Source organism: Stenella coeruleoalba, assembly GCF_951394435.1.
Source record: "Stenella coeruleoalba genome assembly, chromosome: 18".
Taxonomy (NCBI): domain Eukaryota; kingdom Metazoa; phylum Chordata; class Mammalia; order Artiodactyla; family Delphinidae; genus Stenella; species Stenella coeruleoalba.
In genome coordinates this window covers 77,625,154-77,765,998 of record NC_137164.1, presented here as the reverse complement: position 1 = coordinate 77,765,998, position 140,845 = coordinate 77,625,154, and the positions used below count along the sequence as shown (strand labels likewise).

Here is a 140,845-nt window from a genome sequence, read left to right as displayed (position 1 = left end):
TCCAGCTGCAGGCTGGCTGACCTCTGGCCCCGAGTGGTGGTGGTCCCACGAAAGTGGCCACACGGGGACCCTCACAGATGGCGGCCGAGCAGCGGGCTGTCCCAGCAGGGCTGCAGGAGGAGCCCGCGAGGGGGTGGAGGGAGGTTCACACTGCATTTGGAAAACGGTGTGGGTTTCTTAAAAAAGCAGTGAAAACTAAAGGCGGAAACCTCTCATGTCCATAATTTAAAGTTTAATTAGACACAGCCTCTTCCTAAGCCGCCTTGGTACCCAGCTTTGCGCTTCTGGGGCCGGGGACGGGCGGCGACGCGGGGGTGATGGGGGGAGTGGGAGTGCTGATGGAGCTTCAGGAATACAGGGCGCAGGCCCTGCAGGGAGCAGCGGGCAGGGCTTCTGAACAAGCAAGAGCACAGGCCTCCAACCTGACTGTTTACCTGAAGCTGACTGGCCGGGGGCGCGGGGCCAGAAGAGAAGGGCTGAGGGATGTTGCGACACAGTTTCCTGGCGGGAGGACATGGTCACGCCTGCATTCTGGCGCTGGGACGGCCTCAATCGAGGCTTGGACGCCGGCGCTCACTAGCTCTGCCGCTTCGGTCTGGGCGCCCAGCCACCACTTGGAGCTGCTCACGGCTCCACCGGCAGACCCCAGGCCTCCCCTACGCTGGAGTGGAGAAGGGATTCACGCCTCGTCCTAGAGGAGACCCCTCGGGAGTCGGCTCCCAGGCCTGACTTTAAAACCAAGGTGGGGGTGGGATTTGTTGCAGATGCGCTAATATGAACCAGATGCACTTCTCAATACTCAGCCTCAGCAGTGACAGGAATATCTGGGACGATCTCTGAAATTTATTGAGCACTTGCTAAGAGCCGGGAACTGAATAAGCACATTCCACACGCTGCTCCGCCAGGACCTCGACCACCCTGCAACGCTCAGGAAGTTAGGTCGAGTCCTCCAGCCGGCCCTGGTCACGAAAGGGTGCGCTGAGAGCCCACGGCCTCTCCCCAGGCCCACCCTCCGAGCCGCGCCCTGCAGCAGGGCTGGAGGAGGGAGCAGTGCTGGCCACGGGGGCTGCAACAGGGGCCAAGGTGCTGACCGAGGTGGCCTTGGGGACCGTCACCTCTCAGGGCCTCAGGCTACCCGCCAGGAGAAGACGAGGTGAGCTCGGGCAGGGGCTGGACACCGGGGCTCCTCTACGTTCCTCGTGAGCTTTAAGCGATGACGCACCGAAACCCACGACCGCCGGCGAAGAGCCTCGGGGCTCCCTGGCGCCCGGGCACACACTGCGGGGAAAGCGCCCATCCAGGTGACTGGTGATGGGCCAGACGCCAGCCACGTGCTGGGGCCCCTCCAATTCTGGGTAGAAGCCACACTCTCAACCCCTGTGCCGAGAGCCGTACGTCCACGCATTGTTTGAGGGATGGGTTTCTGCAGAGCGTCTGTCACGCAGGACGCAGGTGCTAACCTCGATGTTCTTGACGGCGAGCTCCTGAAGCCCTTCCCTCCCCCGGAGCCTGGCCTTGGGAGAGGGTCAGGGTCTCCACACGGAGGCGCTTGAGCCGAAGGAGCTGAAGGAGCTGTGTCCGGCAGCCACAGCTGGGGTCCTCTGTGACCAGCCCCAGGGCGCCGTCCCCTCTACCCTCCTGCTGAGGGCTGAGGATGACAAAGGTGACCCAGTGGTAGCACAGTGGCTCCTCCGCGTAGCTGTGTGCATGCGCGTGCGTGTGTGTGTGCGTGTGTGATGGGTCAGCTGGGCCCGCCCCAGGCTGCTCCATGCTGGGGCCCAGGCTGAAGGACCACCCCACCGCAGGGGCCGTGGACACCCACAGGCCAGAGGCAGGGGCAGGCGGGCGAGGGGTGGCCCGCAAGCTCTGCTCAGATGGGGCTGGCATCTCAGTGACTCAAGCGTGCCGGTGTCATGGGGCCATGGTGGGCAATGAGTCCTGAACAGTAACCCAGCCGCCTCCTGCGCTGGGAAACCCTGTTCTCTAACTTTCCCCCGGTCAGCTGGCCCCGGGATTGGCAGGGAGACGGTGAGGCAGCACTTCTGAGGGGCTGGACGTCTGCTGCCACTGCATTTCCTCTCACTCTGACACTGATACCACACAGACACGCACTCTGCCAATGAAAGGTTTTCATCACCATGATTCCGGGACCCTCCTGCTTTCCCAGAGCCTGTTTAGTGCCTGAATCCGAGCTGTGTCGACGGGACCCTCTCCCAGCCCCGTCCTGGCCTCAGGGCCGTCCAGGTCATTTAATTCCCAGCACCGTCCACGGTGGCTTCTGCCGAGCAGGCTGGTGGCTGCTGTGCTGGGCCCAGTGCTTCATCGGTGAGAACCTCCCTCCTCCCCGGCAGGGTTCCAGCCCCTGTGACCCCCCACCCTCCATCCAGGTAGCAGGACAACACCCAGCCAGACCGGGCGCCTGGGCCCGATGGTGTCCCTCCTGTCTTGAGTGCCCCTGTCCCCACTTTTCTCCCCTTCCTCATTCAGCCCGCACTCTGGTGATGTCACTGGAGGGTGAGGCTTCCCCTCGGCCGTCTGGTTTCTTGGTGCAGCAGGGAGTAGAGATGGACAAACGCCAGCCCTGGGCCTCGACACGTCCAGAGGCAGCAGATTAAGAAGCTTCCTGCCCTGCCCTCAAGTCGGAGAGCAGCAGCCTCTTGTGTGTCCCCTCTCAGGAGCGACAGGGCCCTGGGGCCACTGTGCCCGCTAAGTGCTAATTGAGACGATTTTCGACAACTGCGTCCAGAGGAAGAGGAAACAAAGACTGACTACGAAACCTCCGTCTGTGTAGTTCACCGAGCTCGGTTGGCCTCTGGCGTGACTGTCCTCGAGTCTGAGTCCTCCGTGGGGTAACTGAATCCTGCTGTCAGCTGGGCTCTGCTCACCAGAGACTTTCTGGGCATCGCCAAGACGTCTGGAAGCTCTGCCACGAAGTGTCGGGATTTTACAAGCTCTTTCTCTGAGCCGTAAAGAGGGTGTTGAAAGAGCTGGCCGTGTGGCTACTGCCGCCCCTCCAGTAACTGCCTCAGAGAGTGTGGCCTCGAGACTCCAGCAGGAACCTCGACACACGCCCTGAACCTTCCCGGTGGAGCGTCACCCACATCGTCCCGCCGACGGCCCCGCTGGTCTTCTCTCTCCTCAGTTTTTATTTCCTAGGAAACCACTCTTTACGATTTGGAACTACAATTGCAGAGGAAAGTCACAGAAACACAGCAGGATTCTCTAACCTGCTTGCCAAGGACATGCTGCTCTTCTAAAATCCTTTTGTAGTTTTCTACGACCGAGCCACGGGCCAAAAAATCAGCAGCCGTCCAAACAGTGCGAGAAAGACAAAACTGGTAGGGGACGTCATTACTTGTCACTCTGAGCCACCAGCAGCACCGTGACTGAGAACGTAATTACGACACACTGGACCCACTTTGAGCCAGAGACGTTCTGAACTGCACTTTCCAGGGAGCGGGGACTCAGATCAAGCAGGGACTCGGGCGGCTCCTGAAACGCAACCGTAATAAGTAACTGGCTTATAATCGGCCGACAAGTGCGTGCCCACAGTGCGTCCACGTAGCTCGCTCCAGGCGCTGCTGGTTCCGCCGGGTGCCAGGACAGAAGGTCGGTCCTCCGCCTGCGCTGGCGGGCCGTGCGGGCAGCCAGCGCCTCCGGCCCCGCCGCTGCCCACCCCCAGCCCTCGCCCTGCCTTCTCCTCCCACCGCGGGAGAGCATTCTTTCCAACTTCAGGATTTGTTTGAACCAAGCATGAGGTCTCCTTCCATTAAACACAGCCCACAGAACCGTGTACAGACACGGCGAAAGGGATTAAGAAAATATGCCGTATTTACTTTGCGGACCCCAAAGCGGATGCCGTTAACCCTCTGTGTGCCGAGGGTCCAAGTGCTGGCGGGAAAGGAAGGCTGAACCTGCAGCCTGGCTCACGAGCTGCCCACGGACGGCGGGCTCACCCTGCTGCCGGGGTGGGTGCCGGGGGCAGGGCTCTGCCCGAGGCCTCGAGGCCATCGCCGACCCGTCGGTGCAGAGCAGAGCGGCCGCAGGGCTGGGCCGCTGCGAGTCAGACTTGCCCCGTGCGATCCTGTGCTCTTGCCAGGACGTGAGCCCAGGTGAGGCCGCCGCAGAGCCTGTGGGTGTGTTTCCTCATCCATAGAAGAGGGAAATGACCGCGCACGCGCCCGGGCAGAACACGAGCTGGCCCACCCAGGACACCGGGAACCATGCCAGCGGGACGCGCCGGTGCCGTCACCGTCACTGTGTGCGCCACCATCGTCACAGGACGATCCTGCATCAGAAAGGAGACGACATGAGAAAAACCGAGCAGAGCAGGCCGTCAGCGCCTCACAACCACACCCAGCGCTGCCCATGGCCTGTCTGCGTCTTGGGAAGCAGAGGAGGGTGGAGCGGGGCGGGGCGGGCTCCACGGGCATCACAATGAGTCTGAGGCCCATGCGGGAAGCTGCGGCCACCGCTGGTGACCGAGGGCCAGAAGACAGAAGGGGCGTCCAGAGCCTTCGCGTTTGTGTGTTTCCAGTCCCCTCTGAACGCCCACTTGGTTCTGGAGCCAGAGTGGCCTGGCCAGCGTCGGGCCTGCCCTCCCAACACCTAACCAGACACGCTGGGCCCTGAGACCTGCTGCAGCTGCTCAGGTCTCTGGGGCTCCAATCTGTGCCCAGAGAGACGACACCCAGCAGCCCCGCAGACCAGCCAGGAAGGTGGCTCTGCTGGAAGAAAGAACGGAAATAAAAAACCTTAATGGACTGGCTCAGAAAAACAGAGGAGACAGAGGAGAGAATCAGTGAACTGAAAGTGGACCAATAAAAATCACCCAAGCTGAACAACGGAGACAAAATAGACCTGAAAACAAAACCACTCAGAACGTTAGGGACTGTGGGGGTATAACAAAAGAGCTCACTTTGCATCCTGGAAGGATACGAGAAAGAAGATGGGGTTGAAAAAATACAAATGAACAAGTAAATAAAGGATGAAAACTTCTCAAATTTCCCAAAAGGCATAAACCTACAAAATGAAGCTGAAAAAACTTCCCAAACAGGATAAATCCACAGCAAACCCCAGCAGACTCAAACTTCTGACAACTAAAGACAAAATAAAATGGCATTTTTCTCACTCAGATCACCAACAGATTAGAAACAAATTACAGCAGATTTCTCATCAGAAAGCATGGAAGCCAGAGGAAGTCCCCCTACGTTTTTCAGCTGCTAAAAGAACTGTCAACCTAGAAGCCTGTATCCTGCAAAAATAGCCTTCAGGATTGAAGGGGGAAAGCAAAGCACCTCATTTGAAGGAAAACTAAGAAAATGTGTCACCAGCACACCTACGCCAGAAGAATGGTTAAAGGGATTTCCTCGGACCTAAAGGGGGGGACTTGAATGTCAGGAAGGAAGAAAGAAATGGTGAACAAAATGGTGTAAATGCAATCAGTCTTTCTTCTCCTGAGTTTTCTAAATTGTGTCTGACAATCGAAGAAAAATTATCGCACAGTCTGACTTGGAGGAAATAAGATAGTTATACAAGAGACAGAAGAGGGTAAAAAGACATACAGGGAGGCGAGGGGCCTATTCCTCACCTGAACTGGTACAACGGCGACATCAGTCCACTGCGATAAGCCATTTGTATATAAAGTAATATCTGGGGAAACTACTGAAAATGCTATGGTAAGAATTATGATCAAAAACTTTATAGATAAATCAGAATTCTAGAAACTGTCCAAGTAATCCAGTCAAGAAAAAGAAAACAGAGAACTGAAAAACAGAGAGAAAAAACAAAAGTAAGATGACAGACGCCAGCCCTCGCACGTCAATACTGCACTGGACGTTGAAGGCCTGAGAACGCTAAAGCCACTAAAAGTCGGCAGAATGGATTAAACACTGTGCCGCGAGACTCACTTCAAATATAACAGGACAGGCAGGTTGAAAGTTAGAGAGTGGAATAGATATACCGTGGAAACATTCAAAAGACGCAGAAGTGACTACATTCCATCAGATGCAACAGACTTCAGAGCAAAGAAAACTGCGGGAGACAAAGGGACGTTGTGTGACGGTGAACGCGTCCGTCCACCAGCAGACCCGGGAACCCTGAGTGCATATGCGTCAGACAACGGGGCTACAAATATGCAAAGCAAAACCTGATGGGACCGAAAGGAGAAAAAGACGGACCCGCGATTCTGGTTGGAGACCTCGACGTGCCTCTCTCAGTAACTGACAGACGGATCAGCCCCACCACCAATAGGATCTAACCCACATCCAGCAAACATCCCGCCCAGAACACAGGGATACACTTTCTCCCAAGGGCCCACGGGACATAAACTAAGGTGGGCCTTGTCCTGGGCAACAAAACAAACCTCAACAGATCTGAAGGAACTGAAACCACACCCAGGGTGTTCTGTAACACAGTGGAATTGAGTCGGAAATCAATAACAGAAAGACAACAGGAAAATCTCCAAATACTTGAAAACTAAACAGTAAACTTGTGAATAATCCCTCGGTCACAGAGGAACTCTCAAGAGAAATTTTAAAAGTATATCGAAATGAATGAAAATGTGTGTCAAAATTTGAGAGAGAGAAACTAAAGCAGTGCTGACAAGGATGGTTAGGCTCCTAAACGCATATGTTAGCAAAGAAGAAACGTCTCCAATCAGTAACCCACGCCGCCATCTCAAGGAGCCAGAAGAGGAAGAGCAAAACAAACCCACAACAACAGAACGAAAGAGAGGACAAAGGAAAGAACAGAGATCAGCGAAACTGAAAAGAGAAAAACAAGAGGCGAGCAATGTAACAAAGAACCAGCTCTTTGAAAAGATCCACAAGACAGGCAAACCTCCAACAAGGCTGACACAGAGAGGGGAGAGGGAACACAGATTGCCGATGCCAGGAATGAACGGGGGCTACCTCCACAGACCCTGCAGACACCAGAAGGGTATTAAAGGAACGCTGTGAACAACTCTACAAAAGTGTGAGCTCTTAGATGAAACTGACCAAATCCTCAAAATCCACAAACTACCACAACTCAACCAATGTGAAATAGATCATCTGAATCGCTTTTTAACTATGAAGGACACTGAATTTGTAACTTTAAAACTGCCCGAAAAAGAAATCTCCAGGCCCAGATGGTTTCAATGGAGAATGCTACCAAATGTTTAGTAATTAACCCCAACTTTACACAATCTCTTCTAGAAAATAGAAGAGGAGGGAACATTTTAGGAAGCTCATATTAACCACATACTAAGACCAGGCAAAAACATACAAAAAAAGTAAACTACAGACGAATATTTCCCACAGAGATGCAGAAATCCTTAACAAAGCATTAGTACACAGAATTCAGCAACATATATAAAAAAAAATTTATACAAGGAACAAGTGAACTTTATTCCAGGGATGCAAAGCTGCTTCAATATTTTAAAATCATCCAGCGTGATTCACCATATTAATGGGCCAAAGAAGAAAAATTACATGATCCTATCAGTGCAGCACAAATGAAAAAAAAACATTTGACAAAAATCAACACCTATTCATGGATGATAAGACGAGTGCCAGGAGTAATAACACGAATTTGTCAGTGTGGCAGGAGCGAAAGGCAACATAAAAAATCAACTGTGTCTTTTTTACATATCAGTGGAAATGCACCTACACGTATATGGTCAATTCATGTTCAACAAAGCGGCCAAGATAACGCAATGAAGAAAGGAATATCTTTGCAGCAAATGATGCTAAGACAGTTGGACATTCACGCGGAGGAAAAAAAAAAATCAACACTGACCCTTAACTCACACTATACACGGGCTAAACTCAAAATGGCTCACAGCCCTAAATGTTAAGTGAAAAACTGTAGGACTTCTAGGAGAAAAACATGCAGCTTCAGAGCAGGCAAAGGTTTCTTAGGATACAGACAGCATGAACCATGAAAGAAACTTGATAAATCGGACTTCACCAAAATTTAAAACTTTTGCTTTTGAAGGAAACAAAAAGGAAGCAGCCTTCCTCTACCTGGAAGCTGCCCAGATGTTTTTGCCCAACACATTTTAACATTTCTGTCGACTCAGAGATAAGCAAAGAGAAGTGGTTTGGGTGGGGGGAGGAAACTCTTACTGCATTATTGGGCCAGCTGCCCAGAGCAAATCTTTCCACTGTGGCAGAGGGGGCGGCAGGGTGGAGACCCTCAGGCAGAGAGTGGCAGCTCTCGCGTGGTGGAGTCAAACAGGGCTCCCGGACCCTGAGCCCAGCTGGTCCTAGAGACCACCCTGGGCTTGTGCCGAGCAAGGTCACGGTAAGGTGCTTACAACTGAACATGTGATCCATGCGGCACTGAGCCCGGGTCATGCTCCCGGACTGTGTCAGTCGAGGAGACAGCTCAGGTGCCCAGATCTAGAACAGGAGGCGGCTGTGGAGCTGAATTCAGAGGAACCCTGACAAGGAGCATGAAGCGGGGCTGGTGGGCAGCAGAATCCCTGGGACTGAAGCACCCGGCTTTCCTAGCGTCATCAGGGCCACGGCAAGAAGCCCCCCATCTCCAGCGTACTCAGCAGCCTAGAAGTCCGACCCGATGCAGTAAGACCAAAAAAGAAACGAAGAGCTACACCCTCCGGAAGAAGGGCGGGGTGGGTGGGGTGAGGAAAAGAAACTATCACTCTTCACACATGATGTCTCTAAGAATATCTGTGTCCAAGAATATCTGTAATCCGTGTTCTACACACATTGTCCAATTTCCCTGCACGCTAGTCCTGTGAGGTAGGTCTTACCACATACATTTTACAGAAGAGGAACCAAGGCTTTCAGAAGGTACTGAATAATGTGGGGAAAACTGAATATCCACATGCAAAAGCATGAAACGGGACCCCTGTCTTACATCACACACAAAAACTAACCCGAATTGGATTAAAGACTTAAATGTAAAACCCGAAACTGTAAAACTCCTAGAAGAAAACACAGGGGAAAACTGGAAACTGATGTTAGCAAAGTTTTTGGATTCGACACTTAAAGCGCGAGCGACAAAAGCAAAAAGTAAAGCGCGACTACGTCAAACTAAAAAGCCCCCGCGCAGCGGAAGAAATCATTTAACAAACGAATGGAGGGAAATATTTGCGGATTACACGTCTGGGATGGGATATGGCTGTAAGGAACTCATCCAACTCAATAGCAAAGCAAGTAATCCAGTTAAAAAATGGGCGAAGGACCTAAACAGACATTTCTCCAAAGACAACATCCACATGGCCAAGAGGCACGTGAAACACCACTCATCAGCAGTGACATGCACATCACAACCACAAGGAGATGTCTCCCCACACTCATCAGAATGGTTGTTATGCTAAAGACAAGTAACAGTGTTGGTGAGGGTGTGGAGACAAGGGAGCCCTCCTGCACTGTTGGGGGGAATGTAAATTGATGCAGCCACTGTGGAAAATAGCAAAAGATTAAAAATAGAACTACCATATCATCCAGCAATCCCACTGCTGGGTATATAATCAAAGGAAGTTAAATCACTATCTTTAAGAGATATCTGCGGGCTTTCCTGGTGGCGCAGTGGTTGAGAGTCCGCCTGCCGATGCAGGGGACACGGGTTCGTGCCCCGGTCCAGGAAGATCCCACATGCCGCGGAGCGGCTGGGCCCGTGAGCCATGGCCTCTGAGCCTGCGCGTCCGGAGCCTGTGCTCCGCAACGGGAGAGGCCACAACAGTGAGGGGCCCGCGTACCGCAAAAAAAGGCAAAAAAAAAAAAGATCTGCAGCTTCATGTTCCTTTGCAGCATTGTTCACATGAGCCAAGGTATGGAAACAACTGAAGCATCTGATGACACATGACCAGCACATTTACGGATATACAGAACTCACATTTCCTTTACCCATTCATCCATAGTTATCATATATGCACATTTCTATACATACATACATATACTGGATAATTATGCGTATATGTAAAATGGATAATTATTCAGCCATAAAAGAAGAAGGAAATCCTGCCACTTCCCACAACACGGATGAACACTGAGGGCATTATTGCCAAGTGAAATAATCAGACAGAGGAAGATAAACACACCTGTGTGCGTCATCTCACTTCTATGTGGAATCTAAAATGTCCAACTCAAAAGATAAAATAAAATACAATATCCAACTCATAGAAACAGAGAGTAGAATGGTGGCTGCTGGAGGCTGGGGGATTTGGGGAGATGTTGGTCAAAGGATATAAACTTTCAGTTAAAAGATGAACAAGCCTGGTGACTGAGTGAACACTGTATTGAATACTTGAAGTTTGCTGAGAGAGTAGATCTGAAATGTTCTCACCACACTCAAAACAATGGAGTAACTATGTGAGGTGATACATGTGTTAACTAACCTTAATGGTGATCATTTTGCAGTAGCTACATGTATCAAATCATCAAGTTGCACACCTTAAACATACACAATGTTACGTGTCAGTTATATCAATAGAGCTGGGGAAAAAAGAGAATACAAGGACTTGCCCAAGACTGGATCCAGCAAGTGCTGTGTCTAAAATGTAAACACAGGTCTGGTTGATTCCAGAATCAGTTTTGAGCCACAAAACTTCCCCAAACACCCAAAAGAGTGGACTCAGAATTAGTAAAACTGAGAGAGGAAATTACAATGATGTACAATAAAATTAATATACAAAGCCAATAGCATTTCCAGATGCTAGCAATGACCAATTAGCCGACGATGGTGAGGGTAGAGGACCCATTCAAAATAGCAACACCAGCTCTAGGATTAGTTAGGTCAAGAAATGTAGACAACATTTATATTGAGGAAACAACAAATTTTGTAAGGGACTATAGGAAAAACTTGAGCAAATTGAGAGATGTAAACATGATATCAAAAAGAGAACCAGACATGGGAAGACTGGTAGATCTGAGTGCATAAAAAATATATAGAATATATAAACCCCACAGCGCACACATTTGTAAAGTCGATGAAAACACAAAACTTCACTAAGGGACATAAAAAAAGAGTGTGACTATTTGGAGGAACATGCTAGCAATGTTGCTAAGCAGAGAAAGGCTGTTACGGAACTGAGCGGACAGCAGGCACACATTCTTGCGAAACTGTGGATCTATGTTGATGTAGCGTGTGTATTTATGCCTTTACATACGTATTAAGACATCAAGAATTTGTGAAAGTCTTAACAGTGGTTGTCTCTGGATGATTTCATTTCCTTATTTGTGTTTTTCTTGTGTACATTTTCAAATGATGTGCAGTACACATGAATTACTTTTATAGCTAGAAAAAACATAATGGTTAAGAAATTGTTGGAATTTTAGAATGCGTTCTTGGTAACTGTTCCAATATTTATGCTATTCTTACATGTTTCAGTGTTAAGGCAGATTATGGTGCCACCTTGCCATGTCTTAGATCTGCCCCATCAGGAGAAGTCCTATTATTGTAAGAATTTACTCAGGATAGGAAATCACCTGTCACATCCGGCTTTCCTTCCCAGGATTTTAAGTGGGGCTTGTCTGTATTTTTTTTTTTTTTCTTTTTTTTTTTGCGGTACGCGGGCCTCTCCCTGCTGTGGCCTCTCCCGTTGCGGAGCACAGGCTCCGGACGCGCAGGCTCAGCGGCCATGGCTCACGGGCCCAGCCGCTCCCCGGCATGTGGGATCCTCCCGGACCGGGGCACGAACCCGTGTCCCCTGCATCGGCAGGCGGACTCTCAACCACTGCGCCACCAGGGAAGCCCTTGCCTGTATTTTTTTGATTGAGGATGGTTTTTGTATGTGTGTCGGGTGCCTTTTTGGCGGTGGGGAGGGGTGGGTTTCTCTGTGTTGACTGCCGTTAACCATCTGTCTGCGCTCTTTATGTGCTGTGCTACACATGCTTTCACAGGGGAAGGTGATTATACGCTTCCTTAGGTCCCAAAGCGTGGAGGGATTATATGAAGAGTTTTAGGTGGTACAGAGATGGATACTTTTTAAAGTTTTTAATTTATGTCAGTGTACTGTAGAAACAATTACGGCCAGTACCACAAATCTGTAAGTAAGTAATAAAAATTCAGATGCATAGATACGGCAAAACTTTAAAACCAGCATGCGAAAGGCTGAAACTCGGGAAACACTGATGTCTGAAATAATGCTTGGGCCTCATGTTATAAACGCCGTATGTTGTACGTGTGTTTCCATTGCTTGCAGATACCTTTCCTAGTGCTTTCTATATATGCACCACTTCTGTTTTATGTAGAAAATAGTCCTAATTTCCCTCTGCGATGGTAGTTTCTCTCCTTCTTTTTATTAGCTGGTTTCAGTGTTATTGCAGTACGATCGCCTGAAGTTTTACAGAATTTATTAAATGCACCTTTACCGCCTAGAACCAACTATAATCACCTTCTAATTATTACAGTTTTGAAATAGAATAAAACCCCACCTCGCGACACAGGTGGGTTGCAGAGAATCCAGACGGGCAGGCTGTGGATTACGTTTCTGCTCGGCTGAGTGACCGGGACAAGCCTCTGGCCACACCGACCAGATGCCCCTCCTGGTGACGGCCCACCTGGCTGCGTATCGAAGGCGACAACTCTTGTGGTTACTGGGACTTCAGGTCAGAAATTCCTGATAACGTTTTGTTACCTGATCCAGACAGACTGGACCAGGAGAAACTGGGCACCTGGGTGGGTGGAGCCCTCTGGGCGGAAGCGGAGAAGGTGAGGGTCCAGGACCGTCTGCAGGCGAGAATCGGGAGCGATGCTGTAGGCGTGCTGCCTTTGAGTCTCCTGGGACAGCAGCAGACAGCTGTGTGCCGAAGCTACTTGTTTAACCTCTCCCCCCAAAGCACTCTCACCTCAGAAGTCGAAAGGAGCGATTTCTGAAATACTCACACAGCCCCTCTCATTTCTTCGTGGGTGTCTATGTGATCCTTTCTGCTTTCTTCAAATATAAAACTTGACAAGTAGGTGCCTGGAGCTGGAGATGGGGGTGGAGTCTTTCTCTTAAAATTGCTTTTGGGCAAGGCTGGCTGTAATATCAATGCCGCAATTCACTTTCAGTCAGGGAAGTTTCTGGAATGAACTTCTGAATTCATTTGCACGTTGCTGGTAAGGGCTTGAAAGTCGTGTCTGGGTGGCCACGTGGCCCTGCCTGCTTATTAACAATCTGATCTTGTGCCAGACACACAGTCTCTGGGAGCCTCGGTTTCCTTATTTGTACACTTGATACAAGAAGCTGCCCTGAGGGGCTGCTGCGGATTGAAACAAGACAGCACGTGTATCACGACCCCTAGACGGCGGTTACTATCACGATCATTTTTCTTATTAGGACGCCCACCACTGCGATTGCCCTCATATTTACAAGTGAAAACTTAATCTGACTCTACCAGACCCTTGGGTATCACCATCCTTCTGTGCTTCTGTGGTGCTTCTGGAGTGTTATCAATACTGCATCTTTGCTTGATCTCTTAAAATACCCATTATGATTACGAGCATAGTCTCTGAATACCAGTGACCTGCCACATGTTTACAAACACTGACTTTTCTCTCTTTAAAATAGTGTCCGTTCAGCTGAGCCTGAGCTATAGTGTGCGCTTGGAGGCCTCCCGCCCGTCACGCGGCCTCTCCCGTCAGTTCTCTCCCTCGTCCCTCCGCGCCCCCTGCCACCAGAACACTTCTTGGTAGTTGAACCGAGGATGGTCTTTTTCTCCAAATTCCTCATTATTTTGGGGGAGTCCCGTGCTAGACTTTTGTTGCCCTTTATTTGGGGTATACCCTGCCTTGGAGCATTTAGCCCAGGAAAAGCTATCTTTTTCTTGAGCTAAATGCTCAAAAAATGGCCCAGAAAAATAGGCCATTTTTCTGGAAGTCTGTTTCTTTCTTAAATGCTACAAAAGTGGCCGGCTCCATCCAATAAGGCCTTGATAATCAGAGTCAACCACGGGTCCTCTGTCTTTGACAAGATGCATATTTGGAAGAAAGTGAGTGCAAGGCCACGACCACGCTCCTGCCAGAGAGCAGACGCTCGGTGGGGGCCGGGGGGGTGTCGCTGAGGGTTCCTGAGGCCTTGGCTGTGGCTGCAGCTCGCCGGGCCAGCCTCACGGGGAAAGTATGCGCCGAAACAATGGGCGTGTTTGGGAATGATTCACATGGTTTCCAGGAATGACATGAATAGACATTAATTCCCCCGTGAAGGTTGCACTGGGACAGAGCAACCTGCCAGGGCCGTGTGCCTTCTCCGTCTGTTTCCTCGTCTGCATGGGGGTCGGGGCTCTGGAGACCTGGGTGGGGCCGCCCTGCTCACAGGCCCCTCCAGGTGCCCTGGACTCCAGGTCCCCGGCCCTGCGTTTGTTCCAGGAATTTCCCGTGCAGCGGAAAAGGCACCAGAACAACAGAAATCACGTACACGTGAGCAGAAAATACACACACAACGTGAAGCCAGTATCTTTTGGGTGGTTTGCTGTTGTAAAATGCTCATCCCAGGAAAGTTGGAAATTAAAAAAAAAACAAATGAAAAAAGAAAAAAATCACTTAGAGTCCCATCACCCAGAGAAAACCGCAGTGAACCTTTCTGCCACATTTTCTTTGAAGAACTTTGATACTGTAGTTCAAGAAAACATTAGCTGTTCCCATACGTCGTACGTACGATCTTATTATTACACAGAACACTTTCCCATCACTCACGGATGTATGAACAAATGTCGTTAACCCTTGATAAGCATCAGTGTTCAGTGCTTTACCATCATCCATTAAAAGAACCCACCATGGGACTTCCCTGGTGGTGCAGTGGTTGAGAATCTGCCTGCCAATGCAGGGAACACGGGTTCGAGCCCCGGTCCAGGAAGATCCCACATGCCATGGAGCAACTAAGCCCGTGCGCCACAACCACTGAGCCTGCGCTCTAGAGCCCACGAGCCACAACTACTGAGCCCAGGTGCCTAGAGCCCGTGCTCCGCAACAAGAGAAGCCACCACAGTGAGAAGCCCGCGCACCGCAACTAGAGAAAGCCCGCGTGCAGCAACAAAGACCCAACGCAGCCAAAAATAAATAAGTTTATTAAAAAAAAAAAGAGAGAACCCACCGTAGTCCACCTAATAACCTCCCTTTTGGACAATTGAGTTGTTTATTTTTTCACTATTACAAATAATGCTATCCTATAATGAATATTTTGGGGCATAAAGATTTTTCCATATTTTGAATTCTTTCCTTTGGACAAACTCCCAGAAATAGAATATTGAAACAAGGGCAATGAATGTCTTTAAGACTTTGGGTGTCTTACCTGGCTGACCTTACACCAAGCTGGTGCTTTTAATTAAATAAAATATACTCAAATACTGAAACACTGGCATTTTGCTGGAGAGTTCTGGGAGTTTGCTTTTCTACCCTGCAGAGCTGTGCAAAAATGTTAAACAGTTACTTAACGTTTAAGAAGAGTCCACCGTGAGAGTTAAAATTTTTCGCTATATTTATGGAGCACCCATTATTTGCAGCCACCGTACTGGGTGCTGGAACATACGCACAGAAGGCTCCGAATCCTCAGCGAGCGTGAAGTCCCCTCCAGGAAGTCCTGGCTGGTGATGAGGGAGGAGGGCATCCATCCCGAGGAGGCACCTGCTGGGTGGGGAGGTGGGGGGACCTGTAAGCCCAAGGTCCCAGGGCAGGAAAAGCGCACGCTACCTAGAAAACAAAGCACTCGCAGGACACGTGACAACGTTCTCATCTCTTTCTTGGAAGCTTGGCTCCAATTTTCGGTTTTTCATTGCTTCCAGGACAGCTTGATATATTTCGTTTCCTGAAACGACTCTGCAGGCTCCACAAGAGGAGAAAAGGGAGGCGCTGCAGACGAGGGTGCGGGTGCAAGGTGGTGGCGGCGACCTGGCACAAGCGCTCCCAGCAGCCCCACCGTCACCGGAGATGCTGAGACCCTCAGGGCCCATTCGGCTGCAGGAGGGGTGCAGCTTCGCCTGTGGTCCCTCATCTCAGAGCAACGGCTTTCATCTTCCTCCAGCCTGTGGGTGGTTAGGGTAAAGCTTATTTTTGCCATGTTGGAGCCCAAGGTCCAATTAGCTATGATGTACTCTTATTCAGACCCTTTCAAGTTTGAAATAAGAACCTCAGGCCCCCATGAGCCAAAAGCCTTCGGTCTGTTGACAGTTCAGAGCATCTAAATTCCTGCTTTCTCATAGGGAAAACGACATCTCAGCAATCTATTTCTATAGATCAATCTAGAATCTATTTCTACAATGCATGAGAATTCTGAACATCCTGCTGTTTATTTCTGGAGACGTCCCAGCACTGATACCACCACCAGCACCCCCGCCTTTCTGTTAAGGTGAATCTAGTGACTCGGCGCTGGTCACCACCAGCCGCAGGCGGAACTCATGAACAAGCTTCCGGCTCCTGCGTGTCCTGCATTCGTTGGGAACCGCCCGGTGGCCCTTTCTGCAAGCACTGCTGGGGTCTCCCACCCCCAACGCCAGCCCCTTCCCAGGGAATCAGGGATTCATCCACACGTGGCCAAACTGCAGAAGCACAGTATCTCCTTCCAGATGCTCTGAAATGCGAGGACAGTGACAGGGACTCAGCCACCTGATGGCGCTACCCTCCCTCCCGAGACAGAAGGAGGATGGCCCCACAGACAGGGGTGCTCGCGCAGCACGCGTCCGCGTCCAGCAGGCTCGAGGGCAGACCCCAAACAGGCGAAGGAGGCATCAGGACACTGGCTCCCCGGTGGGCAGAAGGCAGCCACTGAAAAGGGGGTGAAGGTTACATCGGACGCTCAGTTTATCAACACCTTATAATCCATTACATGTAAGTTTTATCTCCAAGTCCCCACACCCGTCAGGACGGACGGTCCAGAAGTGGGACTGCGGCGCGGTTTAACCAAACCACCAGGAGGACCCGGTAAGGTCTCTGGACTCTCTTCTCTGGTGTTGGCTTCTCTCATCCAAAACTAGCTTCTGCTTAAAGCTCTGTATCGTCAGCCTTGTTCTTTGGGCGATTTCCCTCCACACAGCTTTCCTCCGCCTCTGAGGTCTACTTAGCCCCGGCTTTTAAAAATTGAAATGTCTGACAACCTCAAAAATAACTTTTCCAGGCAAATAAATCTCTGACCCTTCAAGTGTTGTTGTTTGCTTGTTTGAAGACAATCTCTCGGTGGCGAGGACCCCGCAGGGCACACTGGGGTGGGGTGTTTGTGTCCTGCTGGGACCCCGTTTGGCTTTGTCCCAGCAGACAGGCCCCAGCAGCCCGGAACCCCGAGCTCCACTGAACCGACAGGCTCATCCCCCGCACTGCAAAGACCCACTAGTGTCATCTTTGCGGGTCCTTCGCTGAGTGGACAGCAATGGATTCCGCATCACAGCCCGGCCATTCCCGCCTCAACTGTGTCGGGACCCGTGAGGGGGCTGGGGGCTGACTGCTCCCCGTGCGGCGGGCAGTGGGTCCTGCACCTCCCAGTTAACTACATGCTCTGTGCACGGGTCAGGAACCACAGTCGGTCAGCTGCCCGTAGACATGGACGTGACATCACACCTCCCTGCTGGCCGCTCTGTGGACGTGACGGGCGGCGTGCGGAGCAGGCTTCCCTCCGGGCTCAGGCGGGAGGAATCCCTCCCGGTCCACCTGCCAAATGGGCTGCTTTCACTCCTTCTCACCTCTCAGCAAAGCATACTTTTCCCACCACAAAAGTGCGGGATAAAGGGATGGAACTCCATCTCTCCAGCCAGCTCCATCTCTCCTCTCTCTGAAGCAGAAATCTTCCTACTTCCGCCAACTTTTCCCATCTGAATCCAATTGGTGCGTCCCAAATAGGAACACAGGATTCCAAAATTAACAACAGATGCTCGTCAGCGTGGCCTGAAGCAACTTTGGTGTAGGTTGAGCTGCCTTAGATCACCCAAGGGAGCTGAGCTGTCTTGGTGCCGCGAGGACACTCCTATAAGAGCAATGCCTCCTACAAGGCAGCTCGAGACCCAAAACCAAAGACTCCGTGCTGCCGGCAGCTCCTCTACACCACAGTCACCTGGGAGACATGGTTCCCGAGGACCCTCGGAGCTCTGACATCAGACGGGGGTTTTTAGCCGGAAACGGGGAAGAGGATGGGCCCTGGAGCCTGCAAACCTGACTGGACTCTGGCTTTACAAAGTTTAGCGCTGCAACCTTGAATAACTTACTTAACTTGATCTCAGATACCGCATCTGTGAAATAAGTATAGCAACACTTACAAATAACGGTTCACACTGAAGAGTCAAAATGAAAATATTTAAGTGATAAATTATTCAATAAATGATATTAAGACAACCGACTATCCATTTGAGTAAAAGAAAATTCCTAGACTTTATTCTTCATCTCATGTATTAAGATACATTTCAGATGAAGCAAGTATTTAAATTTGAAAGAAAAAAGGAAGGAAGGAAGGAAGAAAGAAAGAAAGAAGGAGAGAGAGAGGGAGGGAGGAAGGAAGGAAGGATGGAAGGAAGAAAAGCAATAGATGAAAACCAGATTTTTCTGTTTATATTTTTACAATTCTACAATCTTGAAATGAAAAGTCTGCTCTAAGGAAAATCTGGTCACCTTTCTGGATGCAAAATCCTGAGGACTGAGAAAAAGACTGATAAAATTAACGGTATAATGCTTTTTAAACTCTGTTTGTCAGATGATATCCGTATAGCCCAACAATAATGATTGGCGTTTGGGATTGTACGTAGGAACAGAACATTCTCCCGCGCAAATGGATTTTTTTTTGAAATAAACATAATAAATAAAGAAAAACTGAGGAAAGTTTTCTGTACACTTGACAAAGCAGTAATTTCCATAACATACAAAAGATAAAGAAAAGAGCAGGCTGCCCTTCACGGCACTAGCTCCCCATGGACCAGTCTTTCCAAAGATAACAAGTATAAATTCTGAACACAGTATAAAAAACTACTATTTGAAGGTACCAGAGTGTGACTAAAAGCAGGGAAAGGCTGGGATCCTTGTGACGGTGGAGGTTCCGTGTTCTGGCTGTGCTGATCTCTGCATCCTAGCTGCAACGTTGCTCCATAGTTTTACCGTTGGAGGGAAACTGGCTAAAGGGTACGGGGATCTCTGCTTTACTTTTTACAACTGAGTGTGAATCTTCAATTATCTCAAAATTTTAAAAAATTAATTAAAAATCATTTTTTGTCATTTACAGGATTACAGAATAAAAGCTTAATTCATATGATTATCTCAACATATGTATAGAAAGCATTGACAAAATTCAACAAACATTCATGATTAAAAAAACAACAACAGGGTTTCCCTGGTGGCGCAGTGGCTGAGAGTCCACCTGCCGATGCAGGGGACACGGGTTCCCGCCCCGGTCCGGGAAGATCCCACATGCCGCGGAGCGGCTGGGCCCGTGAGCCATGGCCGCTGAGCCTGCGCGTTCGGAGACTGTGCTCCACAACAAGAGAGGCCACAACAGTGAGAGGCCTGCATACAGCCAAAAAAATAATAATAATAATTAATTAATTAATTTAAAAAAAACCCAAACTACTTACATTAGCACCAATAAAAAGGAGACATATGTAGGTACAATCTAACAAAATATAAAGACATAAACAAAATATATAGATGTATAACATCTATATGAGGAAAACGACAAAGCTCTGTTGAAAGAAATTGAATTTTCTTTCAAAAATTGATTGAAAAAGAAATCAATCTTTCAAAAGTGAAGAACTCTTAGGTGCTGTTATGAAGAGATGTGTTCAGTAAGCTGCATTTAACGTCAGAGGTGGAAACTAATGTATTCACATCTGTCTGCGTAAAAGAATTTGGAAAGATTCTTGATGATAATAAAAGTGGTTGGAAGCTAACAGAGCAGACGGGACCAAAAGTGGAGGTTTTATGTTGTCTTAGTTTTTGAACCCTGAACCACGTGAGTACATTACCAACTCAAAGGTAAAAATAGTTGTATCCATAATAATAATAATAAATAAACATCGGCTGTAGAAAAGACAGCTAGTGAGGGGGGCAGAAGACGAACATGGCCTCCCTGGAGCCAGAAGAACGCGGTGAACACTCTTCCTCTGTCTTCTTTTCCCCCACAAGTAAAAGGATTCGTTGAGCAGAGCTCCCCGAGTGCCAACCTGGCCCTTTGGTTCGTGGCCGGCAGCAAGCGTGTCCTGCCGACACTCCCCTTGTCCTTCGCTGAAGCCCTCAGGCCCAGGAGACCGTCGTCCACTGCTGCCTTTACTTCAGCCACATGAGAGGGGCGTCCTCGGGCGTGGCTGGGGGTCTGCCGCTCACCAGTGTGAGCGGCTCAGACTCAGGACCTTGGGGGCCTCGTTTGCGGTGAGTCACTTTGGAGATGCCTGTGGCCTGTCTTAGTCTGTCTGGGCTGCTGCAGCCGAACACCAAGACTGGTGGCTTACAGACAAGACATTTGTTTCTCACCGTCCTGGGGGCTGGAAGCCTGAGGTCGGGGAGCCAGCAGGGTTGGGCTCGGTGGGGACCCTCTCGTGGTGCCCATACACGGCAGAGAGCAGGGGGGGAAGCAAGCTCGCTCTGAGGGCACTGATCCCACCCTGGGGGGCCCCACCCTCATGCCCTCAGATAATCCTAGTCCCCTCCCAAAGGCCCCCTCCTGACGCTTCACTCGGGGAGGGGAAGGGCTTCAACATATGACTGGGGGGGGGGGGAGGGTCACAAACATCCAGGCCATGATGTTGAGCTCCCACCGAGTCCAGAGCTCAAGAGTGGGTTCTGTTTGTGCCCTAGTGCTCAGCAGAGGTAGGCACGTGGTGACCCCCACCTCTACATTCCCGGACCAGAGGGCTCCCTCAACGGCTCCCCAGGGCTTAAAGGACCCTCCCCAAACACGATGAACACCGGACGCCCATCAGAATGAGCACACCCGAACCTCCCTGGTCCTCCCCCAAACCTGCCTCCCCTCGCTCAGGCCAGAGTCCCTCCTGCTTCTCGCGGACTCCACCCCACCGACCGCGAGGGTTTACCCCCCAGGTGGCCTTGAAGCTGTGTGGCCCCGCCCGTGGCCAGTGCCGCCCCCAAGTCCATCCCCCACCCATGCAGCCGAGGCCCGCTCCCCACCCTGCTGGGGGGCCCTCCACCCCCCGCTCACACACGCAGCACCCAGGGGCCTCCCTCTGCCGCTGGGCAGGAAGCACGTCCCGGGGCCCACGCGCCTCCCCGGGGCTCGGTTCCCACGCACGGCGGCGGCGCACAGGCCCTCCCCCCACTCGCCCTCCCCCGCCTATGAAGGTTGGAGTCCCTCCTTCCCCAGGATCTTCTCCGCCCCCCCCCGCCCCCCCCCCCCCCAGTGGGAGGAAGGACACCTCCCTGAGTGCAGATCTCACACCACAGTCAGGGCCTGCATTCCAGCTGTGCCTTCACGTTTATTTGTACAATTTATTGGTTAAGATTTGCCCCATTAAACAAGGTGAGCTCTTTGAGAAAGGCGCTATGTGTACATTTTTAATTTATTGTGTGCCCCTCATCTCCACGGTTCTTGGGGGATAAAGTGCACTTGGTAAATAATCATCAAATCAATGAATGGGAGTCGGAGAAGATGGCGGAGGAGTAAGACGCGGAGATCACCTTCCTCCCCACAAATACATCAGAAATACATCTACACGTGGAACAACTCCTACAGAACACCTACTGAAGGCTGGCAGAAGACCGCAGACCTCCCAAAAGGCAAGAACCCCCCACGTACCTGGGTAGGACAAAAGGAAAAAGAATAAACAGAGACAAAAGAATAGGGACGGGACCAGCACCAGCGGGAGGGAGCTGTGAAGGAGGAGAGGTTTCCACACACTAGGAGCCCCTTCGCGGGCGGAGACTGCGGGGGTCGGAGGGGGGGAGCTTTGGAGCCGCGGAGGACAGCGCAGCAACAGGGTTGCGGAGGGCAAAGCAGAGAGATTCCCGCACAGAGGATCGGTGCCGACCAGCACTCACCAGCCCGAGAGGCTGGTCTGCTCACCCGCCGGGGCGGGCGGGGCTGGGAGCTGAGGCTCGGGCTTCGGTCCGGAGCGCAGGGAGAGGACTGGGGTTGGCGGCGTGAACACAGCCTGCAGGGCGTTAGTGCACCACGGCTGGCCGCGAGGGAGTCCGGGGAAAAGTCTGGACCTGCCGAAGAGGCAAGAGACTTTTTCTTACCTCTTTGTTTCCTGGTGCGCGAGGAGAGGGGATTGAGAGCGCTGCTTAAAGGAGCTCCAGAGACGGGCGCGACCCGCGGCTAAAAGCGCGGAGCCCAGAGACGGGCATGAGACGCTAAGGCTGCTGCTGCCGCCACCAGGAAGCCTGTGTGCGAGCACAGGTCACTCTCCACACCCCCCTTCCGGGGAGCCTGTGCGGCCCGCCACTGCCAGGGTCCCGGGATCCAGGGACAACTTCCCCGAGAGAACACACGGCGCGCCTCAGGCCGGCGCAACGTCACGGCGGCGCAACGTCTCGCTGGCCTCTGCCGCCGCAGGCCCGCCCTGCACTCCAGGCCCCTCCCTCCCCGAATCAGCGGCTCCTTTAACCCCATCCTGTCTGACCAAAAAAACAGACGCCCTCCAGCGACCTACACGCAGAGGCGGGGCCACATCCAAAGCCGAACCCGGGAGCTGTGAGAACAAAGAAGAGAAAGGGAATTCTCTCCCAGCAGCCTCAGGAGCAGCGGATTAAAGCTCCACAATCAACTTGATGTTCCCTGCATCTGTGTACTACATGAATAGACAATGAATCATCCCAAATTAAGGAGGTGGACTTTGAGAGCAAGATTTATGATTTTTTTCCCCTTTTCCTCTTTTGGAGAGTGTGTATGTGTATGCTTCTGTGTGAGATTTTGTCTGTATAGCTTTGCTTCCACCATTTGTCCTAGGGTTCTGTCCGTCCGTATTTTTGTTTGTTTTTCTTTTTAAAAAAAGTTTTTCTTAATAATTATTTTTTATTTTAATAACTTTATTTTATTTTATCTTTATTTTATTTTATCCTCTTTCTTTCTTTCTTTCTTTCTACTTTTTCTCCCTTTTATTCTGAGCCATGTGGATGAAAGGCTCTTGGTGCTGCAGCCAGGAGTCAGTGCTGTGCCTCTGAGGTGGGAGAGCCAACTTCAGGACACTGGACCACGAGAGACCTCCCAGCTCCACGTAATATCAAACAGTGAAAATCTGCCAGAGATCTCCATCTCAACACCAAGACCCAGCTTCACTCAACGACCAGCAAGTTACAGTGCTGGACACTCTACACCAAACAACTAGCAAGACAGGAACACAACCCCATCCGTTAGCACAGAGGCTGCCTAAAATCATAATAAGGCCACAGACACCCCAAAACACACCACCAGACGTGGACCTGCCCACCAAAAAGAAAAAATCCAGCCTCATCCACCAGAACACAGGCACTAGTCCCCTCCACCAGGAAGCCTACACAACCCACTGAACCAACCTTAGCCACTGGGGACAGACACCAAAAACAACGGGAACTACGAACCCGCAGCCTGCAAAAAGGAGACCCCAAACACAGTAAGATAAGCAAAATGAGAAGACAGAAAACACACAGTAGATGAAGGAGCAAGGTAAAAACCCACCAGACCTAACAAATGAAGAGGAAATAGACAGTCTACCTGAAAAATAACTCAAAATAATGATAGTAAAGATATCCAAAATCTTGGAAATAGAATAGAGAAAATGCAAGAAACATTTGCCAAGGACCTAGAAGAACTAAAGAGGAAACAAGCAACGATGAACAACACAATAAATGAAATTAAAAATACTCTAGAAGGGATCAATAACAGAATAACTGAGGCAGAAGAACGGATAAGTGGCCTGAAAGATAAAATAGTGGAAATAACTACTGCAGAGCAGAATAAAGAAAAAAGAATGAAAAGAACTGAGGACAGTCTCAGAGACCGCTGAGACAACATTAAACACACCAACATTCGAATTATAGGGGTCCCAGAAGAAGAAGAAGAGAAAAAGAAAGGGACTGAGAAAATATTTGAAGAGATTATAGTTGAAAACTTCCCTAATATAGGAAAGGAAATAGTTAATCAAGTCCAGGAAACACAGAGAGTCCCACACAGGATAAATCGAAGGAGAAACATGCCAAGACACATATTAATCAAACTATCAAAAATTAAATACAAAGAAAACATATTAAAAGCAGCAAGGGAAAAATAACACACAAGGGAATCCCCATAAGGTTAACAGCTGATCTTTCAGCAGAAACTCTGCAAGCCAGAAGGGAGTGGCAGAACATACTTAAAGTGATGAAGGAGAAAAACCTACAACCAAGATTACTCTACCCAGCAAGGATCTCATTCAGATTTGATGGAGAAATTAAGACCTTTACAGACAAGCAAAAGCTGAGAGAGTTCAGCATCACCAAACCAACTTTACAATAAATGCTAAAGGAACTTCTCTAGGCAAGAAACACAAGAGCAGGAAAAGACTTACAATAACAAACCCAAAACAATTAAGAAAATGGGAATAGGAACATACATATTGATAATTACCTTAAATGTAAATGGATTAAATGCTCCCACCAAAAGGCACAGATTGGCTGAATGGATACAAAAACAAGACCCCTATATATGCTGTCTACAAGACACCCAATTCAGACCTAGAGACACATACAGACTGAAAGTGAGGGGATGGAAAAAGATATTCCATGCAAATGGAAATCAAAAGAAAGCTGGAGTAGCAATTCTCATATCAGATAAAATAGACTTTAAAATAAAGACTATTAGAAGAGACAAAGAAGGACACTACATAATGATCAAGGGATGGATCCAAGAAGAAGACATAAAAATTGTAATTTTTTATGCACCCAACATAGGAGCACCTCAATACATAAGGCAAATACTGACAGCCATAAAAGGGGAAATCGACAGTAACACATTCATGGTAGGGGAGTTTAACATCCCATTTTCACCAATGGACAGATCATCCAAAATTAAAATAAATAGGGAAACACAAGCTTTAAATGATACATTAAACAAGATGGACTTAATTGATATTTATAGGACATTCCATCCAAAAACAACAGAATACACATTTTTCTCAAGTGCTCATGGAACATTCTCCAGGATAGATCATATCTTGCATCACAAATCAAGCTTTGGTAAATTTAAGAAAATTGAAATTGTATCAAGTATCTTTTCCGACCACAATGCAATGAGACTAGATATCAATTACAGGAAAAGATCTGTAAAAAATACAAACACATGGAGGCTAAACAATACACTACTTAATAACGAAGTGATCACTGAAGAAATCAAAGAGGAAATCAAAAAATACCTAGAAACAAATGACAATGGAGACACGACGACCCAAAACCTATGGGATGCAGCAAAAGCAGTTCTAAGAGGGAAGTTTATAGCAATACAATCCTACCTTAAGAAACAGGAAACATCTCAAATAAACAACCTAACCTTGCACCTAAAGCAATTAGAGAAAGAAGAACAAAAAAACCCTAAAGTTAGCAGAAGGAAAGAAATCATAAAGATCAGATCAGAAATAAATGAAAAAGAAATGAAGGAAACGATAGCAAAGATCAATAAAACTAAAAGCTGGTTCTTTGAGAAGATAAACAAAATTGATAAACCATTAGCCAGACTCATCAAGAAGAAAAGGGAGAAGACTCAAATCAATAGAGTTAGAAATGGAAAAGGAGAAGTAACAACTGATACTGTAGAAATACAAAGGATCATGAGAGATTACTACAAGCAACTCTATGCCAATAAAATGGACAACCTGGAAGAAATGGACAAATTCTTAGAAATGCACAACGTGCCGAGACTGAACCAGGAAGAAATAGAAAATATGAACAGATCGGTCACAAGCACTGAAGTTGAAACTGTGATTAAAAATCTTCCAACAAACAAAAGCCCAGGACCAGATGGCTTCACAGGCGAATTCTATCAAACATTTAGAGAAGAGCTAACACCTATCCTTCTCAGACTCTTCCAAAATATAGCAGAGGGAGGAACACTCCCAAACTCATTCTACGAGGCCACCATCACCCTGATACCAAAACCAGACAAAGATGTCACAAAGAGAGAAAACTATAGGCCAATATCACTGATGAACATAGATGCAAAAATCCTCAACAAAATACTAGCAGACAGAATCCAACAGCACATTAAAAGGATCATACACCATGATCAAGTGGGGTTTATTCCAGGAATGCAAGGATTCTTCAATATATGCAAATCAATCAACCTGTTACACCATATAAACAAATTGAAGGAGAAAAACCATATGATCATCTCAATAGATGCAGAGAAAGCTTTTGACAAAATTCAACACCCATTTATGATAAAAACCCTGCAGAAAGTAGGCATAGAGGGAACTTTCCTCAACATAATAAAGGCCATATATGACAACCCCACAGCCAACATCGTCCTCAATGGTGAAAAACTGAAACTACTTCCACTAAAATAAGGAAAAAGACAAGGTTGCCCACTCTCACCACTATTATTCAACATAGTTTTGGAAGTTTTAGCCATAGCAATCAGAGAAGAAAAAGAAATAAAAGGAATCCAAATTGGAAAAGAAGTAAAGCTGTCACTGTTTGCAGATACATGATACTCTACATAGAGAATCCTAAAGATGCTACCAGAAAACTACTAAAGCTAATCAATGAATTTGGTAAAGTAGCAGGATACAAGATTAATGCACAGAAATCTCTGGCATTCCTATACACTAATGATGAAAAATCTGAAAGTGAAATCAAGAAAACACTCCCATTTACCACTGCAACAAAAAGGATAAAATATTTAGGAATAAACCTACCTAAGGAGACAAAATACCTGTATGCAGAAAATTATAAGACACTGATGAAAGAAATTAAAGATGATACAAATAGATGGAGAGATATACCATGTTCTTGGATTGGAAGAATCAATATTGTGAAAATGACTCTACTACCCAAAGCAATCTACAGATTCAATGCAATCCCTATAAAACTACCACTGGCATTTTTCACAGAACTAGAACAAAAAATTTCACAATTTGTATGGAAACACAAAAGACCCCGAATAGCCAAAGCAACCTTGAGGATGAAAAATGGAGCTGGAGGAATCAGGCTCCCAGACTTCAGACTATACTACAAAGCTACAGTAATCAAGAAAGTATGGTACTGGCACAAAAACAGAAATATAGATCAATAGAACAGGATAGAAAGCCCAGAGATAAACCCATGCACATATGGTCACCTTATCTTTGATAAAGGAGGCAAGAATATACAGTGGAGAAAAGACAGCCTCTTCAATAAGTGGTGCTGGGAAAACTGGACAGCTACATGTAAAAGCATGAAATTAGAACACTCCCTAACACCATACACAAAAATAAACTCAAAATAGATTAAAGACCTAAGTGTAAGGCCAGACACTATCAAACTCTTAGAGGAAAACATATGCAGAACACTCTATGACATAAATCACAGCAAGATCCTTTTTGACCCACCTCCTAGAGAAATGGAAATAAAAACAAAAATAAACAAATGGGAACTAATGAAACGTCAAAGCTTTTGCACAGCAAAGGAAACCATAAACAAGACCAAAAGACAACCCTCAGAATGGGAGAAAATATTTGCAAATGAAGCAACTGACAAAGGATTAATCTCCAAGATTTACAAGCAGCTCATGCAGCTCAATAACAAAAAAACAAACAACCCAATCCAAAAATGGGCGGAAGACCTAATTAGACATTTCTCCAAAGAAGATATACAGATTGCCAACAAACACACGAAAGAATGCTCAACATCATTAATCATTAGAGAAATGCAAATCAAAACTACAATGAGATATCACCTCACACCGGTCAGAATGGCCATCATCAAAAAATTTAGAAACAATAAATGCTGGAGAGGGTGCGGAGAAAAGGGAACCTCTTGCACTGTTGGTGGGAATGTAAATTGCTACAGCCACTATGGAGAACAGTATGGAGGTTCCTTAAAAAACTATAAATAGAACTACCATATGACCCAGCAATCCCACTACTGGGCATATACCCTGAAAAAAACATAATTCAAAAAGAGTCATGTACCAAAATGTTCATTGCAGCTCTATTTACAATAGCCAGGACATGGAAGCAACCTAAGTGTCCATCATTGGATGAATGGATAAAGAAGATGTGGCACATATATACAATGAATATTACTCAGCCATAAAGAGAAACGGAATTGAGATATTTGTAGTGAGGTGGATGGACCTAGAGTCTGTCATACAGAGTGAAGTAAGTCAGAAAGAGAAAACCAAATACCGTATGCTAACACATATATATGGAATCTAAGAAAAAAGAAAAAAAAGGTCATGAAGAACCTAGGGGCAAGACGGAAATAAAGACACAGACCTACTAGAGAATGGACTTGAGGATACGGGGAGGGGGAAGGGTAAGCTGTGACTAAGTGAGAGATGGCATGGACATATATACACTACCAAACGTAAGGTAGATAGCTAGTGGGAAGCGGCCGCATAGCACAGGGAGATCAGCTCGGTGCTCTGTGACCACCTAGAGGGGTGGGATAGGGAGGGTGGGAGGGAGGGAGATACGAGAAGGAAGAGATATGGGAACATATGTATATGTATAACTGATTCACTTTGTTATGAAGCAGAAACTAAGACACCATTGTAAAGCAATTATACTCCACTAAAGATGTTAAAAAAAAATCAACGAATGGATGTGAGAAGTGGGGGGAAGGGGAGGGGCAGCGCGGTGCGCAGCTGACAGCGAGACTCTCTCTCACGTGTTCCCCACCCTCAGGGAGCGGTGATGGCAGCCACGCTGTGACCCTGAGCCCCAATGTTCCCCCACCCTGGGCGGCTTCCCCCGGCCCAGACCTGAGGAACTGAAGCAAAGCGCCGTTTCTGGAGAGACAGACCACAGACGCCGAGGCAGCCCCAGCGCCCACATGTCTGTGTCTGAAAAGCCGCTTCTCACAGGGACTTGTAGGGTTCATCACCCTGGATCTTATCTACGGTTGGTGACGCAGCGATCTATCTGGACGCCCATCTGGCACAGAATCCCAGCCAAGCCGTCTGACGGGAGGGAGGCCTGGGAGGGCCCTGAACCCGCGGGCACCTTGGGGACATGTCTCTGCTCACGTGGTGCAGAGCTGTACAGGGTTCGTGTGCTTGAGGGATCGCGTCTCCAGGGACCCTCACACTGACCCCCCAGGATCCGGGAATGTGTCCCCTAGTGGCAGCGGGGACTCTGCGGATGAGAAGATGTGGAGGACGTTGAGACGGGTGATGGTCCCGATCGCCCGTCCTGATAAGTGAAGGAGGGAAGCGGGAGGGTCCGAGTCAGAGAGACCCCGGGAGGAGGGAGGGCTGCAGGCGGGGAAGGAGCCCGGACGGATGCGCCTGGGACACCTTTACCTACGGTAGACTCTGACCTGCAGAGCTGCAGGAAGTACCCCACCCTGGAAAGGCTAGTCCATCCTGGACGAGGACTGCGTGCCGGGTCGGGGCTGGCGGTGGCGGGCGGGGGGCTCGGCGCCCGGAGTGGAGGTCACAGCCGGGCGCACACTTTCAGACGCTCGCTCGAGCAGGTTGGGCCGAGGGGGCCGGCGCTGTGGGGGAGGGGTGTGTTGGTGCTCACGCAGACCCTGGGGAAGGAGGGCTTCTGGGCGGCCAGCTCCCATCAGAACACTTCACATGCCTGTGGCTCAATCTAGTCGGAATTCCAGCAGAGCCGTCACCACCCCCGTGTGGGTCTCAGCCCACCTCTCCCCCTGGCCTCTGCACCCTCTCCACTCCCCACCTCAACTTCTGGGTGCACAGACCCCTCCGGGCACTCACTTGGAGGGTGAACAAGTTCCTGGCGGTTTGGGGCTGCCCTTGGGCGCCTGTACTCCAGCCCCATGTGGCAGGATTGTGCCACCTATGTCTTGTGTGCCCAGTCCAGGGCCTGGCCTGGAGACCAGATCATGACAAAAAACAGGGAGAAGCAACACCGATATCTGATGACTTTAAGGAATCACTGTCAATTATTTTCGTTGTAAACATGGAATTGTGGTTTCATGAGGATTTTTTTAGTTCTTATCTAACTTTTAGAAATACTTTCTGAAAAATTTATGGATAAAGTAATATGACGTCTGGGACTGGCTTAAAATAGCCCCATGAGGAAATGGGTGGGGTGTAGACAAAACAAGGCCAGCCGCGGGCTGCATCCTTGCGGTGGTGACGGGCCGGGGGCTGGTTTGCACGGTCCCTGACGAGCGTGAGAAACTTCCACGGTGAGCATGAACTGCCCCGTGCCTTACCTTCCCCCGCAGGGCCCTCTCTGACCCCTGAGCCAAGAGGCTGGGCTGGGTGCACACCCTCCACCAAGTGGAGAACAAGGGGACCCACGGGGCATCTCACTTGCAATGATCTGCTGTCGACCCCTCGGGCCTCAGGGACACACGTGTCGGGGATCTTCTCTACGACTGTCCCAGCCTTGCCGTCACCTTCCTTCGCTTTCCTCTCCAGGACGGCCTTCCCGCTGGGGAGCTTAGGGGCAGGCAAAGGGGCACGGCGTACCCCAAACAACTCGGAGGGGAAAGGCCGGCAGGTGGAAGGTCTCCATTCGCCTGGCTCACCTGTGTCCCTCGTGTGGAGTCTTCACAACCCAAACCCCAGGCCACGCCAGGGACAGAGAGGGTCACCTCCACCGACACCGGGCTTTTGCTAAAGCTGGCAGCCGCCACGCTCACTGCCTCCCCGCCTTGTGTAACACAGGAAGCAGCCTGTTTTGATAAGACAGAGCTACAAGCTGGGAAATCAGATAAGCTGGGCTGGACAAAAGCGTTTCCTTTGCCGCATTCCAGGCCCAGGAGCCTGGTCTCGTTTTGGAAAGGTTAGGGGAGCCCAGGGCGACCTCGAAACGTCGGAGGCTGCGCCGGCGGCCTGTGACGGTCCGGGGGCTCCATCACCCTCAGGAGAAGCAGCCACGTGCCAGACAGGCTGAGGGACTTTGCAGCCATTTTCCTGGCTCTAAACACCATTGCAGCGTTTCCTCTCCCAAGCCCCCGAAGTGTCAGTAAAGGTCAAACGGTCCCTTTATCCACTCGCTCTGTTGCCTTTGGTCCAAATCTCAGAAACAGACACCGGAAGCGTCAAGTAGAGACTTAGGTGAGGTAGAGGTACGCTGACTTCTGCAGCCCCCGACGGCGGGCATGACCTCAGATAAACACCAGCAGCAGCTCCCCAAACAGAGCCCCTGAGCTGTGAGGTCGGCCCAGGGGTGAGGCTGGTGAGAGGCACAGGGCCTAGGAGACCGGAGGGGCCGTGATCACCTGAGACGTGGCTGGACGTGGGCCAGGGCTGTTGACGGGGACGGAGGCCACGTGCCCACGTGGGCAGCCTGGGAGCTGCTGAGGTCCCCACCGCCAGAGAGCATGGACCTCGATGTCACCGTGTGGTCTGGCATTCAGGCTGAGCTGCAGTGGGGAGGCCAACATGCACAGAGGCCGGCAGGGGACAGGGACCTGGGCCCTCAGCTCCCGCTGCCCCGCCACTTCCCGGGGTTCGAAGGTGTGTGAGGCCTGGGGTCGTGCTGAAAACTTGGCCACGTGGCTGGAAGGCATGGGTGGAGCACGTGCCCCGAGGAGGGAGGAGACGAAGGACGCAGAAACCGGGCATCGTCGCGGCGTCAGCTTAAAGCCGCTGGCCCAGCAGGCACCGCATTCGAGCAGTGAAGCTTCCTGCAGGTGCTTCAATCAGAATTGAGAAAACACCGGCGTCCTTAGCAGACACCGATTATTATCAGTTACGATGGTGACGACGACTTTTTACTTCCTCCAAACCCCCCCGGTGCCCCTAGCACCAGGCAGTGCCCAGCGCCAGCCGAGGCACACAGGGGCCTGAGACAAAAGGAAGAATGCACGCCTCTGGGTACACGTGCTTATGGGTGTTTTTAATCGTTTTTCTGGAACATTAAAAGTATTTGAGAAAGATGTTGAAAAATTGAAAAGTAGGCACATTAAAACTCACAATGTTATTTTAAGTTTAAATATTTTATTTATACCAAAAAGAATAGTTATTATAATTTAACTTTATTGGATTTAATGGAATGGAAATAAAGGCATTGATAATATTTTCAAAATGCACTTCTGAAAAAAAAATAACCATTAACTGAAAAAAGACAAAGCCACACGTATGGGGACACGTATGGAAATCAAGAAAATACAGTGAACACACACCAGTGTTCACAGCAGCCAAAAAGTGGAAACAACCCAAAAGTCTCTCAACTGATGAAGAGACAAACAAAATGTGGTCCATCCACACAATGGAACATTCTCCAGCCAAAGAAACCATCGACGCTCCAGCGTGCGCCGAAGCGGGATGAACCTTGGAAACGCCAGCTGAGTGTTAAGAGGCCCGTCACACAAGACATAGGTCGCACGCGCGCGCTACGTGGAACCTCCAGAGGGGCCCATCCATGGGGACGGAGAGAAGGTTGTGGCTGCCAGGGGCTGGGGGAGGGTTTCCCTGTAGTGACGGGATGTCCTAGAACTCCACGGGGTGGGGGGGGGTGGTGGTGCAACACTGTGAATCCACTACACGCCACACTGAAATGCCTAAGTCCTTGTGAATTTCACCTCAATGCATGATTCTTTCCCTAAAGGTGTGACACACAGAGAATGCATGAAGTTAACACTGATGGGATGACCTGGATCAGTCAGATGGGACGCGTTTCCCAGCGGCGACGTGGAGATGTCTCTTAATGTGAAAGATGACAGCAGCATCCCCACCTTCCATGGATGGCGGGAAGGGCTGGAACCCCTGAAAGACCGTAGACACACTGAACTCCGCAGAACTGGATTCAAACTCAGTTCAAGTGCTTCTGCCTCTGACACCAGGCAAGATGCTTACCCTCTCTGAGCCTCACGCCCCTCGTCTGTAAAATGGGAATAAAAGCAAAATAATGTAATGAAAGTGCTCAAAATGCAATCGACTCTTAAGACGTAGCTGTGTCCCACCACCTCCGTCAGTGACACCGCAGTCCTCGGACACCCACGGATCTCGGGTTTCCAGCACGTACACGATGCCTGGGGCTCAGTTAAGTCCTCAAAGATTTTCCTCTGCAAAACAAATTGTTTTCTGACACAGAAATGCATTGACTGGGTTCTTACGTGTGAATGGCAGTGACAGTAACAACTAGACTATGTCTTCGGCCTGAGTTTCATAAAAAATTAGAGCAACGTACAGAGCTTGGAGCTCCCCCATTTTACAAAGACGCACTCGATTTACAGGCAGAGTTCTGCAGCCCGTAAAATCCCTCCGCGTTGCCGTGGTCCTCGACAAATGGGCAGGAAGCAGGGGTGTCAGCCGCTCGTGGTGAGCTTTCTGGGCGGCGGGAGGGGAGCTGGGCTCGGCCGGGGCCTGGAGGGCAGCAGCCCCTCGCCTGCACCCAGCCGCTGCCACCCTGCCCCCAAATCGCAGCTGCTCCCCGGGCTGCCTGTGTCACACTTGGCGAGCCACACGTGTGCTGAGCCTAAGTTAAACCCCTGGACATCATTAGCTCATCCTCACCCCAGAACATCCCGACCTCTGTCCCCTTTCCCAGCCCACCAGGCCGGCCTCTCCACCTGAGCCCAGCCTCCTGTGGATTAGGGGGTCGGGCTCCAGGGTCATATGTGAACTCAGATCTTTCTGGGCGAAGGGGCACACAGTTTCCTCCCACCAGAAAGGGTAACTTCAGAATCTGTATGTACATTTTAATGACATGTTCTGTAGACAGTATGCAATTACATATACTAGTGACCTTGAAGGACACTCACCAGTTTTGCACCCACCCCAGCAGCCCTGCGCACACATCCCTCAATGGCTGTGGACATCCAGATCCTTAAGATGCTCTTTGAACCAACTTAACTTTCTGGTTCCCTTGTTAATCACCTAATAAATATTTGACACTTGTTGGTTCTATATCTGCACGACAGTCAAGTTTTGAAATTTTAAAAACTACACTTTGTCACACCCACAGACAGAAGGACAGACCATCACTTAAGGCAGCTCTGGGCAGGAGCCTGGGGAAGACAGTCCACCTGGCTCTGCGGGCCTCAGGGGCTCTTGGGGCTCTGCGGGCCCCAAGGTCATGTGTTGCAGTCTCGGCGGTGCTGGGACGGCCTAACAGGTCTCCCGAGGGCACTGTGACCGCCACCTCTCGCCTGGCCTGTCCCTGAAGGTTAGAAACCGACTGTGCGTGTGTTACAATAGCGGGTCAGCTCCACGCTCCTGCAGCTGCTGTAAACGCTTTGGATCCCCCCCAGAGGAATATTTCTAGACCTCGTCAAGCTCATGCCAAACCAGGTTTTTCTGCATTAACTAAAGCAAAGCTCTTCAGTTCGTTTAAAGGTCAGGACTCAGACCAGCACTTCTACATTTCACCGGAGTTCACAATCTCAGATTCAGTTTCTGTCGGCGGGTGGGTGGGTTCAAACCTGAGGCTGTGCCCTACTCTGCCGTCCTCAGACCGCCTTCCCCATCCCGCTGTGTGAGACCAGCCTCGGAAGGCAGATCAGACCCAGATGCTGGCGCGCCACTCTCATCCTGGTCCGCAGAGGACCGGCCTGGAGCCCCACGAGAAGAGCAGCTGGGGTGACGCATGAAGGAGGCCCAGGCCCATCTTCCTGGTCCCTGACACGTGTGTCCCCGTCACCAAAGAGGACGAGCCTCAGGGACTTCACAGCTGCCTCAGCATCATGACTTTCGTCCTTCGTCAGCTGAGCCACAAATGACACAGCTGGTAGCCCACCGGGCGCCCGCCCCTGGCTCAGCGGCCCAGGCCGGGGCACAGCAGAAGCCCTGCTCTCCCTGGAGAGCCTCGGAGGTGACCACCCACCTCCAGCCCCCCCGGGCCCCCTGATGCGCCTGGCTGTGTGCTCACACACTGCTTTCCCCAGAGAAACCTGAATCTTCTCCTAACTCCTTGTGTGGAATTAAATGAGCCGTCTCAGCCTTCAGAGACAGTCTGCCAGACGAGACGGTCATCGACATAGTTTTCTATACGAATAAACTAAGTTATATGACTTTTCAAAGATCCTGATGGCTGTTACAGATAGAAGTCATCCAATAATTCAGCCCAGCAAACAAGCAGCCCTAATCACCTTTGAGACTAGGCCTGTCTGGCCCCAGACATCCGCTCACGCCGTACCGCACACGCTCGGCCTCCCCGATGCCAGGAGAGGCTCCGGGGAAGGTGCTTCGTCCACGTGCAAAGCCTGGTGCCAGCGGAGGGGCCCAGGCTCACCGCCAGCCTGTCCTCTGTTACCTGCTCAGAGCTCCCCTTCCGAGCTGCTATAAAAGCCCCCCTCTTTGCAACAGGGCCTCCCCCTCAGAGGGGCTTGCCGACGTTCAGTGTTTGTGGACTTGTTATATCAGTAACACATGCTCGTTGTAAAAGACAGAACAGGTGCAGAGATGCAACAATACAGTAAAAAGGGACCATCCCCCCCCATTCCACAGGTAGCCACTGTAAACAGCGTGTCCCCAGACACCCGTGACAGCCCACGGACCGCGCGGAGACTGCATCCCGCACAGGCGGGCTCTCGGGCAGCCGTGGATCCGGGGGTGCGTCCGGGACCTGGGGCAGGAAGCAGAGGTCTGGCAACCATGCATCTCCCCCATTCTAGGCTGCCACCACCCTCAAGTCCCACTTCCCAGCACACTGAAAAGTCCCGAAAACTTCGATGTTTCGGCAAATGGCAACTGAACAGATGGTCAGTATCACACTGAGGTATTGGGAACCACAAAAACAGAGTGGGAGACTGAAGGTGAGGAGAAATCCCCACACGTAGCGGGACAGGGTCCCGGGGTACCTTCGGTGCTGTCGACTCAGCGGTGATAGACGAGGCTATTATCCACCGGCTCTGCTGGATCCTTTGGGCTGCCAGCGCCCAGCCCTGCTCTCGGCCGCTGCACGCCTGCCACCGCCGCCACGGCTCCCGGGCCCACCGCCCAGTGTCCCGCGGCCCCCTCCTGCCGAGGCCCAGGCCCTCCCCGCCGGGCTGCCTCTAACCAGAGGGAAGACACCACTGACCCTCCCGGAAGCCAGGCTGACGAGGACCCAGAAAAATCCGTTCATCGTTATTTTGCCTCAACTTAAAATCTGCTTCGAGTGTGTTCAGACCTAAAACAAAATTTACCCAGGAGGCCAGTAGATACAAAAAAGACATTTTCTATCAGGCTTTGCAAAAGCCCTATCTTTGTCACAATGATAAATTAAAAGTCCGCCTGGAGCTTTGTGGGGCGATGAGGAGGGATCTGCCCTGACCCCCGAGTCCCACATCTCCTGGCACCAGAGGTCGTGTCTGGCACCGGAGGAGGAGGGGCCCCATGAACTGTGACCCCATCTGAAGGTCGCTGCAGCAAAAGGAGACCAAACCCTGCAAATCGAGTCAGGGTTTCAGATCTTTAGAATATAGTCTAAGCCAACTTACATAGTTTTCAAACAAACATTTTATCAGCCAGAAGGGAAAAAATGTTCTGAAAAAAAGCTACTGATCTAGAAATGCTAAAAATGTAAACTTTCCTGTCGTGGTACATTCATCTACACCTCCAGCACGAAAGTTCTTCTAGATAACGAGCATCTGTTGCATTTTGTCTGCCCAGCAACTTTCCCTTTTTGGAGGGGGCGCTGCCCTGCCAGCAGGGCTGCCCAGCAGACTGCGCAGGACGGTGTGGGGGAGAGGGGCCCCCGCTCCCGGGTGTGCGCGCCGCCCACGCCAGGCCGACCGGACTCATCCCTGGAATTCCAGCAGGGGCCCTGCAGAAACACGCGTGGAGTCCTCTGGGGGCGGGGACAGCGCAAGCCCGGAGCAGCTGTGCCATCCCCACCACTGCCAGAGGACATGTTACCTGCGGGAAAGCCAGCGAGTCCCGGCATCGCCGGAGCCCTGCGGTCAGCGCAGGCCTGGGCCAATGGGCTCCACGTGCAGCCGCACCGGCCCAGATGGACACACCTCTGAAATCCGCAAGTGTCCCAGAGGTTACGCCGGGAGACGGCCCAGGGCTCACGCTGCGTCCCAAATGCAGGTGCAAAGCGTCCGTGCTCTAGCCCGCTACACCGTCACCCCTGTCTCGGCCCCTAGCCCTGCAGATCAGGGAGCTGACCCTGTCCCAGGCACGGGGCCGTCGTCCAGGAGCCCCAGCCTCTGCGTGATTCTCAGTCCCACGAGGTCCCTCCTGTGCTAGGCCTGAGTGTGGGGACGTTTCCAGATTGAACCAATACCTGGTCAGGGGAAGCCCCTCCAGCAATAGACACACCCGACAAAGACCGTGTCGGAAGCCACAGCCCTGCTCCCTTCGTGCCTCCACGGAGTCCCCAGTCACCACCTCGTCTTACTGTCCCACACACCAGGAGGCGGGACCTGTGTGGCACTACGTCATAGATTAGGAACCTGGGCATGGAGAAAGGTGGCTGCCAAAGGCCACGCTACCCGGGGGCGGTGAACCACATCTCGGCCCTTCCCTCCATCAGCTCTGCAACCTCACCGGGCCCAGGACTGGCACCCAGGCCTCAGGCTAGGCTGAGGCTCTACGTTTCAGACAAGGAGGGCTTAACCAGGCTGGGTAGCCAGCCCTGCCTGGAGATGGGTGTTGCTTCTCCAGCAGGGCCCCTAGAGCATTCCACAAAACCACTTACACGTGGACACTTGGCACAAAAACGCTTGCAAGTCACAGGCCGCCAAGGGGCCCCCAACCGGGCAGAGGAGGGGGAGCGACCGCCCTGATCTGCCCTGGGCTGAGGGGGGTCCTGGGACCCAGGGCTAAACTGGGAACATCCCTAGAAAACCGGGACAAGTTGGTTCCCCCGCAGGAAGGCCCTGAAGGGCTTTTCCACAAAAGAACTTTCAGCTCAGTGGGGTCTGACCACCTGATTCACGGTGGTAAGCAGTGTTTCTCAAACTTTCAGACCATAACCCACGGTAATGAATACATTTTACACCATGATCCAGTGTGTCCTCAGAGAATTACAGTGGAAATAAGAACTCCCATCTGATAAAACTCTGCTACCCTCTATCCTGCATCAGTAAAAACTGCAGGTTAACAAAATACTAAGTACCTACCAGTGGGTACAAAACATGGTTTGAACTTTTAAAAACTTCATTAAAATATGACTGGAGGCCTCTGCTTCTGGACAAGACAGAGTCACATGGCCCAGATTCAACTTCCTGTCTGATTTACCAGGCCGAGTCTGAAACTACTAAAAAAACAGACAGATCTATGAAATGACAGTATTCCAGACAGTGACATCAGGCAACAGAGGGACAGGACACAGGTGAAGGTGGGCCCTAGCACTGCCCGGCTCCCACCGGGATCTCTCCCGCTGCGGCTACCTTGGGTGGAGGGCACCGCAGTCTGCTGACTCCCTGCAGAGCACGAGAGGAGAGTGCTGCCCGAGAAGGGACTTGTGGGATCTGCGGAGGCCCCTCAGCTCTTCGGCTGAACGATCACAAGCTTGGGCAGAGACTCCCAAGGCTGGGAAATGGTTAGAGGGCCCAAGCCCGCGGTTCTCACGGGCGGGGAACAGTTGCAGTCTCTTCCGCCAGAGCGGGACCTTACACTCATGGGCATTGGAGAAACTGACAAGGACTCTGCCGTGGAGCTTCAGCCCTGAGCTGAAACCATTTCGCTCTGCTTCTGCCCAAAAAGGTTTCAGGCAAACCTCTAGAGATCAGCAAAAGAAAGCATAACAATAGAAACTATCAAAATAATACAGAGGCGGGAAAAGATGTAAAAATGTAAACCGGAGCGTTCAGTGAGCTCTGGGAAAACTTCAAGTGGCTGTACGCAGGGGCCACTGGAGTTCCCAAAAGGGAGGAAAGGTCGGAGAGACATAAAGCAATATTTGGGAAAAAAATGGCCATTTTTTTTTTCCAAATTTGATGAAAACTGTAAATTCACAGATCCAAGAAGCTCAATGATCTCCAACAACAGAAGTGTCACTAATTAATTAAAGATCTGGCGGAAATCCGTACTGAAGAATTTTCCACCCCACCCAGATTTCTGAAGCCAGGGCTTCTCCTTAAGAAGGACGAGCAGGAAGATTAATGTGGTCAGTATTCTGTGTGAGCACCTCCGTGTTTAAGCAGCCTTTGAGTCACTAGGCGTTGGAATCGCCGGCTGACAAGGAAGGCCCCGGAACTAGTTCAGGCACAGGTGCAGACGACCCAGCTATTAAATTGTTAATTCTCTTTGCAGAGCCTTCTGGAGAACATCCTTCTCCTTGAATTTAACATATTAATGCTCACTACCCCACCTTCAAACCTGTGACGTCAAAGCATCTACCAGCAGCGCCAGTTCATCCTCCCACAAGGGAAGGCGGAAGAACCGCTGCGGACCCCGCGCTGAGCCCACCGGCCGCCCAGTTGGGGGAGGCTGCCCTTTCACCTTCCCCTTGGGGCGCGGTTTCCGCGGCAGGATTCCCCAGGGGGCGGCGCAGGCCCCCTCCCCGCGGTGCCGGGCTCGCTGTCCGCTTCGGTCCCCCGAGTGGTCCGCTATGTTTTGGTTTTGCTTGTTTGTGTGTGTGGTTTTTTTTGCCTGTGACTTTGCGAAATATTCTGGGACGAGAGACAGAAAGTCTTGGTCTCCGAGAACTAACAGAATGCTGCTTTCAGCTGAAATATCTACTGGGAACCCTCAAGGTTTCCAATGTCATCACTATGAAAACAGAGATTACAAATGGACATCATTCAATCTGGCTCCCCGGACCCCACTGGGACTCGGTTTGACTTCAGTTCATCTTTTCTTTGGTGGGTTTTAAGTCTTGAGAAAATGTGCCCCAGAATGAAGACTCCAAAAAGGATGTAGTAGATTTGGGGTGGGGTCGGGGGGGGCGGCGGAAAGAGGTTTGAATCCGGTAAATGGTCAAACTGTACCTGTCAGGTTGGACCCGTGTGACTTCGTCGCGTCTACATCCCGATTACAGACACTTAACCACTGACTGGGGAGAGGCTCCTGCACAAGGGCGGCGGCGGCGGCGGTGGGGCGGGTCCCCTCCCTCGTCCCGACGACCCGCTTCCCCTCCGGGCTTTGATCTTCCCGGAGAAAACCGGCTCGGCCCGGCGGCGGCGGCGGCGGCGGCGGCGGCGCCCCGCGCGCCCCGCCCGCACCGCGCGGCCCGGAGGCCGGTCCTGCCCGCGCGCCCCGCCCCCGCCGCCGCCCCCGCCCAGCCCCGCGCGAGCGCCGCGGTGCAGCCGCCGGGATGTGACCTTCAGAGCCGCCCGCACGGGATGACCGGAGCCATCGCCCCGCGGCGCCCGCGCCTCGCCACGGCCCCGCGGGCGCTCTGACCGCGCGCGCCCGGCTGCCGGCCCCGGTCTCAGTCCCGGCCGTCGTCCCCCGTCCCCGCCCGCCATGCCGCCCGGGCCCGCCGCCACCCTGGGCACTGCGCTGCTGCTGCTGCTGCTGGCCTCCGAGTCCGCGCACAGTGAGTACCGCGCGGGGCCGCGGCGCGGGCTGGGCCGGGGGACCCGTCCCAACACCCCGCCACCCCGGGGGCGAGGGGAGCCCCGGTGCCCGCGCCCAGACCCGGCCCCGTGCGCGCCGACCCCGTGCGCCCTGGCCCCGCCGCGCTGACGGCGTGTCCCCGCTCTCTCCCGCCCGCGCCCGGGAAGCTGTGATCCTGCGGGCGCGCGAGGCGGCGCAGTTCCTGAGGCCCAGGCAGCGCCGCGCCTACCAGGTCTTCGAGGAGGCCAAGCAGGGCCACCTGGAGAGGGAGTGCATCGAGGAGCTGTGCAGCCAGGAGGAGGCCCGGGAAGTGTTCGAGAACGACCCCGAGACGGTGAGCGCGCGGGCGGGGGAGGTGTGCGCCCGGCGCCTGGGACCGCGAGGTGGAGCAGGGCAGCCGGGTCCCCTCGAGCGCCGTCCCTGCGGCGCCGCATTTCCGGGGACACCGTCCGTGCGCGCACGGCTGGGAGCCTCGGCGTCTGCGGCAAGTCCTTCGGCTGCAGGGCACATCCAGACCCTTATTAGGGGGGCGGTCGGCGCGGCGGAGGGGCAGGGTCTTAGGCGCCGGGACCCGGGCCCACCCTCAAGACTCCTCCTTCCGAGGCCCAGTTCTGCTGGTGACGCCAGGTGCCGCCTTAGCTGGAGGGGGGTGGCGGATGTCGGCGGGAGGTCCTGCGGACGCCCTGCAGTCCTCTTCCCTCGGCAAGCCTGTGAAAGCAGCCGCTTTGAAAGAACCGTGCCGTGATATGACAGCTCAACCGGGATGCCGCAGGGTCCGTTTTAAAATGTAAAAGAAATAAATGGTTTAAAAAGAAGATCAGTTTCCTACCTCCCCGCCCCCTTAGCTAGACTGGAGCGGGGGGAGCTGCTCACAGCGCCCTGATCCGCAGCAGGAGGGACAGAGCTTTAGCTTCAAAGGCGTGAGGGCTGGAATTGCTGGCAGCAGCGGCTCCCGCGGCAGGAGGACGGGAGTAGAGCTGGAACACGTACCGTGGAGGGTCGGGGGCGGTCCGAGTGGACAGCAGGGACGGGCCCAGGTCCCCCCGCCGGTGCGCAGCCCCTGCGGAAAGGTGCACTCGCCGAAGCAGCTGGTGCCTTCCGGAGCCCGACGGGCTGGCTCAGGACAGATTTCTATTAATAATGTCCTCGGAGAATGCGGGGTGGCCGGCACCCGACCGCAGGGAGCAGCCCCGGTGTGGCCTCCGCGGCAGCGCAGGAGCTGTACCATCTTCGGGGAGGGAGAGGGGGTGGCGGTGCCCTGGGGGACCTGGCGCGCGCCTGTCTTTGGGAAGTAGGACTGATGGGGATGGGGTGGGCTTACACTGCGTCGCTTCACGCCGAGAGGTCAGGGTGATTTCACAGCTGGTTTTGGTTCTACGGGAAATTTTCTTCTAAAGGATTCTTCTGGGATGAAATAAATGTCTCGTGTAATAAACAAATGGCTGTGAGGCCCGTGGGCTTTTACTTTGACTCCCGTTTCTGACCGGTTGGTTTGACCATCCCTTCAGTCCCCTTTCCGAAACAAGCTTTATACAGGGATGGCCCAGCTGTGCCCACCTTCCCTCTGGCCCAGCGCGCGGCGGCGGTGGCTGAGCCGTGACAGGCGCTTCTGCTGCGACTCTGTCCTCAGTGTCCGCAGCCACGCCGTTTGTTTTGCCACCGGTCTCTTCTGGCCTGTTTGCCCGTTTCTTTGATGGTGAGTCCCGGTGGCCCAGAGGAGCTGGCATGGCACCTGCGGAGGAGTTCTGAAGGTCCCGCAGTGGGCTGTGTCCCTGCCCTGCTGCGGGATTGTGTGCTGGCTGCAGTCCCGCCAGCCCCAGGCCCAGCCTGGAGCGCTGGCTTGTACAGAGTGTGGGATGGGCTTGCGGGTGACGAGACTTGAGGGCAACAAGGCCACCACCCACGCCGGCCTGCCCCTGCCCTGCCCCTGTCCCTGCTTTCCAGGATGGAAAGGCCTTGGGCCTGGGCACACTGTGCACTAATCGCTGCGCCACCCTTCCCAGAGCCATCCCCCCTGTGACTTACGTTTTAATTATAACTTTGTCTACAATGGATGAAATGAAGACGAGACAAGGAAGCCGTGCTCACAGCCCATGACTTTAATGAGACGCCGCCATTTCTGTGCAGGGACTTTGTACTTCCCTCAGTGTCCTGACTTCCCTCCCTGCCGAGGTGGAGTTGCTGTGACGCTGGGGGCGTCCTCTCTCACATCCACCCCGTCTACCCCATCGGGAATTTGTGAACTCCTTTCATATCAAAGCCATCTGTAACTTTCCAGACTTCTGTCCTCCTTTCTGACCCCCACCCCCAAATTGTAATCACATCTTTCCCTTTATTTACCAGCTTCCCTTGCAGTCAATGCAAACCCCCGCATCTCAGCCCGCACCTTGCCTCCTGTGTAGACCGCTGTGCAGGCTGCTTGCTCTGTCTGGTCTGGCCCTTGGCTTGTTGTCCTTTTCCTCAGGAGGTGCTGTGGAGGGCTGGGAGGAGCCCAGCTAGGCGTGGGTTGAGGCTGGTGGTGAGGGGCTCCTGCATGTCCGGCCCCGCTCTGGTCGACCAGCTGCCCCTCCAGGTGTCCACACCATCCTTTCCCTCACTTTGGGGAGATCCCAGATTCCAGGGACCTGGGATCCCTGGGAAACCCTCCAAACACAGCTCACTGCTAATACACCTTTGGAGAAACAGTGCTTTTGAATGAGGCCGTCCTGTGACATTACCAGTGGGTCCCTCTGCCCCACACAGTTTGGGGCTCTCTTGAGAAACATCAATTCCTCGCCTTCAAATGTTGTTCCTTGTGAGTGTTCGCGGGGGTGACCCAGGATGAGCGCCCTGACCTTAGTTCAAAAGTCGCCAGGACCTGGTTCTGTGACCGTCACGGGACCTCCCGCCAGCGTCCCGATGTGTGATGTGATCACAGCATCCGCTGGGCTGTGATCCGCTCGCCTGCTCAGGGGGGTGCTCGTAGGAGAAGCCAGTCCTTACCTGCCAGGGTCACCTCTGGGGCTGGCCTGTCCTCTGTGTGTCTGGCCGTTGCAGCCACACACACCTGTTGGAGCAGAGGAGGCCGCACTGTCTTTCCTGTTCAGTTCCTGGGGCTCTGGGGGCCGGGGAGGGGGGAAGGGGGAGGACGCCCTGCCCCCTGAGCTGGGGGCTGGGGCACCTGGAGCCGGCCCTCTGGGCGGCAAGCCGCCCCTGGAATCCGGAGGCTGTGCCCTCTGTGCTGGGTGTGTTCTAGGCTCTTTCTGCCGGGCGGGTTGTTCCACCCTGGGCCTGGGCCGTCTTCCTCTTTGGGGATGGAGGCGTCTGACGGATAGAGCTCTCCTTTGAGCAGGTAGCTGTGGGCACCTTCCCGATTCCTGGGGTTACGGGAGCCTGGGGGCCTTCCTGATGCAGGTGTCGCCTGCCTCCCTCCTGCTGACCAGGGTCTCCTCCACATTCTTTGGGGCCGCGGGGGGAGTGTCCCCGCCCTGCCCTCCCCCCAGAGCCTGCGATTAGATTCCATCCTTATCTCGTTTTCCTTTCGCATTGTTACCCTCTCTTCCTGGCATTTCCCTCGTTCTGGCCTCTTGTCCAGAGAACTCTGGGTGCCAGGCCCCCAGGCACCCCTGCTGGGTCTCCGGAGCTCTCCCAGAAGCTCACCGGGCCAGCCCAGCAGTCACCTTCCCGCTTAAGTCCTTTAAGACCAGTGGGTTCCAGACACCGATACCATTGCCCGTGGCCTCCAGAAAGGATTCTGGACGAAAGACTTACCCAGCCCGACCTGCGGCCCCGCATGGGTCACCACCTCCCAGCACCAGTGCCGCCCGAGGCCTGTGGGTCGGGAGGAATTCCAGGTCCTGGGCCTTGACGCCATCACCTTGGTTAGTTTGAGATGCAAACAACAATATTCACAGTGTTTGCAGCTCGGCCGGCATCCCACCCACAGGGCCCCTCTGCCTCCAGTGCAGCCCAAGCCTGACCTCTGACCTCGCATGTTCACCCCACACCCCGTGTCTCTCTCTGTCTCTGTCTGGTGGTGTCTACTTGTCTCTCTGTCTGTCTCTGTCTCTCTCCCCCCACCCCACCCCCGCTCTCTCAGACATGGGGGCCCAGTGGTGGTGATACTTCCCTACCCAGGAGGGTTTTCGGGGTGCAGTCAGTTTCAGAGCCCTGCAGGGCTGCCGCCTTGTCTTGAACTGCGTCTGCCCTCCAGGGACACCTGTCTTCCTGAGACCCCAGAGTCTCTGGGGACAGCTTGGGGAGGGGCAAGCCCGAGGGAGGTGGAAGCCCCTCCCTCAAGTCTCCCCTGTTGGGGTGGCCTAAGGGGTCTCAGGGGTCCCAGCAGGAGCGGGGAGGGGGCCCTCGTCACCCCCAGTGACCTCCAGGACAGCCTCGGGCCCCCTGCCCCCCATGCCTGGACAGCAGCCCCTAACACTCACTTGGACGCTCAGACACGCACTTGCACACGCCCCGCTCCTCCGTGCCACACCGGGGTCCGTCGAGGAGTGTGACCAGGCGCCCTCCCTGTGCAGATCCAGCCCCAGCTCCTGTGCGCCTGGGCGGCCCCTTGCCCCGGGGCTGCCCAGGCCTCCCCACTGGGCCCCATCCCTCCAGGGCTTCCTCCCCTGGAGGCCCAAGGAAGCTGGCCGGGCAGGGCAGGGTCTCCGAGTCGTAATGTTTTCTCCAGAGCTGGCTCGGCACGGCTCAGGGGCCCGCGGACGGCTGGTTAGACGGACCCGCATTCAGGCCCCCAGTGCGGGGCCTGCCGCCCCCCGGGTGGCCTTGAGGGAGAGACAGGCTCCGTCTGGACCCCCTTGGCTGCCCCTGTGCCTACAGATGTGCTTGTTTTAGTCCTGGGGGTCTGCCCGGCCCGGAGCTGGCCCTGCAGTGTAATGACAGGGCAGCCCCCTAAAAGACACCTCGTCCCAGCCTGCGGGCTTAACGTCTGGAAAACCAATTCAAGACGTTTTGAAAGTCACCGCAGGTCTGCCTATGGGACTTAGGAAGAACACGCCCTTTGAGAAGCTGATGCTTCTGGCCTGTTTCTCGAGGTTCTGAGGTGCTGGGCCAGGACGTCGCGAACCCGGCCAGGCGGTTACTTTGCCCTGGCTGCACTGGCAGGTGTCTGGCGTCTTCGTGCTGCTGCTTCTGTGATGCAGACTTGGCTGTGGTTTGATATTTGATGTTGGGAATACTCTGCCCCTTCGGTGGTTGTTTTAGTCCAGTGATTTCGTTGCGATCCTGGTGCGTGTACACCTGTAAATTTTGACCCTGAGAGAGTGCAGTTTATTAAGTTTTAAAGTCAGTTTTAAGGAGGTGTTGGAAGTGGACGGAGTTCTTTATCTGCCTCTGAGAAAGGCACTTTGCACCAATTAAAAACACGTCCTTCAAAGGAGGTAGTGATGTGTTTCCATCACACTTGTTATTTTCTTGGACTTTCTGTTTTTCTTCCAAAATTCTAGGTGAAATTTGTCTCCTTCCAGTTAGTGCCGATGATAATAAAATACATTCTTTCCACATCTGTCCCCAAACCCTACCACCTAAACCCAGTTCTCTGAGGACCTCTTCTGGGAATGCTGTGCCCTGTGGAAATCCCACAGCTGGGCTGGACCAGCTCCCAGGGCGTCCGGGAAGGTCACTGCTGCAGCCACGGGGCCGGAGGCCAGGCTGGGGCCGCCTGCCCAGCACGGCCACAGGTACAGCCCCCAGGGGCCTCTGTGGTTTGGACACATGTTTCTTTAGTGCGATGCTTCGGGTTGAAATGGAAAACGTGTTAGGAGGTGGCTGTTGGCAGTTGTCGGGGGCAGGGCGCCTTCTCCCGTGGGGTGTGGCAAACTCTGACCCCTGACCCCTGACCCAGGTCTGCACCCACCACATGCCTCCTCTGAGTCTCTCCTCGTTCACACCAGCCCATCCTGTGCTGCTCAGAATTGAACGCTCACGTGTGCGGGGCCGTGGTTCAGCAGGGACCCGAAGGGGCCGAGGTGCCCTTCCATCCCCTTCCAGAGGCCAGGAACGGGCTGGAGCTGCGCACTCACAGAATCTGTCACGGGACCTCAGAATGCTGCTTCGGGCGAGAGCCTGAGCCATCCCGTGGAGGCGCCCCTGAGCTGCAGCCCGGGGATCGACAGACTCAAGGGAGTCAGGTCATTAGTGGGAGGACCAGGGGGAACTCAGGGCTGACCCCTGAGCCCAGGTGTCTGTGGCCTCCAGGGCGAGCCTGGGTCCCGTCTGCACAGCCTGCTCTCAGGGCCTCCTGGACACACTACCTTTGCACAAAGGCTGTGTTGGAGCTGCGCTGTTTGCCCTGATAACTTGTCACCCTGTACTCTGTCCAGCATTTTATTTGTGGGTTTTGCATGATGGGAAAATACATCATTTTGGTTTTCCTGAATTCACATAAACAGGGAAGCATAACATTGCGTTTCTGACCTGACCATGCCACCCTCGCCTGCCCATCTCACCCGCAGCACGAGTCCTCTGCAGCCCAGCCTGTGTGGGTCCCTGCGAAGGGACGGGTGGTCGCCAGCTCCTCCCTGATCCCCGGGCGATGTCCACTTTCCTCTTCCCTCCTACTCACTCTCTCTGGCTTCTCACCTCCTTCCCCTCTCCTGTCGGTGCCGCTGCGGCCTCCCAGCCTCTGGACAAAGCCTGCGGCCCCCCGCTCCCCCCCGCCCCCCGCAGCACACGTCCTGCGGCCTCCGTGGAGCATCTCTGGTGCTACCACTTCTGCCTCCTCGGGGCCCTCCCAGGACAGGCCGACGTTCCGTCCCACCTGCTGGGCCTCGGTCCCCATTCACACTGCCAAGCAGCCGCGTACGGTCTCTCCCTGTGGCTTTGGGATGACGCCTGAGCCCCCAGCCAGGCTGCCCAGCAAGCCCCCTCCTGGCGCTGGAGACCACGAGGGCCGCGTCCCTGCCCAGAGCCCCCTGGTTCCCGCTCTGCCCCTTTGCTCCACAGGTCCTGGGGGACACACGCTGCTCGCTGGCGCCCTGCTAGGGGCTGGCATCCCGCTAGGGGCTGGTGGGCATGGCTTTGCGGACGGGAGGCAGACAGCGTCGTCCCTCCGCCTGGTCCCGCGCTGCCTGAGCTCCGCAAGGCCAGCTGCCACGTGTTGGCAGGGACAGGTCGGAGGGGACAGGAGCGTCCCTGCCTGACTCCAGGGAAGATGTCGTTTCCTCACTGCTGTGACACTTCAGCACAAGCTTACCCTTCCGGAGGCCAGAGTCTGAAATGCGTCTCTTGGGGCCGCTCCCTTCTGGAGGCCCCAGTAGGGAGCCCACGCCTGCCTATTCCAGATTCTGCAGGCGCCGCGTCCCTGGCTCGGGCCCCTCCTCCATCCTCCTGGCCGGCAGGTGGGCGTTCTTTCTACGTTGCCATTTCTGGATCTGTTGCTGCCTTTGCTGTTCCTTGTTTGCACACCCTGTGGTCCCCTGAGCCCCCGATGGCCCAGGGGAATCACCTCCTCCCAAGGTCAGCCGATGAGCAACCTCACTGACCTTCGCTGTGGAGCCCACCATATTCACAGCTGCCGGGAGGTGGACCTGGACGTCTTTGGGGTCATTGTTGTGCCACCACAAGGGTGAAGGAAGGACTTAGCATGGGGTCCGGTGCTTAGAAATCCCTCAGTGCGGCATAGCCATGGTTTGAATAAAGTTTTGCTGGTTCACCTTCGTGAATCACATTTCCCAGAGAGAACGTGGCAGGCCTGGCAGGGAAGGCTTAGTACCCGGTGAGGCTTAGTACCCGGTGAGGCTTAGTAGTACCCAGTGTGGCTTAGTCGTTTCCTCTCCTGCCTGTGAGCACCCCAGCCACTCAAGTGAGCAGCATCGCTGCATTTGGCCTTGAGAACAAAGGGTTTCCGGGCAAAGCTGTGGATGACCAGCCAGTGCTGTGAAGGTGAGAGCCCAGCAGCCTCAAGAAGCCTCCGCCAGGAGAGCACATTAGACGGGAAGAAGGGCCACTTCGAGTGAGCCACTGAAGACTGATCAGATTACACAGTGAGGGCACCGATCCATCTTGAGGAATGAAGCCGTAAATTATAAAAACAAATTTATTCCGTTTCATGCTTTACAAAATTGTATTGTAAATGTAATTAGGCACTAAATTTTCAGAACAAAGAAAGATTGAAGTAAGACTTCGGGGAGAGGCAGGGCACATTTTTTCGAAATAATAATGATTTTTAGAAAGCCTACTTTCTCCTTACCATAAATGGAGACATTTTTGCAAAAAGCGTTTGACAGCTTCACCCACAGTCCCACGAGCCTTTGCTAATCCTAGGCAATCAGGTTATTCTGTCTTGAAGCAGTCAGTCTGTGATACTTGCGAACTTTCTCTTCTGTCGTTGTTAACTGGCCTAAACCCTGATTTATCAGTGCCTTTGCATTGGTTACTTCCCAAAACATTCTCACTGACTCATGAAATCTTGACTCACGGTAGATTTATAACTTTACTTTGCAGGTCATTACAAATGTGAAAATTGTACTCACTTTTCAAATTCAGCTAGCCTGGGATTTTTGCCTCATAAATTTGGAAACTGCAAGCAACAGTGGTTTAAACAAGACAGTTTTATTTATCTCTCATGTAAAAGGTGGGAGGCAGGCTGCCCGGGGCTGCTCAGTCGTGGGGGCCCAGGGGCCTCCATGACCTATTTGTGCTCCACTGTACTGGTGCATGGCCTTTGTCTGCCAGGCCTCCTCATACACTGGGCAAGTTGCTGGAGTACCAGCCATCACATCTACATTCCAGCAAGGAGGCCAGAGAACCAAAGTGCTCCACTCTCTTTACTCAGTTTCACTCTCTGTGTGTATCTCATTGGCCAGAATTCAGTCACATGCCCACCCCTAGTTGCAAGGGAGGCTGGGAAGTGCAGTCCTGTAGCTGGGTGCATTGCAGCTCTAACTAGATCCAGAGTTCTGTTACTGAGGCTGGAGGGAGGATTGCGGATGCTGGATGGCAACTGCAGATCTCTGCTGTGGGGGGAGGTGTTTGGAAGCAAACCTGTTTTACGAGGTTCATTTCCAAGAGTATGTTCATGCCTGGCCAGAGACACTGTACTTAGCCACGTCACGGAGTTTTTGCACAACACGCCTCTCACATGGGTCTTTTTAGCTGCACTCATACAACCTGTGCTTGGAGGGACCAGCCCCGCTCTGCTGCCCTGGTTCTTGCCGCACGCTGGGCCTCGGCAGTCACCCAGCCCCCTGAGCCTGTCAGCCCGCAGCTGAGTGGTGAGCGGAGGCTGCCACCCCCTGCCTTGCGGCCCTGCTGACCCTGGCGGGGTGCGGGGGTGCCCAGGGCCTGTGTGCACGTGCTCCGCCAGCAGCTGGGGTGCAGCGGGTGCCCAGAGCAGGTGGGAAGCATGTGCAGAGGGATGTGCCGTGGGCAGGTGCAGGTTGCAGGGAGGAGCCGGTGGTAAGGGGACCAGGGTCTCCATGCCCCCGAGAGCCGCTGCTGCCCGTACCAGGGCCCTGAGCATCCGGAGCAGCGCGTATCATCCTAACACTGATGTGAAGAGGACCCGGAGAACTGGGCCCCCCTGCTCGGGCCGCTGTCCCTGTCACATGCGTGCAGGTGGGGTAGGAGGGGACAGCCATGGGGATGGAGGGTGTACGTGCAGCCGAGGGAACCACACACACAGACGTGCAGAGCTGCAGCAGGGCCTCAGGGTCAGGGCCGGGGCTGATCCCAGCGTCACCCCTGCCACTGGGTGGTCATACCCAGGACTTTGTTCCAGGACCTCCCTGCAACGTGCGCTTCAGTGTCTGAGGAAGGAGAGGACCCAGTGCCCTCGCGGGGTGTCTCTGGGGACTGCCCCCCTTGCAGGGTCCGCCCTGGGTTCTCTGGGTGGAGCAGGGCCTGGGGGATCCCAGAGGTCCGTGTTCTGAGAAGTGGTGTCTGTGTTTCCTTCTGTCTTGTGGAGTCTTTTGCACCTGGTTTGGAGAATCTTAGCTGAATTGGGGAGAAAGGAAGGAAGAAAGGGTTTTGTATGAACCGTGCTAGGAGAACACGTGGGGAGCCGTGTAACGCCAGCCCCAGGGGTTAGGAGCCCTTCCGGGTCCCCGGGCGGGACCAATGGAGCCGGGGCACCCAGCTGCAGGAGGGCGTCTTCAGGGGCCGCTGTGAGCTTCATGCTCTTAGGAAACTGAAGCCTCGGCAAGGGCAGTTCAGGCTGCCGTGACCTTGACGGTCTTCTGCCAGAAGACAGATTTGCTAGCAAGGCTGTGGCCAAAGGATTGGTCAGCCCTCCCGACTGTTCCCCAGGGAAAACACCTTTACACGTTTCATGTCAGGAAGGAAAGTTGTCCTGACAGCCAAGTCCCAGCCTAGTTTGTCAGAGTAGAGATGTTTGGAAACGACTTAGCGCTGTTATGTCCTAAAGGAAGTAATGAGTTCTCAGTTTACTGTTGAGAAGTAACCACACTGTGGTGTGAGGTGCGACTCTGGCCACGTTGTGTAATCCAGATAAAAGCCCAGACATTCCACGACAAAGATCCACGCACCACCGACACGGGCGTGTCTGCAGGGTAACGTCCACGCTGGCCAGCAGAGCCGGGAGCGGGAGTCCCCAGCCCATCCATGCGCAGGGCCAGGAAGCGAGGCCATCGGGTGAACAGTGGGACAGCATCAGGGCTGGATTCTCACGCCTCACCGGTCCCCGCAGGGACGTGGCCGGCCTCTGAGGAGCTCAGGGGTAAAGCAGATTTGCTCTCCTTTCCTGTGCGGGGGGCAGGTCACAAGTAGCAGAGACAGAGGAGGGGCTCACAGGGAAGTTTCTCCTGTAGCTCCAGAGCACATGCAGCCTCACTGTAGACCCCGGTGGACACAGCTGCCCTTGGGCGCAGCTCCCTGAAGGAGCTTCGGGCCACACGTTCCCGTGCACAGACCTGCGGGAAGCAGGGCGGCACGGAGGGCTGCGGAGCCTGAGTTCTCACAACAGCAGGGCTCAGTATTAAAACATATTACACATTACTGTTAGCTAGTCACGATCTTGAAGAATGGAACCTGCCTTTCCGGAAGGCTGCAGTGTGTAACCGTGTGTGTGATCGGGTGCTTGCCCCGCAGTTCTTCACCACGTTCAAGCCTGGTCTAATCCTCGGCTTCCTAAGCCTGAGCGGAACTTCCTGCGTCCATCCTGAATCTTATTTCAGAATCAAATTCCCTCCCTTTGCAAAGCCCAGTGGCCTCTGTTCTCCCTCTAACCCCGAAAGATGCCACAACCCCCGGGACCCTGAGAGCTCTCGTCACAGGGCCCCAGACTGGTCTGTCTCTCCGTCCCCAGCGCCAGCCGGTGTGGGACTCAAAGCAGGAGAAAGAAGCGCAGCCAGCCTTGTCGGGGGCCTGGGAGCGCAGAGGAGGGCAGTCGCCTCCTGCCTGCCTCTGTCACATTCGCGTGAATATCACCTTCGCAAGTGTTGCATGAGTCCCAAGCTTGCTCTGATCCTTACTTTTCTTTGAAACAAGTTGAGTTTTACAAGAAGCATCTTTACCAGAACGCTACTTTATAAAAGCACACCTGAACGCGTCTTCGCGGGACGCCCCGGCCAAGCACGAGCGGAGGGGACAAGTGAGGCGGTGGGGGACCGGCGGGCGTGAAGCACGGGCCCCGTGGGGTCCGGCGCCCCCGCCCTCCCTGGGACGGGACTCAGTCAGACTCCACAGCCGGGCTGGAGCCTCAGTTTACTCATCTGTGATAATGGGGCTGATTAGCAAGACCCTCCTGGGAGGGTGGTCGTGAGCAAGCAGGTGACACCCAGCATCCGGCCCCTTGGTTCCGTCAGGGAGGGGACACAGGGCCAAACTGCTCCGCGATCGGCCCTGAGCGATGTCCCTGAGCGGGACATCAGAGCGTGTGGGTCCCGGAGCTGCTGCCGGGATGGGCACAGGCAGGTGTTCTCTCACCTGACGTTCACCGCCCAGCGCCCATCTCTTAATTTGCAGTCATGGATAAAAGCACTCCCCGTCTACACCCTCCATCCCTCATCCAGCTGTTTGTTTTACAAGTACCGTAGCTGCTGGGAGTCCTACAGAGGCCTCCCATCTCCCGAGGGGCCCCTGCGGCCACCGGGGTCCAAGGCTTGCCTTTTTCTTGGCATGTTTCCTGTCTTCCTGAAAGGTGCTTCACCCGCACAGCATTGCTGGTTACCGCAGGTCTGGTCTCAGTGTGCAGACATCACTCTGCAGAAGCTGCGTGGCCCCAGGGACGCCCCCTCCCTCCGTCCCCTCCCCCAGCCCTCTCAAGGGCAGAAAGTGGCTTTCTGGGCAGCCGTCCTCCCTCAAGCACCTGCCTCCCGGGCCTGGCCGTTCCTGTTGGAGGAGAGGGGTGAGGTTTGGTGGACCAGCCGCCAGGGGGTGGTGCCCAGACGCCGGGCACTCTGCCGGTTAACCGCTGCCTTTTCTTTTTCTTTTTCCGCAGGAGTACTTTTATCCAAGGTACTTAGGTAAGTTGGACTCATTTCCTCCTTTTGTTTGGGGCCTCACACCTCATCACCGAGTTGTTCCCGGAAGGACCTGCTTAATCGCACAGTGAGTTGGGAGCTCTCCAGGGCTCACGGGACAAAGCCCTAGTTTGTGTCTTTTATACCATAGTGACCGCGTTAGTGTCACCTCCAGCCGATGCCATTGTTTGCAGACCTCTGCCCCACTCTGATTCCAGGCTCAGCTCGTTAACTGGAAATATGATTGCTTTCGTGGTTCTCGGGCTGTTTGGTCTCAGGACTCTGCCCTTGTGAAATCACTGAAGACCCCAGAGAGCTTTTGCTTATGCGGACTCTGGTTGTTGATACCATGTTATTAATTAAAGCTGAGAACATTAAAACGTGCTTTTGTTTAACTTGGACAACAGGAACGGGCAGGCGAACAGCCTTGGCCGTCGAGCAGTCATGGCGCTCCCCGAGCGCCAGTCACGTCTGTGTGTGGAGGCGGGGGGGCCTGGACTGGGGGAGAACGAGAGGAAAAAGGCGAAGGCGGTCCCGTGTTTTCAGGAAGACCTGAAAGTTCCCCTGCGAACTGTTCCTTAATCGACACTGTTTCAAGGGTTCTTTTATGTCTCTACTTATAATGAGAGAGAAGTATTCCAGGGCTTTCCTCTTTAATTGTGTGAAGCGCATTTTGGTAAATTTTCCATTGGCCTTATAGCCTCGTAGAGGTACCTTCTGTGGGTGTGTATCTGGCAACAGCGTAGTGGACCTGTGATTGGCCTTGAGAAGCCCCATCCGGGCTCCCTGCCGGCCTTGCTTCCGGGTGCATGGCTTTGTATCCTGAGGCAAAGGCGACAGTGGCCCCCGGGCCACCTCCAATGCTATCCACTGCCTGTGCCCACATCCTCCGAGGCGCGGATGGGCAGCAGCGACCCACCAAAGGGCCAGTGAAGTGGCTCAACCAACACCCATTATGCCCAAGCTCAAGTTCAGATCATCCGGATGCTGTGGTCCCTCCCACCCCTGGCCTCCGTGTGGAGCACGCGGTCAGACAGCACAGAGGAGGAGGGGGCTAGTTCGCCAAAGAGATTGACCATCAAACCAAGGGTACTGTTTCCAAGCGGGGGTCAGGTTGAAATGGAGGCCAGCCCTCTGACCACGGGCAGAAGCTTCCTGAGTGCCACTGGAGAGCCTTCTGTACGACAGAAAGAACCCCACCAGGAGGCTGCAGGGGCCCAAGGCTCCTTGGAGACAGAGCTCTGCCCATGGGCGGAGACGTCTTCTTGTCTGACGGTGTTCCATGTTCCGTGTCAGCGTGACTAGTCTCCCTCCAGAGTGTCACGTCTGCTGGCCCCGTGCCGGAAGGTGACGCCCTGCCCTCTCTGTTTTGCAGAATGCATCAGTAAACATGGATCTCCGTACAAAAAGAACACAGATTTCATCACCTGCGTGCAAAGTAAGTCTGTCTCCTTCCTCGAAGCCCCTGCGTTTGGGGTCTTGGGGCTTTGCTATATTTCCATTGTCTTTGGAGCCACGGCACCTGCCTGAGGTCCTCTCCTTTGCCCTGAACTTCCTTTTCTAAGCGAGTACGTGTTGGCTTTTCGAACAGGCAGGAAATTCGCACGGTATGAAGTGTAAACCTTTCACAGGTGGAGAGAAGGTGCATCCGGCCCTGCCTCCTGGTCAGTCAGGGGCCCTTTCGCCACGGCCACCGGTTCTAAGAATATTCTCAGACCCGTAGGAATGTACTCGGAGTCTCTTATTTCCACACAGGTGGCAGCTCCCTGAACCCATGACCCCACCGCCCTTCCCCCTCCACGCTTCGCAGACGCTTCCTGTGTCAGCACGAGCACGGCCAGCACGTGGGGCTGCGTCCACACTCACGCTTGGTGGGCAGCGTGCTTGTTAACCAGTGTGCACTGGCGGACACCTGGGCCGTTTCCAGTTTTTATACTGTAACAAGCAAAGCCAGAGTGACCTCCTTGTCTGAATATCTGCAGAATAGAGTGGACTTGCAGAGGGAAAGCTGTGTTCTTTTTCAGTTCTGCTGCAGACCCGGCCCCGTTACCCCCCACCCCGGTGGAGGGCGGGAGTGCCTCTCCCAGTACCTGCACCAGCCCAGTGTATTGCTTCTTACTTTTTTATACCTTTCAGGTGAAAAAAGACCCCCAGTCAATTCAGTTTCTTTTTTTCTTACTCATGAGTAAAGCTGAGCTTCATATGTTGAGGAACCTTGGGTTTCTTTTTCTGTGGGTAGTTTGTTCAGAGTCTTTGCCTACTTGCCTCAGTTTGTAGGAGCTGTTGATATATTTTGCAAATTAGCCATGTGTACTAAAGGTAGCAAAATTTTTCTTCAGCTCATCGTGCGTCTTTATTATTATTTTAAATTATCATACGTAACACTGACACTTTGCACGAACTTTAATCCACACGTAGACCCCCAGGCCCGTCTCAGCCGAGCCTGACTCCAGGCCCGGCTGTGGCCGGAGAGCTCTGTGATGTGACCGCTTCGTCCCCGCCAGGCCCGGCTGTCAGCTGCCTTATTGCACCGGCTCCACCGGTGAGGAGACGGGCTCTGAGCGCACAGCCAGCCCCGCACGGGGAGCCCTGCGCTGCACGCGGGCCTGCACTGCGGGGTCGCCCAGGGCGGGTGGAAGGCCGGGACTGGCACCAGGGCCTGGTGGGCAGGGCTCGGCGGCTGTGACCCGTCACCCAGCCTCCCACGTACCAGCCGCCGGCCTTGCCTGTCTCGCCCCGGGTCACAGACCCCAGCCCGGCCCAGGCGCACAAAGGAAGTGAGAGACTGAAGGAGGGCAGGGGCCCTGCTATGAGGCCCGGGCTCCCCACGGACCCTTCAGCAGCCTCCCAAGAGCGAGTGAGGGGCAGAGGCCGGTGTGCACTCAGGGAACAGAGCCCACGCCCACACACCCCGGCTGACGTGAGCAAAGCCCGCCCCTCGGCCCCCCAGGCTGAGCGGGACCTCACCGGCCTTAGGCAGACATGGGAGCGTCACAGCAGTTCAGCTTCCTGTCATTCGGCTTCACTTGTAGCAGATTTTTGGTGCTGTCAACTTGCCATGCCCGTTCCTTCTTTTTAAATGATGTGTTCGAACTGATGAGTTTGTTTCACTTCCTGGGTTTCAGGCTGTCCTTTTCCTGAGACTATAAGAAGTTGTCTGATATTTCATGTTTAAGCTTATAACCTGCCTCGGCGTCTCTGATGCAGTGAGGAGGTCATTTATTCTAGATGTGCCTCCCCCGGGGGTCCGGGATCGGTTTCTGAGGCTCTGCCTTTGGGTGTCAGAGGGTTTGGGCGATGCCGTCTGCGGAGTCCTGGCCAACTGTCTCCACGAGGAAGGGTCTCCGTGCCTTTTCTCCTCCGTGAGGACGACGGCCCGCATTTGCATGTATTTCCCAGCTTATAACTCGTCACACCCACACATTTCTGGAAGTGGGAGCAAAAGCCACTGAGACAGGCCTCTGCTGGCCTCAGCAGGTGCCTCACACCCCCGTCCACATAGCAGCCGCTTCTCCCTCCATCCTCTCTCAGCCATCGTGGCCCTCGCCTCCCGCCTGTCGGGGGCCCGGGTTGGGGCTCAGGTCTGACTCAGCCCCGAGCCCCTCTGCAGGCTGCCTGCGTCCACCGAATTCCTAGAAGCTCAGGGGCACCTGCAAACACTCTCCTTCCTCTGCCCTACAGATAAGCTTCCCGACAGGGCAACAGATAAGAGCCGCTCTCCAGCTAGGTTCCCTGTGGGGATCTCCTGGGGCTGTCCCACCCCAGGGGAGGTTGATTTTTAAAGGTGGGGGGGCGGCGGGTAGGCATTCTAGGCAAATTCCAGACAAAGGTAATGAGGCCAGGTGTGTCCTTCTGAAATATCTTTAAGTCTTTCACCAAATATGTCGAGTGGAGACGCACCCCATCTTCCCCGTCCCTCCTGCAGGGCCTCTGACGTGCCAAGTGCTGCTGGGGGAACAGCCGGACCCTCGGGCCCCAGCACACGTCCCCCCGACCGCCCCGGTCTCCCTGCCCCCCTCAGAGCCCCATCCTGCGGAGACAGTGTCAGGAAGCAGACCCGTCCGTCATCTCAGCCCTGGCACTGGGCTTGACCCCCGCCGCCCCGGCCCTCCTGTCCCCCGGGGGAGCCCTCGTTACAGCGGCACGGGGGCCACAGGGCTGACCGCTGGACCCCCCTTCCTCACTCTCCGAGCGCCAGACCCAGTCCTACTTGCTTGGGGCGGAAGGCACTCGCTGAGCCCGCGAGGACAGCTGCGCATGAGTCTCCAAATACCCGCAGGTGCTGTGTTCAGGGCACACTTGCGAGTGTTCTGTGGGCTGTAGTTGTGCAGAACAAGCAAGGTTTGGGGGTCCCGTGGAAAGGCCACAAGGAGAGCCCAGCGAGAGACGTGGGTTCCGGGGTTGCGCACACAAACAGTTATGCTGGGCCCTCCCCGAGGGGCCCCCCGGTGACCGGGCCCCAGACCCACAGGGACGCAGTGGGACAAAGCACAGTTTTGGGTCCATGCCAAGGACAGGGGCTGGCGCGAGGCCTGCTGAGCCGGGGGACAGGGGCCCACTGCCCTCCTGGGACCAGGAGCAAGCCCACGGTGGAAACACTGTCCCCAGACCAGCGTCCAGCTGGAGACGTCAGCGTCCTGAGAAAGAAGTGAAGAGGCGGGGGTGAGTGCCCGCCTGGCGCTCTCAATGGTCACGTGCTGGCTTGGCCTCTTCCTAGTGACCAGGCTGTGGAGTGAGTGGTGACCTCAGCTCCACACAGGGCGGGGGCAGAGGGAGGGCGGAAGCACCGTGGCCACCTGTCGTGGGCTTCCCAGCGCTCAGACGGGCCCGTCGCTCGGTGAATAGACGCACGACAGTGCCTGGCTCAGGTGCTGCAGGTGGACGCCCGGGTATGAGAAGGTAGTGGCCGCTGGCACACAGAAAGGCGGCATCGCAGGGCTGAGCCTGGCCGGGTGGCTGCCCTGCCGTCTCCAGGGCCCCGGGAAATGTGCCCCGTTCCCCTCCACTGAAAGCAGGCCGATCAGAGAAGCAGGATGGCCATTGGTCACCAGCATCGCTGAAGCCGACAGGCCGTGGGGCCGGCGTGTGTCGGAGAGAAAGGGGAGCAGCGGAGTCCGGGGCCTGGACGGCCTGGACCGTGTCCAAGCGGAGGCAGAGGCAGCAGGCCCACCCGAGGGGCGGGCGGGGAGGCTGTGGGCGCCCTCTGTGCGAACTGGACCCCACAGGCCAGGGGTCCTGGCCTGGCAGGGTGGACACGGCCGCCGGGGCAGGGGATGTTCTGTGTCTGCTGGGCTGGCCCGTGGACCGGCCAGGGCCCTGTGGACCTGCTCCCTGGGAGGTCCAAGCTCCCGGGGCCCAGCCAGGCCCACTCCTCTCCTCTGCTGCCCCGGGGCCGCGGCCCTGACCTCGGGCCCAGGGGGTGGGCGGCCACTCCTTCCGAGCTGACCTGGGTTTCCTGGGATCGGCGGGGCCTGGCCAGCCTGGTCTGTGACGCCCTCCCTCCCAGAGGTGGGTGTCCTGTGCGGCCCGCCGGGGCCAGTGGAGGGGACGTTAGTGCCCCAGACCTGCCTCGGTTTCCTCCCAGCCGACCAGGGACAGCTCAGGGCCGCCTTCTCCTTCCTTCCAACTCAGAGCTGCCGGATCAGTGCTACCCAGACCCCTGCGATAAGGGGGGGACCCAGGTCTGCCAGGACCTCATGGGCACCTTCTACTGCCAGTGCAGAGACGGCTGGGCGGGACGGCTCTGCAACAGAGGTAAGGCCACGGCCTGGGGGCGGGCCTGGGCATAGGTGTCAGGCCCTCCCTGCAGGGCCACCCGAGGGCCCCCGGGCTGGTGGGGCCCTGAGTCCTTCTCTCTTCCGCCTCTCCCCGCCGGGCCGCCTGCCACCCCGCCGGGGACACAGCCGCACCGGCCCGTCTGGCTGAGAGCAGAGAGAGGAGAAGTGGGAGGGCGGCAGGCCAGGGGTCCAGGCCCCTCACTGGCCGGCCCCCTCCCAGCTCCCGGGAGAAGATGGGCGGGGGGGGGGTCCTCCCAAGAGCGCGAATGTTTGCACAGCGCGGGAGGTCTTGCCTCTCCCCCCCGGGCGGGGCGCCACCCAGCTTGAAAACCCACCGTGCTGAGCCCTGAACTGTGCTCTGGCCAGGCCACCTCCTTGGGTGGGGGGGGGGGCGGGGAGGGCGCTGACCCCTCCTGAGAGCAGGGCAGTAAGAGTGCCCTGTAGCTGCCCCGCCCGGCGCGGCCCCCCAGCTGTCAGAAAGGAGTCAAGAGACTCTCTGAGTCTGCAGTGCGCAGGGTCAGCGGAGAGCTGCAGAAAACCCCCCGGATGTGGTTAGAACCCTCAGGCGGCCCCCTGGCTGCAGTGGGAGCCCCGGGCCCCTGTGCCCTCCCACCCAGGATCTGAGGGGGGATCCCATGGGGTCGGGGTGCAGGCGCTGCGACGTGCTCCAGGCGGGTTGTGGGTCACCTCTGGCTCTCTCCGTCCCTGTGTCCTGTTCCCAGATGTCAATGAGTGCAGCCAGGAGAGCGGGATCTGCAGCCAGATTTGCTACAACAAGCCGGGCAGCTTCCAGTGTGGCTGCTACAGTGGCTACGCACTCTCCCTGGACGGCCGGACCTGCCACGGTGAGGCCCTGGGTCCTGGTTGCCGTCCTCTCTCCTCCTCCCCCATTTTCTTCTGCGATTGCCAAGTTGCCGGTTGGCTGAAGCCACAGTCGCTTTGCTCCTCTGCGAGAGGCTGCAGGCCGTGGCTGGTCCCTCAGGCTCTGGAGGCTGTGGGCGTCCTGCAGACACAGCACATGCCCGGGCATGTCCGCGGCCACGGGGAGCTGCCCCAGCACCTCCACACGGGCTGAGGCACCAGGGCCTGTGGACAGGGCCGGCCCAGCGGGGGAGGCCGTGCTTACTGCCCCAGGATGGGAGGCGGCTGCCAGGCCTCCTTCCAGGCCACAGAGCCAGCAGAGGCTTCTGTGCCAGTCGGGGCCCAGGACATCTGGGGCGGGGGTGGGGGGGTGGGCAGGGAGCCCAGGGTCCCACTGCTCACTGCTTACAAAACCAGCGCTCACAACCGGCAGAAAGAAGGCCAGCGATCTGGGGAGATGGCGTCCTCAGAGTCCCCCAGAAACCACCTCCGAAGATTCCGCCCGGCCCTGAAAGCTTCTAAAGGGAGACAGAGAAGGGATCTGAGTTAATCCCTGAGATGGGGGGTCAGAGTCCTTGCCGTCCCCACTGTGTGCGGGCGTGTCGACTCCTCACGGCCTCCCTCTAGATGCGATCTTGGTCACACAGTTCGTTCGGGAGATTACTGGAGGGGAAGCTGGCGGGAGATCTGGTCATCTGTTCATTATTCTTCATTTCTACTCCTTTGATCTACAGAAAGAAGAGACAGGTTAGGCGAGGTATTGTGTGATCAAGAGATCTGAGAGGTGTGCCTGGGCTGAGATGAGTAGAGCGTGGGGGTGCCTGGTCGAAAGCCGGTTGCAGTGTGTCTCTGCTAAAGTGACGAGGAAGGGGGCTTCCTGAGGGCAGTTCCCTGTGGAGAGCTGCTTACGAATCCCCCGTCAGACATCGTTCCACTTCCGTGGGGTTAGGGGTGAAGGTCCGTCTTCTGTCTTCTTCGTGCTGACAGGCGCCGTATGCTCAGAGCGGACGACGTTGACGTGGGCCTGTAGCGTCTCTGCTGACGGTTTTGGTTGTCCGCTTACATATAGGGGCAGAGCCAGCTACAATTATTTTGATGCCCACAAACATATAGATTATTATGAGCAACAGTGTTAATCCCATTCTCGTGAGGCCAGTTCTTGGAATTGTGAAGCCAGAGATTCAGTTCTGCTCAGGACGGAGCAGCCCGCATCACGGCTGCAGTCTGGTCCTTGTGCAGGTGGGTCCTGACGATGTGGAACCGTGTAGGTTTACAGGCTCCCTGCGGGGAGCAGGTGCCCTTTGTGTTGTCTCCTTCCCACGATTGAGCACGGGGAGAAGTCTTAGTTTCCACATCTGAAAGCCTGTGTTTGCTCAACTGCCCTTGTAATGAGGTCGTGAGTCTGCGGCATGCGGTCCTGTGTGCCTTCTGAGGAATCGATGTTACTTGAAGTAACGGTTGCGCTTTCTAGAAAGTCCCTCTGTCACTTTAGGAACCAGTTCTTAACTGCAGGCTTTCTGTACTTGTTTGCCAGAGGGGCGGAGGGGATGGAACCTCAGGACTGACCCTTGATTGTCAGTTACAGCGACTGTGGCGTTGGCTTCCCACGGGCAGCCCCCGGTGCGAGGGGAGGGGGTTGGAACCAGGGAGCCTGAGTGAGGCCTGGCAGGCAGTGGTGGGCTCCGTGGTCAGCTCAGGGCTCCAGGACGCAGGCTGGGACTTCTAGTCAAAGGGCCCCAGGAGTTCCTTTTTTACCTTCCTGGACTGCAGTCATTGGAATTAAGCACCAATTGTGTGCAGCCCGGCCAGGTGGTGCCCTGTACACTGTCTGGAATCAGCCTTCTCAACCAGGCCCCTGATCAGCAGTGCCCCCCCCCCAACCCCTGCTCCTGGGTTGGGGCTGGAAAGCCCAGTGGATGGAAGGAAGGGAGGAGGCTGGAGAGGAGCGGGGAGGGGAGGGGGAGAGAAGGGAGGGGGAGGAGGGGAGGGAGGGGAGAGGGAATGGGGAGGGGAGGGGGAGAGGAGGGGAGAGGAGGGAGGGGGAGGGGAGGGAAGGGGAGGGAGGGGAGAGGGAATGGGGGAGGGGAGGGGAGGAGGGCTGCGTCGCCCAGGGTGCAGTGATGACAGCGCCGGGCCAGGCTGTGCTCACTCTGCAGAGCTGGATGCCTCTCAGCGGCGGTTCCCAGCCTGGCTGGCGGCGTCTCATTTCGGGCCGGCTGCCAGCAGGCCTGGTGGACCTGAAACACAGCTGGTTTTTCCTGCAGACTTGGATGAATGTGCGGACGCAGGCGCCTGCGGGGAGGCTCAGTGCCAGAACCTGCCGGGCTCCTACTCCTGCCTCTGCGACGAGGGCTACGCGTTCAGCTCCCAGGAGAAGTCCTGCCGAGGTACCCGCCCCGACACCACACGAGACACGCACACACATGCGTGCGCAGGGCACTGCTCTCCCAGGAGCACAGCGTGCTTGAGCGCTCGTGTGGGTCCTGCACACCTGCGACATGGCGCGCGCCCCTTGTGCACCTGGGCCTCTTCCCCAGAGACACAGGGAGACCGACCAGGCGGGGCCCCTGTGCTTCTGGGCAACAGGCTTGTCTCCTGCCCTCGGTGCGGCCTAGCCCAGCCGAGTCCGGGGGCGCCGAGAGCCCTGCTCCCTCCCACCACCTTCTTGCCTGGGGCCAGCGGCTGCCCCCTCCACCAGGGAGGGGATGGGGTAGTCCTGGCCCTGCCCGCCCACCAGGCTGTCCCTGTGTCCCACGCTGACCTGGCCATGCTGACGGCCTCCGTCCCGCGTCCCCAGGAAGGAGCCGGCCAGCTGGGCAGGAGCCACGGGCCTGGAGCTGCCGGGTCTCGGGCTGGGGACTCACGTCCGTGGCGGTGTGATGGGGCAGCAGGGTGCGTGGTGGCGTCAGTGGGCTCAGGCGCTTCCTTGTGGCTGGCAGATGTGGACGAGTGTGCGGAGGGGCGCTGCGAGCAGGCCTGCGTCAACTCCCCTGGGAGCTACACCTGCCACTGTGACGGGCGCGGGGGCCTCAAGCTGTCCCGGGACATGAACACCTGCGAGGTAGCGCCTGGCCCGGCCTCCCGGCTGCGCTGTGGCCCCGCGTGGGGCTGGCTGGGAGCGCGTCCTCGGGCCCGTGGGGAGAGGCGGGGTGGGAGGCGTGGCCGTGCCACCCGATGTGTGGTTGTGGCCACCTCAGCTCCTCCCCAGTGCGACTCACTCACACGCGTGACCGCAGCCCCCGCCCGGGCTCTGCGATGCGTGGGCAGCAAGGTGCCCCCTGACCGTGAGGGCAGGCCTGCCCTGGCTGCCCTGTGACCCCCCCGGGGCTCCCACCGTGTGGCCCTCCAGGTAGTGGAGAAGCCGCATCGTAGAGCAGGGAACATTCTAGAAGCAACTTCAAGGTCTCCATTTTTTGCTTGTTTTACATTTTATAGTTGTTTTTATTATTCTCCGTACGTTTGAAATATTCCATAATTAAAATATGAAAGCAGAAGGGAAATGCACAGGGAAGGAGAGTGCTGGAGAAGCTGCCAGCAGGGAGCGGGGGCCTCTGAAAACATCGGAGACCAGCCTCCCCTGGGAGCCCCCATGGTGGGCTGGGCTGGGGGCAGCAGGGTCCCTGGGGGTTCCAGTGGGAGCCCGGCCGAGGGCCCCCACCTGAGGCCAGCTCCCCGCTCCTGACAGGACATCCTGCCCTGTGTGCCCTTCAACGTGGCCAAGAGTGTGAAGTCGCTGTACCTGGGCCGCATGTTCAGCGGGACGCCCGTGATCAGGCTGCGCTTCAAACGGCTGCAGCCCACGAGGTGAGAGGACGGCCCGAGCGTCTGGGCCTGGCGGCGGGGGGCAAAGTCAGCCCCGTGCTCGCGTCCTGGCCAGGGAGCCCGCAGTCCAGCACAGCCGCGTGGGCCTCAGGGCTGGTGCCAGCTGTACGCCTCCCCGGGGACTCGCTGCTGGCGTTGGGGTGCGGGCGGCATTCGGCCCGCTCACCTGGGCTCTTCCCAAGGCCAGGCGAGCCCCACCGGGAGGGGTCACGCACCACGACCCGCGTGTAACCCACTCGTTTCTGCCGGCGCTCAGACTGGTGGCTGAGTTCGACTTCAGGACCTTCGATCCTGAGGGCGTCCTGTTTTTCGCCGGAGGCCATCGGGACAGCACCTGGATCGTCCTGGGCCTGCGGGCCGGCCGACTGGAGCTGCAGCTCCGCTACCAGGGCGTGGGCCGCGTCACCAGCAGCGGACCCATCATCAACCACGGCTCGTGGCAGACGGTGAGCGTGGCCCCCTCCGTGCCGCCTGGGCCGGCCCGGAGCTCCTGGGCCGAGGACCCAGCATCTACTTGCACTCGCCCACTCAGCAGTTAGTGGGTGCAGCCGCGGCAGGACGGCCCCGCGCCAGAAAGCCTGCGCTCAGATGGGCATTATGTCCTCACAGAAGCAGAGCAGGGCTTCCACCGCAGCGGCCGTGATTCTCAGTGGGGTGACTCCTCTGAGGACACCTGGCTGTGTCTGGAGACACTTCTGCTTATCACAGCTGTGGGGGGGTATGGGGGTCCCCTGGCAGCTGGATTGAGGCTGAGGACCGAGGACCCGCCGGTTCAGACTGCCAGTCGCGTCGAGGCTGAGAACCGGCCAAGGTCCTGGGGCCCGGCTCTCGGTGTGGGGCAGGGTCAGACGTGACTCGTGACGCCGTCCCAGGCTCTGGCCCCCTGGCCTGCTCCGTTCATGCTGACCTCCAGCCTCTTGACGGAGGTGCCCTGACCGCCCAGAGCCTGAACTGCAGCCGGTGGCTTTGGAGCGGCCGCTCTGTCCTCCATCATGATGCCTGGCGCAAAGCAGCCTGTGACACGCAGGCTCCCTCCCCAAACTTGGAGGCAACCTTAGTTGGAACTGGGCTTTTAGAAGTAAGTGCTTGAAAGAGAAATGGGAAAAGCATTCTTTTTTCCTCTAGAAGTGAAGATTAAATGGAAAAATTTGCCCTGGTCTCTGCGAATGAAAACAGTGTAGACGTTTGCTAATATTTCCATCCTGTCGGTGGCGTCTAGCTCCTCCTTTCCTGGACTCTTAAAGCACGAGCATCTCCAAAGCAGCAGGAGGGATGCCTTCCGCAAAGTTACAGATAAAACAGTCGATCTAGAGGGAAGCCGTCTCGGGGTTGAGGGAGCTCCACACGTGGGAACCCGCTGCCCCGCGGTTGAGGGCAGGAGGGTCCCGAGCGGGGCTGGGACACTGCCCGAGGGGAAGGGGCTAGAGGAGGCATGACCAGTGGATACACGTGGCTGCCAGTCCACCCAAGGCACAAACTGGTCCTTGAGGTGCAGGGCCAGTTCCACAACGACCTCTGCCCACTCTCCCTGCCCCTGAGGCTCCCCACATGTGCACACTGCTGTCTCCTGACCAAATTCAGACCCAGTACCTAAATGTTTCTCCATCTGAGCCAGAAAGGAAATTGAGGGGCTTCTGGGTCATTAGGAAGATGCATCGTATAGAGTGACAGATTTTTTAATTTTCCTACAAGGAAAGCAGGAAAGAATGGCAAGTTTTAGAAAGAATTCATACGTTCAGTCAGCATTCAGTCCGTGCCAGGCACTATTGCTGGAGATCCTGAGGTAACATATGTCCTCTTGTATTCAGAGTGCTCAGTGAGGGGTAGGAGAAGCTAAGGGCCAGAGGTGTCAGGGCTGACCCAAGGGGGCAGTGACCTCAGGCCCCCGGAAGGCAGCTCCCTGACTGAGGCTTAATTTAGGGTCCAGAGATGGGGAAGGGGCTCCAGGTGGGCTCACCTGCAGGAGGAGGGGGGGCCAGGGGGAGGGAGTAGCATTGGGAAGGAAACCAAAACCGGCAGGGTCGGAGCCACACCGTAGATGCCAGGGAAGCAGTACAGGTGATGAGCATGGACCCCCCGAGGCTGGGGGTCTCTTGGCCCTGGGTGGTGATGGGAACGTGGCCCCCCCGAGGCTGGGGGTCTCTTGGCCCTGGGTGGTGATGGGAACGTGGCCCCCCCGAGGCTGGGGGTCTCTTGGCTCTGGGTGGTGATGGGAACGTGGCCCCCCCGAGGCTGGGGGTCTCTTGGCCCTGGGTGGTGATGGGAACGTGGCCCCCCCGAGGCTGGGGGTCTCTTGGCCCTGGGTGGTGATGGGAACGTGGCCCCCCCGAGGCTGGGGGTCTCTTGGCTCTGGGTGGTGATGGGAACGTGGCCCCCCCGAGGCTGGGGGTCTCTTGGCCCTGGGTGGTGATGGGAACGTGGCCCCCCCGAGGCTGGGGGTCTCTTGGCCCTGGGTGGTGATGGGAATTGGTACCCAAGGCTCGGCGCCCCTTCAGAAGGTGCACATCCACCCTCACAGCACTTGTGCTCTTCAGATCTCTGTTGAGGAGCTCGAACGGAACCTGGTGATCAAGGTGAACAAGGATGCTGTCATGAAGATCGCCGTGGCCGGTGACCTGTTCCAGCTGGACAGAGGACTATACCATCTGAACCTGACCGTGGGAGGCGTTCCCTTCAAGGAGAAAGACCTCGTCCAGCCTGTAAGTACTGTCCTTAGCCCCTGAGGTCGGAGCCCAGGTGGCTGAGCGCAGGGGTTAACCCTGAGGGCCCTGGGAGAGGACCGGAGGGAGGCAAGCATCCCTAGACCCTAACAAGCCGCAGTGCAGCTGCGTCACGCACCGCACCATCTCTCTACGAAACTCATTTGCGTTCTCGTCTAAATTCATGGTAAAAATGTCTATTTTGCAGAGGAGATAAATCACAAAGAAATTATCCTTTAACAAAAGGAACACTCAACTCTTTTGGGCAGTTCCCAAGTACATTGGGTTGTAAAGCCTGCCGGGATTCCCACAGGGGAAACAAGACCTAACGGGAGGTTGGCATCGGTCATTTCCCAAAGTCCTGTCCCATCTCATCAGCCCACTCCCCCGGTGTGCCGATGTCCACGGCCAGAATCCCTGGTGTTCCGGGTCTGATTCCACACGGAACACGAGACGTGAGTCCAGCACGCTGAGGTTCTGAGTAGAGGGTGGCGGCGGCAGCACCTTCCCCCCAGAGGGCTGGCCCACACCCCAGAGTCCCATCCGTGTGCCTCACGCCTCCTCGTTTTACAGACAAAGGCTGGGGCGACCTGATGTGCGCAGAGCCACGCGGCAAGTGCACAGCTGCGGGTGCCCAGCCCCCGCCCTACACACCCCAGGTGCTCTGGGCGCCTGGCAGGAGCGCAGGCACAGCTGCTGTGGAAGGGGCCCCTCGCCCTCGTCCTTCCAGGTGGTGGTCAGCGCCCTGTGTCTGTTAGCTGAGTGGGGACCGGGTGCAGGCAGAGGAGGACGGGTGGGGCGCGGATGTGCTGCCGCGTGTGCCGTGTACCTGGAGTCGGGCAGCGAATCCCTCCGTGAGCGCGGAGCCTGTAGTGGAAACACCTCCCCCCGCAGGATTCATCCACGTTAGTGGTGGATTTCCACGTGCCTGCGCCGGGAGGACACTGTGGGAGCGGGCGGCACCAGGCAGCCACCGGGGGTCTCTGTCTTTCCAGATGAACCCCCGTCTGGACGGCTGCCTGAGGAGTTGGCACTGGCTGGACGGTGAGGACACCACCGTCCAGGAGACGGTCAAGGCGAACGTGAACATGCAGTGCTTCTCCTTGACCGAGAGAGGCTCCTTCTTCCCTGGGAGAGGGTTTGCCTCCTACAGCCTGGATTATGGTGAGTCCTGGCTCCTGCATCGGGATGGCTGCGCTTGTCCTTGCAGCCAAAATACGCCGAAATACACTAAAAACCAGAGAAGCAGGAAGCAGTTTCCTACTGGGGAAGACGGCAGAAGGGACGGCCTCACGGCCCCCGGGCTACGGGCGGGGCACAGGCCCACTCCCAGGGCGCAGGGCTGGAAAAAAAGGGACGGAGGAGGGTGCCGGTGCTTGGTGGCCGAGACGGGCAGGCGGATGCAGGGCTCTAAGGGGAGCTTCCCAGAAGCTTCCGAGACAAGACAGGCTCAGGCTCATCCACGTAGATGTAGACGGAGCCACTCGGGAACGCCCAGCACTGCAGTCACAGCGCCGTGGGCCGTGGGGAGGGGGCAACGGCTCAAGGAGTCCCTGAGCTCGAGCTTCAGAAGGACGAGAAGGAGAGAGGCCCCAGGGAGCCGGGCTTTTCCAGCCGCCACGGAGGCAGCAAAGGAGCTTCTCCTTCACGCCCGGGGAGACAGGAGCAGGCCTCGTGGCGGGCGGGGTGGGCAGCTGGGGGCCAGCGCGCTGCCGCAGGGGACACAGGGTCGGCCCGGGGTCCCTCTGGCTTCTGTGAAGCAGGGCCCTTCATTCCTGGAACAAACCACAGCTATCTCTTCCCTTTTATTATCCATCAGTGACAACTTCTACAGTAAAGACAAATAATCCTCCCGTGCTGATAGGTGAGCACTTAGATGTCAGCTTTATGTGAAATGAGTGAATGTTCCAAATCCCGGCGGTACCGTTGCCACCTCTGCTCTGGGGACGTCAACCCGGACGGTGCGGACGTCGGGGGCGGGGGGCGGGGACGGTGGCGGCTCCACTTGAGTCTGGACCCAGGATTTCCCCGACTTCCCCTCTGACAGGGTTGAAGTTAGCCTCTGTTTCCCAGGGGGCACCAGCTGCAGCCCCGAGGTGTCACCGTGCCTGGGCTCACGGGCCTTAGTGACTTCCAGGTTGAGGATGTTGGGAGAGCCCTGGGTCCCGGCCCAGGGACAGCTCGCACAGAACCGTGCGCCTCTTTCCGAGGGTCGGGAAGGCATCCAGAGCCCGGGCTGCCCGGCAGTCCCAGGTGGACACCTGGTCCAGGGAGGCTCCAGGGTCGCCCCCCTCCCCTTCTCCGCAGCCCACTCCTCCTGCCAGGCTCCTGGCATTGCTGCGAAGGCCCCCGCTCCCGGCTCTGCTCCCCCCTCCACACTCTCACCCTGAGAGAGTCCCCGGGGTACCCCCACCCGTCTCTGTTCCTAGACTCTGAGCCTTTCGTGGTTGAAGGCGCACACGTGACCCCCCACCCCATCCCGGCCCTGCTTGTCAGCCCAGGAGGGCAGGTGGCCTGCTGCCTCCTTCAGACCTCACTGCCCCGGTGGCCTGCAAGTTCAAGGAGGGCCCGTCCAGCTCGGAGGACGTGGGGCCTGCTCCCTCCTCCTTAGCAAGTCGGGCCATCCTCTCAAGACCTTGTGTCACTGTCCCCTTTCTGTCTTTAATTGTCAAAAGCATCACCACGTCACTGAAGGGTTTTTAGAAAAGAACCATTGACCCCTAATCACACCACCTCACACAAAACACCTCACTCTTTCAGTCTTTGTTTTTGTACGTGCAAACCTAGAGCATCCTATGATGTTTAACATCACATCATGGAGCATAAGTGTTTTATTCCTTTTTCACTAACACTGTGGTAACGCAGACACCGCAGGCACGGTCTCCACTGGCTGCAGTGCCGTCCCTGCGCCCGTCACCGTGCCTGCTGCGGTCTGCTCGCCGCTTTGCTGCATGGTTTTGATCTTCAAGTTCTGTGACAACAAAGGCCAAATGGTAGTTAGAACTCTATGCTTTTTAATGTGTCTTGAACTATACCGTCAACGTTCTCACGTTACAACACAGAAAGGACACATTAGGAAATGACAGATACTGTCCTCAGCAGCAGGTCCCAGTGGATCTGGACTCACTGGGTCTCAAAGCCTGAGAAGCCCTCGGTGAGGGGCGTGTGGTTGACCCCACTGTGCACCCGAGAAAACTCCCCAGGGGAGCCAAGGCGTCGGTGCCTTAAGCACACTGCTGGCAACCAGGCCGCGGGCCTCCTCTGTCCGGGGACTCCGCAGGGAACATATTCCCCCTGCCGCAGGGGTGCAGGGGGAGCTCGGCAGCAGAGGAGAAGGCTGGGTCAGTTCCTTTTTCCAATTCTGTGTGCGTTCGATTCGATGAACAATTATGGGGACTGGCCGTAACAGGCCCCTCTGGGATGCGGACGCACACACGACTTGAGGGGCACACAGTCCACTGGGGAGAGAGACCGGCCCACGGCAAGGTCCGAGCCCAAATGTTCGCAGACGTGGCCTCAGCATCCTTCTGCCGAAGCAGCCCCTGCCTGACATCCTCACGAGGTAGAAACACTTAAAAACCAAGAGGGCGGAGGTTGTCTGGCCTCTTCAGCAGCAGGTGATCACACGTGGGGAGGAAACGTGAGGTGGCGTTCGCCCTCCGAGAACCAGAATGCAGCCCTGCTACCACAAGTGCTTTGGAGCAGTTTGTGCAAGAGGCGTGCACCATGTATACTCATTCCGATGCGTCGTGTACGTGACACGCACCGTATGGTTTATAATCCACACGCGGTACCTACTGCGGCCCGTCTAACACGCCCGAACAAAACCTCACCCGCGGACGCGTCGACTGTGACGGTAGAAAAGCGCAGCTCAGGATGTAAGATCGTATGTGCTGTTGAGTGGGGCTCGTGGAAGCGTCCATTTTCTTCGCGTCTTTAACTTTGGAAAGTCCTTCAGCTTGCGGGGCTGCACAAGGCCGCAGCTGAGGTGCAGAGGGTCGAAGGCTGAGACGCCTGCCCCATTCAACTGACCTGCGGGGAGGGAGTCGGGGGCGCCCGGGGGCTGAGCACGGCCCAAGTGGCGCGTCTGAGGTCCCGGCGGGACTAGGTGGCCCGGTGGTCACGCGAAGGGGCGCTCGGGGGAGCGGGCGGCATGGCCATCCTCAGGCGGCCTGGGGCCTCTGGACTGCGGCCCAGACCTGAGTCCAGAGCCCGGCCCCCGTCACTTCCCAGCTGTTGGCGCGAACCGCGGGTTCTGGGAGGCTGTTACCGGCTTCCCACCTCCTCCGCCGCCCGGCGTCCTCTGCTGCCCGGGGCCGCGGGGGAGCTGAGCTCGCCGCGTCTCGCTCCCCGCCTCTCGGGTCTGGATCGCCCTGTGATGTGCCGCCTTCATTGCAGCTCGGACGTCGCCGGACGTCGGGACCGAGACCACCTGGGAAGTAGAGGCCGTGGCTCGGATCCGCCCCGCCGCCGACACGGGGATGCTGCTTGCGCTGGTGGGCGATGACCAGGCCGTGGCCCTCTCCGTGGCCCTGGTCGACTACCACTCCACCAAGAAGCTCAAAAAGCAGGTACCACTCACTGCCCCACCCCACCCCCGACCCCTGAGGACAAACTGCTGCCCCAGCGCCCAGTGCCCAGCCAGGCTGCGGCCCGCACCGTGGCCCTCGAGGTTCCAGCCCACCCTCCCCGTCTCTCTCCAGGGTCAGAGCAGCCGCGCGTGGCTCGGGGACAGTGTTGCGTTCCCGAAAGCCAGTTGTGCGGTGGGGAGACTTTCCCACCCGCTCAGTGGTGTAGCAGTTTGAATTAATTGCTCGTATGTAAGCCAAAGGACTTTGCTCATAGATCAGATCTTCCTTTTGAAAAAGATGTGCAAACGTGCCCCAGACCCTTGTCACGCGGCCCCCTGGGGACGCAGGCGGAGCTCTGGGCACATGCCCCTGGACACGCTGTCCATCACCTCCACGCAGCCCCCCTCTCCCGACTCTCCCGACACCACGCCAACACCGTGCTGACTGGACTCACTGTTTTCTCAGAGAACAGCTAAGAGGTGGCGGAAATAGGTTTATTTTCTCACCTCTGTCCTAAGAGGGGTGTGTTCACCAAGTCAGCCTGCCCGCGGGGGCCACCCAGCTCCCCTCTTAGCGGGTCTGCAAGCTGATGGGCGCGGATCCGCGCCCTGCCCAGGCCGGCTTTCCCCCGTCCCGGTACTTGGGACAAACGGCCCCGAGGCCCACCCAGCTGAGACCACCTCCCCGGGCGGGGAGAGGGAGGGAGGGGAGGGCCATCGGTCATCACAGCGCCTCTGCCCTGTGTTGTCAGAGGCGTGCTCTGCCTGGCGTGTGCATTTGCTGCCCGGGCCCCTCTGTGGTGCTTTGTGGCAGCTCCACATGGAGGGGCAGCCCTAGCCTGTGTCCCGGCTGTGGACACGCTGGTGACTGGGGTCACCTCTGCCCAGGCCGATGCATGTGCATTCCCGTTTCTGGAGCGTGTTTCCCCCCAGCTCCCGCCCGAGGGTGTGTGGTTTTATTTGTTCGTCCTCCATCACGTTGCAGGGTCCAGGTGGCCCCCTCCTTCACCCGAATAGAGACTGAGTCCCTGTCACACCCCGGCCGCAGGCGACCCTGCCCGCAGGAGGCCCGCAGGACAGGGCAGGACAACAGGGCCCGCGGGCACTTGGCCACCACCCCACCTGCCCTGCCCCTGCTCAGGCGTGCTTCTCCCCACAGCTGGTCGTCCTGGCCGTGGAGAGCGTCACCCTGGTCCTGATGGAGATCAAGGTCTGTGACGGCCAGGAGCACGTTGTGACCGTTTCTGTGAACAAGGACGAGGCCACCCTGGAGGTGGACGGCACGAAGGGCCAGAGTGAAGTGAGCCCAGCAGGGCTGCAGGAGAGGCTGGCCGTCCTCGGGAGGCACCTGCAGGGCTCCGTGCTCACCTTCGTCGGGGGGCTGCCAGGTAGGGTGCCCCAACTTGCTCGCCCCAAGCAGAACTGGGCTGCTCTGTACTAAAAGGAGGAGGGAAGCAGCCGGCCCGTGGCTGCATCGGGTGCTCGCTGGGTGTCGGCCCCGGCCTGCCATTGTGTGTGGCGTTCAGGCTGAGAACACGCTTGCAGGGCCAAGTGGCAGCCTGAAGCTTCCCCTCCCCGGCTCCCGCACCCTCCATGAGCCCCGCCCCCAACCGTGGGCATCAGACGGTGGCTCCGGCCAAGGCTAGTGAGGAGGGTTCAGCCCACTGGGCCACGCTGGGGGCTGGGTGCCCCAGCGCCCCAGCCAGCCTCGCCCCTGAGGCCTGGTGTCCAGTTGCCATGGCAGCAGGCAGAGTGACCCCGGCCCCTCCTGCGTCCGGGGCTCAGGTCTGGTCAGGTGGAGCCAGGAATCGGGGCGAAGTGGTGGCAGGAGGACGAGGCCAGGGCCTCACATAAGGCCCCGTCCGCTCCCACCCCTCAGGGTGGGTGTCCACTTGCCACAGACGGCGTCATCTCTGTCTTGGCTGGCAGACTCAGAGTGCATTTGGTTTTAATAAGCAGAGCTTTGAAGAGGACGAGAGAAAGCCTGGAAGCCCTGGGCATGACTCATTCGGGCCGAGAAGATAATATTTAATTGATCTGACTATCTGTGTGCGCTCCTGGGGGCCGGGGTGCGGCGTCAAGCCTGGCGGCAGCGGTTCACCACCTGCCTAGGGCGTGTGCCCGAGCCAGACGGAGGGGTTCCGCGGGGATGGGAAACCGTGCCCTCGAGGCGGCCGGAGACGCAGAGCGGGGAGCCCAGGCCCCAGACGCCGGGCATCTCGCCCCCTGAGACGTGTTTGTTCTTCCCCCGCGGCCCAGATGTGCCAGTGACCTCGGCCCCGGTCACAGCCTTCTACCGCGGCTGCATGACGCTGGAGGTCAACCGGAAGGTTCTGGACCTGGACGAGGCCATCTACAAGCACAGCGACATCACGGCCCACTCCTGCCCCCCAGCTGAGCCGGCCGCCTAGGCTTCTGCTGCCGCCGGACGCCCGCACAGCCACGTGCGCCTTAGCTTTCTTCCCAGACCAGGAAGGACAGCGGGAGGCCCCCGCACCCCTGCCCGAGACACTGATCCCTCGTCCGCCAGCTCCCCTCACGGCCTCCCTGCCCGTGTGTAACATATGTGTAAATAGCGGACTCACCTCAGCACCACCCGAGCGGACCCGGGAAGAGAATTCTGTTATTTTTATTACCAGATGCTTCTCTCTGACCTAAAACTATGGAAAAATAAAACGTTTACGGAAACTTCCGAGCTCTGTGTCGGCGCTTTCTGCCCCTTGGCACTCAGCGGCGCAGCCGTCGTGGGGTCCGAGGCCGAGAGCGTCCGCCAGGCCCATCGGCTTTAACTCCAGGCGGCATCCCTTCCGCCTGCCGCCGGCGTCCCCGAGACGGGGATGAGCCGCTTTCCGGGAGGCGGCAGTGCCGGTCGCCTGCCTGCGCGGCCACGGGCAGGCGCCACAGGTCAGCGCCGCCGGCTCCCCGTGCAAACCCGCAGCCTCGGTTCTCCCGCCTTCTCGTTTCGGGAGGCCGTGAGCGGTGCCGGAAGGCACCTGCTCGTTGCAGAGCGAGCCGGGTCTGCCGGGGGTCGAGCGCACGGGCCTTTCGCTCTGGCTCCAGGAGCATGGGGGGCAGCAACGACACCACGCCGCCAGCCCAGGTCACGGGGGAGAGCAAGCCCGGCGTTTGCAGCTGCTGCGGACACGTCCGGGGCTGTGGGCGCTGTCGCAGCAGAGGGTCCCAGGGGAGTTTCCGGCATCCGGTGGGGCTTCCCTCCACCCCAAGACTGAGGTTCTATTTTTTTAAATACTAAACCCTGAAGTGTGTTCTCAGGCAGGCAGCCCAGGGTCCCACGGCCCCATTTCAGCTTCATGGCTTTAATCCCTCAAAGCGGCTTCGGGGTCTCTGCACCCGCCCGCCTCCCCCCCACCCCGCTGCTGAACGTGAGTTTACAGTCACAACCTGACCCAGAGACAAGCAGGGGCGGAAGGAGGGGCGGGGGCCGAGGACCCCAGCCCAGCCGCGTGCGGAGCCCGTGGGACACAGAGTGGCCGCGGCACCTCAGGAGGAGAAGCTCCCTCTCGATCCTGGCTGGCGGGACTGGCAAGTGGAGTGACCCCGGGGACCGTGGGCAGAGGCAGCTGGCGTGCCCTGGAAGGGATGGGGTCTCCATGACACAGGGGAGGGGTTGGCAACCACAGATGCCCATCAGGCGGGACCCGTGGGCCGAGCTCACCTAAGACGACCAGACTGAGGCCCGAAGGTACAAGGTGACGGCCAGGACCCCAGAGGCAGAGGCGCTCGGACCCCAGGGCCCAGCAGGGCTGGCACGTGCAGCCGGGGTCAGCCCCTCCCAGGGCCACCCATGTCCTCCTACCAGCCTGAACCCACTTGTCTGCTCCCCGGCCTGCCTCAAACCGTGTGTCTCTGTGTGTGTGTCTCTGTGTGTGTGTCTGTGTGTGTGTGCATGAGCGTGCATGTATGTGTCTGGGCCCCTCCTCTGCCAGGCCAGCCGTGGGCACGGTGCACTCCTTCAGGCGTCCCTGAACCTCACTGGGCTGTGGGTGAGAGTTCTGCTGACTCAGGACTTCAGGAAACTAGCCCGAGAGTTCTTCAAGTGATTTGCACAGAAGGGCTGGCAGGGAGGTCAGTCAGGGGACTCGGCGAGCCCTGGTCCTCGTGCAAAGTCCGCCTCCAGCCAGCCTCTTCCCAGAGCACCGTGGAGCCCCCTCCTCCATCCGTGACCGGAGTGGACGTGTGGTCTGGCTCACAGCCTAAGTGGACCCCAGCCCAGGCCCCTGTGCCAGCTCCGGGTTGGGGGCTGGCCTGGTGGGCTGAACTGGTCAGGCTGCGGCCTGGAGCTGTAGGACGTGCCTCACACTGTCCGTTGGGGGCTTGAGAGCCCAGTTCCTGGGGACTCTGATGTTGACCAGGAGGACCAGGCACGGTTGCCATCAGCTCAGGGAGCAGGGGTCTCCCCTGCCGCCCGTGGTCTCCCAGAGCCGGTGAGCACCACTCTGAGAAATGGGGGCACGCAGTCCCGCCCACGACCCCAGGAGACCACCTGCTGCCCACCCTCTGGCCCCATGTGGCCTCAGGAGCCCAAAGCCACCCTGGGGCCTGCTCTCAGCCCAGTCACCACAGCATTCCCGCCATCCTCTCTGGTTTTTGTCCACTCCGGAGGCAGCTCTGGAATGTTCTTACGGAATGCTCCCCAGGCCAGCCCCCACCCGCTCACAAAGGCCAGGATGGCCAGAGAGCAGACAAGACACATGCTGAGCTCTGGGACTGGAAACTCTGGCCTCACAGACACACGGAGCCAAGGCCAGCTCTCAGGGGCTTTCTGACCACCTTGGGTTCATCTTCTCTCCGGGGAGAGCGAGGGCCACATCTGTTTCCTACTGAGGTTTCCATAGACTTCCACTGGGCGCCAGGGGTTATTCTAACTACTGCCAAGAAAAAGTTTATGGCCAGTGGAGAGCCAAAATCTGCAAGACATTCCCCAGCTGTACTGGCCAGATTGGCGTCCTTGCTGCTACCCAGTCCGGGCCAGACTGCACACGAGGCTGGGGCAGACAGAGAGTTGCACGTCTTCTGACTATGTGCCATGGAGATGGAGCCGGGATGAGTCTGACTGTGCGCCATGGAGATGGAGCCGGGATGAGTCTGACTGTGCGCCATGGAGATGGAGCCGGGATGGGTCTGACTGTGCGCCATGGAGATGGAGCCGGGATGGGTCTGACTGTGCGCCATGGAGATGGAGCCGGGATGGGTCTGACTGTGCGCCATGGACGTGGAGCCGGGATGGGTCTGACTGTGCGCCATGGAGGTGGAGCCGGGATGGGTCTGACTGTGCGCCATGGAGGTGGAGCCGGGATGGGTCTGACTGTGCGCCATGGACGTGGAGCCGGGATGGGTCTGACTGTGCGCCATGGACGTGGAGCCGGGATGGATCTGACTGTGCGCCATGGACGTGGAGCCGGGATGGGTCTGACTGTGCGCCATGGACGTGGAGCCGGGATGGATCTGACTGTGCGCCATGGACGTGGAGCCGGGATGGGTCTGACTGTGCGCCATGGAGATGGAGCTGGGATGGGTCTGACTGTGCGCCATGGAGATGGAGCTGGGATGGGTCTGACTGTGCGCCATGGAGATGGAGCTGGGATGGGTCTGACTGTGCGCCATGGAGATGGAGCTGGGATGGGTCTGACTGTGCGCCATGGAGATGGAGCTGGGATGGTTCTGACTGTGCGCCAGGAAGGAGGAACTCAGGTGGATTATGCTGCTGACACTTGTGGTCTGCATTGATCTCAGAGTTTTGCTTTTTTTGTTTTAAATAGAAGAGCTGTAATATTTGTTTGTATTTCATTCTTTTGTTTGTTTTTCAGATACTATCGATTGATTGATAACGGCTTTTTGTGTGAAGGGCCGTTCTGTGCCCTTAGGGTATTCGGCGGCATGCCTGCAACCTCCGTCCTTGCTGCCAGTACTCCCCCAAATACACACACATAGACACACACACTTGAGACAGTCAAAACATCTTCAGACACTGCCACACGTCCCCTGGAGCAAATCATCCCTGTTGAAATCTCTGCATTAAAGAAATAGGAAATTTGACCCCAGCTCATATGACAGAAAAAATTAACTCTATGTAGAGCATATATTTAAATCTAAGGGTAATCTATAAAGCATTTAGAAGATAATGTAAAACTGTAGGCTGTGGGCCTAAGGTGATGCACCCCTGTTCTTGTTAATAAAGCTTTATTGACACACGGTCACACCCGTTAACTTATGATTCTCTACAGCTTCTCTCCTGCTACAATGGCAGGGCTGAGCGGTAGCTTCACAGCTACGGACCCTCAAAACCTGAACCATGTACTATCTGTTCCTTCACAGAGAAACTTTGCTGACCCCTGTGATAGAAGAGTATTTTCATGAACTAGGGTAAAGAAATATTGCTTTAAAATAGAAAATAAAACAAAATGCTCTCATGATAAAGAAAAATATTTAAAAATTGGGCTGCATTAAAATTAAGAACTTCAAGAAAACAAAGTTGGAGGAAGCTACCCGACTTCAAGTCTTGCTATGAAGCTCCAGCGGTCAGTACAGCCTGGTGTTGCCAAAAGAATAAACAAAGAGATAAATGAACAGAACAGAGAGCCCAGAAACAGACCCACAAAAACAGTCGCCTGACCTTCAACAAAGGATCAAAGGTAACCCAATGGAGCAAAGACAGTCTCCTCACAAAGAAGGCTGGAACACCTGGACTCCACGTGCAAATAAACGAGTCTAGACACAGACCTCACACCCTTCACAAAGTCAACTCAAAATGGATCACAGGTCTAAAGTAAGACACAAAACTATAAAACTAGAAGACGGCACAGGAGAAAATCTAAATGGCCTTGGCTTTGGGATAACCTTTTAGATACAACACCAAAGGCAAAATCCATGAAAGAAATAATGGATAAGTTGGGCTTCATTAAAATGAAAACTTTCTGCTCCGCAAAGACACCATCAAGGGGATGAAAAAACAAGCCACAGATGAAGAAGAAATTTGCAGAAGACATATCTGATGAAGCACTGTTACCCCAAATATACAAAGAACTCTTAAAACTCAACTATAAGAAAATAAACAACCTAATTAAAAAATGGATCAAAGACCTTAACAGACACCTTGCCAAAGATACACAGATAGCAAATAAGCACATGAAAACCGGCTCATATGTCATATGTCATCAGGGCGAACGCAAATTAAAACAATAGTAAGATGCCACGGCACACCTATTAGAACAGCCAGAATCCTGAACACAGACAACACCAAGTGCTGGTGAGGACGTGGGACGGCAGGAACTCTCAGCACTGCTGGTGGGAACGCAGGATGGTGTAGCCACCATGGGAGACAGTTTCTTACAAAACTAAACATACTCTCGCCACGTGATCCAGCAATCGTGCTCCAGGGTACTTCCCCAAAGGCACTGAAAACTAATGTCCACATAAAAATGTACACACAAGTGTTTATAGCAACTTTATTCATAATTACCAAAGCTTGGAAGCAACTAAGATGCCCTTCAGTAGGTGAATGGATAAACAAACTGTGTTACACTCAGACGACGGACCATTCGTCAGTGATAAAAAGAATGAGCTATCCCGTCATGGAAAGACGTAGAAGAAACTTAAATGCACATTTGCTCAGTGAAAGAAGCCAATCTGGAAAGGCTACGTAGTGTGTGATTCCAGCTATGTGACACTCTGGAAAAGACAAAACTATGGAGCTAGTACGATAGAAAGACCAGCGGTTAACAAGGGTTAGGGGAGGAGGCATGAGAGTGCGGAGCATGGGGGGTTTTTAGGGCAGTGAAGGTGCTCCACGTGAGACGGTAATGGCGGACACGGGACGGTAAACATTTGTCCAGATCCACACAATGTACAACACTGAGTGACCCCGAATAGAGCCGACGGACTCTGGGTGACGGGGACGGATGGTAACGGCCGGCCCCTCGGGTGGGGGATGGTGATGGTGGGGGAGGCTGCGCCTGCGTGGGGCAGGGGCCTGTGGGAACTCTGTGGCCCTTCCTCTCCATTTTGCTGTGAATCTAAACCTGCTATAAAAAATAAAGTCTATTAAAAATAAACAAGCATATCCGTCAGTAGATACATCAAGAACATCTGTTCACCGAGGTACCATAAAGAGGGTGACGAGACCAGCTCCGAACAGAAGATACTGGGAACCACGTGAACCCGCTAACGTGGGCTAGCCCAGAAGGGAGAATGAGTTCTTCCTGCAAATCAGTGAAAGTAACGACCCAACAGAAGAACGGGCAGAAGACCAGGCGGGTGCTGCACAGAACAGGAAACAGCAGCGGTCAGTTTGTCCGTCCAAAGGGCCCTGCTTCATTAACAAGGAGGAAATGGGGTCACAGACACCACGAGAAGAAACTTACAAGGAGTGTCCCCCGCACCCACAGCTGTGGAAGGTTCCCAGATTGCGCAGGACCAGATCGCGCAGGATGGCGCAGGACCAGATCTCGTTGGGTCAGGACGCCAGGTCCGCAGCTGAGACTGCGCTGGGCCAACCCCACGGACGCTGGCCGGGCGTCGTCCTCCAAAGTCAAGGTCTGCCATGTGCCCCAAATCCAAGCCAGGGGCCCCGCATACACACAGGGACACCGAGGTCAGCCGAGGCCTGCCCACAGCCAAAGGGGCAGTCACGGGTCCTGGGCTCGGCGGCAGAACCCCACACGTGCATCTCACAGGCAGGAAGCTCAGCGGAGGCTGGGCACCTGTCCCTGCAGAGGACAGAACAGCGGGGGAGTGGGCCCCGGGCGGAGGGAAGGCCAGCCCCGGGGCCAGGTGACTGCCTCGCTTTGCAAAGAGTCACCACGTTACACCTCGGTCTCCAGCAGGCTTTCTGCAGGTGTATTAAATTTCATAACTAAAAAGTTTTAGCAAATGGGAAACGGAAGTAGGCATGTAATGGTGCCACCCACGAGCCGCTGGCAGCGCGAGGCCTGGCCCTGCTCCTGTCGTCTGGGCTGGACGACGCTCGGCTGGGCACGTCCCCTTCATCCCGGGGGCGCCTGTGCTCCCAGCGGCTTTGTGTTCTCTCCCTACACCCAGAGGTGGCGGAATTGGATGCAGAAGGACTGAGAAGCCAGGAGTGGGGGGGGGGGGGGGGGCAGTGCGGCTGGCCGCAGGCTGCTCGGACCGGACCAGACTGCTGCTGAAGGTCGTGCTTGTTAACCAAGCGCGTACTATCGCCCGGCCCTGCCCCGAGTGCTTTTCCAACGAGATCCAGTAACATACCATAACGTTCACCCCCTAACAGTGTGCAGCTCAGCGGGTTTCAGCACCTTCACAGCGCTGTGCAACATCACCACTGTCAGTTCCAGAACATTCCACCACGGCAGCAGGGAGCCCTGTTCCCATCAGCAGCCTCCCTGACCCCCTCCGCCCAACCAGCCTCAGTCTGCGATTGAGGAAGTGGCGGGGCCGCTCAGCAGAGGGAGGGGCCAGGGGAGAGGCCCCACCAAGCCCCACCCCTTGGTGGTGCCCGTCAGAGCTGCAGGGCGGGGTCTCACACACGTCAGGACGCAGGCGGAGCCTGGCCGGGTTCTGCCGTGGGGAGGGCATGACAGAGAGGGGTCCCCAGGGAACGGCGCCCAGAGCACACTGAGGCCAGCGGACTTGGGGGGTCCTGGGGATGGGGATGGGGGTGCCTGGAAGCCACCACCAGTCTGGGAATTGAATCGTTCACATTCTTTGTGGCTGGGCTGAGGGATAAAGACATTTTTGTGCGCAAGAGCAAAATTGTTGGCCTTGGAGTCTAACATTTTTTATCAACTCCCGGCACTCAGCGAGATGAAACGACCTGGCAGGGCAGACAGTCTGGGTTGGGCCACGCGGGTGTGGACGGTCCGGGGAAACCCTGAGGCCCTGCAGACCCCACCCTGGGTTGTGCTCGGAGGTCGAAGGTCATCCCGCGTCCAGGCCCGCGACCGGCTTCCCTGCCACTTGCTCCAAAGGCAGCCACGGGCCTGCTAGGACCGGGGGCTGCGGCTTCACTCCCTGCAGCCCGGAGCCAAGGTCCCTCCCCGCCCGGGCGCTCGTGGGTCCGGAGCCACCGAGGGGATCGACGTCTCGGACCACAGACCCCTGGCTCGGTTGGACGCTACGGTTCTTAAACTCTGGGCAGAAGAGGGACTTGCTGCAGGACCCCAGGCGGGTCAGTGGGCCGGGGTGCGGGTTGGGCGTGCAGTCGGCCCTTCGTGCCTGCTGGCCGCGTCTGGTTTCCCCTCCTTGGACCGAGCGGACAGCAGCCTCGAGCCCTGCCGTCACGTGAGGAAAGCGGAGGCCGGGCACCTCGAGCCTTTGCTGGACAAGGGGCTTCTGTCTCCAGGACGGCCCCGTCCCGGGGCTCGCATCTGAGTGCAGAAACCGTAGGGGGCGCCAGAGACGTGGAGGAAAGAGGATTTCCTCCTTGTTCCCGAGCACGGTCCAGCCTTGTGGAGGCAGGGGTTCTGGGCAAGCGTGGAGCCCCTCCCGCTGGTAGCTCCGAACCGCGTGCCCACACGAGCAGCTCTGGGGCTCAGCCCCGACGCCCCGGTCAAGTCCCAGCCCCAGTTCCTTTCTCCTCTCCTGCTTTTGCCTGGTACGGTTTGCACTGGGTTAAACGCCCCCTACAGGGCAGGACGCCGAAGCCCACCGAGCAGCAGCAGAGCCGGCACGGACACGGGGAGGGCACGTCCTTCCCCCGAGGCTCCAGCCCAGGGGCCGCAGAGGCTCCTGTGATCAGACAGCATCTCCACCTTGACCGACATTTCCAGGAGCAACAAAGGTGGAAAGAATAAAACAAGTGAAGGTGTTTCCATGCTGCGATAGGGGGGCTGACCTGGCTGCGGGCAGAGGGCAAAGCCCACGGTCAGAACCACGGCCCTGCTGCCAGAGGTCGTTCCCAAGCAACACAGCTGCGGGCATTTCAATGTCACGTGTCTTTGCCCACTGAACCGAAAACACCAAGAACATAAAACCAAGGATCCACTGGAAAGTCACCCGGAGAAGGAAAAATCCCTCCTAGAGCCCATCAGACTAGGCTGAGGTTTCCCTGGCTGGAAGGGACGCTTGTCCATCCAATACTGTGCGGCTTGGCTCGTGTCATCTTTTGACGCATTCGGGGTGGGCATGCAGGGAAGGGCGGCCAGATGGGCAGGCGCTGGCCCCGACCAGGCCGGGCTGGGCGCCTCACACGCGGAACCCTAAGTGCCTGTAGGGTCCACGCAGGTGTCCCCAATAAATGTTGACAACATCTGTGCCAGTGAGCTCGCATCTCCCAACAGACGCCGCGAGGGAGAAACGGGACTGGCAGGACCTTATCGGATGCAGCAAAATGAACAGATGATGATGTGATGAGGCTGGGAAGAGGCAGGTGTGGCGTCGAGCGCCCACACAGGGCGCTTGGTGGAGTTCACCCGGATGGGCCTGAAGCCAGGCCCAGGCTTTGCCGCACCGGCAGGCAGGCTGGAAGGGGGGAGCCGGGATCTGGTCTCACCCCACCCTGGTCCCTGATGGCTTGTGATCTGTGCACTAATATCCTAACATGATTCTCAGCATAAGTAAACGTCTCAGTGACTCGTAAGTTCTTAGATTTTATGGAAAGTCCCTACATTGATACACATAACTTCTGTAAAGTAACGAGTTTGCCTCTTTGCCTTTGTGAGGAGGACCGCCTGTGTTGAGGGGGAGTGTGCAGGAGCTCGTCCCGTTACCCGGCTCCAGCTGCCGCCCGGGGGCCCCTTCCTGCCCCTGCCTGATACCCAGGCCGCAGGGATGCCTGCTGCACCTCTAGCAGAGCTGAGGTCTCGAGTGGGCTGTAGAGGGGCCTCCGGAGGAAAGAGATCATCCTCCTTATGCAAAACAAGACCCGTCTGGGTCTAACGAGCCTCAGAAGTAAGAACCGCCTTCCCTGTTCTCCGCACGATCCCGGCAGGGAGCACAGTCAGTCGCGTGAATTCTCCTTTCATACACCATTGTTTTACGTGACATTCAAACTAGGTTTCTTTGGTGAAAGATGGTCTCCCCAAGTCGCACAGCTGAGTGGGACTCGTCCTGCAAGAGCTGGCTTTGGGCACAGGGACACTGGTCCTGTGGTCACACTAGGCACCCCCCCCCAGGCCCCAAATGCCTGCCACTGTGACGGCGAAGCCCCGAAAGGGAGAGCTTAGCCGCAGAGGCTACCAAGCAAAGCCGTGAGGAACTGGGACCCAGACTAGTGAGTCTGGTGACGGGGCGGACAGGTGGAGGGACAGCAAGCCCATCGGGTCAAAATCGGGCTAAAAGGGAGACGAAGGATGCTTCAAAAACTAACTTCACGCTGCTTCTCGGTGTGGCCACGGGCTGCATCTCAGCCAAAGGAATTACTCCTCCTAAATTCTGCTAGTTTTGTTATTTTTTACGATATGCCCAAAGCACGTCAAACAATTAGGGAGGATTGGCCACTTAAGAGTTTGACCTAAAATTCCAAATCGATGAGGAGTGACCTCGCTGTGCTCGTGGCTTTTGGAGCTGAAGTTCTGGGACAACAGGAGGTGGGGCCACGTCCTGGCCACGGAGGCCACAGGGCCTCCGTGCTGCGCTGGGCCCATCGGATCAGGCCAGCCTGGAAACACTGGGCTTGCGAGCCCACGTTTAACAAAACACAGTCACATCTCGCTTTACAAATACTGCTTTTTTTTTTTACAAATTAAGGTCTGGGGCAGCCCTGTGCGAAGCAAGTCTGTTAGCACATTCTCCCAGGAGTGTATGCTCACTGCGTGTCTCTGTGTCACCTCTTCATAATTCTCATGATATTTCAGACTCTTTCATTATTATTATATTTGCATGGTGACTCGTGACCAGTGGTCTTTGATGTTACTCTTGTCACCGTTTGGGGTTTTTTTGTTTTTTTTTTGCGGTACGCGGGCCTCTCACTGCTGTGGCCTCTCCCGTTGCGGAGCACAGGCTCTGGACCCGCAGGCTCAGCGGCCATGGCTCACGGGCCCAGCCGGTCCGCGGCACGTGGGATCTTCCCGGACCGGGGCACGAACCCGTGTCCCCCGCATCGGCAGGCGGACTCTCAACCACTGTGCCCCCAGGGAAGCCCCTACTGTTTTGGTATTTTTTAGGAATGAAGTGTTTTTACTTAAGGTCGTGGGTTGTTTCTTTAGCCATATGCTACTGGCAACAGACTGCAGGATGGTGTAAACATCGCTTTCATGTGCCGGGAAGCCAAGAATTCTGTGACTCCCCTCGTTGCGGTACTGGCGGGGGGCGGGGGCCGCTGCAGGGACCGAAACACTCTACATGCTCTGACCAGTGACCAGGCCCTTCCTGCCTCGTCTGTGACAAGTAGCCTTCCCTAGGCCAAGGGGCCAGACGCACCCACGCGTGTCCTCCTCTCTAAGGAGACGGTGCACATGCTCAGAACATGTAGTGAGAAGCGTTTCTGGATGTGAGGGCTGGGAGTGTTCTGTCTGTCGGACAGAATCGCGTTCCCCGCCGGCGGCGGCAGAGGGGGCCACGCCTTGCTTAGACTCAACCACTTGCCTCCCTCCCTCTCTCCTCCCTCCCTTCTCCCTTCCCCTCACCTCTCCTCCCTCCTGTCCCTCCTCCGCCATCTCTTTTCCCCAAACATCCACGACTGTAACTCTGTAACTCTGAGACAGACTCTGGTCTGTCTCTCGACCAGGATTTGATTGGCTCCAAGGCCACGCTCGCCTGCTTCCTCAGGTGTGTCTGGCAGTGGGCAGGTGCATGTGGGGCCCTGGTCGGTAGCCATTGGTCTGTTCTGGGTACGGCTTCACCCAGGCCGTGGCTGCTGGGCCAGAGGCCCCCCCCCCCCCACAGGGGTCTCTCAGCAGAGAGGCTGCATCTTAGGGGCACCTGCTCTGCGGGCGGGGGCCCACACAGGGTGTCCCACAGAACAGACCAGGCTCCCTGGATTCTCCACGAAGGCTGACAGTCGGGGGCCTGGACACCGTACACAGGACACACGCAGCTGCGGGACGCGATTGGAACAGAGCACACGCAGACCTCAGACCACTCGCAGGCCTTGGAAACAGCACTTATATTTGAGCTGGGACAAGTTTTCACTCGAGTGCGTGGGGACCAGGAGTGCAGCGCTGAGGGTGGTGACCCTGCCCTCGCCGGGGACACACATATAAATACAAACAGAGCGCGTTTCCTCGAAAGTGGTCCTCACACGGGGGCACCTGCCGCAGTCCCCTTGATCATAATAGTGCTAACGAATTAGGAGGAAAATGAAACTGTTTTGTAAGTGACGCCACCAGAGCAAGGCGGCTCCAGCGGGCATTTTAGCACGGCTTCGTGTGTGGCTTCACACAGGGTGAGGCGGCGTCAGCCACCAGGGCTCCCCGCCCGCCAGGGCAGGTCCAGCCTCTCCTTGCCCGGATGTGCCCAGGGAGGGGAGGGGGGCTCGGGCATCTCCAGGAGGTTGGCCACAGAAGCAGGGTTCGTAGAAGCTGCTCTGTTTTCTAACAAGCCAAAAACTAGTTTTCAGTCTCCACCCTCTGCATCACGGTGCGTAGGGGGGAGGTTTCTCCCCGGGGAGGAAGTGGGTGAGGGCGAAGATGGGGGGGGCATTCGGGGGGGGCCGGCAGCTGGAGCCGGGCTGGGACGGAGGCTGCACATCCTCGGACAGAGAGAGGTCGGAGCCAGGTGAGGCCGGGAAGCCACCAGGGGGCTGCAACCAAACAGAAAAAGCCTCCTCAGCTGACGGGAGCCCGGGGACATGCCCAGCACCACTGGCGCCCCTCAGAGCCCACCCTGGCCCGAACCCCCAGACCCAGGCCCTCCTGGTGGGAACCGCTCCCTGAACAGCGTGCATTCCCAGGGGGCCGCAGGGAGGCCCCGACTCAGCCCCACTGGGCCCCCTTCTCGCCTGTGGGCACATTGACATTCAGGTCTTGACATTCAGGAGGGTGGCTGGTGACATTCAGGAGGGTGGCTGGTGACCACCTGACACTGGGATGCACGGACGTGCAAACGCTGTCTAAGGAAGAGGCTGCCCAGCTCATCTGGGGCCCTGGGTTTACTCAACACTTCATATTTTACAGAAAAAGACGAGAACATCAACATTTTCCACATGGTGTGATGGTGAATTTTATGCATCAACTTGGCTAGACTACGGTGCCCAGATGTTTGCTCAAACTGTCTGGATGTCATTTTGAGGGTGTTTGGTAGCCGTGATGAACATGTAGACCAGCAGATCACCCTCTCTGGTGTGGGTGGGCCTCGTCCAATCAGTTGAAGAGGAAAAGACGGAGGTTCCCGAGGGAGAGGGAATTCTGCCTCCAGACTGACCAGACTCAAACTGCAAAATCTGTCTTCCTGGGACCTCTAGCCTGTGGACCGCACTGCAGATTCTGGGCTCTCTCCCTCTATATATCTATATCTGTATCATCTCTTCCTATAAATAGATCTCTACCTGTGTCTACTACATGCACACAGGCTATTGGTTCTGTTTCTCTGGAGAACCCACACTATAGATGCAAAAGGTGATTCTGCAAGGAGAATGTTGGGGCCACAGGCTTTAAACTAATAAAATTGCCAGTTTTCCTCCACCCGCCAACAACCTCTTAAATTTCTTTTTTTTTTTTTTTTTTAACTTCTAGAGGTTAAAAACGCCTGCTTAAAACCAACATTAAATAAAGCAAGCGACCCCTTCTGTGATGGGACACAGGTGCGTGTGTGCAGGCTCTCGTCTTCGGGGGGGGCAGGTGGTTCCTTGCTCTCTGCTCAGCAGGTGTCCAGGGCCCAGGGATGCTGGCCTGCCTGCTCCTCCCCCTGGAGGAACCCCAGACCTCGGGCTTTGAGAGAGAATTTCCTCACAAGCCAGGGCTCTAGGGATCCAAGGGCCCTGGGCCCCTGCCCACCTCCATTGCTTTCTTTCTCTCAAACTCACACTTCTTTCTGACCTCAGGGGAGAAATGAAACCTCTAGAGAACATCCCTCAGATCTGCGGGTCCCCAGCTCCCACCAGGCATGTGTGTGGTCAGTTCTTTACCAGAAATGAGCAGCTGAGAGAACCAGGGAGTAAACCACACTGACCATGGAATAAACCAGTGGGAACCACAGAGGAGCCATCTGGAAATACGTGGCAAACCACCAGGAACCACAGAGAAAACCACCAGGAACCACAGAGAAAACCACCAGGAACCACGGAGCAAACCACCAGGAATCACGGAGTAAACCACCAGGAACCACAGAGCAAACCACCAGGAACCACGGAGCAAACCACCAGGAACCACGGAGCAAACCACCAGGAACCACGGAGTAAACCACCAGGAACCACGGAGCAAACCACCAGAGACCACAAAGAAAACCACCAGGAACCACGGAGTAAACCACCAGGAACCACGGAGCAAACCACCAGAGACCACAAAGAAAACCACCGGGAACCACGGAGTAAACCACCAGAGACCACAGAGCAAACCACCAGGAACCACGGAGTAAACCACCAGGAACCACAGAGCAAACCACCAGAGACCACAGAGAAAACCACCAGGAACCACAGAGCAAACCACCAGGAACCACGGAGCAAACCACCAGGAATCACGGAGTAAACCACCAGGAACCACAGAGCAAACCACCAGAGACCACAGAGCAAACCACCAGAGACCACAGAGAAAACCACCAGGAACCACGGAGCAAACCACCAGAGACCACAAAGAAAACCACCGGGAACCACGGAGTAAACCACCAGAGACCACAGAGAAAACCACCAGGAACCACGGAGTAAACCACCAGGAACCACAGAGCAAACCACCAGGAACCACAGAGAAAACCACCACAGACCACAGAGAAAACCACCAGGAACCACGGAGTAAACCACCAGGAACCACGGAGAAAACCACCAGGAACCACGGAGTAAACCACCAGGAACCACGGAGAAAACCACCAGGAACCACGGAGTAAACCACCAGGAACCACGGAGTAAACCACCACAGATCATAGAGCAAACCATCACAGACCACAGAGAAAACCACAAGGAACCACAGAGAAAACCACCAGGAACCACAGAGCAAACCACCAGGAACCACGGAGGAAACTAGCCTCTGTCCACACAGGCAATCCCATCGGGGAGCAGACAAAAAGCCTCTTAGTTACAGGGTGCGAGGTCCTTAGTTACAGGATGCGAGGTCCTTAGTTACAGGATGTGAGTTAATCCTTGGCGTGTCCTTGTTCCTGCACTTCCTGACCAGGTGGCCCTGGGAATAAGGAAGGTGGGTTTTCTTCGAAGGCGATTGTTCTTTTTTTTTTTTTGGCGGTAGGCGGGCCTCTCACTGTCGTAGCCTCTCCCGTTGCGGAGCACAGGCTCCGGACGCGCAGGCTCAGCGGCCATGGCTCACGGGCCCAGCCGCTCCACGTCATGTGGGATCTTCCCGGACCGGGGCATGAACCCGTGTCCCCGGCATCGGCAGGCGGACTCTCAACCACTGCACCACCAGGGAAGCCCAAAGGCGATTGTTCGTTTGACCAGCTGCTCCAAACAGCCCCAAGAGCTGCTCACTCCCTCTATTATGCAGGAGTGTTTTCCGCTGCTAATGACTGGACAGGACGCTTGCAATATCCCTTTCCTCCTCCGATGGGAACAGAGTCAGAAACATCAATCTGTCGTTTCCCTCCTGACGAGACACATAGCATCATTGATTTGCCATCTCCTCGAGATCTGATTATTGACGCCTATGTAATTACGCTCCTGCATGTGCCGGTGATAACAGCTGATTAGGCCCTTGTAGAGGGAGCCCAGGCCTCCCTGGGAGGGAGAATTGGGAGCATCTGCTGTTTGTGACGAGCCAGAGGCCCGAAGGCGGATGAGGCTGGAGTACGACACCGGAAGAGAGCCATGTGTTCTCCAGCACCAGCGGTAAGGAGGGGAGACCGTGCCCGCACCCTGCAGCCCTGTCTCCTGGGGGAACAGAAGCAGGACACCTGCCGGTGCCTCAGGTCAGGACCCAGAGCAGCAGGCCCCGGATGAGGTGCTGTCCTCCCCGGGTCCTCCCTGCAGCCAAGCTTGCGGGATGCTGGTGCTAAACCAGCCAAACGCCGGGGCTCCGCCAGGAGGAGGGGCCCTGCAGGGATCGCCTCTGCCCCCTAGCCACGCCCCCGAGCTGCCTGGAGTCCCCGTGTGCGGGCGTGACTGTGGGGCCTCGCGGTGGACGCTGGGAGGACGGGAGACAGCGGCCCACAGAGCACGCCCATTCCTCAGCCTCCGTGCATTTCCAAGCTGGTGTTTGAGACCACAGGTGGCCAACCAGCCATGGGTCCGGCCCTCCCTCCAGCTGTGGTCTCACGTTCTGGGTTCAGCAAACTAAGCAGATGAGAGGCAGAGCACAGCCCAGGACACAGGCCACGCCCAGATGATGTGGTCCTTCCCGTGATGGGGACCAGGGAGGATGGCCCGGAGGTGGGATGCAGGTGACGCTCCCAGGGAAGACGAGGGCCGCCAAGGACGGCCACCTGGGTGTCGGGGAAGCTGACGTACCCGCCGTGAGAAGTGATGCCACGGGGGGTTACTGGCAGCCAGCTCACCTCCTGACGCTTGGGTAGTTCCTTTCGGTGTCTTAGAAACGGGAGGACTCTCGAGCCAGGCCCCTCCCTGACTCAGGACTCAGCCTGCGGGTCCCCGTGCAGCCAGGGCGCCTGCTCAGGACTGGTGGGGTAGCTAAGGCGTTGCCCCTCATTGGCAGGAGGAGGCCTCCCATGACACAGCCCGTGGGCCACCACTCCTCGGAGACAGACGTGGCGCTGCCTCCTCTGGGAATTCCAAGGCCCCCGGAGCCCTGGGCGCACAGCCGCCAGCTTCACATTCACGGCGAGCGGAAGGAGCCAGGCGCGGAGAGGACGGACTTGCACCTCCACGGGGAGGTAGAGTGGCCCCTGATTCCCCGCCCAGCGGGCCTGCTCCGGGCAGGACGAGGCTGCAGGCTTTCTCAGCTCGCCACACCTGCTGCGCCCCGGGGCCCAGAGACCCCACACCCGCTTCCAGCCCCACGAGCTGTCGGGCCTGGGGAGGCCACCGTGGACCTCGCTGGCCGGGCTTGTGCCACAGCCCCGGGCGGCCAGCCGGGCCGAGTCTGAGTCATAAGGGGCTGTGGAGACGGGCAGCACGCTCCCCTCAGCCCCGCCTCAAGTCTGGCCGCCGCCTCTGTCCCTGAGCTGGTGGATACATACACCTGCCCTGAACAGCCTCTGGCCCTGAAAAGTTCTCATGCCCCGTCAACATCACCCCTCGAGCGCTGGGACCCCAAGCAGCAGATGAAGATGTGTGACCTCACAGCAAACGGCCGGGGTCTCAGCACCCCACCTGCCCACGCACACAGACGCAGCCCCTCCGGTACCTTGACCCCGCGAACTTCCCAGAACCGCTCAGGGGCTGCCGTCATTGACACAGACCAGAGAACGTGCCAAGGCCACCGCCCCGCCCCCGCCAAAACAGAGGCCGACCGGCTCTCTGGGCCAGAGGTGCTCACCTCTGCCCCCCGAGGACACAGGGCAACATCTGGGGACGTCCTGGTCACCACAGTGGCAGCTGGTCGGGCGGGACGCTGCTCTATGAACAGGCTTCACCCCCGCGTGCCCCCTTCCACAGCAGCCCCAAGGCCACCAGAGTGGTACTAGGGTGAGGCCTGTGCACCTGCCGCTTTCGTGAGCTCTACTCAGTGACGCTGCCCTGTCGCAGGGGCCCGGCAGCTGGCACATGGCCAGGAAACTGCAGGCAACTCGTGTGGGACCTGGTCAGGGGCCAGAAAACCTCAAGGCCCCGGAAGACGTGGCGGGCTGGGTCACCAGGGCCACACGGAGCAAGGATGCCCAGATGCCCCCGGGGATGCCGCACGTCCTGCACGGGGCCTGGGGTCACCCGCCACATCCCTTGGTCGTCCCACCCCCTTTGCTGGTCCACACCAGCTGCATCACCCCATTGTCTAAGTCGGGAGGGGGAGCCACAGACCCCCCCCCTTTTCCTTCAACCCAAGCCCCCCACCCCCCTGTCCCACCCGAGCCGCACTCCCTGGATGACAGCTGCCTGGGACGTGAGCACCGTCCGGCCCGGGGACGCTCGGCCTACCTGGAGGGGCAGCGGGTACGACGAGCAGGTGGGGACAGCCGGGGGCACCGGGCCGAAGCCCGTGGAGGCCAGGATCTGCTGGGCGGGGTTGTAGAGGGCCTGAGGCGCTGTGGACGGGCCGTAGGCCAGCTGGGACAGCGGGACCTGCCGCAAAGGATGGAGACGTGTCAGCCGAGCCCTGCTGTGGGGAGCCCCGTCTGGCAGCCGCTCAGGAAGGCGGAGTCCCCAAGGGAGAGATTCTGAGTCCTCTCGCCAGCCTCTCTCCGACCAGAACTAAAACCCAAAAGCTGGGCCTCTTCTTGCTTTTCCTTTTCCTGTTTGTCCCGGGATCCGCCGAGAGGCCCAGCTAGGCCCAGGCTCTCTTGGGTTTTTTTTGGAAAAGTGAGGAAACCCCACTTGTCTGCTCCAGGAGCATGTGTCACGGGCATCCCCGAGGGGCGCTGATTCCAAAGCTGCCCCCGGCTCTAGTCAGCAGGGCCCTCTCCCCACAGGGGCTCTGGGTGGCACAGGCCGGGGTAGGGCTCTGGGTGGCACAGGCCGGGGTAGGGCTCTGGGTGGCACAGGCCGGGGTAGGGCTCTGGGTGGCACAGGCCGGGGTAGGGCTCTGGGTGGCACAGGCCGGGGTAGGGCTCTGGGTGGCACAGGCCGGGGTAGGGCTCTGGGTGGCACAGGCCGGGGTAGGGCTCTGGGTGGCACAGGCCGGGGTAGGGCTCTGGGTGGCACAGGCCGGGGTAGGGCTCTGGCCGCAGGGATTTCTGGAGCAGCACAGCCAAGACCAGAGCTTCCCAAACTCCTCCAACTCCGGCTTCCTTAGCTCACGGGAGGCTCTGATTCCCCAAAGGAAAACAGAACGTGGGCCCTGATTCTTGACCTCTCACCCGCCCCCAGAGAGGACGGGCCGTAGGACGTACCCCTCTCCAGAGGCAGGCCAGCCGCTCCCGATGGGGGGCTCGGGGGTTCCCAGACCAGAGGTGCAACCTTCCCTAAGAGCCCAGAACCTGGATCCCGCCTGACACCCACGGGGCAGGCCCTGCAGAGCCGGGAGGGGCTGCGACAGCACGGGCAGCAGCACAGACGGAGCATCTGAAAACTCATCAGAAGCCCTGGAGGTGCCAGAGCAGGGTCCTGAGGAGGGGGGGGCAGAGAGCCCCCCAGAGCTGCCTCGCCGCCCCTGCCCTCGGGACACAGGCAGCCCAGGAAGGAGGAGGCCCGTCGCGCTTCCTTCATGCCGCAGGCTCAGTGCTCCATCCGCTCCTACCAGGAGCTCTGGTCTGCGCGGCGAGTCAGTCAAACTCCGAGGAGTGAACAGGCAGCTTGAAAGCAGGGAAAGAGGACGGAAAACTCAGGACGGGGCCCAAGCGCAGCCACCTCGATGCCTTGATGACTTATTCACGAACAAGCATAGCTGAGGGCCGACTGTGTGCGCCCCAACGTGGCCCGGTACCACCAGAGCTGGGCCCTGGGGCTGCGGAGAGCGTTTCGGGCCTGAGGCCTGGCTAAGGGATCCAGGCCGAGGGGGCTGGTGAGGGTCGTGGTCGAGGGTCCAGAGGGCGTCATGGGCTGGAGAGGAGCTGCCTGGCTGGCTCAGCATTTCGGGGCCTGGGGAGGATGGGGTGGAGGTGTAGGGGTCTCCCAGAGGCGGCCTCACTCTGGGAACTACGGCCACTCTGCGGGGGACGCTAGGCGCCTGCACTGCCTGGTCTTGCCCTGACCCCTCGTGCACCCTCTCACCTCTGAGCCTCCCATGACGGCAAGGAAACCCCAGCTGGGCCAGGAGGACTGTCCACCTGCAGCTCTCATACCTGAGGCCAGCGCAGACCCTTCCTCAGCCAGGCTGGGCTGTAAGCGTGGCCACGTTGCCGGGGCAACCCCACCTCGGGAGACCCTCTGCAGACCCGAGACTCCACGCTCTGCCCGCCCACCCACCCAGCACCCCACGGGACGGAGCCCTGAGCTCCCAGAGCTTCGGGTGGCTTGTGACGTGTCTTCGTTCCTTAAGATAATTCTTAAATTATAAGATCCATTAACTTACGAGAGCATCTACTCGCAGGTGTAAAATTTTAAGGAATCACCTTGCTTGCTTCTTACAACACCCCTGAGCTCTGGGTGTGAGAGAGGAAACTGTCCAGAGCGGGGCTGACACGTAACTCTGTGTCCCGCGTGACAAGCGGCCTTTCTGGGGCGTTGCTACGTTCCCGAGAGAAGCTCCAGCAGTTTTATTATAAACTCATGAGCACAGGGCCCTCTTCTGGAAAAGCCACCGGGCTGACGGCCATCCCTGGGGACAGCCAGCAGCCTCCACCCGGGCTCCCAGGGGCAGGACCCGAACAAGACACTCTGTGTAGCCATCGAGTCTAACCTCGCTCTCCTTGAGAATCTGCGGAGAGAGAAAACTCCGACCTGGCCACAGCAGGAAAAGCCCCACCGAGGGACCCCCCAGACCGCACTGTGGGCCCTGCAGACTCCGGGCGTCCCGGGGGCAGGCGGCCCGAGGGACCCCCCAGACCGCACTGTGGACCCTGCGGACCCCGGGCGTCCCGGGGGCAGGCGGCCCGAGGGACCCCCCGGACCGCACTGTGGGCCCTGCGGAGCCCAGGCGTCCCGGGGGCAGGCGGCCCGAGGGACCCCCCGGACCGCACTGTGGGCCCTGCGGAGCCCGGGCGTCCCGGGGGCAGGCGGCCCGAGGGACCCCCCGGACCGCACTGTGGGCCCTGCGGAGCCCGGGCGTCCCGGGGGCGGGCGGCCCTCGTCCTTGAAGGACAGGATGTTGTTGTGCGCGCACGGAAAGACACCTTGCGACCGAGCAGGAGCTGGGCCCGGCGTCTGCACCACGCAGAGTGGGAGTGGGGCGGGGGTCGCCAGGGTCTCCCGTGGTGTCTCGGGCTTTGTCTGGGGTCAGGAAACCTCCCAGAAACATGTCACTGATCTCGGGAGGCTCCAGGTGAGGCTGAGAAATGCGGCCAAGGGCCACAGTCTCTGGGGCAGAGGTAACAAGCCTCCCCTCGGCAGTGTGGGCTGTGGATGGGGTCTGGCCCGCAGGGGGTGTTTGCACGTGCATTTGCACTTCCTCCTCGTTAAAGCCGGGCGATGGGCGGGTGGCTGCTGGTCTGTGGGAGGCTGTGAGCTCTTCCTGGCGCTTGTGGCCTCCCGTGCGGCACCTCCACGGATGAAGTGTCAGGTCGCGGGAGGTACCATCTGGGCCCCGCGCGAGAACACGGCTTGGAACAGCCGGTCCCCTGGAGAGGACGCTGCCCGTGGAGAGACTTGCAGGGTGGCCTCAGGCACGGGCCCTGCAGTGCGGTCCCTGCCCAGGGCTGCCCAGATGCTGCAGCACGTTCTCAGGGGCTCACTTTGGAGTCACCTGACTACGGGAAGCACGGGCCTGAGCCCCAGATCTACCGGATCGGAGGCGCTGGGGTTCCGTGCTCAGCGGGCCACCAAGGGATGGATGCGGCCGTCAGGCGCCAGGCTCGGTGCCCCTCTCTGCCGCTGAACTCGCGCTCCCTGGACCGGCTCAGGTGGCGCGAGCCTCGGGGAGGAGGGACTGAAGTGTCCCCAGGCTGCGGTCAGCACGGCTGCCGGCTCCACGAGCCCACGTCCCCATCGCTGTGTCTGCCCAGTGCGCGGCGGGCGCTACTCACCATGTCCTTGAAGGCCCCCAGGACGGCCGCGGTGACGACGCCCAGGAACAGGCCTAGGACGTTCAGCGCCGCCGAGGCCCAGAGCAGCCGATAGAGGTGGAGCACGTCCTGGCAGCCGCGGACGCCCACGAACTCGTAGTAGGTGGGCGGGTGCTCGGTGCTGTGCGGGGAGGGGCTCAGCGTCACCCACGGCTGCAGGGGGGCCCCCTCGCCGCCTGAGCCCGCGGGGCAGACGCTCCGCGTACTGATGGGCCGGGGGCTCTGCTGGGAGGGCCCAGGCCCTCAGGTGGCGGAGGGAGGCCCTGGGGGCAGGGCTGTCCCAGGGAGCCCAGAATCCACCTGGGAGGGGGCCCAGGTCTCTGAGCAGGACAGCCTGCCCCTAACAGGGGCCCCGGCAGGCAGAGCCCCAGCCCGGTCACCCTCGGAGCCAGCAGGGCTTAGCGGCTGCTGGCCGCCCTGGCAGGGAGCACAGAGGGGTGAGCCTCGGAGGGGGTTCGTCTTGGCCCGTGGCCTGGGCCCCGTGGTCGTGGTCTGTGCAGGCTCTGGACCACAGCCTCGGGCTGGAAGTGAGGTGAATTCCTGCTCTGGGGGAAGGGTGTTGCAGCCTACGCCCCTGGGGTTTTCAACAGTTCAGGGAGGGTCTCCAAGAAGCAACACTCAACTCCCTGTTGGCTTTAATGTAGGTATTCAAGCTATTAACACAAAATTTAAAAGATGATGCGGGGAGGGTTCTGCTTCCCACGGAGCTGGGACCTTGCACTGGTCCAGACGACAGGTGAGAAGCTGGACAGACTGAACAGAGCAGCGCTTCTGGGCCCCACGGGACGGGGGAGGACACAGGGCAAACCGCCGCCCCCGTCCCCAGACCGGAGAGACCAGCAGGCAGAGACAGGGTCCCGGCCTTCCTGTGCCGGTCACAGCCCACAGCAGGACAGGGCTCCCCGGGAGGCCTCCCCCGCCCCCACCTCCCGGCAGCCCTGAGCCTCGGTCCTCTCATCTGTGGAACGGAGCCCAGGGCCTGGCCTCACAGGATGTGCGAGGGCTGAATGAGATGTGGGTGCAGCGTGCGAGGACGGGGATGCAGAGCGGGCGGGTAAGTCCGCGGACGTGGGGTTCGCGGCTGCCGGGCTCCCGCCGCTCACCTGTGGCAGTCGTAGAGGTCGCAGCAGTAGCAGGTGTTGCTCTTCACCTTCAGCTGGCATCTGCCGTTCAGGGAGTGGCAGGTCACCTGTGAGCAGAGAGTCCGGTCAGGTGCCCCTGTCCTCAGGCCGCAGCGGGCAGGGGCCTCCCTGGGCGTAAGGGCCCACCCCTCTGCCCCATGAGCCAGGCAGCTGCCTCCCCTGAGCCCACGTTTCTTGACCTGCCCCTTCTTCCACCCAGTCCAGGTGCAGCAGGGCTGGGGGGGCCACAGGGACCCCCTGCAGGGAGAGGTAGAGGACCAGGCCAAGGCTTGCTGGACGAGGTGAGGGGCGGGGGGTCCCCAGGAGCCTGCAGGTGGGGACCCCTCAGGTGGGAGCCCCTTCCTGACCTCCCAGAGGACAGCTCCCGGTCGCCCAGTCTGACCAAGCCAGCTCTTCCCCAGGTCACACGGAGGCTTCCCCTCCTTCCCCCGGCACTTTGTAACCACCCCCGTGTGGAAGGTAAGTGGGGCAGAGACCACCCAGCTGCAGAGAGAGGACGGGGACCCTGGGGAGAAGGACTTGGAGGGAGGGCCGTGCATGAGTGAGGACAGACATTCGAGCAGGCTTGGGGTCGCCTGAGAGGCCAAGCACCCGGGGCAGGTCAGAGGGCAGGTCGGGGGCAGGGCCTGACCCCAGAGGTCCTTGGCCCCGGCCCCTATAGCAGCACCTCAAGCCACCCTTGGGCATGTAGCCTTTCTTTCAGGGTTCTGTGGTTAACTCCCGAAAGCCACCCACATCAGGAGTGGGAGGGCTTGAGCAGGGGACCTAGAAAGATTAATCTGGAAAAACAGTCCCGATGGGGCGGAGACCAGAGACAGGCTGCTGGGAGCCATGGAAGTGAGCCCGTGTGACTCAGGCCTGCAAGGGGGCTGGGCGGACGGCCCGACCGGTGAGAACCGGGGCTTAGCGAGGGGAGCCGGGGAGCAGTCAGGGCACCGCCGGGCTCTGAGCCTGGCAGCCAGCACACGGGAAGGTCGGAGCCACAGGACGGCGAGCTGGAGGTCGCGAGACCTAACCCTGATCCTGACCCGAGGTGCCCCCTGCTGGGAGGCGTCCCTCCCTCCTGCGAGGTGTCACCTCTGTGACCCCAGTACCGCTCAGAACACACTGCGGTGAGCAGGAAGGAAGGACAGAGCAGCACGAGGGCGTGGGGGGCCCGGTGACCCCCGCTGAAGAGGACGAGTCCCCAGGGCCCCCTCCAGCGGCACAGGCCGGGCCTTTGGAGAAGACGTGTGCCGCCCCCTGTTGAGGGGCAGTAGCAGAGGCCCCTTCTCCCCGCCGCCATCCACGCGGCCTCAGCCACGGCGTCTGCTGCCCGCCCTGCGCGCCTCCTTCCTGACATTTGTGCACAGTGTCAGAGGCCATGTTTAGTTAAACCGATATATCTACACAGAGCTGAGTGAGACGGCAGGACAGAGGGAGCCACGCAGCCACCTGGGACGGCCCAAGAGGAGACGCCGGCCACCCTTAGAAACACCCATCAGACATCCTCGGCCCAGGGACAGCCGGCGAGTTTGGGGCCAGTGCAAACGTAGCGTCCTAGATTCTAGTGCACTAATTACGTCAACAAAAAGCTCATCGTGAACGCCGCACAGACGGGGCCGGTGGCCTCGGGGCTGCACCACAGGCGGTCGGCAGCGGTGACTCCGGAGCGAAGCACCTCACCGGGCGCGGTTAGCGCGACGTGAGGGCGTGCTGGGGACAGAACGTCAGATCTGGGCCAGGTTAACGAGCGGGACCAGCGCGGCACTCACCTCCGTCTGGTAGACGTCGTGCAGGTAGCCGACCCCACTGGAGTAGAACTGGCACCTTCCTGCGGTGAGGGGCCTGGGCTCCTAGAGACCAAGAACCACAGATGGAATGGGACGGCTTTACCCCCATGTCAGGAGGGACCGGAGGTGATTTCAGACCTGTCGCCGCAGGCTCTGAGCCCAAAGGAGAGGGGCCAAGGCCAACGGACCCCTCCCAGGAGTACAAAGAAAGGAAGTACCAGGGCTCATCCCAGAGCAGCTGGGCTCCTGCAGCCAGGAAGCAGGCACCCCAACCCTGCCGGCCAGGGGACACAGCTCCCCCCATCGGTCAACACAGGGCAGCTGAGGGAGGTGGTCGTGCTCCCGTACAAGTCTCAACAAGGAGACCCCCTGGCTCCTGCCTCTTTCCCTCAAAGCACAGCAATTTTTCCACGAGGGAGGGAGCAAGGTGGGTTTCAGCCTAATCCACTCATCCATCCAACCAGCCAACCATCCACCCGATCACTTACTCATCTGTGTATCCATCCTTCTATCCATCCACCCACGTCCATCCACCCATCCCTCCATCCATCCTTCCATCCTTCTATCCGTCCACCCACATCCATCCACCCATCCCTCCATCCATCCTTCCATCCATCCACCCACGTCCATCCACCCATCCCTCCATCCATCCTTCCATCCTTCTATCCATCCACCCACGTCCATCCACCCCTCCCTCCATCCATCCTTCCATCCTTCTATCCATCACCCACATCCATCCACCCATCCCTCCATCCATCCTTCTATCCAGCCACCCACGTCCATCCACCCATCCCTCCATCCATCCTTCCATCCTTCTATCCATCCACCCATCCCTCCATCCATCCCTCCATCCTTCTATCCATCCACCCACGTCCATCCATCCCCCTCCCTCCATCCATCCTTCCATCCTTCTATCCATCCACCCACGTCCATCCACCCGTCCCGCCATGCACCCATCCACTCACCAGCCAGCGGAGCGTACATTCACCTATGTGCCCATCCAACCATCTATCCGTGAGTCTGTCCCCGACATTCATAGGGCAGATGGTGCCAAACCATAAGGGCACCCGGGAGGGCCTCCTGGCTCTGGAGCTGGGAAGGGGGCGCCTGCAGGCTGTGAGTCCTCGCCTGCAGGGGTGCCACTCCAGGTGTCCTGTGCAGCCCTGAAACAAGGCAGGGCCGGTCTCGCTCCTACAGAGGGCCGGGGAGGCTCTTCCACCCGGGAAGCCAGTGCGTTTGAAGGGAGGGCTCAGGGTGCTGAGGCCCGAGAAAGCCGCCCGCAAGGCCGAGACCCCACCTCTGTTGCCCCCAGGAAGGTGGGGCTCCCTGAGGCTGCCTCCCAGTTGCGGGCCCTCATCCCCCTCTGCTCGGTTGGTTACAGGCAGAAAGGAGGGCCTGGTCCAGACAGAGGCTGAGCCCAGAGTCTGGAATCGCCCAGAGTCTGGAATCGACCAGAAGGGCAACACGCCGGCGGGCACAGGCTCACAGGCCCCTGAGGGTCGGGGTCGTCGTGGATGTTCATGAAGTCTTCCCGGGCCCCGTGGGTGCCAGCCTGCCGGACCCCATCACACCCGACACGTCCACAGTGGGCTGGATGCCAGCTCGCCTGCCCTGGGGGTGAGGACGACGTAGGGGTCGTCCTCCACACATTTTTCTACCCCAGCTGTTGGCGTCTTAAAGCTGTAATCTCGGGAAGTGCCGATAGCCAGTTACAAGCTTCAGAAAAGGGCTTTTTTTTTTTTTTTTTTTTGCGGTACGCGGGCCTCTCACTGCTGTGGCCCCTCCCGTTGCGGAGCACAGGCTCCGGACGCGCAGGCTCAGCGGCCATGGCTCACGGGCCCAGCCGCTCCGCGGCATGTGGGATCCTCCCGGACCACGGCACGAACCCGTGTCCCCTGCATCGGCAGGCGGACTCTCAACCACTGCGCCACCAGGGAAGCCCAGAAAAGGGCATTTTTAATTGATTCTCCATAGTTCAACCACAGCCATCTCCCTGCAGCTTCAGGCTATGTGTTTTCAACCTGGAAACTCAGCCCCTCTGTTCACGTCCAAGTCCCTGACTGGCAGGCCAGCTTTGGCGGGACGGCTGATCCTGGGCACACTGGCCACATGCAGCTAGAGGAAGCTGAAAACCCATCTAAGGAAAAAGAAAGAAAAGCGCAGGGACGTGGGGACTGAGCTCCACACCCTACACCCCGGACAGGGGGTGCTCGTCACGCCTGAGGCTCGAGGGAGGCTGCGGGAATCAACCGTACCTGCCTCTTCAGTTGTGAAGCCTGACTGGGAGGGTGAAACTGCGCCTTCCTCGGCCCTTCGCCTCTCCTGGAGAGGAACCGGTAAGGATTCCCAGGGCCAGCACTTCGTGAGCCTTTTATTTGGAAATAATTTCAAACTGACCGCATAGTCCCAAGAAGAGCGACTGTAAAGCTGCGCCTAACGTTACCACCAGGGCCGGCACTTTTTATAACCTAAGAAACTTCACAAGCATAAAACCACTCAGAGCTCAGTGTTAACCGACGTGAACGAGCGCACGTAAAGCCCTGAGCTCGTGTCGCAGTCCCACCTGACACAGGACCGCAGAGAAATGCCGGTGGGTCCTTCCCGGCCCGGATGGGGCGCCAGGTCAGGGTTGGTGGACAGAGCAGCAGCGCCCGGCCCTTCCTTCTGAGCAGGTCCCGGCCACCGCCCCACGGTTCCAGAGCACGAGTGTCTGACGTGGCGTGTCCTCCCCCGGCTTCCCCACCATTAGGATGACAGAGGCAGAGGCACCTCATGGGCACAGCATCCAGTGAGGAGGTCCCAACACACGTATTTGAGCAAAAAGCCTGGGAAGTCGTGGGGCACTGGCTCCGGGACATCTTTCATCTTACTGATTAAAGAGGGGCCTGAGGAGTGTCGCTGGGAAGTTGAGGACTTTGGTTCTAATGATGTGATGGCTGGGGTAGGGGGTGCGTGTTGGGTCAGTTTTGGAGGAAACGAGGGGAGGGACAGGAGGAAAGACTGCGATTGGCCGACACAATCTGTATTCGTCAGACTGTGAAGGTCACCGAGCTGCGTCCTGCAAGAGGAAGTTGAACCTCTGAAGATTTCTTAAACCCACAGAGCAACTGAGAACAGAATGAGGGAGACTGGGAAGAACTCACGATGTGCCGCGCGGCGAACACGCCGTCCACGATGGCGCAGCAGAAGGCGGCCACCACGCCGAAGCTGACGAACACGATGGCCGCCACCAGCTGGAAGCAGAGACGGGAGAGGCTCAGTCTCATCAGACCTTCCCCGAGCGCCCGCCCACTCGAGGCCCCCGGCCCCGCCCCCGAAGTTGCTCTGCAGGGTCCTCACTTCCCACCACGGCCTCTCCAGAAACCCTCCCCGACGGCCGGGGCGGCGCCCCAGGCCCGATCCCACTGAGCAAGGCCCGTCCTGGTTGCCTCGTTTACTTCACGGGGTCGGAGGCAGGAGCTCTTGGGTGGGGAGTGTGGTCCCCCCCACGGCCTTGTGGGTAACGGCGGGCCTCCAGGGTATTTAAACGGTTTGCAATCTCCTGCTTTTACAGACTCTGCCACAAAGCCCCTAATCTCATTCTACATAAAGTCTGGGCTCACACACGCGTGTTCCTGCAGGACCATCTCCTGGAACACACAGGGAGCCAGGCTTGCCAACAGGACAAGGTAGGGGGTCTCTGCACGTCAGGATCTGAGGGGGCATGTGTTTCGCTCCCACGCCCCACGGCCAGACACCCACCCCCTGATGTCCCAAAGGACCCAGGGCTCGCTGCTCGTTTCTCGGTTCTGCCATCTGACGGCAGAAGAAGCCTCGCTGCCACTCCACGTGCGTCTCTCTGTTATCGAGGCTGAGAACCTGTTCTTACGTCTGTTGGCCATTTCTTTAAATCTTTTTCTCTCTCTCGGGGAACAATTTCAGGTTTACGAAAACAGACAGCAAACGTGGTACCAAAATTCCTGTACGTCCTGCCGCTGGCGACACCGAGTGTCCACCCTGCCAACCACGGCAGGACCCCCGTGGCAGCCACGAGCCACGGCGTCAGTGCATTCACTCCGTCCTAGAGGGCGTGTAGAGTAACCGGGATCTCCAGCCCAGACCTTGTGAACAACAAGCTGCGAGCTAGAGCACGACGCGCGCGTGCAGGTCGTCTGCCTCCAGCCTGGAGAACACGGGCAGAAGCTGCCTCCCGCCACCCGCGTTCCTCGGTTGCCTCTTTCCCCGTGGCCGAGTCAGGCTCTGGGGTTACTGACCTGCACGGCCTCACGCTCCCACCCTCGTCAGCCTGAGAGATTTGTTTCTTCAACAAAGCACAGGGATTGGCATGAAACGTGGGCTGGTTTGACAGACTGCAACTTTGATTTCCGTTTTGACGTGAGGCTCCCAGTGGCTACTCAAGGGACGGAATGGGCGGGAGGGCCACACAAGGCTGTCCCAAGGGGGAGGGTGGCCGGGCTCCCTCCTCGCAGCCCACAGGCCTGAGGCCCAGCCCCACATGTTGCTTCCAGGTGAAACCTGTCCCCTGACACCGCACGTCAGAGCCATCGCCCAGCCTTGCGGGGGTCTCTGCCCTGCTGACCCCTTTGGTCCTGTGTCCCCATCCGGAGAAGGAGCCGTGCGGCTGACCTCTCCATGCGCCGGATCCACGCCCTGCAGGTGCTGTGTGGATGCAGGTGTGACAAGCCCGGCTGCTGCCGCGGGCCCTTCCCCCCACGGGACACTTGTGACAGTAATGGAGAATTGAACGGAAGGGACCTTGGGGACCCCCTGCGGGGAGCCATGCACAGAACCCTGCCTGCGTCTGAACAATGGCAGCGACCTCGCCTTGGGGCTCTGCGGAGCCCCGGTCAGACCCACGTTCCGCCCAGGTGCTCTAGGTCTACGGGGCAGGAGCTGCCCTGAGACACGAGGCGGGGTCTCATCCCAGCAGGGCCTCGACGCCAAGCAGGGAGGCCAGGGGCAGACCCTCCCTCATATGGGGGGAGGAAGACCGCGTGGTCCCTTCCCGTGAAGTTACTGCACACAAATGCAGCGCGGCTGGCTAAAGAGTGGTGGGAAAAATCACTGCAGAAACCGCACCGAACCGAGCCTTCCCAGGCTTGTACTGCCTTGTGACAAACTACAGGAAAACACAAAAAAGACTCAGAAGGCACTTTTCCGCTGTCCCGGGAGCCAGGCAGGCCCGCGTCTCCAGCGAATGAAAGGCCTGCGTCTGCTCTGCCTGCCGCGTCCTCCCGCTTCCTCCCCGGACCTTCCAGCCGCCCCGGGCTCGCGCCCTTCGCACAGAGACGCTCAGCGCACGGTTCATGCTTCGTAGAGGCTGGAGCGCGAGGCCGCCCCGTCTCGTCTTAGCATCGGCCGGAGAGCAGGGCAGCTCCTGTGACTGACCGCGAGGCCCCTGGATGCCGTAGCCCGACAGGAAGGACGCGGTTCCTGCCGGGCAGAGCTTCCGGCCAGAGGGGCCCAACACAGAGACGCGACCTGAACAACATCGCTTTGGAGCCCCAAGTCCTTCAGCACGGGGCACCCATCTCATCCTGACACCCCAGCCGCGTAGGGAGGGAAAGCACCGGTTCTGACCTGGAACTCCCACCCCAGCCTTACAGAGCGGCCACAGCTACAGTCAAGTTCAGACGCAGCCCCGGCCCCTCCCAGACCCCCAGGTAGTTGTGACCTCAGGAAGAGAGGACGACTTTCTGGCACAAAAGCAATGGGAGGGACAAACTGCTCCGCCAGCAAGTGTTCCCCAGCACCTGCTTTGTCCCAGACGCCGGGCTGGCACTGGGTCCAGCCGTGCACTCGGTCCGGGATACCTGCTCCTGCAGAGAGCCACGCAGCCTGCGGCCTGACACCCCTGGGATGGCACCGTTCCCCCTCCCCACCTCCCCCAGGGCCACTGCCAGTGTCCCTAAGGAGTGGAGCTGTCCCCAACGACGGGTCTCCTAGGACCAGTGGGTCTGCGGCTAGCCTGGTCACCGGGACCTCATCAGAAGTGGGTGTCTGCCCAGCCCCGTGTGCTCCAGCACAGGTGCTGGTTCAGGAAGTCCACTAAGCACTGCAGTCGCCTGAGACGCTCCCAGAAGTGGCCCCTGAGGCCCTGTTGCTTCTCACCACCAGCGGGTGAGCAAAGCCATCGTCAGACCTGCTGCCCTGGTGAGTCTTCCACGCACCAACTCAACGCCTCAGAGGACGCCCTGCTCCACGCTGGCCACTGGCCGGCTCCGCCCCAACCGCGGCTCGGTCACAGTCTCGGCCGAGAGACGCTCACGTCACACCTCCACCGGCTCTCATCCAGGTCTCCACAGACAGCACACAACCTGCAAAGCGTCTCCTAGCACGCAGGGCTGCCCACAGCGGGGCGTGTCAACGTGCTCTGACCCTGTTTGCACACGTCCCCACGACGCGAACGTCCTCCTCGACCTTCAGGGGACTCTGCTCGGCTGCCCTTCCTCCCACTGCCCCGGAAAAAGTAAAAGCCAGAGCTAGCGCCACCTCACACGTGGTAAACTCGGCTCTGGGGTGACCGCACGCGTGCTCCTGCCCGGGAACCACCAGGGTCCAGTCGACGGCGCTGGGAAAGACGTTGGAAGTTCTCTCCTCCAGCGCTTCGGGCTAGAAATAGGAAACCGGCCAGGACGAGCAGCTGCCCCTTGGCCGAGGCCTGCGTGTCCTGGTTTCGGTCACAGCCACCACGTCCTTACCAGGCCTCGCTGCCCCTCGAGCAGCCTAGGGGTTTAACAACGTTATAGCACAAGGACCCGCTCACGCCCCGAAGGCCCCTCTCTAACACGAGGGCTGCCAGGCCCGACAGATGTTGCAGACAGGGTCTGTCTGTGACTCTAGCAACTAAGGAAGGCACTAGATCAGGGTTGGGACTGTGTCTCCTTGTCCTGTCAGGGTCTCTTCTGGGGGAGGGGCAGCTGTTACTCAGTGGGGGAAGGTCATCTTCAAATCTCCGCTGGGCCCACGGAGTTGACTACATTCCAGCAGGGGAAAGTGATTTTCAAAAGCAAACACCAGACAGATAAGGATGTGATACGAAGGAGGCTGCCTGGAGCCAGATAAACGGTAGAAAGTGGAGACGGGAGCAATTAGCCCCGACCACAGGGTCCAGGCAAGAGGCGACGCGGCTAAACCAGGACCGAGGGGAAGTGAGAGCTGTGAACACACACACCGAGGAGAAGGCGGTAACACCTTAGAGAACTAGAAGAGAAGAGCAAACTTAACCCAGAACCAGCAGAAGCAAGGCACTAGGAAAGGCTTAAGCAGAGATAAAAGAAACAGAGAGCAGAAAAGCAGCAAAGGCAATCGAGGTAACTGCAAGTTGGTTCTTTGAAACTATTAACAGAATTGACTCGCCTTGTTTGGTTCTCGGCCTTATCTGCCAGGAGCGTCCACCTTCCTGTCCCGGCCTGGGGATAGACCTTCCAGCCCTTCTCTGCCTTCACTGCCTCTCCCCTGTCCGCCCCAAGGGCCCCCCGGCTGCATGTACAGGTCGAAGCCCCCTGCGTTCAGGGTCTCCCCCCCCCCAGCCCCAGCCCCCAGCTCAGCACCGTGCAGCTGTACCAGGAAGCATTCGTTGAAGAAAGAATTGGACGGGTGTGCAGGCCCTTTGGTGGAGCACGGGGCTGGAGGTGGGACAGTGTGTGAACCTGGCCACCACCCTCCTGCCCCATCACTAGTGGGCCCTCACGGGGAAAGCCCAGCCCCCCCTGCACAGCCTCCACGTGGGTCACCGTGGACCTCGCAGGCTTCCTCCCCGATGGCCCTCGGATCCCCCAGCACCCCAACGTCTGCCTGCCCAGCCCTCGAGGCCTTGCTGTCTCAGCCCCGCCCAGCTCAGTCCCTGGGGGGGCAGAGACCAGCTTGGCTTCTACACGGGAAGGTGAAGGGCCGAGGAGACTCCTGTGATGTCAAGACCCGGAGCAGGGGTGCCGGAGGGCACAGCCAGGACCCTCTAGCACAACACTCAAAGGAGCAGAAGCCCAGCAGACGGAGGCCGGCACCCTAACCCTCTGTAGGCAACGCGCTTCTACCACTAAGTGACGTCCCATCGGTCCTTCTAGTTCAGGGGGTTTTCAACTATGTTCCAGGAGGATTCCAGTGTATGCGTCTGTGTGTGTGTCTGTGTGTGTATCTCTGTGTGTGTGTCCGTGTGTGTCTCTTGTGTGCGTGCGTGCGTGTCTGTGTGTGTGCGCATGCACGTACACATGGCTGGGGGTGGGCGGAGGCGGCAGTTAACAAGGTGCTTTAAGCCCTTAACTTCTCCATCCCCGGCCGTGGGGACCAAGCTAGACTGCAGAGCTGTTGGGGAAATCAGGGCCTCTGACGTCTGGGCAAGGAGAAAGCAAGAACTCATTCGTCAATGGGAAAATATCAAAAGCTGGCTCCGCTGAGGGCATTCTTTGGACATCGCTGGAGACTAATGCCATGACGGGCAGAGATCGTGGAGGAGCCTTTGTAATGATTAGATTCCACCCCTTAGCTTGAGCAGAGTAAAATGTTTACAGACAAAATAATACCACGTCTGGGACTTGCTTCAAAATACCACTCAAGGTCGGTCATGAGTCGACAATGGATGAAGTTGGGAGATGGATACAGAGGGTTTGTTACACTATTCTGTCCACTTCTGCATATCTTTACATTTTTCTATTGCAAAAAATTAAAATGAAGAGAAAGCAAGGGAAAAGAGAGCGTTCTTACAAATCTAGATACATTTGAAACAAGCACTGTCTCCGGCGGACGTTTTCTCAGCTTCCTATTGTTTCCTTTGCTACAACTCGAATGTTCTGACTGACCTCCGTGCTTCAGTACAATAAGCAACAACGGCTACTAGTCTCCGAACACCCGTTACGGACCAGCGCGGCGCTGCATGTTCTCGCGTGCGTTGACTCAGATGCTCAACAATCCTGAATGTGAAGAAACTGAGGCTCACGACAGTCGAGATGGCGACAGACTAATGGTCGACACAGGTTTCAGCTCTCACGAATATTAACTTAAATGTTAGAGAGTGAAACACGTGTTTATCGTACGAGGTGATTCTGGGGACGCTTTCCTGAAAGGGCTGAAATGAGATCCTACAGCAACACACGCAACCTCAGGCAGAAAGCTCTGCTCTATGGACCTGGTGGCCCCGTCTCGCCTGGGGTTCAGGGTGGCTTCCAGGGAGGCTGGACCCTGTCTGGGGGCTAGCGTCAGTTCTGGATTTTTATCCTCCCACTCCAAGGCCCGCATTTCTTTTGCCAAAGCCAAAGAAATAGAAGTCCAGCAACTATTTTGGAAAGGAAGAAGTTACACTATCTCTATTTGTAGGTGACATGACCTCATAGACGGACAATCCTCAGGAATCCACTAAAAAACTATTAGAACTAATGAGTGAGACCAACAGGGTTGCAGGATGTAAGAGCAACATGCAAAAATCAATTGTTTTTTGGTTTTTTTTTTTTTTTTTTTTTGCGGTACGCGGGCCTCCCACTGCTGTGGCCTCTCCCGTTGCGGAGCACAGGCTCCGGACGCGCAGGCTCAGCGGCCATGGCTCACGGGCCCAGCCGCTCCGCGGCATGTGGGATCTTCCCGGACCGGGGCATGAACCCGTGTCCCCTGCATCGGCAGGCGGACTCTCAACCACTGCGCCACCAGGGAAGCCCCTCAATTGTATTTTTATACATTTGCAATGAACAATCCAAAAATGAAGTTAAGAAAACAATTCCATTCACAATAGCCTCCAAAAGGATAAAACACTTAGGAATAAATTTAACAAAAGAAGTGCAAAATTTCAACTCTCAAAATGACAAAACATTGTTGAAAGAAGATCTAAAGAGATGGAAAACATCCCCAAGTTCATGGGGCGACACTCCCTCAACTGATCTCCAGATTCAACACAATTTCTATCAGAAGCTCACAGATCACAGAACAGACTTGAGAGTCTAAAACTAAACACACACATCTATGGCCAAGTGATTATCAATTAGGGTCTCAAGACCATCCAACGGAAAAAGGACAGTCTCTTCACCGAATGGTGCCAGGACCACTGAGGAGCCATATGCCAGAGCTTGAATGTGGATCCCCATCCACACCGTATACAAAATCAACTCAAAATGGACCAGAGACTTCAATGTAAGTGATAAAGCTCTTAGAAAACGTAAGGGTAATCTTCATGACCTTGGAGTTGGCAGGAGATTCTTAGAAATGGCACCAAAATCATGAGCAACAAAAGAAAAACTAGATAAATCGGGCTTCATTGAAATGGGGCACTTCTGCGCCTCAAAGGACACCACCAAGAAGGGGAAAAGACAACCCACAGGGCGGGCTAACGTCCTTGAAAACCACATATCAGATAAGGGACCTGTGTCTAGACTATATAAAGGACTCTGACGACTCAACAATACACAGACAAGTAACCCGATTTTAAACGGGCGAAGGACTAGAATAGACATTTCTCAGCGACAACCGGAAACAGATACACAAAAAGCCAATCAGCACATGTAAAGAGGCTCGACATCATTAGTCATCGAGGAAACACAGATCCACGAGGAGACCCCACTTCACACCCCACAGAAGGGCCAGACGAGAAGCCGACGACAGCACACGCTTTCCTCTCCGGTAAGTCTACGCGAAACATCGTGAGGAGCTGCCACGCTGTTTTTCACAGTGGCCGCGTCACTTCACGCTCCCGCCAGCTGTGTGCAAGTCTCCACCTTCTCCACACCCTCACACACCCGTGAAAGCCCAGGGCAGCCACTGGGATCCTGGTGATACCTCAGGATGATGGCCGGTGCAGGTGGAGGCGGAAACGCCCGCACAGTCTGTTACGATGATTTGGAGATGAGACAGAAACAGCGTATGGTCCAACCGCATCCTCCCTGAACCCTCTCAAAAGTCAGCACTGGCCGCACAATGGTTTGGCAAAATTAACTATCTTGAATTCACGAGGGATTCACTGTTCTTATAGCTCTTCCCCAAAGCACTGCAGCAACACGACAGACTCCAAATTGAAATGATCAGTAAAAGTCAGGTTTGTAACCTGACTGATCAAGGTTGGCCCTCATACGTCCCACAGCCAAACAGTTGTAGACACGCCCTCTGCAAAGACCTCTGAACCACGGTTCTCCTGGTTTTCCACTGACCCCTTCTCTCTCCTCAGTCTGGGAGAGCCGTCGTCACACCCCAGCCGTAGGAGATGCCAGGGTCCCTGACTCAAGGACAGACGTTCATACACGCGTGTTTTTGCCTGAACCTTGTACACCATGATTTAAACTAATTGCCAACATTCCCAGCCCACCCCGTCCCGTGGCCCAACCTTAGCTGCTAAGACACCACATGAGGTTGTAGAATGTACCCTACAATCCCAGGGGCGATGCTCACTTAGCCTAAAATGTGAACGGCACCCACTCAACCCTGAGTCCCGGGGTGTACAGTCCACAGCCTGGGAAGCTGGGTGCTGCCCCTGGGGGTGCTGGATTGGGGCAGGGGCCTTCCCAGGAACACCACAGCTAGAGGGGCAGCACTCCCCCCCACCCCGGGTACAGCCCCACGAACCACATTTGAAAGAAACAATGCACATTCTTACCATTTGCTTTCTATTCTCCACCAGGTTGACGCCAATAATTCCTAAGAAGGATCCGAAGCCCAGCTGACACCAAAAGAAAACAAGGGAGAAAGCGCTCGGGTTACACGCCTGGCAGCCTAATGCCCACAGGGAACAGTGCCCACCTGCCTCAGGACATCCTATCGGAAAGCGAGGCCAGCCACCCCCCCCCTCACAGCCCGAAGCATTAAGCGGCAGGTAGGTTCGTGCCCATTGGGGTGGGCTTCTCAGGAGCCGTCGAAGCCAGTGACGGGGATAGAAGCTGCTGAAACAGGCCTGTCTCGTCTCCCGTGTTCAAATGTGTTAACTCCTACGTCAGTTTAACTCTCGAGTCCGGGAAATGAGTGCCACGTGCCCCCCACCCAGACAGGAGAACTTCCTCACGGTGACCCATCCTCCACGCCTGGTGGTCAGGGAGAGGCCCGTCTGAGAGCTTCTCCTGGGCCGTCGTGGGAGGACGGCTGACCCCTCAGGGAGTATCATAGGAAGCTGGAACCAAGGGTGTTTCTGACACGCACACGGCTGACACCCCTTAGAAATGAGCTTTTGACTCAGGTGAGCAGGCAAACAGGTAGTCTTGGGGCGGGAAGGGCACCCAGGGGCTCCTGGGAACCCGTCCGCTTGTTCCTCGGCCTCAGCTCTCCGCCTGGGTGCAGGTGACGCTGGGACACTGGAGAAGCACCACGACTGTGCTCATCTCGCATCGCGCGAGTGTGCCCAGGGGCGCCGGTGGCCTCATCCCCCAACACCCGCCTGGGAAGAATTCCTAAGCTTTCCCTCAGCCTGAGAGCAGAGCTCCAGCAACGCCAGGGGAGGCAGCGCTCAAAGCAGCCGGTGACAAGCCCCTCCCAGAGGCACAGGGCCGCCCCGAGACCCCGCACTGGAGCCCACCCAGGGGGTGACCCTCAGCTCTGCCCGGCCCGTCGGATTCTGAGTGACCGTGCGAGGCAGAGGCAGCAGCCTGGGGACAGCCGCGCGACTGACCCACACAGCTATGGCATCTCTACCCACGGTGCCAGATTGAATGCACTAAAAATGGGACCATTTATGTCCAAGGATGTCTTTGCCTGCAAGGATTATATCTATGGAGACGGACGTGAATGCACAGATGTAGTTTTCACCAATAATTTAAGAATTCTCAAGGAGTGAGGAAAGATGAGCACTTTCTTCAAAATATCACAATTCCATTCCAACGTAAATGTATTAAAATATACCTATTAATTCTCGCTAAGTTGCATTTTTTGGATTTGAAAAAATTCCTCTTTCCAAAATGTTGAGGTGTTTGCACCTTCTCACCCAGTTTCTTCCTGAGACCCGCCCTTGCTATAAGTCTCAAGGTCGGATGCCGTGCGTCCACAGAAGTGACTTGTATCCACATTTTCTTTGAGCAAACCTCATCTGTTGTGTCCACTGTTTGCTTTCAGAACCGCTGAGCTGAAGCCAGTTGCACTCTGGTTCTCGCCCAGGAGTCAGGTTCTCTGCAGAGCCAGGCTCTGAACACACCCAGGATGTTCTGAAGGTGACCTCCAGGTGAGATCCTGAACCAGTGACGCGTAGAGAACACTGCAAAATCCTACTCAAGATTGACCTTGTCTGCCGGTCACCTGGGGGACGCGTCTTCACAGCCGCCAGCCTCCACACCCCTGGCTCCCCTCCGTCCAGGACACGGGCCGGGAAGCAGAGTCTCATGGGAGTTCACTGAGAATACTACCTGCACAGACACTATTTATGTAGGTTTACTCAGAAAGTGTACACAGGAAGATAATGCAGACTTATAAAGCACAGATAAAATCTAAAAATAAAGAAAAATACAAAGAGAAAATGAATGATGTTTGTGAAGTATTTTCATCCTTGTTAAAATGTTATCAACATCGTGACTAATCTGCGTAATACCTCTAGTGAGAGTAGAGATTGAATAAGCTTCGTTTTTAATATCCTGGTTTAGCCCTTGTGACACAGCCCCTCAGGGCTCTGGTGCGTTTGCAGGGCATCATATCTGATAAAAAGCAATTTCACAGACGCTCCCTGAGTGCGATGCAGACGCTTGGAGCAAATTTTACTGCCAACAAATGGACACAATTCCACAGTTCAGAAGTCTGGAGGATTCTGGATTTGGGGGCCGCTGTTGCCAGGTCTGGCTGGGCTGTGGGTTTACCTCGTGGGGTTATTGCCCAGAAGCGGAGGTGAGGACCACGTCAGCTCGTTTTCCTGCTGATCCCATGCGGTCCCACGAACGCACCTTCTATCCAGGTTCCGTGGCGTCTTTTAAAGCTCTGAGTCCAGTTTCCGAGGGGTGGTTTGCTCAGCTTGGTCTCATGGGGCTGAAGTCCGGGCGTCACAGGGCTGGTTCTCCCCGGGCACTCTGGGGAGACTCTGGGCCAGGGCCTGTCGCACCTCTTGCCTCCGACCCCTCTCCTTCCCCTCCCCCACCTCTCAGGACCCTGTGCCCCACGGGGCCACCTGAGCATGCAGGATAATTGCCCTAAACCTCCACCTCGGGGGGCTGGGGTGGAGCGTGTCTGCAGCACACGGACATCTGTGTCCCCACGGCCCCCAGGCCCCCCGACCGGCAGACCCCAGGGACCGCGCCACTCACAATGATCCCGGGGTAGTAGCCGCCCATGGTCACGTTCTCCGTCCTGGTGGTGGCAGCGAGGCCGACGGTCAGGATGGAGGTGGACACCACCAGCAGAGACCCCACAAACCACAGGGAAGTCTTCTTTCTTCTCGCAAACCCTTCTGGGGGAACAGAAACAAGGAGCCAGCTGGTAAGGGGCTGAGCTTGGGGCGGGGGGCCAGGACCTCGAGCGCATCCCGGGTCAGCCTGGCTCTCTGCTGCAGCCCTGCTGCTCGCTGGCAGGAGCCTGGGACGCGCTCCCCAGGGACCACCACCGCCTGCTTCTTCCCCGCCCATCCCCGTGCTCAGAGCGGGACCCCTCGCCACCCCTCCGCCCGCCCTGAGGACTCACCGTCGTCTCCTACAGGGCACCCAGACCCCGCCGGTACCCCTGCACGGCCGCCCTCCCCTGTGGCCCCCACCGCACCCAGGGGTTTCCAGGCACTGTCACCACCCACACGTCCGGACGACGAGCCCCATGAGGGTGGGCAGGGGCCCTGCCTCGTCCCCCGCTGCGTCCCTGCCACCTGAGACAGTGCCCGCGCACAGCAGCTTCTCAGTAAACGTCAGGGGGCGGCTGGGCCCTCCCCGGGTTCCAAGTCCCCTGCGGCCTCCGTCCCGGCTTCACCCCACACGGCAGCAGCCACGCCGGCCGCTTATGGCGCATCTGCTCCGCGCCTGGTCCTTCTGAGCACTTTACCTGCATCAACAAGCACCCCTGGGCCTTGCCAAGTCCGTGACCCTGGACCCTGCCCTACTCCAAGACTGCACAGAGGACCTCTGCACACTGCCCTGGACCAGGCCGAGCAGGTCCCACACAGAGAGGGGGCGTGCGTCCCTCTGGGATGGCCAGCACGTCCACGCTGCTCCATGGGTGCACTTGTGCCCCCATGTCCACACCGAGCCGTTCCCTGGAGGGCAGGCATCCTGTGTTCTTCCACTCCTATACCTGGCTCAGCACCAAACACGTGAGTGATCAAATGGGAAGGGGTGGAAAGAAAGTATAAAAGTGTGCAGAGCCCGCCGCTGCCCACCTGCACGTCCATTACCCTCTCCCCTTGTCAACAGGCCCCAATTATTGGATGTGGAAACACGCCAGCTGAAAGATGGCATTTTCCAGCCTCTGCTCCAGCTGGGTGATTACGTTCTCAGCAAAAAATCTCCACCTCAACAAGGAATGTTGGGTGGGACCTACAGGAAATCTCTTAAAGGAGCCAGTCCCTTTGCCTTTCTCCCCTTCATCCTTCCCGCGGCCTGGAACGTGAACATAAAGGTGGAGCCCCTGCAGCCATTTTGTACCATGAGGGAACCTTGACAATAGAAGTCACACACAAAGAGAGGCAGAGCAGAAAGACAGCCCTGGGTTGTCCACCTCCAAACTTTGATTAGGTAACAGAATTAAATCTCTGGACCATAAACCACTATTGTGGATGTCCTGGTATCTGTAGCCAAAGCTAATTTTAACTGTCACAGAATCCAAGAAAGGAAACCTTCCATCCCTGGCACCTTCCTCCCTCAGGCCTTGACTCCTGGATTTCGTGTGAACCGTTCTTCCTCTCGTGTGTCTCAGGGAAGGCAGGGAAGCCTCACTTACAATAACCGTAATTGTAATCATTATTACAGCAATTCGATCTCAGATACGCCTGTTCCTACGCAGTCAACAGCAACCGCACAACGGAGGCAGAGACACAGGCCAGGCAGAGGGCAGGACGAGACTCCACACGGAACACAGCCATGCTGGTGTGTCTCGTTTGTTGGAAGGTTAACCATCTTCATCCCTGTGACTCCACAACAAAACAGGATGAAAGAAAAGCGTGGTGCTTCTTCCCACACCAAAGTGTTCAATTGACGTGTGTGTGTGTGTGTGTGTGTGTGTGTGTGGTGGGGAAGCGGCTGCTCATCTGACCTCAACCACTGTCTCAGATGACCCCAGGCCCCGGCCCAGACTGTGCCTTTGAAGATTTGCACGCCCGTCCGCAGTCTCGTCAGCAGTCTCGTCAGCAAAGTTCAACGGCAGGTCAAGGTCACGCCACCCAAGAAAGGGATTGTCACGCACTCAGAAATAGATTCCACACAACTCTGGGTCAACGTGCTCACTCAGAATCACTTGGCCAGCCCGGGAACGCCGCTTCTACCCGCTGGCCTGGTGAGGGCGAAGGTCTCAGGAAGGTCGCTTCATTTCCTGCGAGGCCCTCACCTCCCTTCACCTGCTCTTTCACTGCTGTTTTCTCGTACTTTTTACTGCAAATATGTAAGAACTGTTGAGGGTGAACCATCTATAGGAGAGTCTACAGAAGCACAGCCACAAGTGCTGGGAGACGGTTTACACCTTCGGGACCCAGCGGCCCTGGGGCCCCCTTGGTGGGCTTTTCTCTGTTCACTATTATTCACGGCATCTTCCTTGCAGAGTCGTGCGCATGCAGACAGCAGTCACTTATTTTTCCTTGCATGTATCTAGAGCCTGAAACCGAGGATATAAGTACAGGTTGGTTTGCCCCAGAGTCAGAAAGATCAGTGGTTACAGCCGATCTGGGGTGTCTGTAGGGAAACGGGACAGAAACGGCAAAGCCACTTGGAAAATGAGTGCGTGAGAGGAAAAAAGAAGGCTCCCCTCGGGCGACATTCTGCTCTGGGTGATTAACTTTAGAAAGGCAGGTACATTGGGAACAAATGGACACAAAGGTTGAAAACCACCTTCTTCTATGTTTTGGAAGTTAGTGAAGCTGCTACCATGGAAGTTGGTGAGACACTCACGCCAGGGCCGCCCAGCAGTCGTGGGGGGTCACTGCAGCCTCCGCTCGCCCACCCGCCCCTAGCGGTCACCCCTCCTGTGCGCTACCCGCCCCGCCAGCCCCCGAGCCCCTGCGGATGGACCCAGGGCAGCACCGCCTCCTCATCAGATCTCCTCAACTGTTCTTCCCGAGGTTCCGTCCCCATCTCCGCTGTAAAATGTCTTTTAAGAGCAAGAAGCCTCTTGAAACTAAACTTTCTGGGACTAAGTATTTGAGAAGGTTATCGAATGCCCTCCTCCTCAGAGGACTTCTTGCTGTTTCCCCTAATTGAATGCGTTACGTGTCTATTTCTCTCAGAATAACTAACTGAGGCCTCAGCACCGCTTCAAACCGCAGTTCCGGCCCCTGGGCCTCGTCTCTTAGCCCCTGTGGGCCCGTCTGGAAGACCCCCTGGGGATATTCTGGTTCCGAAGGTTCTTGCCTCCGCTTTGACTTGTCCCTTTAGGGCGGTCGCGTGATGAGCGGGGACCTGAGGGGCCCCACCAGGCAAACAGCTTTGCTGGGACCTTGTCAAGTCCGTTAGTGACGTTCTGACAGGTCACGTCAAACATCTCCTTTGGGACCGTGTAAAGCTCCCTAGGAGCCACTTTCAGTATGACTTCACCAGGCTTTCCCTGCATGACTTTCCCTCTGAAACTTCTCCGTGACAAAGATCACAGGATGCAGGCTGTCCTCCTTGTCACGCGTCGTACTGCGCGTTCCGAGTTTACCGTGAGGTCTGGAGAGACAGGCAGGTGGGAAAGGGATGCTTCTGAGCGGCCTCATCCCAATGACACAGACTGCAATATTTTGATTCCAGGTACAACAGGGATGACAAAGAGAAGAGTCCCAACCTTCAATAGTCTTTATAAATAGAGGGGTTTGCATAAAAAATAAGACAACGAGAAATAACCTCGAGAAAAGGAGGTAGGGTGTCTTTCTAATCGCCATAAGACATATGCATTTTTAAGTCAAGTTTCGGAGAAAAGGGGGTCCACACTGAAGGAAAAAAACCGAATTCCCTGAATTGTTCCCTCGACCTTCCTGTCCCATTAGCAGGAGCCCTACTGTGTGTGTTGTTACAACTGAAGCACCCTTAAGGCAGTGCCCTGACTCCTAGTTAAAATCTCTACCGTTAGGCTTATAGCACTGGTGGCAACTTACACGAACGCTGCCCGAGCTGCTGTGGGGCTGCCAGGCCTGCTGAGTGATTGCGCACGGCCCCCCGCCCTCTCCGAGCCCTGCAGAGGGAGGACCCTGAGAGCAGGGGCCCTGGGATCTTGCTTGATGCCGGTCCCCAAGCCTGTATCTTCTCATGCTGAATGAATGAGGGAAGTTCGGTTTCCTGATCTGCAAAGCGGTGGGGTGGGGGGGGTATGACAACCCCCTGACTGCCTGCCTCTTCACTGTGATAAGGATGCAGTGAGAGAACACCCGTGAAATTCCAGATGTGTGTCTATGCGCATGATGGGCATGTGGTCGTGGGTGGTGCTAACGTCAAGGTGAATCAGCACTTACTCCTACCCGCTGCTCTCCACCTGGGAGTGGAGGGGGGGGCGTCTGGGGCTGTGGGGCTGAGGCCAAACCTGCATCTCACCTGCCTGCTCACTGTTCTCCTGACTCCAGCCTGTGCAGAATGTCACTCCCCAGGAGCCCCGCCAGCTCCCTGCACCTGCCGCCTCCCCTCCCAGCCTCCCCTCCTAGCCTCCCCCAGCCTCCTCCCAGCCTCCCCTCCCAGCTTCCCCCCAGCCTCCCCTCCCAGCCTCCCCTCCCAGCCTCCTCCCAGCCTCTTCCCAACCTCCCCCCAGCTTCCCCTCAGCCTCCCCTCCCAGCCTCCCCCCAACCTCCCCTCCCAGCCTCCTCCCAGCCTCCCCTCCCAGCCTCCTCCCAGTCTCCCCTCCCAGCCTCCTCCCAGCCCCCTCCCAACCTCCCCCCAGCCTCCCCTCCCAGCCTCCTCCCAGCCTCTGTGGCTCCACGACCAGGTGCAAGGATGGAGCAGACCTAGGGCCTGTCCCCCTCCGCACCTTCTCCACTTAGTGGAGCCGGGAAGAGGGTGTCACAAAGACCAGGGTGGGGGCAGTCACCTCGTCACCCCCTCCTTGCCAGGAGGGCCGGGCCTCCCAGAAGGAAGAATGAGCTCATTTAATCATTTCATCTCGACGGCAGCCATGGGGGCTAAGCAACCGTCCCAGGGAAACAGCCAAAGGCACAAGGACGTGCCCTCAGCCAACAGTTTCCCTTTTATTTTTCTTTTACACAGAACACATCCCCCAAGGGCATGAGTGCAGACATGTAAGGTAGAAAATACCCATAATCCCATCCCAGCTACCCTCCTGTTTAGTATTTTTAAATAAAAAACCAACTCTCAGTATTTTTTAAATTTAAAGTTCCTCCTCAGAAGAAAATTCTAAGTCAAAAATGCTATTTTTGAAATCAAGTCATTCTAAGATAATCATGGAAATAATTGTAAGTAGTTAATAACTAGTCACAACAACTAGTTGCCGTTATAATAAGCAACTGTCTCCCAGGAGGATGGAGCGCGCAGGCCAGTCTGCCATAGAGCATTTGGCTTTAGAGAGCGGTGGGCATAGAATTGTTTCTTTTAGGGAGAAGCCAGAAGCCTTGATTATCATTTAAAAATCAAGCAACGTCACTAATCTGGTCTTTTAAAAGAGACTTTGCAAAGCCACTGCACACAGGGCTGGGAGGTACACCCCTGCGCTCTCCACTGGACCCCTGTGAAGCGGCAGCCGGACCCCGAGGCATCACCACCGCTCCGCCCGTCCGTCAGAGCCCCGCTCGCCGTGGAGCTACCTTCTCTTTTCTTGAAGGCTTCCCGGCCTCCCCGTCAGGAAAACACCCCCGTTACTCCCCTCCCGGCCACTTCCCGGTAGGGAGACAAAGGCTCCGGCTTCCTGTGTCCCGCCGCCTGGCTTGGGCTGCATCGGGCTTGGTGGGAAATCCGCGAATTCGAGATTCCGTGAATTTACGGGGGAGAAGCCTGGGGAGGGCGCGGATGAGGCGGACAGCCGCGCCAAGAATGCCCTAAGGGCCTTGGTCACTTTCAAGCAGGAAGAAGCCACCTGGCCCCACGAAATGACCTTTTCTTAGAAATTTTTGGAGCCTGAAATGGGGTGGAAGAGATGGCAAAGGAGTGCGTTGTAAGGTTTATACGGATCGTCGTCTATTGTTCGTAGTAAAGGACAGCGGAGAACGAGACGGGGAGAGACAGGCGCAAAGTCTGGACACTCAGGAAAAAGCGGAGGGAGAGGGCCTGTGCCCGCGCCCAGGGGCCCCGGCGGAGCTCGGGCGCCGGAAGACCGGAGCCTGGCTCACCTGTGCGCTCACCTGTCGTGTCCAGCAGGGCCAGGGGCCCGGGTACCGGCGGCGGGAGCGGCTGCATCCCGGGGGCTGCTCCGGGGGGGAGGGGCTGCTTGTTCTCCCGCTGCGACAGCGACCGTGGGGCGCGGTGGCCGCGAGGACCAGATGCCCGAGCACCGCCCCTCCGGTCAGCGTCTGTCCGCTCGCCTCCCACCTGCGCCCCGCCCCTCGCCCCGCCCCCTGCCCCCTCCCGGTTTTCCCGGAGCGCAAAGCACCAGGGAAGGGAAGGCGATGCGGCCGGCCGGGGACTGAGAGCCAGTTCCCACCCACCACCACCACCCCCGCCCCGCCCCGGACTTGGCACAGGCAAACCTTTAAAGCTGGGACGGTAATAGTATTGAGAATCTGGGGGAAGGAAGCCGCGTGCGCTGCTGGTGGGGTTACGGCCGCTGTGACCACTTTGACAGCAGTGTTTAGGAAAGTCAAAGATGGGTCCCTGCAAGCCAGCAATTCCCTGCTTAAAGACAAGCCCAAGACCTGTGGTTCCAGGCCCAGGCTGCCCTTGCCCCGGTCCGGAAGATCCCACATGCCGCGGAGCGGCTGGGCCCGTGAGCCATGGCCGCTGAGCCTGCGCGTCCGGAGCCTGTGCTCCGCAACGGGAGAGGCCGCGGCAGTGAGAGGCCCACGTACCGCCAAAGAAAAATAATAAATAAATAAATAAATAAAAGTTACTGCAGTCCTGAGCCAACCCAGACGGGTCCAATCAGAATGTCTGGCAGTGAAGTAATTGTTAGGAGCCCCAGTCATTCTGAAGGGGTTCCACTGAGGCAGAAAAACCCTGACGTGTGAGGTTCGCACACAAAATATGCTACACAGCTCTGTGTGTAACGGCAAAACAACGAACACCAGGACGAGGGATAGATTTACGTATCCAGTGGTTCACTACGTGGTGAGGCTTCCCGCACCAGCAGGAAAAACTCAAACACAGCGTGGAGCAAAACCGCGGTTCGTGGTGTCGAGGTGAGTGTAACACCACCTGTGTACAGGTTTCAGGCGTGGAAAGCGGTACCATTCGCTCACAGCGGCCCCTCCGCGGGCTGCACTGGGCACCCACCCCACATGCTAGACACCGTGCCCCGCACTCGGGAAGGGCCGATGGACAGAGGTCCTGGTGCAGCGGGCACCCTTCGGAGACGAGACAGTGGCCAATAAATACAATCACCGAGGAAAATGCAGGAGGTCGGGGGGCCCGAGACGGCCACACCTGCTGCGGCAGGAGGGAAAGTGCAACTCGGAGAGGACGGCTCGGGTCACTGGTCATCAGAGGAGACGTCCCGCCCACCCAGAGGGCGTGTGGTGGGGCCGCTGGGCCGTCTGGGAAGGAGCCCCTGGGCAGAGCAGGGGCGGGCCTGGCATGCAGTGGGCGGCAGGAGGTCTTACCTGCGGCGCCAGGGCCCCAGGGGAGCCCACGTCAGAAGGGTCACTGAGAGGGGTTGCAGCGCAGCAGGATGGGAGCCAGGAGGCCAGAAAGGCGGTTACGATCCAGGGAGAAGTGACCGTGGTGTAGAGCGGGCGGTGAGACGTGGTCACGCCAACCCCATACCGTGCAGACACACAGCGGTGCCCCCTAGACACCTTGACTGCAGCCCGGCGAGCCTGAGTTTGGACTTCTGGCCCCAGAATTGCACGAGAATAAGTTGTGTTGTTTTAAGCACATACACAGTGGTGCGTGTGAGGCTTAAGGGCTCTAACCCAGAGCCTCCGTCGGGGGGGGCGGGGGTGGGGGGACCTGGGCTGCGGGGAGGGGGAATAAGCAGATTCCGCTGAGGACAGGCCTCGGGGCTGCGGCATCTCCTTCCCCAGCCCGCCTTCAACAGGAAAGGCTGAAGGAAACCACAACACGTCGCCCCGAAGCATGTGCGTCTTTGACATAAAAATTATTTGGAGCTGAAGGCTCTGAAGGAGCAGGAAAAGTTCCCCCTTCTGCCTAAAAACAGGAAATAAATTCTCCTTTACCGAGACCGACTCTCACCGGCCGAGAGATGGCCCAGCGGCATCTGCGGGCCTCACCCCGTGCCTTCCCTCCCGTACCCGATGCCCTTGGAAGCCGCACCTGCTCCCCTGCCCTGTGTGTCTGAATCCGCCGTTTTCCGGGAGTCGCTCCCCAAGCTGTGTGCTAGGCTGCCTTCCTCTTGTTACTCTGCCTTCTGTGTGGGGGTCTGAGCCGAGAACTCAGGGTGGAGGGAACATCACTCCCCTCCCCCACGAGGCCCCCAGGCGTGCAGTTCCCAGTGCGGATGACCCTCTGGGGCCCAAACAGAAGCGATGACGGAAGCCACGACCGGAGAGCAGCAGCAGTAGGAAACACCTCTGCGAGCTCACAGGAGACCCGCCCGTCGCGCATCGCCCAGGAGGGTGTAGACGACAATCGCGCAGCGAGCGGTTGCCGTGGAGGCGTCTGTTCGCCCACTTGCCGGAAGTGAAGGGTAGCTCATAACATCTGACAGCAAGCAAGTCTGATTCGGTTGGCTGCTTTGAAAACCAGGCCCGACTCTGCCGACCGGAGCCCCGTGTGTGTTGGGAAGGAGCCCCACGGGGTCCAAGTGCTCTGTCCACACTCGGCCCTGCCAGCCCGGCCGCTCAGCAGGGTCACCGGCCGTGGCCGTGCGTGGCCGAGCTCGTGGCCGCACCCCGAGGGCAGCTGGGTGGGCTGGACCTGTGTGTCGTTCCAAAGGTGCGCTGAAAATATCCTTAAAAACTGTGCGTGTGTTGCCAGAAATGATACCTTTTTCCAACTAATACGTTTACCGCAGGAGATTTTAGATGCCACTTGAGCTGGGCAGGTTTTTGGGAATCCTTTCAGGGCTCCGTGAGCAGGGGATCGTGAGACAAGCATGGCAGGCGTTAGTGTGCCCCCCCCCCCACAAGCTCCCCCTGCCCAGGTGAGGAAACAGGCCCAGGAGGCTACTCGACGTGACTAGAGCAGACCCGGGCCTCCTCCAAAGCCTGCGTGTGGACCTGGCACGGACGTTTTTAGAATTCACCCCCAGGCACCCCCGCCAGGAGACCAAGCAGCACAGCCACAGTGTAGGAGGCACCGGCTCTGAGGCTGATGACACCGACTGACACCTGATGCCCCCGCGGAGGCCTGAGGACGCCTGCATCCAGCCCAGCTCTGCAGGGAGCCACAGTCGGGGATCAGGGTATTTTTAAAACGTAATGTAATTTAGCTCTTGCAAAGGCAATTATGAGACGATGAGGAAATCTGTCTTCTATTGGTCTGAGGACAGGCAGAGGGTCTGGACCAATTATTACTGATGTTAAGAAGATAATTGATTAAAGCAGTTATGAACCCTAGTGCCAAGTTCCTTCCTGCTCAGTGTAATATGTTTGAAGTATCCTAATACCCTGCCTCCACTTCCCTCACCTGAACTCAAGTCCCCACTGCCCCCAGAAACAGCCGCATCCCCTCAGAGGGTCTCACCCAGAGGTCCAGAGTTGACCTGGATTCACCCTTCAGATGGGCGGGGCAGGTGGAGATCGGGGCTGACGCTGGTCGAACACCTATCAGACGCCTCTCCCTGTGATCACCGCTGCTCATGTCTGCCTTTGTTAATCGGTACAATGTTCTACCCATTTCACAGATGAGGAAACTGAGGCACTGAGAATTTAAATAATTTTTCTGAATTGAAGTAGCTGGTCAGTGGCTGAGATAAGATACGAACCAGGTCAGTTCAATATCAAGGCGTAATCACATCCTCCAAGTGGGAAAGCATGTATTTACTTCACTACGGACATTTAATTTAATCTCTCGTCCGTGCAGTCAACATCTGTTGAATTTCCTCTATATGCAAGATACGAGGAGAGCCGTGAAGATAAGTCATACAGACCTGCCCTTCAAGGGCTTTAAAAGTGCGAAGCAGGAGAAATAAAACATACTACTGTGTTATAAAGCAGATGGTGACAGTAGCATCGGTGAGAGCAGTCACCGTGCTAGAGAAGGAGCAGGGATCCCAGGGACATGACCCGGCCCCTGCGGAGATCCAGGCCTCCCTGGTGACCTGCTCGGTGACCCTGCCTTGCATCGGGACCCCCTAGGGGCCATTTATAATCCTGGGGCCTGGACACTCGAACCAGGGCGTCTGGAGGGAAATGAACGTCTGAGGTGCCCAGGTGGTCCCTGAGCCACAGGAATGGGAAGCAGGCTTTCAGGCCAAGGGGATGCTGGGGGGGCGGTGCGCACGGTGTTGTGTCCGGCTGCCTGCGGGGGTAGCTAAGTCGGGGGGCAGGCTTTCAGGGGCCCAGGAGCAGGGCTGGCGGGAGGGCAAGCAATCACCGTGAGACTGAGGATTCTGCGCAGTGGGGTCTCCCTGCATCCTCCTCACGCCCGGGCAGGGAGGGACCCTTCCCAGCACGAGGTCCAGCGTGACCCCAGCTGCCCCTGGAGACCCGTCCAGCACGGAGGAGCCGACGGGAGGGGCTGGCTCGGCCCCACACTGCGAGAAGAGGGACTCATCTTCCCACAGGCCCCGTCAGCCTGACGTCCTCGCAGGTCCCGCACGGCACAGGTGCACACACACCTGGCTGGCCCCCTGCTCCCGTCGGGGCTCCACTCTGTCACAGTGGCAGGTGAGGGTGTGGGCACGTCTGGCCGTCGGTCCTTACGGCCTGCCCCCGGGGGCCCCCCCGCCAAGCTCAGATGGCCTTTGGTGGCTGGCGGCCAAGGCTGGCCGGGTGCCGGCCCACCTCCCCTCACCCTCCGGTCGCTGCCTCCCAGTTACCTGGCTTAGGCTTTGGAGAAAGCAGAGACGGGAAGTGCCCCAGGGATTTCCGCCCATCCACCCTGCCCGGCCTCCCTCCTCCGAGGATGAATCTCACAGGCTCCAGCTGGAACAGGGGAGAAGGAGAGGAGTCTAGAACTTAGTTTCTTAAATTACGATCAGGGTGACATAAAAGTACATGACCAGCTGCCCAAGAAGGGAGGCTCAGCCCTCGATCCCGTGCAGGCGTGGGCGGTGGGCAGGGTGACCCTGGCGCTCACTCGGTCCTGTTATGAAACTGAATTCATCACGGCCCTTCTTTTGTTCCCTGCTTAGAACCACGTCCCACTCACGGCAGGCGCCCAGGAACACCTTGCGGATGGAGACTGAACGAGCACGGCCCCTACCCCTCTCAGCACCTGCTCCGACCCAGGCGGGGGCCCCTGCTGGACGCACCCCTCTCCACGGAGTCCTCCCGGCCCGGCCCCCTCGAGGAGACCCAGGTGGAGGCCCCTTCTCCCCAACCTGTGTGAGCAGATAGGGGTCAGCTGGCTCTGAAACTAGGACCAGCCCTAAAAAGAGAGGGATTAAAAGACCCCTAGGAACCATGCAGGAAGCTCCTCTGTCAGCCACAGGCCAGGCGGGGTCCAGATCCAGGGCCCTGGGCCCCTGCGCAGGCAGGACCCCTGTCCGTTGTGGGAGCGCGTTAGAGTCTGGTCTCGGGCTTAGGGGCCCTGCGGTAACCGAATAGCCTGCGATGAGCCGGGAATGAATAATGCAGACCGGAGGCCGGGGAGACTCAGGGCCCCGCCTGCCTGTGCCCGGCGAGGCGGCCAGCCAGACGGGAGATGCTCTCAGGGACACAAACGGTGTAAATTGCAAACACTCCTGGGGCTTCGCGGGGGGCCTGTAACCGTGATCTCCCTGCCCCTCTAGAGAGCCCAAGCAGGAGGCTCACCTTTCCAGGCTCTCAGGCCCCACAGGAAGCGGGAAGCCCCCCGCCGGCTGACTCCCCGGTGAGGAAGGGGGAGCCTTCCGGGCCTTGGACTGGCCACACAGCTTGCCTGCCATCTCCTGGGACGTGCAAGCCGTCGCCCTGAGTGAGGCCTTGCCCCTCACAGGCCTGGCCTAGCACCGGCGCCCTTACCCATTCTGGAGTGTTGGGGAAAGGCGGCGCCCTGAGCGTCCAGGACCCACAGGGCTGGGAGCGCCCAGGCTGGCCACCCCGTCGTCGCACCCCGAGGCCCTGGACCTTCATGAGCTTTCTCCCCTCGGCCCTTCGTCTGGACGTCAGGAGCGTGAACCTGGAAAAACAGTGTTCTACCGTCACTGAGGGACTGACGTTTGGTTTCCACAAAATCAAATCAAGCCTTCTTACCTTCATTTGACATTGTCTGGGTAAAGCCTGGGAGCCTATCTCACGGTTATTTTAATCCCATGGCCTCTCAAACTCTTCTTCTCTTAGCCGGCAAAATGCCTGTAACGTGGACGCTGTATTCTCACTTGGGGCCCACTTGTGTGTCTGAACACTCGCAGGAGGGGCTGGGCCCATCGTGAAGTAAGAGGAGGTGACCTCAGCCTTTGCTGAGCTCGGGTTGGGTAATGACATTTGCAGTTATATTTAGTTAGTTATTGTGTTGATCAGAGTCAGACCGTATCGCTTGAATCACCCCGGAAAACCCATGGGGCTGCCTCTCCCAGGCTGCAGCTCCACTCAGACAAGTGGAAGAAAGGGGTTTATATGTGTAGACAGCAGGGCCTGACGGGCTACCAGGAGCAGCAGACGGAAGCCACACGGGACCCGCCCGGACGGGGAGCAGAGCGGAGGTGCAGACCCAGGGGCCGCAGGGCTGAGCTGGCAACTCTCTGAATCTGGAGGGAGATGGGGACAGAGTGTGTGCGTGTGTGAGTGCAAGAGCGCATGTGTGTGCATGTGTGCGCAAGAGTGCACTGTGTGTGCATGTGTTATGTACGTGTATGTGTATCTATGTGTACATGTGTGTTGTGTGTGTACATGTGTGCACGTGTCCATATGCACCTGCACACATGTGTATGTGATTTTTTAAAACATCTTTACTGGAATATAATTGCTTTACAATGCTGTGTTAGTTTCTGCTGTATAACAAAGTGAATCAGCTATACGTATACATGTATCCCCACAGCCCCTCCCTCTTGCATCTCCCTCCCTCCCACCCTCCCTATCCCACCCCTCTAGGTGGTCACAAAGCTCCGAGCTGATCTCCTTGTGCTCTGTGGCTGCTTCCCACTAGCTACCTATTTTACGTTTGGGAGTGTATATATGTCCATGCCACCCTCTCACTTCGTCCCAGCTTACCCTTCCCCCTCCCCGTGTCCTCACGTCCATTCTCTACATCTGCGTCTTTATTCCTCTCCTGCCCCTAAGTTCGTCAGAACCATTTTTCTTAGATTCCATATATATGTGTTAGCATGTGGTATTTGTCTTTCTCTTTCTGACTTACTTCACTCTGTGTGACAGACTCCAGGTCCACCCACCTCACTGCAAATAAACCCCATTTCGCTTCTTTTTACGGCTGAGCAATGTGTGTATGTGATTTTGGAGGAGAGTGCGCCCCAGGACCATATCACAATCTAGAGAGTCTGCTGTGTTTTTAAACTTTTATTTTTACCCTTTTCTACTTGGATGGAAATTGCATTTTTTGTCTTTTACAAAGGAAGAGTTGCAGTGAAGGTGTTTGCAGATTCTCCATAAGGAAATATGCGCTTGTGGGGGGCCCACATCCTCACCACAGTTCACGCTGGAACGCACCAGGATGGAAAGGTGGGATCTCCTCTGGCTCCTGGCATGGGAACGACGGCGAGGGCCAAGCGCCTGAGCCCAGCACCCCTCGGGGATCCCGAGGCTTGTGTTCGGGGATGAAAGGGCCCAGGGACGAAGGCTTCTCCACAGAGGGCCCCCCAGCTCTGGCCCGGGGGAACGCCCGGGCAGCCCCGTTATCCAGCTGGATGGCGTGTCCCTTGCCCAGGGGAGCCGGGGAACAGCCGGAGTGACAGCGAGACCCCTCAGAGTGTGCCCGGTCAGGGGGTCTGCACCCGAGACGTCTCATAGCAGAGGCCCCCGAAGGCCCATGAAGAAACCCCACAATGAAGTCACCATAAGCGCCAACCCAGCAGCCGGGAACTGCCCTGTGCCCCCTCCGGCCCCCCGGCCTTGCCCCCAGGCCCCAAGGCTGCGGCTGGACGGGAGGGTGGAGACGTCCCTCCAGCCCAGCTGGGGAAGACGGAGTGGCTGGGGTGGCTGGGGTGGCAGTCCTCCCGGGGGGGCATTTTACATTAGTGCTTTGGTTGCTCCCCACGGTGGCCGCAGGGCGCCCCTGGGTCGGGGTTGACCAGCGGGACACCGGCGCATCCAGGCTCCTGCACCTGTGCGGCGGTGTCCGTATCACAGTGTGGGCGTTGCCGATTCCTTTGTTTCTATGTGAAAATTTAAGATTCAAAGTGTTTTAAAATAAAAGTGAAGTGACTGCACGACTTTTGCTGCCTGTGTGCAACTACCTGAGGCTGGCTTGAGTCTCGCTGGGGAGCGGGGCACCCCTGAGAGGACCACGAGAGAGGCAGCGGAAGTCGCACGTAACTCGCTCTTGCGACTGTATCCCCGCAGGCCTGCTGGTTCATGGAACAACCCCTCCTTCGTAGGTTGAGTAAAGCACCTGCAACAGCTGTGCCAGGTGTAGCCAAAAACGCCGCATCGGTTTCCAGCGTTAAGTACGTCCCACGCGCGAAAAGGTTGCTTGTTGTTCATCCGAAATTCAACTGTAGCCACGCCCTGTGTCTCCTCGGGCCGTCCAGGCATAAGACGAAAGCAGAGGGGTCCCCGCCGGGGCTGCTGGTCCCACAGGAGGGGCTGCTCTTCAGGCGCCGTGAGCCCCGGGCAGGCACTGGGACGGCGGCCAAAGGCCAGGCCACACCCGCCCCCTGAGGTTTAAATCACTCTGCTCAGGGCCATGGGGACCTAGAGCAGATTAAATGGGTTTAGAAAGACCAGAAGTGGTGTGTCTTGCACCTGAATGTAGTGAGGTGAGATTTACAGCTATTAGATAATCCACGTGTCTCATCCTAGGACACAAAACCGCGTCAGGGCCGACACAGTGACTGATCCTGCCGACAGCCCGGCCTCCCTTGGCCGCGGGCCCCCATCTCAGCCTCCCAGGCGATGCTCACGTGGCAGTTTCAGGTCACAGACCAAAAGCACGGGACGGCCCTTCAGGGCCCTTGCAGGACATCGTGGCCGCAGCGCACAGGAGAGAGGGTCGTCCTGCAGGTTTCTTCACCAGGAGAGGGGCTTTAATGCCCTCGGTGCACAAGGGACCCGAAGATACGCTGAAACATCCCCACCAACGAGCCGGCCTCTTCCACCTGATGGCTGTCTGAGCCACAACAGCCCGGGGCCAGCCTCCTGCAGTGGCTCCAGGCCAGCGGGGCCACTGGTCCCAGGTGGCTGGGCCGCAGCCTCCAAGGTCGTGCCCCTCAGGGTCACTCCTGTCCCGAGGCTGCTGGGGGAGCAGATGGCAGGGGTGCTAGCCACACTCGGCGTGACACTCTGAAGGCAGAGGCGCTCAAGAAAGGGAGGGGACTGCTCCCGGCCGTCAGGCAGCAAACCCCACGCAGCAACACCAGCCCTCCTGGCCCCAGGAGGGAGGCCAGGAGAGGGCCAGGCCTTGCAGGACAAGAGGCAGAGTCGGGGTGGGAAGCAGGTGCCGGGTGCGGGGAGACAGCCGCTGGCCCGTTCTGTCTGCTGGGGGTGGGCAGCTTGTGTCCAGTTGTCATCAACTGGCGATGGTCTCAGGATGAGGAGAAGCCAAGGGGGTGACCACCGCGGTCAGCGTCACCCCCAGGCCCCTGTCCCTTCCCCTCCTCCTGGACGCCCAGGCCCCGGCCGGCAAGGGGACCCCGCTGGAGACTCAGCACCGGCAGACGTGCAGATGGCATCCCCAACGTGTGGGCGGGGACCAGCTCAGCCCCAGCAGTGACCCGACAGCTAGGGGCGGGGCCAGGAGCTGGGCGCTAAGGGAAACCGGGCCGGCGCACAGTCCGGGCCTCTCAGCGGAGCCCGCAAGCCCACAGGCCAGGGTTTGCCGACCTCTGAACCAGCCCAGAGAAGGCAGGGCCTGCGAAGCTGCAGCTGCGGTGCAGGGAACCCGAACTGAGTCTTCACTCTCGCCGCCCAAGCCGCCGCCAGCTTGCACGTCCGCTCCAGGGCCTGGAGAGCCACACGTCGCTGGTGCATTCCGTCCTGGGACCACCGGATCCTTTTTGAGTGAAAGGGTGCAAAAGCGGTAGGCTATCTACTGCTGGCACTCCTGACCCTGCGCGGGAGGCCGGGCTGGACCGGCCTCCTCTGTCCTGCCTGTGCTGAGCGCCGGGCCACAGCCATGCAGCGGCCTGGCGGGAGGGGCTCAGCTGACCCATGAGGCGCTGCAGCTGGCCTAGCAAACCAGACACAACCCCGACTTGGACGAGGGGGCCGCCTCCGGCACGGAGATCCCCTTCATGTCGTCGGGCATCTGCCCGTCAGGCCGCCACACGTTCAGGTCCCCAAAGATGCCCTTCTCGATCATCTCCTCCTGCCAGGGGATGGGGCAGGTGCCGGTGGCGAATTCCTGGAAGAATTCTGTGTCCTCTTTGTCAAAGGCCACACCCCTGACTGTGGAAAAGGCACCCACATCCTGGATGTTCTTTGCATAGACAGTCCTGGAGTCTGGGACGAAGGGGGGGGTCAGCATCCCTGTGAGAGGACGGAAGACACAGGCCGTGAAGGGCCAGCCAGCGGGAGGAGGCGGCCGCGCTCAGCCAGCAGGGCCGCTGCCCCCATGCGGCCCTGGCGGTGACAAGGAGAGCGACACCCGCCACAGGGCGCTGAGCCAGGCTGGAGACTCAGAGTCCGGTCTGGACACACGTCGCCAGAACCCAGCCCCCATCTGCGCCCCCTCCGCCCCGCCCAGAAGCCCCGTCATGAGGGTCGGCGGGCCCTTGGCTGCACTGCCCCCGACGCCGCTGTGCCCACCGTCTCTGCAGACCCCCAGCCCCAGTGCCGGCCTCCCCATCTGCAGGTCTACACCTCGATCACAACATGCTCGGAACTGAACTCCCTGTGCCTTCACCCGATCCCTCCTCAGCACAGACCCTGTGGCCTCGGGACTCAATGCGGCTCCGGCTTCCCGGGTCCTGACCGCTCGCTCGGGCTGCCTGATCTCCCCGGGCCTGGGGCTGGTCTGGGCAGCTCTCCCTGGCACCTGGCACCTTCAGATCAGCTGGGGCTGCCACTGCCCTGACCCTTCCCCACCAAAGAAACTTCTCCTACGGGGGCGTCGGGCCGTGAGGTCACAGGCTCGCACTTCCTGGGTGTGGGTTCTGGTGGGTGTGGCGGGTGCCACGCTTCTCTCCCGCAGACACGCGTGCACACACACACTCGCACACACTAGCTTGCACGAGACATGACAGCAGACTCTGGTGGAAGGAACGACGGCTGGAGAAACCCTGCCTCGACTTGGATCGCAGGCTCCGTCAAGGAACCGCCTGACAGCGGGTTCAGATCTTCAGCTCACAGGTGTTTCCCGCACACCCCGTCCAACCCTTGCCGCCTCCTCGGGTCCCCAGGAGACCCACCCCGTGAACATCCAGTCCTGGGCACGCTGGGATGAGCAGGGAAGAGGGACGGTGGTGCCATCGGGGGCAGAGGATGCTCCAGGGGTGGGGTTCGCCCAGGCCGCCCGCCCCCCGACCTCATGCTAAGCTGCCGGACGCCAATGGGACGGGGCGGCCAGCGAGGGTCGCCTAGGAGCCCCCAGCCCCAGCTCCCACACGCGGACAGTACCGGCCTCCAGCTGCCGCCAGCTGATGTCTCTGAAGAGGGGGCTGGCGCGGAGCCCATCACAGGAGCCATCCCTGAAGCCCAGGCGCCTCTCGGGGTCCTTCTGCAGCAGTGCCTCGCAGAAGTCCTTGCAGGCCTGGCTGAACTTGTCGGGGTAGGTGACCGCCTCCTCCAGGACCCGCTGCTTCAGTTCCTTGTTCTCCACCTGCACAGTGGACACAGCACCGTCAGCCCACATCACACCCCTGACACCCACGTCACACCCCGGCCAGGCCCACCCGCATCGCCCCAGCTGCCACGGCAGCTCCGGACACGGCAGCTCCGCGGGCCCGGCCGGCCCTGCTCTCGGGGGTGCCTGACGCCACCCTCCCGCGTGTTAGCCCTTAAGGGCTCCGTATCGCTGGTCAGGGCGTGAGACCCTGAAGGTGGACACCTTGCATTCCCACAACCATCGCCCCCAGCCTGCCCGGCGAGGTGGCAGAGGTTTGCCGAGGGCAGACGCCCCCTGGGCCCACGAGACTTAGTGCAGACCAGCTTTCCCGAGCGTGACTTCCAGCCCACAAAGTTCACTTCCGGTGGCTCCATCCCCAGGGAGCTCCCCGACAGTCAGCCCGGCAGTCTCCAGCCCCACCTCAACTGAACGCTGCCCGTGTCCTCTCCCTGTCGGTCATATTCGCCCTTCCTGAAACGCCCTAAAGGGTCACGGAAGCGGGATCGTCCAGAGTCACTCTTCCGGGGCCAGGTTCTTTCATTCACAGTGGGGGGTTGAGACCTGTCCATGTCACAGGTACCGAGGCTCCTTCCCGTCGAACACAGGGACCTCGGGTGGACCACAGAATGGAGGGACCACAGGTGCACTGAAGATGGACCCCAGAATGCATGACCCAGAGATGGGCCATAGCATGAAGGGGCCACGACGGACCATGGAATGGAGGGACCACGGAGGGACCATGGATGGACCACGGATGGACCATGGAATGGAGGGACCACGGAGGGACCATGGAATGGAGGGACCACAGATGGACCACGATGGACCACGGACAGACCATGGAATGGAGGGACCACGGAGGGACCATGGATGGACCACGGACGGACCATGGAATGGAGGGACCATGGAGGGACCATGGAATGGAGGGACCATGGATGGACCACGGATGGACTATGGAATGGAGGGACCATGGATGGACCATGGAATGGAGGGACCACGGAGGGACCATGGAATGGAGGGACCATGGAGGGACCATGGATGGACCACGGATGGACCATGGAATGGAGGGACCACGGATGGACCATGGATGGACCATGGAATGGAGGGACCATGGATGGACCATGGAATGGAGGGACCATGGATGGACCATGGAATGGAGGGACCACGGAGAGACCATGGAATGGAGGGACCACAGATGGACCACGATGGACAGACTATGACGGTTCACTTTCTCATGAAAGTGTCTCCTGCCCATTTTCACCAGAAAACAGGGCTCCTTTCAGGGCTGTGGGCTCAGCCAGGGCTCTGCGGTGGAGCTCCTGTGGTGGCCTGAGGCCAACATGGACCCCACACTGTGTTGCTTTACTCTGCTCTTCTGAGCTGAGGTCGGGGAGAGACCCATTGCTGGAGTCCAAGGCAGAGGTGCACACGCACAGAGCGACCCTACGCGTTAGTCAGCAGAGGGGTTCTCACTCTTGGGGGACTGGAGACCGGACTGTCCCCACGACTATCTCAGGAAAGGAGCGGGGACTGGGCGGGGGCCCTCAGGGAGGTCCAGCAGAAGAAACTGATGGCTGTGACCTCCAGGCAGGCTGAGGGGCCACGTCTAAAGTACGGTTCTCCCCAGGCCTCCCTCCTCAGCCCCACAGACAGGTTAGCTCTGAGCAGAGTCAGCGTGGGGTCCGGGGAAGACGCTGCTTTGCTCCTTTTGTGAACAGTGCTGGCGGCTCTGAACGACACATATTCGCGGTTCTGCTGGGCTGGCAGAGCTCCCCGGGGAGACGCGGGGCTGCCACGCGGACAGGAAGCAGGGGGCACAGGAGGCAGGGCCCCAGCACAGCCACCCCCGGTGCCCGCTGCCCCCAGGACGTCCAGGGAAGCTGCCGCGCCTGCAGCAGGGCCTGAGCATCCGGGGAGGCGAGCGGCTTGGCCTCCGGGAAGGGCAGGGAGGCCGCCAGCGGGGGAGCCACGCCCCCCAGAGCAGCACCGCTCGTGGGGGCGGGGCTGGGGGGGTGTCTGCGCTCCTCTCCTCCTGACAGGCTCCTTGGCGCACGGAGACCCAGGAGATGAGGTCGCCGTGTGCACCATGAGAAGCCTAGTGCTCCCCGTAAAGAAGGTCACCAGGTCAGCTGGGGGACACTGCTCCTGTGACCCCAACAAGGAGGGTCACTAGGTCCCACGGGGACACTGCTCCTATGACACACACACACACACACACACACACACACACACACACACACACGGAGCTGATGCCAGCTCAGCTGCAGGGACACCGCTGGCCACCTCCTACCTTCTCTCCGCGGGCTCGGAAGGGGCCTCTGGCCGCGATCATCTCGTACAGCGTGACCCCCAGGGAGAAGTAATCCACGGCAAAGTCGTACTCCTCACCCCGCAAGAGCTCTGGGGCCATGAAGCCTGCGACAGGAGCACAGCGCGACTCAGAGACCAGCACACGGGCTCGCACCTCCCGTCTCCCCGGAACCCAGCAGGGTCCTTGCGCCGGGACATGCGGGGCTGCCCCGCGCCCACCCACTAGGGAGCGCTCCCCCGGTTGTGAGTGTCCCCTTCGGTACAGCCATCCCTGGCGGGAGCCCCCTGCACCCAAGGTGGATCTCACCCCCACTGTGGTGCCCATGGCGGACAGAGCCAGTGTCTGAGGCTCACGCAGGACCTGTGGTCAGAGTCAGGCGCTCAGACCCGAAAGGGCACAAAAGGAGAGGCTGAAACCCCGACGCTCCTAAGAGTGGTCCGGACGCCCAGCGGCCCGTGCGCTCCACTTCTGGGGAGTCGGGGCCACGTGCTGGGCCTGCAGGCTGAAGGGGACACCCCGAGAGCCAGCTCTGGCTTCCATCCCTTTGTGCCCCGTGCAGAGGCCAGCCCAGGGCCTGGGAAGGATAGACGGGCAGCACCTGGGGCCCGTGGTCCACTCCCCCGGGGCCGGGTAGGCCGTTGAGGCTAGGCGCCAGGGTGGCTTCTGTGCTCGGATGACTAGACATCCCCCAAAGGCAAAGCTGAGCATGTCCTTTTGTCTCCAGCACCGCCTGGTCCTTCAGCGTTTACCTGCGTTCGTGGCAAGTTCCCAGGGGGGACATGGCTGGATAACACGGGCCACGCTGCTGTGGCCACAGGACATTCCCCCGGAGGTTACAGGAGCCAAGTTCCAAATAACCCCCTGGCCCTGAACACAGCGTCTTTTCAGGGATTACAGTGCTGGCCAGACGGCCCAGACTCTGGAGAAAGACACGTTCCACCAACCACAACTTCTCCATGAAAACGGGCCCGAGAGGAGGGCCCACCGACCACAGAGACGCAACATCCCTGCAGCAAACAGCCCGCTGGCCCCTCCAGTCTGCTCCACCCGCTGGGACCCAATGACACGTCTGCCTCGCGGTGTCTCACGTGGCAACGATGAACCTCCTTCGCGGGAAAGACGGCTCGAGCGGGCAATGGGTGAGTGCACGCAGCGTCAGTCTAGGCGCCGGGTCCTCCTCCCCCCGCCCCGAGCCCCGCGGTGCTGGCACAGCGAGTGACCCTTTGCGTGGACTGCGGCTGAACCGGGGGCGGAGGCTCGGCTCTGGGGACCTGGGCCGGAGGGAGCAGGGGTCCAGGGGAGAGGGTACGGAGGGCTCCCCGAGCCTTCGCTGGACGCCCCACCTTCTAACTCACACCGACCCCAGCCTCCGCTGCCACTGCTTGAGGCCCCCGCGCCCGCCTGACCCCAAACGCGCAGGTCAGCACAGCCCGCGGGCAGAGCCACGCCGTCCAGGGCTCAGAGCCGCTCGGCGGCCGCGGCAAAGCCTGGGCGCCCCCTAGCGGCCGGTGGGGCGTCGTGCAAGCAGGGCCGGTGACACCCCAGGTCCACCGACTCCAACCCCGGACCTGATCCGCCAGAAATAGGCGAGCGGCATTTCGCTCACACGCTCACGCCCTGGAGAGGAACCTCAGAGGATCCGGAAAACTCACAACAGGACCTCTTCCTAAATAAAGCCGCAGATGAGACAGACCCGCCGTGGCAACAGGCACAACCCCCAAAGGAGCCCAAAGCGCAGGACGGGGGCCTCGGGGACAAAGCAGGACCCGGGAGCCGGACACACAGGGAAGAAGCAGATCTGCTGAGAAGTCCTACAGAAAACCCGGGCCATCAGGAGGGCAGAGCGCTCGGAGCGCCAGCTGCGCCGTGTGTGAGCGTGAGCCTGTCACCCCAGGCCCCTGCGGTGAGCACCGAAGCCCCCCCGCCCCCACCTCCCGCTCAGATGCCTCTTCTCTGCGCCCACCTGCCTGGGGGTGAGAGGAGATGGGGTGGGGACAGGAGGCGCCACACACGCACATGCACACAGACACACACACGCACACGTGCACGGTCACAGACACACGCACACGTGCACGGTCACACACACAGACACGCACACGTGCACGTGCACAGTCACACACACACAGACACGCGCACGCACACGTGCACGGTCACAGACACACGCACGCACACGTGCACGGTCACACACACAGACACACGCACGCACACGTGCACGGTCACAGACGCACGCACACGTGCACGGTCACACACACAGACACGCGCACGCACACGTGCACGGTCACACACACAGACACACGCACGCACACGTGCATGGTCACACACACAGACACGCACGGTCCAGGGGCCACCTCACAGCTGAGCACCTGCCAGGCCCTGTCCCACCCACCCTGCCTCTGTGCTGCTTCCCTCGGTGCAGACCCCCAGGCTCTGCCCGTGGCCGGCGCTGGGGAGCTTCCGTCACAGAGGGCACGCGTGGCAAACAAGGAGTGATTGTTCAGGGGGTCGGGGGTCGTCCCTGCGTGGGTGCCAGTCCCGCAGCCTCACCCTGAGAGGGGACGGATGAGGGAGCATCTTCCTGACAAGCCCCAGCCCTCACCGTGACGCCCACCCCAGGCCGCGGGACCCCAGGACCCCGGGCCTTGTCCCCTTCGCCCCCATAGCGGCTGCCCTCACCCCGGCTCTCAGGCCCTCACCTGGCGTCCCCGCATAGCCCTTGGTCTTGGTCTGCCCTTCCTTCAGCTCCACGGCCAGCCCAAGGTCAGAAATTCGGATGTTGCCTGGAGAACAAACATGGGGTCAGGTCACACGCGGCTCCGCAAACAAAGGCCCCTGGGGCTCCTGGACACACACACGTGCACAAGCAGGGCGCACACACGCAGGGGCCGCCGCTCCCCGCTCAGGCTGCGGAGGGACCGAGGGTCCCAGCAGCGCTCGCAGCTGGAATCCGGGGCATAATCCCCCTAAAGCCAGCCTCCTCGTGGCTCTGTCTTCCCCGAGCTCTGCAGCAACGGCCTTTGGGGCACCAGTGTGTCCGTCTGACCTGTGATGGGGAAGGAAGGGGGGCTCTAAAGGGACTTATGGGAACCTCAGTCTTGGGTTATTTCCTGATGAGAATCCCAGTTTGACTCCTCACGAAGACAGCAAACAAAGGGATCGGGTGCGGACTCGGCCATCACCGTTAGCTGTTTACTAATAGTTCCACACACGCCGGCCTCCTGGACTAACTCCCTGCTGCCCTGGCGCCTAGTCATGCACCAGATTTCACCAAAGTCCGTTAATCATCTCCACTCGGGGATAATGCCACGCGGTGGCAAAATAGCAGAACGAAAGTAAACAAACTCGAGACGTGTCTTGGCGCCGTAAAACTGCAACGAGCATTTATCAGAGCGGCTCCCTCCCCTCCCGACGCCCAATCAGGCTACAGAGGCGAGCAGGGCAAGGGGAGGCCGCGCGGGGGCCGCCTCACCGTCGTCGTCCAGGAGCACGTTCTCGGGCTTGAGGTCTCGGTAGATGATTCCTCGCTGGTGCAGGTGCTCTAGGCCGCTGATGATCTGGGCCGTGTAGAAGAGGGCGCGCGCCTCCGGGAAGCCGGGGTTCTCCTCGTCCACGTTGTAGATGTGGTACCTGGGGGCAGACCGTGTGGAGCCTGTGCTTCTCTGGCACAACCAGGAGCCGCGTGCCCACGGTTTTTGTGGGAAGTAGAATCTCGGGAAAGCGTTGAGGCCCCCGAATCCCACGTCGTGTCGGCAAAGCGTCCGTCATTTCAGCCTCGGCGTCCAGCCTTAGCGGCCCGCGGCGGAGCCTGGACCGCCGGCCGCCGGTGTCTGTGTCCTCACAGCCCCTCAGCACAGCTGTTACAAGGGAAAGGCAGGGCAGCTCTCCCACCCCACCTCCCCTGCCCCGGCCCGCGGGGGGTAACAGGGAAACAGGCCCCAAAGCCACTTTACAGCCACCAGTGAAGGATCCAGGCAGAGGGAGGTGAAGGTGGGCCACGGGACAAGCCCAAGCCCCAACCAAAGTGAGCGGCTGACCCAGAGCCCAGGAGGCACGTGGGCCGTCTCCCCAGAGACGCGCAGACTCCCCGGTGGGCCCTCGGAGGACTCCCCCCGGCCTCCCGGACCCTCCTATCTCCCGTTTCCCTGTCACGTTGTACAGAGACGCAAAACCTAACAAGCAAGGTATTTAAACTAGAGAACAACCAGGGAGAGGAGAGGCAGGCCCGTAATCTCGAAGAAAACAAGAGAGAAACCCTCATGCCAGCCGGAGCGACAGCACGAACGGCTTCTCTGCTCCATGTGCATTTTACTAGTGTCCTGTGGTGCAGTGCGGGTAGCACGATGCGGTGCGGTACAGGGTCCCGCACAGCGTCCTACACAGTACAGTGTGGTAAGGACGGGGCACCGCGGGCAGCGCGCTGCAGCACAGGGCGTGTACTGTCTGACGCAGCGCGGTACAGGGCAGGGCAGGGCGGGGCGGTACTGTCGACACGATGCAGCGTATACAGTGCAGTGGGACAGCAGCACGTGCAGTGCAGCGCAGCGCCGTGTAACATAGCACAGCTCAGGGCAGGGGAGGCGAGCAAAGCCTCACGACCTCTCCGCTCTCCAGCTCGTGCTATTTGCGCTTCCAGACCCTTCGCTCCTCCTCCGTGAACGTGCACAGGCGGCTCAGGCAGGGCCTCAGAGCCTCACCTGGAAAGTGGGGCCAACAAGCTCACCTGGCAGAGTTTCGGGGCAGGCGAACGCAGGCCCGAGAACGGAGGCACAGCGACGGCCCCCTTGTGTGAGGGCCGTGCGAGTCGCCTAAGTGTCTAAGGTGTGTCAGCTAGCTCTCCGCAGCAACCTCGGAAGGCCAGTATTTCACCTCTATCCCCGTTTTACAGACCAGCGCGCTGGGGCAAGGGCGGCCGTGTTGCCCAGCCGGCAAGTGGGTCTTTCCCCCTCTGAGAGCCAGTGATCCAACTGCTCCTGGAAGCCCAGGGCCGGGCCCTCAGGTCTCTGGCAAACCCAGGCCCCGTACGGCGCCGCTGCCCTCTGGTTCTCCCTGCGGTGGGTGGCCAAGCCACGGTTCCCGGAGTCGGCCGCACGGTGCTTCCACTCTGCCACCACCCCCAGAGTGCATCGTCGACGAAGCTTGTCTTCGTTTGCCATCCCTCTTAAAGCGCGGCCCTCACCCCCCTTGAGGCCCCTCCCGCCCCTTTATCCACCGTCCAACTAGCACTCAATTCGCAGCTCCTCACGCCCTGCTGCCCTCCCTGCTCACCCCACCGTCCGCCTGAACCCGAGGCCCGCAGGACGGACCCCTGACCCGAGAGCTTGACCGCCTCGCCCAGGGTTCCTGCACTTCACTGGGACTGAGGACACGTCGTTTCGAGGACCCGCAATCCGAAGGCAAAGAGGAGGACTTAGATGGGGGCAGGGCTTGTCTTCACCACCACGTCCTCAGCACGTGGGAAGGAGCCCCCCTGCGCACTCGGCCGCGTGAGCCCTCCCGTCCCGATCCCGCAGCCGAGAGGCGGGCGCTGACCTTATGTCGCCTCCATTCATGACGGTCATCACCAGACAGAGGTCGGTTTTGGTTTCAAAGGCATAGGCCAGAGACACGATGAACCTGCTGTGGACTTTGGCAAGAATCTTCTTCTCCACCATCGCGCCCTGGAAAGCAGGTGAGCGCCCAGGGTTAGGCGGGAAAGCGATATTGCCAAAAACGGCCAAGCTCCACAAACCAGAAAACGTCACGATAAAACAGAAACAGGGTCTCCCTGGGGGCGCAGTGGTTGAGAGCCCGCCTGCCGGTGCAGGGGACGCAGGTTTGCGCCCCGGTCCGGGAAGATCCCACGTGCCGCGGAGCGGCTGGGCCCGTGAGCCATGGCCGCTGAGCCTGCGCGTCCGGAGCCTGTGCTCCACAATGGGAGAGGCCACAGCAGTAAGAGGCCCGCATACCACAAAAAAAAAAAAAAAAAAAAGTGGCTGTACAGAGCAATTGCAAATAACTTAGAGACATGCCTCACACGCCCCGTTTCACAGAGACAAGACAGGGCCTGGGAACCCATCACGTGCAGAGGACTCCGGGGTTCCTAGGGCCGCCAGCAAGGGGGCTCCTGCCACCCAGCCTTAGGAGTGTGGCTGAGGGTCCCAGCAGGTCCCCAGGCAGCCTGTCGGCGCTGACCTTCCCTTCCAGCTCTTCCCGCTGCAGTCCCAGCCCTTCTCCTCCCATCCAGGCCTCGGAACAGCACCGTTTCAAGCCACCCCGCATCCCTGTTCATTTCCTATATTGATTTTAAGACCCCATGAAGTCCATTTAATGTGCTTTTGAAAGCTGTGCTGGGTAAGGAGAAAGAGCCCTGTCGCAGGAGGAGTTCCTGATGTTGAGAAGCCCTTTCTACCCGCTGCGTGGGAAGATTTTAGGTGGATTTTACTCTGCAAAAGTTTGATAAGTTTCCTGAACTCGGGAGAAGAGAGGCTTAATACCCTAACAGTTGGATTCAACTTGCAGGTAGATGGCCCTGAGGGTACCTGCTGCCCGCAGAGGCCGTCAGGCAGAGCACCATCGAGGGGCCCCCGGGGGGGGTGCTCAGGGGCAGCTGCTGTTTGCCCCCAGTGTGATCTGTCCTGTGCAGCGGGAACGGGAAGGAAGCCCACGCAGGCAGAGCGCGGCTGGAGATTAAGCAGCTTTGGCTGACCCCGCCCGAACGGGGCCTGAGGCCAGACGGAGAGTGGGCGCCGCTCAGAGCAGCTGCTTCCACCACCCCCAACCCCCGGCCCGGACAGCGCTGCACGCGGGCACCTTGGGGCCTCCCCACACCAGCCCCGGGGAGACTCCCCCTGCAGCCTCCGCCCAGCACAAGCCAGGGAAAGTTCCAGAAGGTCAGAGTAAAGGATCTGCAGACTCATCCCAGCAGCCCTGACACCGGCTGCCGCACCGCGTGGCCCTGGTGGCAAGCCGAGAAGCGTGGTGCGTGTGGCACAGGACCCACGCCAGCCACGCAGAGGCCGCCCCCCAGGAGGGCCGCCCCGGGCGCCGAGGCTGGTGGCGTAGAGCGGCTGGACAGGCAGAGCGTCAGCGCCACCAGCGCCTGCCGCTCCGAGCCAGGGGCTTGGTCGCCAGGCAGACAGGCGGACTCGACGAGGGGGCACGGGGCGCTGACCCCGCCCAGGGCCGCACGGCGGGAGCGCCCACCACGGGGTGAGCCGGCCCAGGACGCCCCAGCCCCCACCCGCTCCCCGGAACGCCGCGGCGGCCCACCTTGTACCCCTTCCTCTTCTTCAGCCGCTTCTTGTTCAGCTTTTTGCAGGCGTACATCTTCCCGGTGGCCTTCATCTGGCAGGCAGACACCTCCCCAAAGCCTCCCCGCCCCAGGACCCTGAAGTCCAGGAACCAGTCCTCGCCCACGGGCTGGGCCTCCAACCACTTCCACTGCAGGAAGCGCTGGAAGTACAGGCTGTCCAGGTACTGCTGGAAGGGGGCCTGGCTCAGGTGCGCCAGGGTGGCCTGCAGGAGGGGCTGGAAGAGCCCGTCCCCGGCCCCCGCCGGCCCCTCCCGGACCTGCGCCACCATCTCCTTGTCCAGGAAGCCGCAGAAGAGCTTGGCCTGGGGGTCCAGGTACTCGGCCCGGATGGCCTGGGCCTTCTGCGGCCGGAGGTCGTCACCGGCAGTGTTGTAGACCTCGATGTCCCTCCAGAGCTCCAGGGCCGGCACGTGCTGCTCCTGGGCCTGCAGGAACTGCTGGAAGAGCCGCTTGCCGATGGGCTGCTCCGAGCACACGCTCTCGAAGCCCAGGTCCAGGCTCGCCTGCAGCGCCCCGCACTTGGACAGCGGGGGCAGCTTGAGCCGGGCCAGGTACTTCCTGTCCCGGGAGGTCGGGCCGCTGCTCGCGTCGAAGCTGGCCCGGGCAGCAATGAAGGCCGAGTTGGCCACCACCGTCTCCAGGGACCCGAAATCCATCCTGGCGCCGGCCTCCCTCCGCGTCCGGCTCCCACGTCCCAAGCCGGCCTAACCCACTGCCCTTGGCCTCTGGCCCGTTCCCACCCTCTGCGGACAGGAGGATGGCCGGGCACCGGGAGCCCCAGGAAGCCCGCTGACCCAGCTCAGGCGAAATCCCGGCTGGAGTGGAGGGCGCGCAGGGCGGAGCAGGTGCCAGAAAAAGACAATCCCTAAGCCGCTCGCGGGGATTAGACGGGCCACCTGCCCCGCTCCTTCCCGCGGGAAGGACACACCTGGCCCAGGCCCAGCGCACGGGAGCCCGAGCCTCCCCGTCCGGCCCGCTGGCCCGCGCAGATGAGCTGGACCCTCCGCCTGTTTCCTGGTGGGGACACGGGGCCCAGGTGAAGGGAGGGGGCCCAGGAGAACCCTGAATTCACAAAGATGGCTGGTGTTTTCCCCACTATGTGTCATTTTTTTCTTTAGAAAACCCGCGAGTGAGAATAAAACCAGCTGATGATAGGAGTTTAGGAACAGGCTTTCTGGGCGTCCACGGGTGAGACCCCTGGCCAGGGGACTGGTCACTATGTGAGGACCAACATTTGTCCTGACCTGACGCTGAGAGCAGCTGTGTCATGCTGGCGGCTCTGATGACCTAACGTAACCCCGGCCCTTGCCCAGGGATCAGCTTCACATCAGCCCCTGCCCTCACCTGGGCTGTGCTGGCTGGTGAAGGAGAAAGGCCAAGAGAAAGGTTCAGGTGAAATTAGGACGGGGATGCAGGAGACACCAGCTACACCCAGGCTGAGGTCCCACACAGAGAGAGGCAGGAGAGAGAAGGGAACGAAGAGGCCAGGGACACACCAGGGGCACACCTGAGACACACCTGGGGGACACCTGAGACATACCTGGGGCACACCTGGGACATACCTGGGGCACACCTGAGGGACACTTCGGACACACCTGGGGCTCACCTGAGACTCACCGGGGGCACACCTAAGACACACCTGGGACATAGCTGGGGCACAGCTGGGACACAGCTGGAGGACACCTGGGACACACCTGAGGCAGACCTGGGGGATACCTGAGACATACCTGGGACATACCTGGGGCATGGTTGGGACACACCTGAGACAGCTGGGACACAGCTGGAGGACACTTGGGACACACCAGGGGCACACCTGAGACACACCTGGGGACACCTGAGACATACCTGGGGCACACCTGAGGCACACCTGGGACATACTTGGGGCACAGCTGGGACACAGCTGGAGGACACTTGGGACACACCTGGGGCACACCTGGGTATGGCCTTGTCTGCCTTGTTCTAGTACACAGT

The 140,845-nt window shown here is 57.8% G+C and overlaps 3 protein-coding genes across 4 annotated transcripts; 1 reads left to right on the top strand and 2 right to left on the bottom strand.

The window, feature by feature from the left end:
* Positions 1-40,089: 40,089 nt before the first annotated feature.
* On the top strand, positions 40,090-73,571 carry GAS6 (growth arrest specific 6). Its single transcript, XM_079903157.1, has 15 exons — positions 40,090-40,340; positions 40,528-40,694; positions 52,755-52,779; positions 54,152-54,214; positions 58,408-58,530; positions 59,276-59,398; positions 61,679-61,801; positions 62,354-62,475; positions 63,100-63,218; positions 63,493-63,682; positions 65,771-65,935; positions 66,931-67,099; positions 70,334-70,506; positions 71,665-71,893; positions 72,765-73,571. The coding sequence occupies exons 1-15, from the start codon at positions 40,268-40,270 to the stop codon at positions 72,914-72,916; spliced, it is 2,016 nt and encodes a 671-aa protein (XP_079759283.1). The 5' UTR covers positions 40,090-40,267; the 3' UTR covers positions 72,917-73,571.
* Positions 73,572-85,011: 11,440 nt separating this feature from the next.
* Positions 85,012-117,552, bottom strand: TMEM255B (transmembrane protein 255B; the record flags this gene model as incomplete). 2 transcript variants are annotated; one of them, XM_079903158.1, is made up of 9 exons in its annotated part: positions 85,012-85,179; positions 90,568-90,711; positions 94,209-94,368; positions 95,351-95,436; positions 97,144-97,224; positions 100,305-100,394; positions 108,731-108,793; positions 111,345-111,487; positions 117,485-117,552. In XM_079903158.1, 9 exons carry the CDS (start codon positions 117,537-117,539, stop codon positions 85,012-85,014), a joined length of 990 nt encoding a protein of 329 aa, XP_079759284.1. The 2 variants fall into 2 exon arrangements, with proteins under 2 accessions (XP_079759284.1, XP_079759285.1); XM_079903159.1 differs by having other exon boundaries at positions 111,345-111,484; positions 117,485-117,539.
* A 10,068-nt stretch (positions 117,553-127,620) lies between these two features.
* On the bottom strand, positions 127,621-139,530 carry GRK1 (G protein-coupled receptor kinase 1; the record flags this gene model as incomplete). Its single annotated transcript, XM_079902990.1, has 7 exons — positions 127,621-127,981; positions 129,071-129,272; positions 131,566-131,690; positions 134,280-134,363; positions 135,053-135,210; positions 137,113-137,240; positions 138,832-139,530. The coding sequence occupies 7 exons, from the start codon at positions 139,528-139,530 to the stop codon at positions 127,683-127,685; spliced, it is 1,695 nt and encodes a 564-aa protein (XP_079759116.1). The 3' UTR covers positions 127,621-127,682.
* Positions 139,531-140,845: the final 1,315 nt, after the last annotated feature.

What these genes read in the sequence shown, in the direction of transcription:
- GAS6 (XM_079903157.1), top strand. Translation starts at nt 40,268, where the DNA reads ATGCCGCCCGGGCCCGCCGCCACCCTGGGCACTGCGCTGCTGCTGCTG. An exon ending in AAACGGCTGCAGCCCACGAG is followed by an intron (nt 63,219 to 63,492) that starts GTGAGAGGACGG and finishes GCCGGCGCTCAG; the next exon opens with ACTGGTGGCTGAGTTCGACT. An exon ending in ACCACGGCTCGTGGCAGACG is followed by an intron (nt 63,683 to 65,770) that starts GTGAGCGTGGCC and finishes TGTGCTCTTCAG; the next exon opens with ATCTCTGTTGAGGAGCTCGA.